The 144179-nt window shown below is 47.4% G+C and overlaps 1 protein-coding gene across 1 annotated transcript; it reads right to left on the bottom strand.

The window, feature by feature from the left end:
• Positions 1-35490: 35490 nt before the first annotated feature.
• On the bottom strand, positions 35491-113245 carry LOC119379538 (prolactin-releasing peptide receptor). The gene is made up of 3 exons (XM_037648831.2): positions 113103-113245; positions 36103-38104; positions 35491-35934 (listed from the first exon to the last, which is right to left on the bottom strand). The coding sequence occupies exon 2, from the start codon at positions 38098-38100 to the stop codon at positions 37111-37113; it is 990 nt and encodes a 329-aa protein (XP_037504759.1). The 5' UTR covers positions 38101-38104; positions 113103-113245; the 3' UTR covers positions 35491-35934; positions 36103-37110.
• Between the last annotated feature and the right edge of the window lie 30934 nt (positions 113246-144179).

Below are 144179 nucleotides of genomic sequence, written 5' to 3'. Positions count from 1 at the left end.
ACACCCTGATATAAATAGCGCGCCGTTAGCATGATGAACAACGTGCCGTTTGTGGCGGAGCCGTTTCGCGCTGCGCGCTGGGGATCGCGAGGTCGCAAGTTCGATTCCAGGTGTCGGAGCTTTTCCTCTTGTTTTTTCTTTGCCATATGTTAGTCTTTATATTTTACAACGTCATACCCGTGACGGAAATGCGTCAGTGGAGCCGTGGTGGACCCCGGCATAAAACACTTTCGTGTTAAAAACGAGGCGAGCAGTTCATCTTGCTTCACAGTGGTTAAAGCTCAGCTAGCTGCCTCGCGTCTTAATCGGCGGGTGATTCTCCAGCGGCACGGTGGACTTGACTCTAACCTTCTCAGGAAACAGTGCCATGGCCGTATAATTTCTTTTTTCGCACGCCGCAAACGTTTGTTCACGAAAGTACACGGCTGCTACTGTAAGCATGCCATATCAAAACAAGAATCATATGATTCCTGGTCCACACCGCAGAACATCGATAGCGTGTACGGCTTCATTTCGGAGTGCATGTGGACCATCATTCATCTTTAACATGACAGAATGAGACTTACCTCGAGGTATACGTCCTACACAGTGTAATCGCGACTTGGGAATGCATTTCGCTTTGAGTCGGGCGTCGTTGTCGTCGATCGTCTGCTCTTCACCGTTGACGTGATTGACGACCCTTTCTCCTTTTATCAAGTTCGCTTTTCGGAAGTGCCAGTCAAGCTTGAAGATCCTTTTGAAGCCGCACTGCAAGCGGTACATTGTGAGGCGCCGCAAGTGCACCGCGAGAGCTCTGCACGTGCACAGAAGGGAGCGGCAACGCGGTGGAGAGAAGGGAAAACGCGCGCTGCTTACACACCAGTTTTTATTTTTCCGCCAGAGATGGCGCTGCCTGTCAAGAGCAGCGCCATCTCCGGCGGCTGCCGGAGGGTTCTGCTAGAGGACGGACGTGTTTTTCGTGGGCTCCGGAATGACAGCGTCAGATAAGTTTTTTTTTTTTTGCATGATTCGAGCTTGTTTCTTTTAGTTTTATGAGTACATAGGCCACTAGATTGAAGCTTAATAGGGCTTATAACTTTGTACTGTTTCCTGTGTGACAGTTGCCTGGGTTGTTTTTTTCTTTTTTTTATTATTTGTTTGTTCGGACACCACGTGGCTGAAAAGTATACATGTGCTTTGCAGTGTAGCATACTTGCGGAGTTTAGTGATATCATTTGGCTTTAGGTGTATCTAAACCGCCGTGTGAACGATCTAGCCATGGTCAAAAAGACCGTAAAGTGTTCAGGGTGCGGAATGGGATGGAAAATAGAGGTTTGTACGGACGAGAAGACAGAGGGAGCTGACGCAAAGTGTAAGCAATGCGAGTTAGAGGCGAAAATGGAAATGATGATGGCTGCCCAGAATGAGCTCATGGTAAGAATCGCCGAGCTGGAGAATGCGTTGGCGACAGAGCGGGAAAAAACGATGGCTATGGGGGAAAGGCTTAAGTCAGCCGAGGAGGGGTTAGCACAGGTAGTCATGGCGAACAAGGAAGCAAGCGACAGCGGGAACAGAGGGGCATCGACCCCCACAGTGGTAGACGCGAAGTGGGAAACAGGTTTGGAAAAGACAGGTGCAAGGGTCACAGGACCCAGCTTCCGCGAAGTCGTTTTGGGAAGGGGAGGAGACAATACAGCAGCAGTGGCACGCGCTAGTAACCGAGGCAGTGGCCAGGTGCGGGACAGTCCAGCAGAAAAGTCGGAGCACGTGATAATCGCCGGGGACTCGAATTTAGTTAGATGCGCAGAAGCAGTCAAGGAAAGGGTGAGAGGCGACAAACGAGTTTTAAAAGGGAAGTTCCCGGGACATGGGGCTGGGATCAGTGATGAGGCAAGCTAGCGCAAAACTCGCAACTAAGGCTAATGGACGTAACCTCGTGATAATCGCGGGAGGACTAAACGACGTCTTGAATGAAGAATCAGCCGAACTAGCGACCACATTAGCAAAAGGGGTAGATGACATGCGCGCCATTTCCCCTCAGGTGCAGATAGTGGTATGCACAATACCGGAGGTACCGGTGCGTGACGGCAACCTTCAAAGAGCGGTTGTCGACGCAAACAAAGAGATATGGCAGATGAGTCGAGAGAAAGGCATCGAGGTAGTGGAAATAAACAGAGGTGCACAGGTGGGGTGGTTTTCGAAGGGACGGAATACACTTCGATAGGAGGCTTGGTCATGAGGTGGGTTGGCGACTTGCGGGACGCGCAGTAGCTTTTTTGGGGGGCACGCGGGCCCTTCGGTGCCCAGGGTAGCTTGTAATGAGGAAAAGAACCAAGGGGACTCTTTGACAGGCAGTATAGCGAAAAACCACAGAAAAGGTAAAAGAAGGGAGAAGGCGCGTGTTGCAATTAGTTACATTAACATGCAGGGTGGCAGAAAAAAAGGCAGAATGGTTAGAGATTGAGGGACAGTTAAACAAGGAACAGATAGGTGTTTATGCGGTTACAGAAACACACCTTAGAGACTTGGAAGAGCCACCACATATGGACAATTATATTTGGGAAGGATGTAACAGGATCGCATCAGAAAGGAGAGGTGGGGGTGTTGGAATGCTAATTCATAGCAGAACAAAATGGGATAGAGTGAAACAGACGTGTTCAGAGCACCTCTGGGTTTCGGGCACAGTAGGTGGAAAGAAAACGTGGCTAGGTGTAGCTTACTTGTGGACGGGGAATAACTGCAGAGAAAAGAATCTGGAGATAGTGAAATGCATAAGCACCGATATTAAAGAATTTGGTCATGATGCCGAAATAATCCTTCTAGGGGACATGAACGCTCACATTCATGACCTTGACGGATATTCAGACACCAAGGGCAAGTTATTGCTAGATCTCTGCGAGCAACATAGTCTTGAGATAGTTAACGTGGGGCCTAAGTGTGAGGGGCAGATCACGTGGGAAGTCGGAAACAGGCAATCGAGCATTGATTATTGTCTCATGACAGAAGGAATATATGACAAACTTAGAGAGAAGAGAATAGACGAGGAAGGCATTAACAGCTTGGGTAGTGATCATAAACGCATAATATTACAAATGGGATATAAAGCTGAAAATAAGAACATAGAATCAAAGTTTGGCAGCTTGTATCTAAATGACAAACAAATAACAAATATAGCCGCAAGATTCGAGGAAAAAGTAGACGAACTACCAGGCAAAGACTGGAAGTATAGTGAGCTGCTACATGTAATCACGAAAGTAATGGAAAAAGAGAAGAAAACTATTTGTTGGAAAGGAAAGAGAAAACCAAAAAGTTGGTGGAACAAAGAAATCCGGGAGGCGATCGAGAAGCGACGTGAGGTATCACGGGAGCACAGACAAGCAGAAAATGAGAAGCGGCCACAGGACGAAGTCAACCAAATATGGGAAATATATTTAGAGCAAAAATCCATTGTGCAGAAATTAGTCGAGGCAAAAATTAAAGGTGAAAGTGAACGCTGGATGACAGAGATTCGCGAAAAGAAGAAGGCCGCGCCTAGGATATTTTGGAGCCACCTAAAAGCGCTAGGTAGGAAGTCTGTCACAATGCAACAACGTTTGGTAGATGAAGGAGGAAATTAATTGGAAGGGCATGAAGCGCTAGGTTACATCCGAAAGATAACGGCCGATTCGTTTAAAAAGGTCACCCAGGGGATTCCCCCGGTGAGTAAAAGTACGCAAAGGAGTGCAACTGACGAAAATGTAGTACTAGAGAATTTCAATTGGAAGAAGGCCGAAGGAAAAATTCCTAAGCGCACTACTCCGGGCTTAGATGGGGTTCCCGTCAGCCTCATTAACGAACTCGGACATAACACCAAAGAAGCACTGCTGAAAGCCGTAGAAAAGTGCTTACAGGAGAGGGAAATACCAGACAGTTGGCGAAAAAGTAGAATGAACTTAATCTATAAAGGCAGGGGAGAAAAGAATAACATTCGCTCGTATAGACCTCTAACCATTACATCGGTGCTATACAGGTTGGCGATGCAGGCAGTAAAATTAAAAATAGAAGCGTGGGTAGAACAAAATTATATTTTGGGAGAACTTCAGAATGGATTTCGAATCGACAGGCGGTTAGACGATAATCTGTTTGTTCTTACCCTGTGTATAGAAATATCGAAAATAGAAAACAGGCCCTTATACGTAGCTTATCTAGATATCACCGGGGCGTATGACAACGTTAATCAGAAAATTTTGTGGGATATATTGAAAGAAGTGGGCATAGGGGACGACTGTATACAGCTTTTGAGGGAAATATACCGAGAAAATACAGTTTGTATAGAATGGGAAGGAATAAGTAGCAAGGACAGCGTTGAAATTAGCAAGGGGCTGAGACAGGTATGTCCTTTGTCCCCGCTGTTATTCATGCAGTACATGGTGAGGATGGAAAAAGCGCTAGAAGGTAGCAAAATTGGATTTAATTTGTCGCACAAACAGGTCGGCACGATGGTTGAGCAGAAGCTTCCAGGTCTATTTTATGCTGATGATATTGTCTTATTTGCAGACAGTCAAGATGATAAACAGCGACTGGCAGATATATGCGGAAGGGAATGTGAGGCTCTAGGACAAGGATTTAGTGCAACAAAATGTGTATTGATGGTATTCAATGATCACGAAGACCATGCGGTCTTCATACAGGGCCAAAAAAACCGAGGGTAAGCGAGTACAAGTACCTCGGAGTATGGGTAAATGAGGGGGATAGATATATGGAGGTAGAAGAGAAAGTATCGGTAGCAAAGGGAAAGCGGAATGCTGCAATTATGAAGCACACAGCTTTATGGGGATACAATAGGTACGAGGTGCTTCGAGGGCTGTGGAAGGGTGTGATGGTCCCGGGGCTTACATTTGGGAACTCAGTGTTGTGCATGAAGTCAGAGGTACAATCAGGAATGGATGTAAATCAAAGGACGGTGGGCCGCCTCGCGTTGGGCGCTCACGGGAAGACGACAAATGAGGCTGTAAAGGGAGATATGGGATGGACAGGCTTTGAAGTGAGGGAAGCTCAGAGCAAAATGAGATTCGAAGAGAGGCTGAGGAAAATGAAGAAGAGTAGATGGGCAGAGAAGGTTTTCAGGTATTTGTATAGAAAAAGCGTTGACACGCAGTGGAGAAAAAGAACTAGGAGGCTCACCAGTAAATATACGGCTAGCAGTGCGGGCGATATGGCAACAAGGAGCATTAAGCGGAAGGTCAGAGAGGCGGAGAGGACTTATTGGATGGCAGCGATGGAAAAGAAGCCGGCTCTGAGTAACTACCAAAAGGGAAAAAACGAAATAAGGAGGGAAAGGTTTTATGATAAATCAAGGGGAAGCGCTTTACTGTTTGAAGCAAGGTCGGGCTGCCTTAGAACGCGTAGTTATAAAGCGAGATTCAGTAACAAAGAAGAACAATGTACATGCTGCGGGGGTACTAAGGAAACTATGGAACATGTACTAATTGAATGTGGCAATATTCACCCAGGTGTACGTGTGGGCACGAGTCTACATGAAGCCTTGGATTTTAGGGACAACAATGGAAAGCTGAACACGTCCGTGATAGGTTAGAGTATTGGTGGCTGAAAAGTGGAGATAAAGTACAAAAATAAATAATGGGGAAAATAAGGTCATTCTGCCGTAAGAGGCAGATAGATGGACCGTGAATTGATATTTTTTTGGTATGATAACATAGATTTAATCAATGTAGATAAGGTATTAAGCCAACTTGAAAGAAGGAAGTTTTTTTTTCGAGCCTGATGGCAGACATGTCACCGCCCCGTTATAAAGGGGACGCTCATAGCTTCCATCCATCCATCCATCCAGCAGCGCCGCTCAGCGTTGCTTGGGAAGCCTATTGCACCGGTCTCTGCGACACCGTTGCACTCCTTTCTCCATGTGACCGCGTTTTCACCAGGAACGGCTTGCTGGTGCCATTTGCGACCGTGGAAGTCACTCAGGGCGACACCGATATTTTTGTTACCAACCCATCCCCGTTCATTGTTACGTTGGTACGAGGGGAATGTCTCGGCAGAGCGGAACCCCTCGAAGACGCACAAGTGATGGACGCACCGGGTGACACGCACTGCGCCAGCTCCCGTACGCTCAGTGCTGTTTCCACATCTAATTCGTCAACCGCTGAAGTATTTCGTTCCTCGATTGCTGACAACCTTACGTCGGTCAAGCATTCCCAGCTTCTATGCCTGTTGGAAAAATTTCGTTCTTCGTTCGATGTCGCGCAAACTTCTCTTGGCCGCACGTCTGCTGTCACGCATCGCATCGAAACTGGCGCGCAACCACCACTGCGGCAACGTCCATATCGCGTGTCTCCAGCAGAGCATCGTGTAATTAACGACCAAGTCGAAGACATGCTTCGCCGCGATGTTATTCGACCCTCAAGCCCGTGGGCGTCTCCTGTTGTTCTCGTTGCGAAGAAGGACAGCTCTGTGCGGTTCTGTGTGGACTACCGACCACTGAATAAGATCACCCGTAGGGATGTTTATGCCCTACCTCGAATAGACGACACCATTGACAGTCTGCAAGGAGTAGAATTCTTTTCATCGCTCGATTTGCGCTCAGGGTACTGGCAAGTCCCCATGGTTGATGACGCTCGACCGAAGACAGCCTTTGTCACGCCCGGCGGCTTGTACGAATTCGACGTCATGCCGTTTGGGCCGCGACCTTTGAGCGCATGATGAATACCGTTCTGCGCAACTTGAAATGGCACACGTGCCTGTGCTACCTCGACGACGTCGTAGTTTTCGCCTCGGACTTCTCCACTCATTTTCAACGCCTGCGGCATGTTTTGACGCATTTGGGCGACACCGGGCTACAACTGAATCTAAAGAAGTGCCGATTTGGAGCACAGCAGCTGACAATACTAGGCTACGTCGCGTCCAATGACGGAATTCTCCCCGATCCAGCCAAGCTTCGGGCCGTAACAGAGTTCCCCAAACCGACGTCCGTCAAAGAACTGCGCAGTTTCGTAGGCTATGCTCCTACTTTCGGCGCTTCATCCGAGACTTCACGACTATCATATCGCCGCGGACGAATGCTCGTTGGCAGCAACGGGCCCCTTAATTCGTGGTCGTCAGAGTGCGACGATGCTTTCGCAAAGCTCCGTCGTTTGTTGACGTCTCCTCCCATACTTCGCCACTACGACCCTACGGCCCCTGCAGAGGTACACACGGACGCTGGTGGTGTTGGCCTCGGCGCTGTCCTTGCGCAGCGCAAACCTGGGTTCCCGGAATATGTCGTGGCATATGCCAGTCGTACGCTTACTAAAGCCGAGACCAACTACACCGTTACGGAGAAAGAATGCCTGGTAATCATCTGGGCCCTTACGAAGTTCTGACCTTATTTGTATGGTCGCCTATTTGATGTCGTCACCGACCATCATGCACTGTGCTGGTTGTCGTCGTTAAAGGATCCCTCAGTCCGTCTCGCCCTGTGGGCACTTCGCCTGCAAGACTACGACATCCGCGTGCTGTACCGCAACCCTACTGAAACGTTCCGTACGCCATTCCAATAATTCCATATGTTTCCATACGGAATCCATATGTTTACCGTATATTTTCCATATATTTCCGTAAGAGTCTTACGGAAACATATGGAATTATTGGAATGACATACGGAACGTTTGACTAGGGAACAGACGCCAGCATGCTGACGCCGACGCCCTGTCGCGCTCTCCCTTGCCCGACGACAATGCCCACAGGTAAGTGTCTCACTTTGCCGTTTCTACCATCGACATTTCCATCATCGCGACCGAACAGCGCAAGGATCAATGGATTGCCTCACTGATAGACTTGCTGACTGATCCATTGGCCACACCATTCACTCGCGCGTTGCGTCGTCAAGCCCACCATTTCGCCGTTCGCGACGACCTCTTCCACCGACGCAATTACAATGGCGACTTAGAAGAGAAAATTGAGCGAGTTGGTATGGATTCATACTTAGGGCTGTGCAGCGCTCACAAAAAGGGACAAGGAACAGAAGAAGTACACAGGACAAGCGCTGTACTTCTGTTCCTTGTCCCTTTTTGTGAGCGCTGCACAGCCCTGGCGATGGCCACCAGTGGCTACTAGTAATACCCCGCAGTCTGCGTTCTCATATATGCGAGTCGTACCACTCTGATCCACAGAGTGCACATTCTGGGTTATCGAAAACCTACCACCGCATTCGCCAACGGTACTTTTGTCGAGGGATGTACCACTACGCGCAGAAGTTCGTTCGCTTCTGCATCGATTGTCAGCACCGCAAAACTTCAACGCACCTGTCACCAGCAGGTCTGCAACCTCTACCTTGCCCTGACCAACCGTTTGGGTGCGTTGGCGTCGATTTGTATGGGCCACTTCCCCTGACGTCCGCTGGTAACCGCTGGCCCATCATCGCTGTAGACCATCTCCGGCGATGCGCTGAAACTGCCGCCCTCCCAGCGGCTACAGCGCGCGATGTGGGCTCCTTCCTGCTCCACCGATTCATGCTGCGTCACGGTCCACCCCAGGAGCAGCTCAGAGATCGAGGCCGTGTCTTCTTGTCGGAAGTCGTCGAAGCCATTCTCAAAGAGTGCAACGTCGTTCACCGCAAAATTACTGCTTACTACCCGCAGACGAATGGCCTCCCCGAACGCTTTAACCGTACGCTCGGCGACATGCTCTCTATGTAGTACGTCGCCGCCGATCACACCAATTGGGATGCTATTCCGCTCTTCGTCACCTACGCGTACAATACCGCCCCTCAGAGGACTACTGGTTTTCCCCCTTTTTCTTACTGTATGGCAGGCACCCGTCGCACACAATCGACACAATCCTTCCATACAAGCCGAATCGATCTGAGTGTGCGCCTATTTCTGCCACAGCCAGACTTATGAAGAGTGATTCCACGAGAGATCAAACATGCTTGTCCGGTCGATACCTTTGTTTTGCCTGGGTTTTTTATATGTTATGTGGGCACATTCAAAGTGCCCGGAACCGAAAATTTTATTTCCAAGAAATGCTCCCGGCGCGCCAAAAAAAATATTTGAAGGTGGCGGCGCGGGCCTCCTGTTTTTGCTCACTGCAATGTTTTCGGGTTTCACGGCCGAATTTAACGCGAACTATAAATGATGTGTCGAAAAATTGTTTTGCTGATTCTAATACGCATTACTGTCAATTACATGCACGCCTTTTTTATGCCGTCCTCAAGAGGAAAAATATGTGAAAAAATGACAAACACGGTCCAAATCAACAAAGTTTGCTAAGTTTGATGCGCCTGGCGCCTTTCCTATTTTACACAGAAACTTCAAAACTGTGTCAATTATAGAAAAGAGCCTTTGCAACATTTATGCAGAAGATCATTTTCCTACGGGTAGTGTAAAAAAAGAAAAATAGTTAAATAAGCAAGTTTTTTTCAAAAACGTTCACATTCAAAAAGTAAAATAAAAAAACTCCGGTCTCAATTTTGACGACAATTTTTTATCGAAGAGCGCTTATGTCAGTGACCACACGATTTTAATCTCATATGTCCTCATTTGCTTTGTTCACAAGATATAACGGGCCAAAATGACCATTGCTCTATGTGCTCAATTCAGTGTGACTGATGGTTATTATCAGCTTGCATTGTGCGTAAATCTCAGTTTTAATTATTCTGCTGCAGTAAAACTTTGCCCTGGTGTCTTCTCGTCAAGAAAAATGTATTCTTAAACCTTACTTGTGTCTAGCATTTGCGGGGCTGGGCTGCTGCCGCTCTATAAAGGCCTAACGCGTACGTAGTTTGCGGCCTCCTGAACTTACCCCGCCATTATTCGCTAATCAGGAGCACGCGAGACACCGCGAGCACATGGTTTAGGTGACTTTGCCAAAACTCGCCTTGCACACTAAACAAACCATCTGTATGCAGCGAAGCCCAGCTTAATCTGTAACTAAATGCCACAATCAGCAGGTGCGCTGTTATGGAGGTGCTCTCTCACTGCCTGCTTGCTTCCAGGGGCTCCGGAACCGGGGGGCAGTAGGGGCCGTCGCCCCCCCAGGTTCAAAACCAGTGGGGGCATGCCACCACATTAAAGGATGTTCACCCCCCCCCCTCGCCTTCGTCTCACCTGGTACCACCCGTGAGGCTTGATGCTCCTTGTGCTCCCTTCCTTCAACAGACGAAACACAATTTTCTGGAAGCCTGTGACTTTTCTGACACTCTGTTTGTCGGTGCTTTGTCTGCGTAAACAGCACTGCCTGCTTTCGTCTGGCTCAACGTATCTTCGGTCCTGCAGTGGTTCTCCAGTAGGTAAAGGCTGACGCTCTATCAGCCCTTGCGGGAGCACGTCTCAGCGCCACGAATTTAGGATGCCTCTCGTTCTCTGCATTTTCCTTGCTCCTATTCAAGCCGATGAAAAGCAATCAGATAAAAAAAGTCGGTGTAAGCCAAGGAGGTTGTAACCTCCTTGGTGTAAGCCTAATCCCACATAAGCAAGATTTTAACCATGAACCTACCCAGGGGCGTAGCCAGAAACTTATTTATGAGGGTTCCTTTATCTATGTTCTTGCGCGTGTTTGTATGGGTGCACGTATATATAAACATATAAAATGTAATAAATTCAGGGCGGTGGGGATAAACCCCCCAAACCTCCTACTGGCTTCGCCACTGAACTTGTCGCTTAAAATGTTCGTTTTCTTCCGGTTCTGCCCAGACCATCTTGGTTCTTCCACACGTAATGACCGTAGTGAAAATCGGACAGGAAAAATGTGGCCCACAGTCTTGTTGCTCAAGGGTTGCGATCGAGAACTTTACCATCTTGAACTCATCAGGCATGTCAGCCTCCAAGTATACGGCGAGCTTACGTGGGCAGACGCCGGGACGAATTGACGATTCAAAAAAAATAACTAATTATAGGTTTTCCTGCAAGCTTTCTTTCTCATTTCTTTTTCAAGCCAGAAACTCGTTCACAGACTACTTTTTTCAAAGTGCGTTCCCTCTCCTCATTTTTTCTCTGTGTATCGGTACTTTCCCAACGACATGTTCCCCGATCAGCGCGCGTAGGATGGGGGTTGACTATATGGAGTAATTTTTTTAAAGACTTCGAGGTGTGGACGTCTGCACTGAAAGGGGTAAGTGTGACGTGTGAACCCATTGTTGCTTACCAAATTAACATTCGCGCTCCTAGTCGGCAGAGAAAGTCGCCTTCTCAGAAGTGCTTGCTGCAAACACGTGCGCCGGACTTCGGTTCATTGCCTTTTCTAAGCTTTTTGAGCCATGTAAGTGATTACCGTTATTCTTGAGATAAAACTGTATGAAATTACACCCTGCTCATTTGCGTGCGTGGTGCATTCATTGTGAACACAGCACCAGAGCACCATGCCGCCGAAAACATTGACCATGCTTTCCAAGCTCTTGTTTCTAGATGCCAGTGCACATGACCTGGTTGTGAAATGAGGCTGATTGAAGAGGGAAACTCAAAGAAAATAAAAACGCCCTCGGGCCGTTGGCTTCCCATCGTCTGAGCAAGGTTCCGTGAAGCAGAAGAGCCAGGATGGGGGCAGTTGGTTGTACATGGTGTAAACTTTGCGCGCTACAAGGATAAGAGTGGACGAGGAAAGAACGAATAATAAGCGATAATAATGCTTGTGTTGCCCGTATCGTTCTTCCCACGTCCACTCTTATCCTTGTAGCGCGCAATTAAAGTTTATTCCGTGAAGCAAGGTGGCATCATGTGGTCCAACGACGTCACAACGACTGCAGCGCCCGTGGCCCCAGTGGTGGGCCTTGGGCACAATAATACTAAATAGATACACGAAGTAGAAGTGTAACGGCAAATTATCTTCTTACGATCCCATTCATGTCATTCTTACCGTGAACTGAGATTTAGCAAGAGAGAAAATAGCGAAATTTAACTGAAGGATATAACGGCTGTTAGGTTTTGGCCGCTCATAAGTTGATCGTACAGACGGGATGGCGCGGCACGGTACGTCGTACAAAGCTTCTTTCTCGGCTCTCCCCCTGCCTGGTCTTCCGCTGTGCAATTATCAAGAGAAAGCAAACGGCTTCCTTTGAGCAGCGATGGCCAGCATGGGTTGCGGTCAAACGACCGTTCTCAGAGGTCGGCGGCCCGAATGTGTAGGAAAATGAGGAGGACATCCCCCGCTCTATGCCGTCGCTCGAGGCGACAGTATGCGTGACCCCAACCACGGCCGACATGTGCTTTCGCAACAATGCAAGGTCGAATGCGTGGGAGGCAGGGTCACGCAAACGCCTTTTCTTTCCCAGAACCATTTAAAGACTGGCTCCGCGAGTTCAACTCGATGCGTATGGGAAAATGGCGTGAACGCACCAGGGCTAAGATACAGATGTATTTCGACCGTGAGAATCCCTGAGAGCGTGGGATAAGGAGAGGGAGAGCGATGATGGGAAAGAGTGCCAAAACGCCTGTCTGCACTGTAATGACACTGCTGTCGAGATTAAGGACAGCCCGGTAGGGAGTGGCTTAATCTGAGGATAAACGGATTGGATAAGGGAATGCCGAGGCGGACCACCAGTGGCCACCTCCCCTTTTTCTTTGTTACCGCAAGGTACTAAAGACTGGACGGGATTCGTTTCCCTTCAGTCTAGGCTGTAATCACTTAACTGATCGATCAGTAAGACTCCGTACGATGCAACTTCTGTGTGGGGCGTAACCACTTGGTGGTCGAACAGTGAGACTCGGTTCTTCGTATGTAGTAACAGTGTTCTAGGCTCTAACTTAAGAAAAGTAAAGTAGAAGAGTAAGATGCTGTTGATGTCTATGCTATCATCAGTGTGCTTCGGCAAGATGTACATATGACTGTAAATATTTCGCTGCAATATACCTTCAAGTTTTTATTACCTCCAACCTGCCTCCTGCTTCATCGACGCCGATCATCTCCTTGACGGTACTTCAATCCACATCAGGGAGAAAACGAACAAAAGGAAAAACATAACTGGCGCAGTCTGACAGGGATCGGCGAGCTCTACAGCACCATACACTGGACCAGCGCTGAGAAGACTCGAGGGGCAAGGCATCCAACAGCCACCAGCGGCAACGTCGAGACGATCCCACAGCAGTCAACTCCGGCGCCGTGGAGGAGATCCAGGAACGACAGAGCATTCAGCAAAGGGTGAGCAGGATTTCTTACGTGTTTCTCAAGTTGGCATGGCAGTTTATGTGTAGAGCAGATGGTGAGAACACGCGGGGGTGCTGAAACGATGGAGTTTAACGGAGATGAGGGTGCGAGTGTGGCGGATATGGATCGGAATCGAGAGCCATCAAATAATGGTAGTCTAAATTCTGATAAATCAGCTGAGGCGAGAGTGCCTACTGAGAGGCAAGAATCGATGCAGCAGACATCTCAGGTTTTGCCGAATTCAAGTGAAACGAGAATGCTCGAACTTGAAATCGAAAGGCTCAATCTCCAGATTGAGTACGAAAAGCTATTGCAAACTAGAATGAACGCGGAACGTCTCAATGGCACGTTGTCCAACTCTGGGTCGGAGACGGGTGATCCGAGGCGACGGTGTTTCGATTCTGTCCAGCAATGTGCAAAAGTGCTGAAAGGGTTCCGCCTGCCGAGTGACGCGGATGTGCCATTATGGTTTGAGGAAGTAGGAAGACTGTTTGCTACTTATCAAGTACCGTATGACAGTCGCGTGCATTTGGTTATGCCAGCACTAACCGAACGAGTCCGTTACCTACTGTGTAACCTCAACACTGAAGAGAGTGCAGATTACGAGTCAGTTAAAGCGGCGGTGCCTGACGGAACTGAAGCTTTCTCCGGCAGAGTATCTGCTGAGGTTTGAACGAGCGGTAAAGCGGAAGGAAGAGACGTGGGCGCAGTTCGCGTCGCGTGTGAGAACTTATTTCTCGATCCTGGAGCGGCTGGGGTTTGAGCCCCAGGCGTGTTCCAAGCAGACAGGCAAAGTCCCACCGCGAGTCAGGGACAGGCTAAGAATACTCCCGTTGCCCAGGAATATGCACCCGGTGCATCACGAGAGCAGGCGAAAGGACAGAGCTGAGGCGTTGCAGAAAAGCCTGAAAGGCAGGCAAGATGTGATTTACACGGACGCGGCCGAATACAAGCAAGGCAAAGTATACGTAGCCGTAATTACACGCGAAAACGGAGGCCCTGCCTCGTGCTGCAGCGTCAGACATTTAGGAGCAACAGAGGCGGAAGAAGTCGCCATTGCGCTGGCTTTGACTCAAAAGAATGTGAGAGTTATTGTTAGTGATTCACAATCTGCAATCAGAAATTTTGATGCGGGCAGGATCTCTGCCACAGCTGTACACATATTAGCCGTCGGACAGCCCCCGGCGGAGCAGGTTTCACTGATCTGGACACCGCCTCATCAGGGTTTGCGAGGGAACGAGAAGGCGCACGCGCTGGCCCGAGGTCTCACTTTGCGGGATTCCAGCGCTGTCTCGACAACATCCCCAAGCGAGGAACCCTTACAGACCGCTGACGAACTGAGCACTTATAACGAAATCCTTAACCATTATAAGCTGGGGCGTAAGACTTACCCGAGAGCGCATAAGAACCTTTCAAAAAGTGAGGAAGTTATGTGGAGAAAGTTACAAACAGGGGTATTTCCAAACGCGCAATCGTTGAGCAAGTGGCATCCCTCGGTGTATAGCCCTCGGTGTAGGCATTGCGATGGTAGAGCGGACTTAGTCCACATGGTTTGGAGCTGTCCTAACTTTGATGAGCCAGACAGATGCAGAGAGTCCTGAGAGTCCTTGCTACTCAACGAAGAAGAAAATGCTCAACGGCAAGTCATCGGTCTCGCCCTAACCGCCGCCACGTCCCAAGGGATCCCGGTCGACGGTTAGGGAGGATGAGTGTGGGTTTAGGCTGACGCCTCTACCCCGTCATTTATTTGACGGGTGCCAATAAAGTTACTTCTCTCTCTCTCATACTACCTTCAAGTGAGAGAGGCCGACACGGTAGAAGTGATGGCCGAACTCATGGTTGCTGACCGTATAAAATCGGGACTCAGTACGGAGGCTCTTGAGTATGTGAGATTAAGGGAAGGCTTAGGCCAACCGAGATCGCTAAAGTGCTCCAAACTTTCGAACAAGCGAAAGGGAAAGGGCGTGCTTCAAAGCAACCAACTGTAGAAATGGGGCAGAAGCCGGCGACACGAGTTGAGAAAGGGGCTCTGAAATGCCACTTATGTCACGGCTCAGGCCATTTCGCTAAAGAGTGCCCGAAAGCTAGTGATAAGGAGAGCAACCCCAAGAAGGCTACCGAGCCAAAGCGGAAGGTACAAAAGGTAATATTAGCCGACGATTCGGAAATTGAAATACCTGATGGAGTCCTTAGCGCAAAGGTGAAGTCTCTGAAACACGAGGGTCAAGGCACAAATAAACTGCAGTTAATTCCTGTATCATGTGCAGGTATAGCCGCAGATGCGATTTTGGATACGGGGAGTGAGATAACCGTCATTCGGGAGAGTCTGCTTCCAGAGGCGTAGCCAGAAATTTTTTTCGGGGAGGGTTCAACCATACTTTATGTATGTTCGTGCGTGCGTTTGTATGTGTGCGTGTATATATACGCAAGCAAAACTGAAAAATTTCGGGAGGGGTTTGAACCCCCCCCCCCCCTTGGCTACGCCCCTGTCTGCTTCCGCGTAGTCTAATAGAGTCGTGTGGCAAGGTGAGATTGGTGTCTGCTTTTGGTAAAACGATCGAGGCAAGGCTAGCTACGTTGCCGGTCAAATTAAATAGCCCGCGAGAGGTGACGCAGCCTCAGAGCGTCGACCTACTCTGCGCGTTAACTGATGAGCTCGTCGAGGGCACAGATTGTTTGTTGACCGAGGAAGATTGGAAACCTTTGTTGAAGGCCAGCAGCCCTCTGGCACCCTGTCGAGCACCGGCCGAGCCTGCTCATGAGGCAGAACAAGCAGTAGACAAACCAAAAGTAGTGGCCTGCAATCTTACCTTGGAGGAAAAAGACGTTTCCGGGGAAGAGGCGCAAATTGATGAAGAAAGGGAGGCGTCGTTAGGCCAAAGAGAAGAGTTCCGCAAAGTGCAGTTGGGTGACACTACGCTAAAAAAATGTTGGGATGATGCTCGTAGTGGGAAATCCGGCATGTTCATTTCAGACGGACTATTATACCACTGCGACTCAATAGCAGGCACTCGAGTGAGTCAGCTGGTTGTCCCCAAAGATAAGCGCACTGAGGTAATGCACTTAGCCCATGAGTCCCTATGTGGGGGGCATCTAGGGCCAAAGAAAACAAAAGCTCGCATTAGGTATAACTTCTTTTGGCCGGGTATGGCGAAGGAGATATTAGAGCATTGTCGTTCGTGCCATGAATGTCAAATTCGTTCAGACAGGCGTCGCACGGATAAGGTGCCTATAACTCCGCTCACTAGACCAGAACACCCTTTCCAAGTTGTCAATGTAGATGTAATCGGACCCCTGGACACACCGTCAGCGAGAGGGCATAAGTACGCGCTGTGCTTAGTGGACCTTTGCACGAGGTGGCCAGAGGTGGTCCCACTGCGCTCTTTGACAGCTAAGGCGACTTGTGATGCACTGATTGAGATCTTCAGTCGCACAGGCGTTCCGGAGATGATCTGCTCCGATCAAGGCACTAATTTTAAATCTCAGCTCACGCAAACGATGCTGGAGAAATTAGGCTGCACACCAAGATTCTCAACCCCAGAACACCCAGAGAGTAATGGAGTTGTAGAGAGGTGGAATCGGGTACTGCAAAACATGTTGTATCATGTCATTGAAAGAGACTCCAAGAATTGGGACAAATTGATCCCAATGGTTTTATGGGCTTATCGGGAAGTTCCCCATGAGGTAACCGGAGCAGCTCCGTTTCGTCTATTGTATGGAAGGAATCCCACGGGACCGCTTCTAACACTGCAGGGGACGTGGACGGGAGAAATGCCGGTGCCCGCAACATTGAGAGAAAACCCCGCTAAGTATTTACAGCAACTTAAGGAGCAGCTCGAGACTGCCGCTAATATTGCTGAGCTAATGAGTGCAACTCATCAGGAGAGTTACGCCAGTGCGTATAATCGCAGCACCAGGCTCAAAGCTTTTAACGTTGGCGACCAAGTTGTGGTTTTCGACAATGATCGGAATTGTAAGATGTCATCTAAATGGCTAGGCCCATTCACAGTGGTTGGACGTGAGCGCGAACGTTCTTACCGCGTTGAAACATCTGAGGGAAAGGTGAAAAGTGTCCACGCCAACAACATTCGACCTTACTATGCAAGGGTCAGTCATATTGGGGTAGTCTTCGATGAGGACCATGATTTTGGGGAGGTGGAATATGCTCCACAACCAACCACTATAAAGCGGGAAGAGCTAGTGCTAACGAGCGAGAAGGTTGCTCACCTTGATGCTCACGCACAGGCGGAAGTACAGGCGGTGTTCCAAAGACATTGCACACTCTTTGACGGCACCCCGGGTATAGCGAAGGTAAACGAACATAAGATAGAAATAGAACCGGGCCACCAGCCAAAAAAGGTGTTTCCTTATCGGGTGCCGGAACTATTAAAGAAGGAAGTCAGCCGGCAAGTTGACGAACTTTTGACTTCGAAGTTGATCTACCCCACGGAGAGTGAGTTCGCACACCCGGTAGTATGCGTCGGAAAAAAAGATGGGACTATCCGCATCTGTGCGGACTATAGGGCGTTAAATGCTGTCACCAAAGTGGATGCGTTCCCTATGATGAATCCTCAGGAATTGATTTTCCGAGTAGGTAGAGCGCAGTTCATTACGGTAGTGGACCTTAGGCGCGGGTACTGGCAGGTACCGATGGAAGAGAAGAGCCAGAAATTCACCGCGTTTGTAACGCACGAGGGTCAGTACGCATGGAAAGTGATGCCTTTCAGGCTAAAAAATTCCGCGGCAACCTTTCAAAGAATGGTGAATAAACTCTTGGCGCAACATCAAATGTATGCCACGGCATACCTTGATAATATTGCTATATTTTCTAGTACTTGGGAGGAGCACTCAAAGCATCTCGACATTATTCTTAAGGTCTTAGATAAGGCGGGACTGAAAGCCAGTCCGGAGAAGTGTCAGGTTGCGCAATCCCACATACATTACCTGGGGCATATTGTCGGTTCAGGGACACATGCACCAGACCCTGAAAAAATAGCAGCGATTAAGAACCTGGTACCACCGCGCACCAAAAAGGAACTACGCAGCCTGTTAGGACTTTGCGGCTACTATCGCGAGTACGTCCGAGGATACGCAGAGGTGACGAGCCCGCTCACGCTGTTAACAAAGAAAGCGGTACCTAATAAGATACCCTGGCCGGAGGAAGCCCAGGCGGCATTTGAGATTCTCAAACGATCTTTGTGCGAGGCCGTGGCGCTTAACACTCCAGAGCCATCTCAGCCCTACTGGCTTTTCACAGACGCATCAGCTACGGCGGCGGGAGCATGTTTGGCGCAAATGTCAGCCGAGGGGCAAGAGAAGCCTATCGCCTTTGCAAGCCACCGCTTCTCACCGACCCAGATGCGCTGGTCGACCATTGAGAGGGAAGCGTTCGCAATAATATGGGCCTTAAAGAAGTTTGACTACTGGCTTTTCGGTGCCATAGTAAACGTCGTTTCCGACCACAATCCGCTGTCGTACCTTACAACTTCGACTCCGCACGGGGCGAAATTGACAAGATGGGCGCTGGCGTTACAGCGATATCATGTGTCAGTACAACATCGGAAGGGCGTATGTAACGGTAATGCGGATGCATTATCAAGGCTCCAGAATAGTTTATGGAAGCCATCAGAATAACATTGCCATGCCAACTGGGGGGGACGTGAATGTTCCTGCCCACTTGCTGCTGTATATTGTGGACTGTGTGGTTGTCAATTCAAGAAACAGACATTAGTGATCATACTGCTTGAAGCAGCAATGGTGTGCTTGATTGTTTAGCATGTACTTGTTTACATTTCTTGTATTCTCCTATCTTGTTGTCTTGCAATTGTGTTTCATGTTTGTGTAGACTGTTGTATGGTTAGAAAGTCCAGCGACCTAATCGCGGCAGTGCTTTATCGTATCACTGAGCGTAGAACAGCCCAGCGTACTCTTTAGGGGGGACGTGTTAGGTTTTGGCCGCTCATAAGTTGATCGTGCAGACGGGATGGCGCGGCACGGTACGTCGTACAAAGCTTCTTTCTCGGCTCTCCCCCTTCCTGGTCTTCCGCTGTGCAATTATCAAGAGAAAGCAAACGGCTTCCTTTGAGCAGCGATGGCCAGCATGGGTTGCGGTCAAACGACCGTTCTCAGAGGTCGGCGGCCCGAATGTGTGGGAAAATGAGGAGGACATCCCCCGCTCTATGCCGTCGCTCGAGGTGACAGTATGCGTGACCCCAACCACGGCCGACATGTGCTTTCGCAACAATGCAAGGTCGAATGCGTGGGAGGCAGAGTCACGCAAACGCCTTTTCTTTCCCAGAACCATTTAACGATTGGCCCGCGAGTTCAACTCGATGCGTATGGGAAAATGGCGTGAACGCACCAGGGCTAAGATACGGATGTATTTCGACCGTGAGAATCCCTGAGAGCGTGGGATAAGGAGAGGGAGAGCCATGATGGGAAAGAGTGCCAAAACGCCTGTCTGCACTGTAATGACACTGCTGTCGAGATTAAGGACAGCCCGGTAGGGAGTGGCTTAATCTGAGGATAAACGGATTGGATAAGGGAATGCCGAGGCGGACCACCAGTGGCCACCTCCCCTTTTTCTTTGTTACCGCAAGGTACTAAAGACTGGACGGGATTCGTTTCCCTTCAGTCTAGGCCACGGTGTTAGAAGCAGGGTGTCGGAACGATATGTTTTTCGTTTCGGTTTCAGTTTCGTTCTACCGCAAAAGGTTCCGTTCCGTTTCTGTTCCGGATCGGTAAAAAAATGTTCCGTAACGGTTCGTAACGTTTTTTTTGTATGCAAAAATTTGAAGTAAAGCTAATTACAAAAACCATTGGGTTTGTGATGTAGTTACTTGCCCTCCTCTTAAGAAAGTAGGACAAGGGTAAAACACGTTCTTCAGAGGAGCGGAAGTAACTGTACCCCGAATTCTTACCAACTAGCACAAACCAGTATTAATTTCAAAGTCATAGTATTTATTTGCTCAAAAAACAAATACGATTTTTTTTTAGTAGGCTCAATGCTTTGTGTCAAGGGAGGGAGCACGATCTTAGAAGCAGCACGTCATTGAGTGTAATCTGTGATGTGCGAGACTGCTGTTCGGATAGAAAGATAGCCAGGCCTGCGCGGAATACGCAGCACAGTCACAGCGAACGCTGGAAGAGCGGACTTTGTAGAGCCCGTTGTAGAGTCTATTGAGGCAACTAATACAAGTACCCATGCAAGGTACCCACTACGCCATAAATCATGGCAATTTTTCTGAAGTAGCGAAGTTCCCGCTATGACATTTTTCGTCATTCTTCGAAGAATCGTTGTACCCGCTACACATCTGTAAGGCATTATGTGCACTTAGTGCTGTGGCTGATGATGATGAAGTATTATGGCTGGGCACATTGCAGTGGGTGGGAAGCAGTGTTGCGGAATGGGCGCCTCCATTCCATTCCGGGGAATTAGAACTTGCCGCAATTCCATTCCTTTCAATTCCTCGGAATGAAAAAAACTTAGCCCATACGGACTCGGGGAGCGGCCGGGCAGTTCAATTCCATATTCCGGCAATTCTTCAACGTAGGAAAGGCATCTTGATAGCTTTATCGAGTTAAGAATGAACGCCCCATAAAGATGATGTCACCAGATGCAATAAGAACTGCAAAAGTGCGCAAAACACGTTACCAAGGTCGAAGGATAGTAGCTTGGTGACATATCTCGTGCAGTACAACCACCCTACTAATTCCCATAGGGGCAGTTCTCCCGCTACCTGTAGTATTTGCATGGTCAGCGTGTTTGAACTAATGGTGTTTTAATATTGTTTAAGCTTAAATGTGTTAATGCTAAAATGACGACATAGTGTATTTTCTTTGTTTGCTGACAAAGGTAGTATTCTAGAAGGCTAAGCAGTTTTGCCACGCGTCTGGAGTGGTCGGGAATATGGAGAAAACTAAGATTTGGTTAATGGGGAAGAAAACCCTCTAGATCTGCTGGTATTAGTTGGAACAGTGCACCGCTCGGACACCTTGTGCCTTTGCATCGAATAGGGAACGCTGGGCCGCACTGCTCGTCAGCACTCACACTTGTCAAGTGCGCCTCGCAAGCATGGATGAGGTGAGAACATTCTGTGTTCGCCTGTGCGCAGGTATGCAATGTCTTCCTTGTCACAAAGGTTATTTACGTGTGTCAGGTACTAAACTGCTCGTGAGATAAAGATCAAGCTGTGCATAGAGTATTCGCCACTTTCGTGTGGGGGTATCAATGCGAACCAACGCGCAGAAATAATTTGTTTTATCCCTTCTGTATCTGCTGGGATAATGCATTTGTTTGTATACTAACTAATGCCTCGGTTTGTAGTAGGCGTGTAGCTTGTAATTAGCCAATCCATTTTTAAAATACTGCTTTATTGTTAATTTCGAGGCTCTGACTTACTAATGTTTGAAGTTTGAAAAACAGGACGTAGACGAAAGCGTTCCCATTCCATTCCGTGCAAAATGCGCTTAATTCCATTCTCATTCCATTCCTCCAAGCCTTGTCCCCATTCCATTTCGGGGTCGCGAAAATGTGGAATGATTCCGTAGTCATTCTAATTCTGGTGGGCCAACTCCGCAACACTGGTGGGAAGCATGAACGCACACACTTTTTGCAGTATTAGCATTGTCTGATGACTGGATGTCATTTTCCTCTTCTGCCACGCGATATTACATATGTTAACGCGATTGCTTGCTCCACATGACGCCTGTATAGAGTGTTTTCGTGAAGGAGTTACAAGCACCGGCGTGGCCCTGTGGTAGAAGACCAGACTGCCACGCAGAGGGCGCGGGTTAAAATACCATCCGATTCTAGAAATTTGTTTCTCATTTAATTTTTTCTTATATCACGCGATAGCGGTCACGGACACCGGCGGCGGCGGACAACTACGGTGCCAAAGTCAGCTGTTGTGATCTCCTAACAGCTTTCGCTGTAACAAACTTCAGCGCCGACAATGCCCTCTCCACTTTGGGCTGCGTGACAGGCGCGCGAAAGTCCACTTGCGTTATAAACATCTCTGGTTGCCACTGTTCGTTTTTCGCACAATTTCAGCATATCTTTGATTTGGAATTCCTGCCTGAGGTACGCGCTAATACTGTACCCTGAGATATGCTCACATTGCAAGAGCTCAGTTGTTCCGGATTGCGAAGTTTTCTCGCGAACCGAAAAACGATTGAAAAAATTTCGGTTTCACTCCGGAACGAAATAATATATAAAGTTTCGGTTACGTTTTCGTTCCGGTCAAAAATATCGTTTTTTTCGTTTTTCGTTTTCGGTTTTCGTTCTGCTCCGACACCCTGGTTAGAAGTACAGGTGGAACGACGCAGCACCGGCGCCATGCGCTCGCTGCGTCGAACTTCGGTTCCTCCGCGCCGTCACGCCGCGAGATGGCAGTAGCAGTCAAGAGGCTCACAGCGGCGCGCGCCGGCCTCTCTTCCGACAAAGCCACGGTGACGAAGCAGTTGTCGCCACATTGCTTCCTCGTTTAATTCTTTTTGTGCGATGGCAGGTCACGCTATTCGAGTGAGAAAGCCGTGAAATGGGCAAAAAGTGTTTTGTGCCGCAGTGCAACTCTGTGTACAAGACCTGCACTGAAAAGTCGATTTTTCTGCACCCTGAGATGCGGAACGCCTGAATGTTTGGCGCCGTGCGATTCCGCACAAGGACCGCGTGCTGCAGTCGACTGATTACGTGTGCGAGAAGCACTTCGAGCCGAGGTACATAACGAAGACGTAGGAAGCAGTGTACAAAGGGCACGTTCTTGTGAGCACATCACGAAAGGCGGCTCTGGCTAATGACGCCGTGCCGACGAAGTATTGAGTTCGTTTTGAGTTCATCGTCTTGAGTTCATCCACGCCGTGAGTTGGTCCGTTTTTTTTAACACCTACGTGCGTTTGCAGTCTTTCTCTCTCCGTGCGAAAGCTACGCTTGTTAACAATGAGAATATATGGGGTTTTACGTGCTGAAACCACGTTATGATTACGAGGCACGCCGTAGCAGAGCTCCACAAATTTCGGCAATGTGGTGTTATTTAACATGCACTGACATCGTAGAGTACACGGGTCTCTAGCATGCCGCCTCCATCAAAATGCGACCGCCGCGGCTGGGATCGAACTAGGGAACTTCGGTCAGCAGCCGAGTACCGTAACCGGTGTACCATCGCGGTTGACTGGCTACGCTCGTAAAGACTCCGCACACCGCGATCGACGTGTTCCTTGAAAGACGAAGTAGTAACGCTGTCTTCGGGTGACTATTCGAGACATAAACAGTAAAATATATTCCTCAGTTGGCAACAGAGAAGAATCGGAAACATATATCCACCATTCATAATGTCTCCCCTTCTCGCAGTGCCAAACCAGGATGCTTTTTCATATCCTTCGTCGGTGCCTCAAACTTAGCTGCTGGCATTCGCTAAAATTCAGTATTTTATGCACGACCAGCTAAAAAGTCGTATTCGTGACACATATTTTTTTATCCGCGATCAACGACCGCAAATTACTTCGAATGTTCGCGACAGCAAAGACAGTGCGCATTTTCTGTTGTAATACTACGGCTAATGCGGTATTTTTTCTAACTATCTAAACTATACTTCTACAAGTAGAACTAATTTTTGTCATATTTCAGCATGACGTCACTGTCATATCTTTAATTGTCCGAATGAGGAAAGCATATGTTGAATTTGCCACCGCCAACCTTCGCGGTGGCAAATTCAACATATTCAACAGGTAGCGGCTGTATCGTCCAAATTTCGATTTATTCGAAGCTATTATTTATTTATTTATTTTTGCGCTCGGTATAGCGCGAACGCACAGTTTTTTTATTCATTTCGAGGGGCGGTCGCGGCTCCGAAGCGACCACGCCCTGATACCGCTCTTGAGCCACCAGTAGTGTAGCGCCATCTAGGGCCCTGTGAACAAGACGCCACAAACCGCGGACAGAAGTTCGCCGCTTCCGGAGGCGCCGTCGGTCCACCTATAATACTTCTAACACCGTGGTCTAGGCTGTAATCACTTAACTGATAGATCAGTAAGACTCCGTACGATGCAACTTTCGTCTGGGCCGTAACCACTTAGTGGTCGAAGAGTGAGACTCGGTTCTTCGTATGTAGTTACAGTGTTCTAGGCTCTAACTTAAGAAAAGTTAAGTAGAAGAGTAAGATGCTGTTGATGTCTATATTATCATCAGTGTGCTTCGGCAAGATGTACATATGACTGTAAATATTTCGCTACAATATACCTTCAAGTTTTCATTACCTCCAACCTGCCTCCTGCTTCATCGACGTCGATCATCTCCTTGACAGGACTTCAATCCACATCAAGGAGAAAACGAACAAGGAAAAACATAACTACGGCCATTCAACTTTCTCGTAGTGATCACAAACGCAGTCCGTCCGCGTTTCTTCGAACAAGAACTATTCATCGTGGATCCTCCTCACTCATTTTTATTTTGCTTCTGCCGCTGAGCGCGGAGATAATGGCGGCAGCCAGGTGTAGTTTGACCCCAGCGATGCCGACGTCGTTTATACGAGCGAGCTTCGCAGTGATTCTGCGTCAGATTTCACACAGGGCTTCGATGGTTTTGATCACATGGTACATTTCTCTTCACTGGCACCCTCCCCCCTGCTCTTCGGATGTGTGCCGCATTCCACGGGCGGATTGAGTGGCCCTGCATGGCCAGTGCTCTGCCTCGCCTCTCCTCACTGCCACTTCTCCCAAAGGAAATCGCCATTAATAAAAACAAAAAAATGAAATACGTGTGTACACAGACAGTATTCGGCAACTGGACGCCTCGCTTGCCGGCGACGAAAACGACGCTTCGCTATCCGTCGGTTGCTGCCAGAAGGAGCTGCCGCGAGAACACTGGGATCATTTGAGACTCGCTGAAATGCAATCCTGCTTCCATGGAGAGATCTTCGCTGCGAGGTTCAAAGTCTGCAACCACATCCATCGCGGCAATCACGAAAGCCGCGGCTATGCAGCAGTCATCCGCACACGTGGTGACGTATCATCGCACCTTCTAATTCGCTGAGAGCAATGAGATTCGTGACGACATCGCTTCAGCACCGAATATGGGGCGAGAGAAATCGAGTAAGAGATATTCGGTCTTTGCTCACAAATATTTCCACTAATAAGTAATCTTTTCACACCCAGCCAAACTGCACGCATTCTTCAATGCCCCTGTTCGTTTACGGGAAAGTTACACAAGAAAACATCTATATGCACATGTTCACTATACCTCGGGAGAGAAGGCGGACAAAGAACATTGACTTCACTGTCGGCTTCAATGAAGCGGTAAGCTACTACGATACTTCTTTTTCTGCTAATACAGCTCAAGATTTCGTGTTTGATGTTTCACGTAAACGTGTTATGGTGGCTTCATAAGATGGCATGTCAGCGTCATCGATGTGGCCGATATAGGCTCCGGGTGAGGCACAAAACACAAGAAAAAATGGCCGAGGGTACTGTGAACGAACTAGATAGGGAGTGTCTATTCTCCCAGCAGCCGAGAAATACTTCAGAAAATAATTTCACTTGGCAGTCTCGTCATATTGGTAGTCGTAAACCTCGTCCTCATTCGTGATAAATACTCCACTATCACAGACACACACTCATATATATATATATATATATATATATATATATATATATATATATATATATATATATATATATATATATATATATATATATATATATATATATAACAGCCCACAGACGTCGTCGCCCCCACACATCAGATATACTTCCGGAGCCCCTGCTTGCTTCCCTTCCATTATGTGCATTGTACGCTCTAACCATCTTCCCCATAGTACGCACACTGTGCCTAAACAACATTTGTAAATAATTATCTCAGTCATTTCCGAGGCGTTTATTTCGCTTCCCGCCATCACATGTTTTCGGCGTCGCAGATAACGTCTTCCTGTATCGTCTCGACCTTTACCTCAGCGTTTCAGCAGCCAGAAAACGTGCGATGCGGCATGATTAAGACATAAGTGACCGAAGCTGCCCGATTGATGATGTTTTGTTGGCACTTTACTAAAGTGCTTTCCCACGTCGAGAACAGCAGAGGTCACTGGTGGCGCCTGACGGACGTTATCCTTAGTTTCGACAACGAGTGTGGCCTACAAATTAATTATCACAACCCAACGCGCTTAGACACCCTTGGTCATAAAATCTGAAACCGTGAGCAGTTCTGTAAACTCATTCATTACAGCTGCGCAGAAGTGAGATAATGTGTGCGGCGCCGTTCAGTATAAACGTTTCGACTTGGTCTAGCTGTTCGCTACACGCGATGCGCGCGGCCCACGGTTACGTCAGAGTATTCTGTGCCGATTATTTACGCGTTCACAAAGAGAAGATTGCTGAGAAAAACATTTTCGTTGCGCAAATTTTTTTTCTTGCTATTTTTGTGTTGCCTACCTCCAGAATTGAAACCGACTAGGGTGGCGATGCGGTCTTGTTGGTTCATCATACTTGAAAGAGATAGCGCAAAAAAGACACGGACAAAAGAAACAAACAAACATACACACACTGGCGCTACTAACAACAATGGTTTATTTTTTTCATCTGCCGACTAACATACCACTTTTGCGCACGACAGTCACATGAACACTTTATAAGACCACAAGAACAGGAATGATACAGAACAGGGAAACTTATCTCTACGAGATAGAAAACAGGACTGAAACGGCTAAGACAGGCAATTAAACGACCCATGCGCAGAAACTGTAACTCTTTGGCACTAAGAGAGAGAGAGAGAGAGGGATCACTAACACAGGCGTCACCAAAATGATCGATTTGTTAGGCTTCAATAATTAGCCTAACGATATCGGACCGGCTCTTACTGACGACAATAGTTCCATTAAAGTTCGTTTAGCACGCACAGCCATGGCAGTGCTGTGCCAAAAAGCCATCAGGTAGCAACATGCCTATTTTATTGCAGTGTTCACTTAGCCGGACATTAAGGCAGCGGCTGGTCTGCCCAATGTAAACGCGGCCACAGGACAGAGGAATGCGGTAAACAACGCACGTCACACACTACAAAAAAGGATTTCTCTGCTTTTTTGAGCATTCCAACGGAACAGTGCTGTCTGGGTTGGTGCTTTTGCACAGATTACCGAGCTTGAACGGGGCGGAAAAGACAACACGGGTGTTAACTCGAGCAGCTATTTTTTTAAGATTGTGAGAAACCTGATGGATGTACGGCACGACAGCCACATTTCTGACCTCAGGCGAGGGGCGACCACCGGTGCTGGCCTGGCACTGCACAACTTTAGATTACTTTAGTAAGCCCTCTGCCGCTTACACTATGAGGTGGGTCGGGTACCCTGCATCTTTTAAACGTGAGGCTTGCTGCCTGAAGCTCACGCCAACTATGTGGGCACAAGACTTAGGTGTTCTAGATGTTTGCTTAGACTTCTAGATGTTTGCTTTAGCGCTAAGCAGGGGCGTAGCCAAGGGGGGGGTTGGGGGGGGGGGGGTTCAAACCCCCCGAAATTTTAAATGCGAAGCATTTCTTAGCGAACCTTTGGCACTTTGAGCGTTTCTGTCTACGTATCTATCTATCTATCTATCTAGCCGCCTACGTCTGAGGGCTCTCATGACCACCGCCTTAACTTGGCGAAGACCAAAATTGCCAACGGAGGGTAAGAGGAATTGACGAATATGACTGTCGGGTCATGACATGAATAACGTGAAAACCCTGTCGTGTACGTCGTCAAACCCTTTCCTCCAAACACGTGTGGCACATACCCGTTCACCACGGGCCGCGGTGCACGGGTATGCGCCACAGGTGATTGACAGTTTATATCTACCCAGGAACGGCGAGAACAGACATTAAATGTGAGAGCGTTAAGAAAAACTGACATCTGCAGCATTGACCCGACGAATAGAAAGAATGAAAATTAAGATCCCAGAAGGAATCGAACCCAAGCATTCTGCGTGGCAATCAGGTATTCTACCACAGAGCCCCGCCAGTTCTGTAAACTGGTTTGGAAAAACAGCCTATGCAGGCGTAATGTAGGTGCACAGTCAATTGTGGTTGTGTTGCTGGCTATCTAATTTTACAAGAAAGCAATAAACACTACATGATACTCCTACGATGTGTATACTCCTACGATACAGGCGTCATATCGGATAAATGTTTGTGGTTCCAGTGTTGGCTCCGCTTTTATACCAGTCTAACAAACATTACATTTGTATTCTTATCATTCAGCAAGCTATATTGAAGCATTGCTCGACGCCGGAGAAATACATTAACGAAATTTACGTATGATATTCAGATCATCGCACTGTAAAGGGCACTTAGTCCGCCAGAACGACGCAGTGTCCTCTTCATTTCTTACGAGGCTGGGCGACGGCCTCTTGCTGACCGAGGATAATGCCAGATTGATTGACAGCCGCTTTGTAGACTAGGCTATACGTAGGCCACATATACCCAGGTAGTCTACAAATACGACAAGCGCCATCCCTTGATGTTGGTCTACGTAGCACTATCCAGGCCTACCAGTCTCGACGGCCTATAATTCACCAACGCGAAGGGTGACTTCAGATTCCGACATGTCGCCTGCTCTATCGACAGAAAATTTGTCGACGAAATGACCGAGGCATTCGCGATTTCCAGCAGCTGTACTATACCTCATACTTCACTACACATCCATGGGATCTCGTCACCGCGATTCCGATAACAAGTCATTACTAGCTGCTGGTGCTCACTGATCACGGGGATGATGACCTTGTTCAAGAACTGTCAAGAACTTCTTCCACGCATGCACACGGCTTCGTGAAACGTGCGTGCGTTCTCCATCATGAGAGACAAGTATAAGCACTACATATCAGCTTACCGCTTCTGGTGTTGGTATAATACCCACGTTGCCGTTGGCAGCGTTACCCAACTGTAAAAAACTGGTTATATAACACATATGCGGCTCTTCAACATATATGTGTGCCTATAAAATTTATACACATCATTACCGTCATTCTGTAACGTTTCGCTCAGTAAAAAAAATACGCCACAGTCACCTTCCCGCCGCATGCTTCGCATAACATTGACCCCCATGGTACGTGGGATCTGCCGAATTTTTTCAGTTTGGCTTGCGTATATATACACGCACACATACAAACGCACGCACGAACATACATAAAGTATGGTTGAACCCCCCCCCCCCCCGAAAAAAATTTCTGGCTACGCCCCTGGCGCTAAGACTCACAAAATGGATGTGCCATTCCGAGTTATCATATCCGAAGAAGGTGGTACGTGGCAGAAGGAAATTGCTACGTATCTACTCAATAAGCTTAGACTGCTCGAAATTCGAGATCCTTTTCTTATCAAGAATTCCAACCAAGTATTAGAATTTTTAGCGACTCACGCTAAAGAAGGCCTTACCACATTCTCCGTTGACGTTAGAGACCTTTATTATTCCTTGCCCCATGACAAGCTTTTGCTTTCTGTTGAAGAATATATTGACGATTTTGGCTCTGTAAAATTTTCTAGCGAAGCCGGTACCTCGGTGGGCGCATTCCTGGAATTGCTCCATTTCTATTTAAACTCCACTTTCATCCAAAGAAAGAATGTTCCTTTCTTACAGAAAGCAGGAGTACGCATCGACTCCTGCTAAGCGCCTATTCTAAGTGATCTGTTTTTAGCTAAAATTGACCGTCACCTGTCCACGCAACTTGACGCGCGGAACAGCAATGTAAAAATTTTCCGGTTCGTTGATGATTTTAACGTGTTTTTTAAGTGTACGGCCTGTCATTTTAAAGATGAGTGTAATAACCTTGTATCCTTGATACGTAACTGTCTTAGTCCCCTGGTTGTGACTGTTGAGCTGCCTGCAGATGGTGTAATGAGATTCCCTGACATAAAAATCACTCTCGTAGACGATCTCATTTGCTGGTGTTACGAGCCCAGGGCTAATAAGGCTTTACTGGCGTTTAATTCAAGCCATTTGAAACTCGTCAAAAGGGGTATTGCAAAAATGTGTCTCAATAATGCCCCCAATAAGTCTTGTGCCCACATGGTTGGCGTGAGCCTCAGGCAGCAAGCCTCACGCTTAAAAGATGCAGGGTACCCGACCCACCTCATAGTGTCAGTGGCAGAGGGCTTACTAAAGCAATATAAAGTCATGCAGTGCCAGGCCAGCACCGGTGGTCGCCCCTCGCCTGTGGTCAGAAATGTGGCTGTCGTGCCGTACATCCATCAGGTTTCTCACAATCTCAAAAAAATGGCTGCTAGTGTTAACATCCGTGTTGTCTTTTCCGCCCCGTTCAAACTCGGTAATCTGTGCAAAAAAAAAAAACAAACCCAGACGGGACTGTTCCGTTGGAATGCTCAAAAAAGCAGAGAAATCCTTTTTTGTAGTGTGTGACGTGCGTTGTTTACCGCATTCCTCTGTCCTGTGGCCGCGTTTACATTGGGCAGACCAGCCGCTGCCTTAATGTCCGGCCAAGTGAACACTGCAATAAAGTAGGCATGTTGCTACCTGATGGCTTTTTGGCACAACACTGCCATGGCTGTGCGTGCCAAACGAACTTTAATGGAACTATTGTCGTCAGTAAGAGCCGGTCCGATATCATTAGGCTAATCATTGAAGCCTAACAAATCGATCATTTTGGTGACGCCTGTGTTAGTGATCCCTCTCTCTCTCTCTCTTAGTGCCAAAGAGTTACAGTTTCTGCGCATGGGTCGTTTAATTGCCTGTCTTAGCCGTTTCAGTCCTGTTCTCTATCTCGTAGAGATAAGTTTCCCTGTTCTGTATCATTCCTGCTCTTGTGGTCTTATAAAGTGTTCATGTGACTGTCGTGCGGAAAAGTGGTATATTAGTCGGCAGGTGAAAGAAATAAACCATTGTTGTTAGTAGCGCCAGTGTGTGTACGTTGGTTTCTTTCTTTTATCCGTGTCTTTCTTGCGCTATCTCTTTCAAGTACCTCCGGAAGCTACTGTCATAGGCTGAGGATCTTCGCGACACCAGCGAGGTCTGCTAGCATTCCTTTACGCTCCTCAAGGAAAACCTGTCTTCATCTGACCGCGATGAGGTAGACCAAGCATTTCTTCAGAAAGAAGAAGCGATTGATATCTTGAACACGAGCGCCCACCTTTCCTCTGATGCTTGCAGGCGAGGTTGTAGGCTGCAAACTGTATACACGTTAGCCCTTAAGAGATCGGCAGCAGCCCACTTTCGCGCACGCTAGACACAAATAAGGTTTAAGAATATATTTTTCTTGAGGACAAGACACCAGGGCAAAGTTTTACTGCAGCAGAATAATTAAAACTGAGATTTACGCACAATGTAAGCTGTTAAAAACCATCAGTCGCACTGAATTGAGCGCAAAGAGCAAAGGTCATTTTGGCCCGTTATATCTAGTGAACAAAGCAAATGAGGACATATGAGATTAAAACCGTGTGTTCACTAACATAAGCGCTCTTCGATAAAAAATTGTGGTGAAAATTGAGACCGGAGTTTTTTAATTGTATATTTTTAAAGTGAACGTTTTTGAAAAAACTTGCTTCTTTAACTTTTTTTTTTTTGCACCGCCCGTAGAAAATGATCTTCTGTATAAATGTTGCAAAGGCTCTTTTCTATACTTGACACTGTTTTGAAGTTTCTGTTCAAAATAGGAAAGGCGTCAAGGCGCCTCAAACTTAGCACACTTTTTTTATTTTGGCCGTGTTTGCCATTTTTTCACATTTTCTTCGTTTTGAGAACGGCATAAAAAAAGCATAGATATAACTGACAGTAATGCGTATTAAATTCAGCAAAAAAATTTCGACACATCATTTATAGTTCGCGTTAAATTCGGCCGTGAAATCCGAAAACATTGCAGTGAGCAAAAGCAGGAGGCCTGCGCCGCCACCTTCAAATATTTTTTTGGCGCGCGGGGGGCGTTTCTTGGAAATAAAATTTTTGGTTCCGTGCACTTTGAATGTGCCCACATAACATATAAAAAACCCAGGAAAAACAAAAATATCGACCTGACAGGCATGTTCGATCTCTCGTGGAATCACCCTGAAGAGTGTCGCGAACTTGCCAAGACCTTCACTACACATGACCAAGAGCGGCAGAGGAGCATTCGCGGTGACACAACCACTTCTGAGCCCACGTTCCTCTCTGGAGCGCTCGTATGGCTTTAGATCCCTACCACCGCAACTGGCCTCTCTTCAAAGCTACTGCCCAAATACGAAGGTCCCTACCGTGTCATCGAACGCACGTCCCCTGTAAACTACCTGATCGTACCCATTGACCCATCTTCGGACATGCGCCGTCGAGGCCGCGACATTGTCAACGTGGAGCGCCTCAAGGCCTACCTTGGCCGGTCATAGTGGGGTAATTGTAGCGAAGTCTTGGACCTGTGCAGTGGGTCGTCCTCTCCAGCCCCTTCTAGTGGGTCGCCCTCTTCGGCTCCTTTCGGACAGAACGCAGCTCGTGCTGAGAGCCGGCCCCGCCTTGACTGTCGCTGTCGTGTATCGTCGCCGAGTGCCCGCTAATAAACGTCTTTACAATACTAATAATTGTTGGGGTATTACGTGCCAATCCGCGATATGCTTATGAGGGACGCCGTAGTGGAGGGCTCTGAAAGTTCGACCACCCGGGGTTCTTTACCTTGCACCTAAATCTAAGTACACGGGTCTCAAGCATTTTCGCCTCCACCGAAAATGCGGCCGCCGCGACAGGGATTCTATCCCGCGATCTTCAGGTCAGCAGTTAAGCACCATAACCACTAGACCACCGTGGCGGGTCTTGACAAAAAATATCCGCGACAAATAGAAACTGGATGATAATATAATAATAATTGCTGGGCTTTTCTGTCCCAAAACCACGATATGGTTATGAGGGACGCTGTAGTGGAGGGCTCCGGAAATTTATACCCCCTGGGGTCTTAACGTGCACCTAAATCTAGCTACACATGCCTCTAGCATTTCGCCTATGTCGGAGTGCGGCCACCTGGGCAGGGTTTCGATCCTGCGACCAAAAATAAGATGGACAGTTATTATGGTCACTCTACTGATCAATTCTAGCCTGCGGCTTGAAGGATAATGTTTTCTCTGATTTGTTGGCTGGCATGTTCCAAAGTTACTCTGTCTCTGGCAAGAGCGTATATCTGTTCCACAAAAAGTATGTGGAGGTGCACTGAACTTTTAATAATCAATGCGACATAGCTGATATGTCTAACTGGTGCAAAATATTTTTTTATGGAACTAAATATCAGGAAATGCAAGGTTAGGAGTGTCGTCCGAAACAGTCGGCCTATTCACCTCTAGAACATGGTTTCATTAGAACTCGTCGTTAGTTATAATAAATATTTAGACGTCATATAGACTTTTTCCACGAAGAAATGGCGCACCTTCTTGCTGGGCTGTTGCAGGGGATTGCAAAGGCTAACGTCGCTGCCTCGGCAGTGCATTTTTGGGGGTTCACGCATATCGACAACACACTAGAGGGATAATATGGCAGAACCCAGGGAGCCTTCGTTCAAAAGGCGCATATCGAACAATCGACAACAGACTAGAGGGATAATATGGCAGAAACCAGGGAGCCTTCGTTCAAAAGGCGCATATCAAACGATCCAAACTCGACAGTACAGAGTGAATAATAACAATACCTGGGTTTTACGTGCCAAACCAGCGCTGTGATTATGAGGGACGCCGTAGTGGATGACTCGGAAATTTCGACCGCCTGGGGTTCATTAACGTGCACCTAAATATAAGTACACTGGCCTCGAGCATTTCGCCTTCATGGAAATGCGACAGCCACGGCTGGGATCGAACCCGCGACTTGAGGATCAGCAGCCGAGCACTGTAACTACTACACTACCGTGGCGGCCAGTAGGCCCAGTACACACTGAAAACACTATTACAATGTCAACCGTATGCTTGGGTACTTACGGCGTAACTTTCCAGCCGCTCCTTCCTCAGTTAGATTCATCATCATCATCATCAGCCTGTCTACGCCCACTGCAGGGCAAAGGCCTCTCCCATGTTCCGCCAATCAACCCGGTCCTGTGCTTTCTGTTGCCACGTTATACCTGCAAACTTCTTAATCTCATCTACCCACCTAATTTTCTGTCTTCCCCTCACGCGTTTGCCCTCTCTTGGAATCCAGTCAGTTACCCTTAATGACCACCGGTTATCCTGCCGACGTGCTACGTGGCCGGCCCATATCCATTTCTTCTTCTTAATTTCAACTATGATATCCTTAACCCCCGTTTGTTCCCTGACCCACTCTGCTCTCTTCCTGTCTCTTAAGGTTACACCTATCATTTTCCTTTCCATCGCTCGCTGCGTCGTCCTCAATTTAAGTTGAACCCTCTTTGTAAGTCTCCAGGTTTCTGCTCCGTAGGTAAGTACCGGTAAGATGCAGCTGTTATATACCTTCCTCTTGAGAAATAGTGGTAGACTACCATTCATGATTTGATAATGCTTGCCGAATGAGCCCCATCCCATCCTTATTCTTCTAGTTATTTCACTCTCATGGTTCGGCTCCGCGGTTACTACCTGTCCTAAGTAGACGTACTCCTTTACAACTTCCAGCGTCTCGCCACCTATCGCGAAGCGCTGTTCTCTGCCAAGATTGTTCCACATTACTTTAGTTTTATGCATATTAATTTTCAGACCTACTCTTCTACTTTCCGTATCCAGTTCAGTAATCATGAGCTGTAATTCGTCTCCCGCGTTACTCATCAATGCAATGTCATCAGCGAAGCGCAGGTTACTGAGATACTCTCCATTAACTCTTATCCCTAATTCTTCCCAATACAGGCCACCCTGTATACGAAGTGTCTCTCGACAGGGAGGATACCAGAATCTTGGAAGAATGCCAACATCATCTTGATCCATAAGAAAGGGGACGTCAAGGACCTGAAAAATTACAGGCCCATCAGCTTACTGTCCGTTGTCTACAAGCTATTCACAAAAGTAATTGCTAACAGAATTAATACGACATTAGAGTTTAATCAACCAAGGGACCAGGCAGGATTTCGTACAGGCTTCTCAACAATAGACCATATTCATACTATCAATCAGGTGATAGAGAAATGCGCGGAATACAACCAACCCCTATACATAGCCTTCATAGATTACGAGAAGGCATTTGATTCGGTGGAGACATCAGCAGTCATGCAAGCACTGCGGAATCAGGGCATCGACGAAGCCTATATAAACATAATGGAAGAAATCTACAGCGCATCCACAGCCACTATAGTCCTTCATAAAGAAAGCGACAGAATCCCAATAAAGAAGGGCGTACGACAGGGAGACACGATCTCTCCAATGCTATTCACCGCGTGTTTACAGGAGGTTTTCAGTTAGATTAATACTTTACAATACCAGAATATGATCAAACTTTGAATACACAGCTTCAGTGTGGGTGCCTGTGCATGTAAAAATAATCACTGCCCAAGAACTTGACCAGAATAATTCGGCTCGTTTTATTCTTTCTAAGCACGACCGTACAGCCATGAAAGCCAGACTTCCCCTTCCGTCTCTATCAGCGCATCGAAATTTTTGCAGCTCGAGCATATTTCATAAAAGATAATACCATAGCGTTCATTACGAAAAATTTTTTTTCTATCACCGAAATATATGTCCCATCGCGTTGTTCATCGCTATGAGGTAGGTATTCCACTTTGCAAAGCCAAAACACTTAGCGAATCTTTTCCACCGCGCGCAGCAATTGTGAGCAATTACCTTCCCTTCTGCTGAAATAGTATCAATTAGTGATAATGAACGCTCTCGCGAGTGATTAACCACCGATGTACATGAATTAGCCTGTTACAATGTCGGGCCTTGAGGCAAATCAATAAATAAATAAATAAATCGGTTTTATCACCAAACAAGAGGGAGCAAAACTGTGGTCTTTAGTAGGGCGGCAACAGGGGCTAGTTGGTACGTATTCATGCTTGTAGTGCGCTGCCGGTGGACACGGACCAAGAAACAAGGAAAAACAACACAAGATGATGCGCAACATGTTGTTGTTTTCCTTGTTTCTTGGTCCGTGTCCACCGGCAACGCACTACAAGCATGAATGTGGTCTTGTTCCTACGTGTTAGCTTATTCAAAATTATATTACTTATTGTTAAGTAATAAAAACTCTAGTTATAATACCGCTTCTGCTGTACCTGGGTACTTGGCGACAAAGTTCAATGGCATGGGTACTTCGGCTACTTTTAGCTTGAGTTGTGGCTCCCTTTAATATACACCCATCGGCAACCCTGCTAGTAAGCTGAATTGCGAATTTAACAAGAAAGAAATGACCGCGATAAATATGTACTGAAAGAATGGCTGATTGGGTGAGTTGGTGATTCATGTTAGTTTGAAATACGAGCCCGTTACTAAACAAGGACTACGAGAAGAGTAGGACTGGCGCGTCATAAGGCACTTGTCCTTGTCTTCTTGTAAAACTACCGCGGTGGTCTAGTGGTTATGGTGCTCAACTGCTGACCTGCGGGATCGAATCCCGGCGACGGCAGCCGCATTTCGATGAAGGCGGAATGCTAAAGGCCCGTTGGTCGAAATTTCCGGAGCCGTCCACTACGACGTCCCTCAGAATCATATCGCGGTTTTGGGACGTTAACCCCAACAATTGTTATCATTGTCTTTCCATAGTCCTTGTTTAGTTACGCGCTCGTGTGTCCATGTGGTATAAAACGCCAGTAATATTAAACAAAAAATGCGCAGAAAGAAAAGCTTTGTCATTGGTCATGCGCAGAAAGAAAAGCTAGGTGCCCTGTTTCATTCCTCTAAGTGGAGCGGCCACATGAAGAAGCATACTGCTCAGAACAATGACTCCTAGCAGTACTATAGTCCATCCGTGTTTCAAGCAATACTGTAAAGTTAGCCATAGCGCATTTCACGTGCCGAATTGTTTTTTTCGCAGTTGTCTCCAGCGAAAGCGGGCCCGAAACTCTTTCATTTGCATGATGACCTCAAGCCTGAGCTCGTCTCGGACTTTTGTAAAACCATCGGCCATTTTCATTCACGTTGTTTGCCGCCATCGCGCTTTTGGAGAGCGCATATGACTTAATTTAGAGCTTGACGGCGTCACCGCTGCATACATAGCGCACGGGTGGTAGTTCGGCTCGACGGCTCCAGAAGCACGGCAGTACTGCCTTGAACTCTTTGCGGAAGCTGTCATTCAGCCAGGTATAGAGGAAGGGGTTGTAGCAGGTGGAGCTCATGGCGATCGCGTGCGCCAGAAAGAAAAAGGCGTTCGCAAACTGCCAGCTCGCAGCGCGCACCGAGAAATCAATGGCCAGATTGTACAGGTTGAGGGGAAGCCAGCAGGCGCCAAATATGGCGACCATAGAGACGAGCATCCGGTTGGTGCGGCGCGTACGCCTTCGCTCCAGCTGCTCCTTCTGCATCGACTTGGCACCAGGCTTGGCACGCGCGCGCTCTCGAAGCTTACAGCAGACGCGCATGTAACAGAAGCTGATGACGGTGAACGGCACGCCGAACTGGAGTGCGCTGGTGCACAGGCTGAAAGCGCGGCGACTACGCTCCGAGGGCCAACGCTCCTCGCAGAAGGCGCCGCCATCGGCTGTCAGGCCGATGAAGAGGCCGTAAGGCAGCGTCAATAGTGCCCCGGCTACCCATACGAGGCCAATGAGTGCGCCGCACACGGGCAGTCGAAGCCGGCCGCGAAATGGATGCATGATGACGAAGAATCGGTCCACTGCAATAGCCGTGAGTGTGAACGAGGACACATACACGCTGACGCCTTGTGCGTATGGCACCATACGACAGAGTGCGGAGCCCAGCGGCCACGCACCGACGAACTGGTGCAGCGGCGTGAACGGTACAGCGAGAGTGCAGAGCAGGATGTCGGAGAGCGCGAGGTTGGCGATGAACAGGTTTGTCACAGTGTGCATGGCTCGCTGCCTGGCCACCACGAAGCACACGAGCGCGTTCCCCGAGACGCCTACGGCGAACACGAGCCCGTACACACAGTAGAAGAAGGCCCGCACCGCCGGTACGCCGGACACGTAGTCCACGTGGTGGCTCACGTTGCCCATGGCACTGCAGAGAATAATGAACTGGCATGAAATATATTCATCGGGAACTGCTCATCAACTGGGTATCATCACGTACTGTTGGTTGTAACTGCATGCATGGTTTGCAGCAGGGGCGTAGCCAGAAATTTTTTTCGGGGGGGGTTCAACCATACTTTATGTATGTTTGTGCGTGCGTTTGTATGTGTGCGTGTATATATACGTAAGCAAAACTGAAAAATTTCGGGGGAAGGTTTGAACCCCCCAACCCCCCCCCCCCCCCCTTGGCTACGCCCCTGGTTTGCAGGGGCGTAGCCAGGAATTTTTTTACGGTGGGAGAGATCAACCACGCTTTTTGTATACAGTACTGTCCACTCTGAGAGGGAACATACGAGAGAGTGGCTGGCGACTCGTGCGGCGCCGGCGAGATCTGTAAATGCGGCGCATGTGCACATAATCGTAAGGGCGGCGCGAGCCCGGCTTCGTCTACTTCTCCACCCCTGCGCTAGGCAACTGCTGGAAAGCGCTAGAAAGCGGTTCCGTTTTTTCACGGTATCTAGCCGCCACTCTACTGCTTGTCGGGTATTTGTTTTAAGTGCGAATGCACTTTATAAGCGACCCTGAATCCGCCGTCCCATAGCAACGGCGCGAGGAAAGGAGAGGAGCGTCTGTAGCAACGGCGCAGCGACGTCACACCCCACGTGACTGCGCGCGCTCCGCCTCCTCACCGCGGTTTGCGCGGGCGCGCGCCGGCTCCGCACCGCTCTTCTAGGTGGCATTGGGTGCAGTGCTTCGCCGCTCCTTCTCTCGCCGTTCGCTCTCTCTCCTCCCTGCGCCCCACTCTCCCGTCCGCTGGCTGGGCGCCTCTCGAAATGTGTGCTCGAGACGCCGCTGTGAAACGCCAACGGCGACCACAAGGCTGAGATTATGGCCGTCAGGTACAATGACAACACAAACAGGTGCTGATGAATGTGTAAATAAATAGTTACTGTACAAATCCTCGTCTCGTCATTAATTTACGCCATTAAATTACTGCGCCGTGTACTCTCGGCGCAAGAAATGCATTCGCATTTCCTCACGATTCCCTTCGGGGAGGTGGGGGCATTTTTTGTTTGCTGCAGCAGTCTTTCGCAAGTTTTAACTTGACTGGGTTCTTGCTCGCTGAAGCAACGTCCGCAGCTTAGATCGCATATTTGCGATATCAAGTGGACGTGCTGTTTCACGAAAAGTCTTCTGTTACAACAAATGCACACAATGAAATAAGGCGTACACACAACAACACATCAATGTAAGCTTGGAGGAGAAAACTCATTTATTATATTTTTGCGACAGAGTCAATATGGGGCAAGAACTAGCCGCAAGACTTCAATGATGCAAAGCTGGTATGTTTGCACACATGCATAGTTTATTTCAAAAAAATTTAATGTAACCTGTGCAAGGAAAACAGAACCAAGACCTCGAAACTCAGTATTAGTGTTCACCGATAAGCCAGTGACATATTTTTCACATACTGTTCGTCAGGGCTTAAAGTCTCCCTTCATTGCAGAGGCCGTTATAGGGCAGCGACCTACTATATATATATATATATATATATATATATATATATATATATATATATATATATATATATATATATATATATATTTATATATATATATATATATATACTCTGTACACAGATGGCGGCGAACAGTGCGTTGGCCTTCGATAATCTGACCATCGGCGGACCGCGTAGTCTTTTATACAGTAGCCACCGAACCTTCCAGCGTTGAATAAACGAACAGCGCAACGGACAATGACAGAGGAAGGTAACAACACACAGCGCTGACTTTCAACAATGATTTAATAGCGGAGCGATGTACATATAGATATGTGAAAAAAATGGGCATGCGTAGAAGGGTGCAGTTAACAACCACTGCGATACAATGCCAGCAAAACTCTTGTCACTTATTGATTGAGCTAGAAACCAGTACACAGCTTTAAAATGATCGAGATACGCAATCTCGTTTTCCAATAGCGCAACTGATGGGGAACTTACACATGTGCCGTCAAACTTACTTATGTGATAGGCCTCAATTATCTCACGCGTGGCCTGCGAGTGGTGCTTGGCTATTACCTCGCAACGCTCAAAGAGGGGCACGCAGCCGCAGTCGCGGCAGTGAATTCCGAGGTGTCCTTGAACCGCATTGTGCACATTATTATTATGCTCTCTTAAACGGTCGTTCAAGCCCCTTCCGGTCTGCCCTATGTATTTCTTACCGCAGCAAAGCGGAAGAAGATACACGACACCAGTAGCACAAGGAACAAAGCACGTCTTGTGTTTCACAGAGCATCTTACTCTATTTGCAGCTGATCGATTCACCAACTTACAAAGCTTCGATAGCTTTTCCAGGGAGGAAAAGAGAACAGTGATGCCAGCGCGTTTCCCCATTTTTTTCAGCCTATGCGAAACGTTGTGCCAGATAAGGGACTGCAACACAGTTCTTAGGAACTGACGCATTTTGAGGCTGAGATTGCCCTCCTTGATATTTGAATTGCTTCAAACGCTTTTCCGCCCTGGCTGCGCTACTGGTTCCAGTAGTGATGGTTTATTAGCACATTCCCATCAGCTACTGGAACCAGTAGGTTATGGAACCAGTAGGCGATGGAACCAGCAAGCGATGGAACCAGCAGGCCACGGAACCAGTAGCTGCTGGTTCCAGTGCAGTTGGCTCCCCTCAGGAGCTTGTAGTTCCATTGATGTAGCTTTTTCAAAATCCCATTAAGAACACGTATAACACAAAAAGGTATATTTGAAGTAATATACTTCATTTGAAAAATCTTCGTATACACTTGAAATAGTTCATTTTGCCGGCTTCACCTTGCTTGACATTTTGAATCTTTTTGGACAGAGATCCGCAGAAGGCCTTGATCCACAACAGTGGTGTTTGTGTTGTTGAAGGCACCCCAGTGACGCGCAGGCAATCTAACAAAATAAAAGGTTTGATTGCCCATGCACATCACGACTGCAGACATCTAACTTTTGCATAGCCATTAATTCACTCAACAAGGTAGATTTAAACATATTTTTACGCTTGCAATAGACCGTTAAGGCTAGAAGGGGCCGTTTATTACGTCGTGAGGGTGAGCTCAGGAGCGGCCGGCTAGTTAGAGATATCCACCTCGTCTTCTCCCTTTCTAACCCGGAGCGGCAAGCTTAATCCCTGGTCTTCGTTGTTTTCGTCCATATGCGCAACAATGTTAATTCTTTTTAAATGCGAATCATTTCTTAGCGAACCTCAGGCACTTTGGGCGTTTCTATCTACGTATCTATCTATCTATCTATCTATCTAGCCGCCTACGTCTGGGTGCTCTCCTGGTCGTCTCCATAACTTCTAATATACCAAAATTGGCATAGCAGGGGATCAGTGCATGGTGAACGCGTTTCATTGGTCATGACATGAATAACGCAAAATGCCTGTCGCGTACGTCATGAAACCCTTTCTCTCAGTCACGTGTGGCACATACCCGCATACCAGAGTTTAAGTTATGCGGGTATGTGCCACAGGTGATACAAAGTATCAACCAACACATTAAACGCGAACGCACACATTGACACGCAAGGAAAGTGATAATAATTGTTGGGGCTTTAATTTTGATCATCTGGTATTCTTTAGCGTGCACCGAGATCGCAGAGTACACAGGCATCTAGCATTTTGCATTCATCGCAATGCAACCGCCGCGGCCGGGATCGAACCCGTGACCTTCGGGTCAGCAGCCGAGCACCGTAACCGCTACACCACTGTGGCGGACACAAGGAAAGTGAGGAAGCTGAAGACAGAACAACCCTTGAAGACGCTCAACTACCATGCACTCGTTCACGTGGTCCGCAACGTGGACCACGTCGATTACGCAAGAACCGGGGTCAATGCTTCCTACAATAAGTCTGCCGAGAGAAACAGGCCTCTATCATTACCGGTGGCTTCAACATTGACTTATCAAGACCCAACAAGGCCTGGTTCTTATACTGCGTGAAAGACGGCTTGGATGTGGACAGGGCATCAAAAGACCTCGCTGCCACGTTCAGGACAGCAGGCCTCATGGATCATTTCATCGTAAGAGACATCCAGGATTTCCACCAGCTGTGCTATACCTCACACTTCACTACACTTAGACCTCTCGTAGCCGCGATCACGAACGGATCCGATTAACAAGTCCGGTCCAGCTGCTGCTGCTCACTGATCACGGTGATAATGACCTTGTTCAAGAACTGTCAAGAACCCCTTCTACACATACACACGGGTTCGTGAAACGTGCGTGCGTTCCCATCATAACACATAAGTATAAGCATAACAACTGTAACGCAACTCTAACAACTGCAACCGTGACTGTACCGTACGTGCAGTGCGCCTGCGTGTGCCACTCGGCTGTGTGTATATCCAGGAGAACTTTCCTAAATGAAGCTTAGTTGCGAGTAACGCCTGTCCTGTGCATTTGTGTTTCGTCTTTGTGCTGTTCGGATTCGCGCTATCGAGTATTGAAGAATATAAGCACTACATATCAGCTTACCGCGTCTGGTGATGGTAACACCCATGTTGCTGTTGGCATCGTTACGTAACTGTAAACAACTGGTTATATAAAATATATGCGACTCTTCAGCATATGAGTATGTTTATACCACTTCCACATTTCTCTAGCGTCATTCCTTAACGTTTCGCTCATCATGAAAAATTATGCCACAGTCACAATCCCGCGCATGCTTCGCATGACATCGATTCCCACGGTACGCGGGATCTGCCGAATTTTTGTTGCACGGAGGCAAAGACTCCTTACACAAACGGGTATGTGCGCTTCGCGCATATATATACATCGCGTACTACACCAATGTGCAATGACATTGCGCTTAATAAAGCACAGAAGCGTTCGGGACAAACGTTCGCTACATATTTGAAATATATAAGTGCAACCATCTTTGCGCAGCGCACGAAATTGACAAGGACACAAGAGAAGAGGACGGGACAAGCGCTGATCTTCAACTGAAAGATTTTATTTGAAAAGACAAATATATATATACAGAAACACACGTGCCACGCAAGATTACACTCGATCAATGAAACGGATTTCTTGCTCCGATAATGAGACTGATGGCTGACTTATACAAACACTATCGCACTTAGCCATGTGGTACGCCTCTGAAATCTCACGTGTGCGTTGATTATGATGGCGAGTGATGATGGACGTTTGCTCAAAGGAAGGCATGCACCCGCAATCCCGGCAGTGGCTGGCGAGGTGAGACGAAACACCCCCCTTCAAAGAATTCGCATGCTCGCGCAGCCGAACATTTATACATCTGGCAGTCTGTCCGATGTAGACAGACCCGCAGGTACAAGGAATCTTATATACCACCCCTTCTGAACACGCGGTGTACTTCTTAACATGTCTGATTGAGCAGGCATTATCACCTGCCCTTGCACCCCCATTTGCGCGTCTTTCAATCTTGCCACACAGGCTGCCCAATTTGATGCCACCCGAAAAAACAACATCAACCTCATACTGACCCGCAAGTTTCTTTAATCTGTGCGAAATGGAATGTACATACGGAATCACAGCAAACCGTTTTCGGTCGCATTGTGAAGTTGGTATCTGGTTGTCAGATTGCGCATTAGATTTTATTCTCTTTAGCAAACGCTCAGAGGTAGTTGCCAGAAAAGAAGTGGGGAAGCCGGCTGCCATTAGCCGATCACACTGATTCTGGAAGCTTTCGTCTATGGTATGATGACATGATTTTGAGATGGCCGAGAACAAACAGGAGGTGGCAATACCGTTTTTTACAAGTTTTGCATCTGCCGTGCACGGACTGCTTCGTGGTATGCCAGGCTCTCGCAGTGTCCTCCGGATCTTCAGGGGTTGTGCGGCTGGCTACAACCGTCTCCCAGTCATGCCAGAAGAATGTGCCGTCTTCTGCGCTCGGAGTGGTGGCGGCAGGCGCGGTACTTCAAAAACTGTTTGCTGGTGTGTTGTGGTGCTGATGGTAATGACCGTCGCAAGCGGCGGCTATATGCTGAATGGTGCTCAACCACAGACGCTGCGACAGAGTTCCTTTGGAGGGCTGTTCTAAGGACGCTACCACCTCGACCAAAGGCGGACAAAGGTACAGGACGGGTTATACTTCTTGGAGGCGCTCACATTGACGAAAAGGACCGTAAGATTCTGGGGCTCGGTCCCAAACATGCCTTTGAACGAACGTTCACTGCCACGGAAAAATTGGCAATGACTCATTCTGTCGCTAACCAGGTTTCGGAGCCCAACCGATCCTTGTGTTTAAAACAGTGCATTGATGTGGTTTCCAAGCATAATACGCGTCCCAGTCGAGACGAACATTCGCGAAGATTAGTTAGTTCTTTTGCCTCCAGTAATTTGCGGCTTTTGGTGTCTGACAAGGAAGGGTCGTTCGTTGTGATGCCTGCGGGCATGTTTCAGGATAAGGCTGTCCTCGCAATTCAAAAAAACTTCAAACCAGTCGCCTGCAAGCCGGGATCTGTCAAAAAGCAGGCACTTGCTTTGTTGTCGGAACTCAAGCTTGAACGGCTGCGGTCCTTGGTGAAGAATTCCAAAAGCCTGCACTTGCAGGTTTTCTTCACCGCCAAGACACACAAACCTGAAATTCCTTTTCGGGCAATCGTGTCGGAGCATGGCTCATGGCAGCATGTTATCTCGGGCTATCTACAGACCCACCTAAGCTCGTTAACTGTTGTAGATCCGTTCTTGGTTAGCAACTCGCAAAAGGTTGTTGATTTCCTGGGCAGCAAGAACAAAAATATGACTGCCTTCAGTGTTGATATCCAAGATTTGTTTTATTCTTTACCGCATAATTTTCTGTTGCAGTGTGTTAAGGAAACCATAACTGAACTAAATGACGAGACGCGGTTTGTTGATAAATGTGGTATATCAGTGCAAAGTTTTCTTGAACTTCTCCGTTTCTATCTTGATTCTACATTTGTATCATGGCAAGGGGATTTGTTTGTTCAGGCCTCGGGTGTCTGCATAGGCTCAAGAGTTGCCCCTGTTCTCAGTGATATTTTGTTGAGTAGGATAGACCGCGATCTCGAGCGAGATTTCGAGGGTTGGGGCACACATATATTTAGGTATGTAGATGATTACTTAGTCTTCATGGAAAGCGAGGGCGGCATCCATGGTATGGTCAACATTCTCAAAGCATTTAGGGAAAGGGGGAATGGTCTTGTTTTCACGTGCGAAGTTCCCAACCATAAAAATGAACTCCAGTTTCTTGACCTAAATGTGCGATTTAAAAGTGAGCATGTTTGTTGGATTTACGCTCCACGATCGGTGAAGCCCCTCCTAAACTTCACATCGGCCCATTCAAAAACTTGTAAAAAACGGTATTGCCACCTCCTGTTTGTTCTCGGCCATCTCAAAATCATGTCATCATACCATAGACGAAAGCTTCCAGAATCAGTGTGATCGGCTAATGGCAGCCGGCTTCCCCACTTCTTTTCTGGCAACTACCTCTGAGCGTTTGCTAAAGAGAATAAAATCTAATGCGCAATCTGACAACCAGATACCAACTTCACAATGCGACCGAAAACGGTTTGCTGTGATTCCGTATGTACATTCCATTTCGCACAGATTAAAGAAACTTGCGGGTCAGTATGAGGTTGATGTTTTTTCGGGTGGCATCAAATTGGGCAGCCTGTGTGGCAAGATTGAAAGACGCGCAAATGGGGTTGCAAGGGCAGGTGATAATGCCTGCTCAATCAGACATGTTAAGAAGTACACCGCGTGTTCAGAAGGGGTGGTATATAAGATTCCTTGTACCTGCGGGTCTGTCTACATCGGACAGACTGCCAGATGTATAAATGTTCGGCTGCGCGAGCATGCGAATTCTTTGAAGGGGGGTGTTTCGTCTCACCTCGCCAGCCACTGCCGGGATTGCGGGTGCATGCCTTCCTTTGAGCAAACGTCCATCATCACTCGCCATCATAATTAACGCACACGTGAGATTTCAGAGGCGTACCACATGGCTAAGTGCGATAGTGTTTGTATAAGTCAGCCATCAGTCTCATTATCGGAGCAAGAAATCCGTTTCATTGATCGAGTGTAATCTTGCGTGGCACGTGTGTTTCTGTATATATATATTTGTCTTTTCAAATAAAATCTTTCAGTTGAAGATCAGCGCTTGTCCCGTCCTCTTCTCTTGTGTCCTTGTCAATTTCGTGCGCTGCGCAAAGATGGATAAGTTCCAACTCGCCCGCCTATCAATCCTACTATAAGTGCAACACTTACCTACAAATGGAAGAATGAGAGCTGAGGAAATCGGTGTCCCTCGATCGGCTCTGATGAAATCAAGACGCCGCATAGTACAGCACCAAAAACCACTCGATATGTGCTATTGACTCGTTACACTATCCACGGATGAAAATGAACAAAAATTATTACATGTTAATTAATGCCGCCCAGGTTGCGCTAGTAAACTCGCTACTTCGCTGCACTAGCGAGCAGACACATGCAAAGAAGGCATCACGACTAGCCGTCATGTGCTGTACGAAGCTACGGCGCTACGCGATGTCTTGATAATTTATACGGTGTATTGGCCACCATTATAATGCTGTTACATGTAAATAAAAAATACAACTTTTTCACAATGTAGTATTTATATTATAAAGTTGGTCACTATTTAGCAATAGCGTCGGAAAACATCAAGAAAAGATACGAGACTAATGCTACTGAGGTGTCAACAAAAATGACTTCACTTAGCAATGCGGCGTTCTTTACGGCGGTGTTCGCTTCTCTAGAGCAATTTAGCCTTTAGCTAGCAAAGTTCGCCGCTGTCCGATCGTGGCAGAGAATGGCGAATGTTCATAACAAGAAGCTCCTTTTCGCAGGGAAGTAACCGCTATGCCGTGAACACTACCTGTTTGCGCAACGGTTCAGTATGACCAAACTTTAGTTGGACGTTTACATTAGCAAGATAAGTCGTGTCGGTCGGACGCACATCTACAGAAAAGGTCGAATAAAAGTGCGTTTTCTTCCGGCGATATTTTTTTTAACCCAGCCGTACGGGTCACTTTAGATCTCTGTTGTAAAATGCGCACTATGTACAGTCTGACGAAGATTATCATCTTATGAATGCACACCACGCTGTGTACGTCACTTGTGTATAGCGCACTGTAATGCAGCTGGAGTTGTTTTTGTACTTCAAGACAGGAAAATTTCCTGCTAGCACATTATTTCCCAACTGAAACTGGAAAATTTTCCAGCTGAAAATATGACTTCCCGACTCTGGAAATGCCCTTCAAGTAAGGAATGGTTCATATTTCCAGCCAGCTTGGAATGGAAAATTCCAGGCCTGGAGAGCGATTTACAGCTGAAAACGATGCTGGAAAGGCGATCTGCAGCTGCTAATTCACACCGATTTCATGTGCATTGCTAGAACCAGTTCAAGCCAACTGAAAACCAACAGGTTACCTGGTGGTTCCAGCAGCATCCTAGGAGAAAACCAGTACCTTGCTGGAACCAGTACACAAAATCAGTAGGCACCCTGCTGGAACCAGTACAGTCAGCAGGATGCCTGCTGGGACTAGCATAAAACCATCAAGCACCCTGCTGGAACCAGCAGAAGACCAGTAAGTATCCTGCTGGAACCAGTACAACCCAGCAACTGTCCTGCTGGTTCCACCAGAAACCAGCACAAACCAGCAGAAAACCAGCAGTAAATTTTCCCCTAGGAACAGCAGAAATCAGGGCATTCGGGTAACCAGCGCTTAAGAGGCGCACGACCTGTGCTTTGAAACTGCGTTGTATCGAGTGCGGGCATGACCTCCTAAGAACGTTGACGAGGCAAACATTAATGATGCCCTTTTCACCAGTTTTGAATGACTGAGTGGAAGGGTAAAAGGGTGTTTCCACTTCTCGGTGTGAACAGCCAGTATAAATGATGGCTCCGAAAACAGAGCGTTAGGTCGAAGAACCTAATCGAATTACCAGAAGGCAGCTCATGTGTAAGTTCCAGTGGAAGTAAGTAATCCTTCTTAAGGATCCTTGTTTAACGAAAGCAAAGGAACATTAACTTGTCTAGCGCTAGATTAAGAATGAAGATGCACTTGTTGCACAGTGTATCGCCTGTATCGTGCCTTCTTGGTTTTTAAAGACGATAGTCTTTCTTGGGATACCTAAACGGAGAAATTTTGGTCTGTCTTTCTGTCTTTCTGTTTGTCGGCACGTCCCTCGATCCAACCACTCGGCCAGAGTTGAACCACTTGCCCAAGGGCCAGCCATCTTGAACGGCTGACTAGGTTCATACTTGTGTACATTGTCGACCAAAAAGCAAACATTACGCATATCTGAGGCGCAACATCTTTAGGTAAGTATTAGATGCTGTGTTCCTTTAATAGAAAATGCATACATACGTAATTCTAAGACCCTAGTTTCTTAAGCTGCGCTGAAAATGCGACTGCGCGTTAAACTTGACTTCCTCCGTGCCCTCTACACGAGCTCATTGTTGTGTTTCGGTTTCGGTTCTGTATTGCACTGTACGAATGCCATGGGGCGCCGCTCTGACATTCCTGTTTTAGCCAGGTGACGTGTAAATAAAAGAGTGTGTGGAGAGTACTCGTTGAGTGCGGAAGTTTCTTCTGCTTCAGCGCTTCCTGCCAAACCTCGTGTTCGGGCTGGCTGGCGTTCCCGCCGGTCGCGTTGGTCACCGCCGGTCTTCGCCTGCTGCTGCGCCGGGACTACCAGCCCGCAACACAGCACTCATGTTTCCCGACGTATTGCCAGATGACGTCCATATCTCACGCAGCGCCTCTTCTATCGTCTTTAGACGACATTTGCAGCGAAGCATGCAGATACGCGGCCAATTTTTTCGTTTTAATAACTTTTGTTTTCAATTATTTATTGCAATGACTTGAATTGTACGCTCATTTAACACCCTCGCTGCACTGAGATTGTACTTTACTGTCATGTCTTGTCATTACACGTGTGCATATGTACATCTTTTAACTACGCATAATCATGGCACCACGTCACAATTATCGGAGAGATTCGATCTGTATATCTCACTGTCTGTATTCGCATTCTTTTCTGTTTTTGAAACACGTGATAATGTGTGATGCGCTTTGCTGCTCTAATCAGTGCAGATGGCGCTGACTTGTTTTTGAAAAGCGCTCTACCGCTCTCCACCCGATTCAGCACAAGCAGTCAGCTTGAAAAGTTTATTTCATACTCATGTGCTATTATAGTGGTTTTGCTCGTTCCTACCAATACAGTTTCCTCAAAAATTTGTGCAATACAAAGTTCACAATCTTTTAGTGATATATCTTCGAAAGCTTAGCCAGTATAACATTGTGTACAGCTGATTGCAGTATCCAATTTTCATTCTGCTCCATGCACGGAAGTCTCTTCCCGTGCAAGAAGCAGTTGAGCTTCCTCCACGGAGAACAATTAGACTGTTGCAGGCATGCCCAGTACCCGCATCTGCTGCGAGTGCCGTTAGCAAGTGGATGCACAATAGATATTTAGTTGAGTTTATTTGTCATAGAGAAGGTATTTGTAGGCTCTGTCCTTTGTAGTTTGTAAGGCAGCAGCAAGTTCACATAAAAAAATAAAAGTAGTTTCTTTTTCTGAAATGACTGTCTTACAGTGGTCAGTGGGACACACATGTCCAGCTTTTAAAGACGATAGTCTTTCTTGGGATACCTAAACGGAGAAATTTTGGTCTGTCTTTCTGTCTTTCTGTTTGTCGGCACGTCCCTCGATCCAACCACTCGGCCAGAGTTGAACCACTTGCCCAAGGGCCAGCCATCTTGAACGGCTGACTAGGTTCATACTTGTGTACATTGTCGACCAAAAAGCAAACATTACGCATATCTGAGGCGCAACATCTTTAGGTAAGTATTAGATGCTGTGTTCCTTTAATAGAAAATGCATACATACGTAATTCTAAGACCCTAGTTTCTTAAGCTGCGCTGAAAATGCGACTGCGCGTTAAACTTGACTTCCTCCGTGCCCTCTACACGAGCTCATTGTTGTGTTTCGGTTTCGGTTCTGTATTGCACTGTACGAATGCCATGGGGCGCCGCTCTGGCATTCCTGCTTTAGCCAGGTGACGTGTAAATAAAAGAGTGTGTGGAGAGTACTCGTTGAGTGCGGAAGTTTCTTCTGCTTCAGCGCTTCCTGCCAAACCTCGTGTTCGGACTGGCTGGCGTTCCCGCCGGTCGCGTTGGTCACCGCCGGTCTTCGCCTGCTGCTGCGCCGGGACTACCAGCCCGCAACACAGCACTCATGTTTCTCGACGTATTGCCAGATGACGTCCATATCTCACGCAGCGCCTCTTCTATCGTCTTTAGACGACATTTGCAGCGAAGCATGCAGATACGCGGCCAATTTTTTCAGATACACTCATAGGGCAGTGGGACACATGTCTCACTTTTTTTCTCGAAAACCGTTAGCAATAGAGAGCTCAAACTTTGTACATATTATAAGAAGCTGCCACCTTCAATAGGTGGCGTGCGTTCTTCATTATACCCCGTAAATAGTTAACTCAGTGTGCACTTTGTTTCACACAAGCAGATGCATCCTTGATGCACTGTTCCTTTTCTTTTAGGGGCGAAGCTCCTAAAGCCGTTGGTCTGTCCCTCCTAGCTCGTAAGTGACCGCCTATGCCACGCGTATGTGTCAGTGGTGATGGCAACGAAGCAGCGCGAGTGTTCTTGGCCCAGCGCAGGGACGAAGAAGACGATGCCGTTCTTTATCTGATCGATAAAGCGTGTTTGTTTGTCGTGCTCCGTGTGCTCGTCGATCCCACGTCGTTACACTGGTGGAGGTGCGGGGTAAGCTTCATGCTTGGCACTCCATCGCGGAGCCCACAATCGAGCCCGGAATGGCCACCACGCGTCGAAACACCGGTCCACCGATTCAGTCGCCGTCTGCTAGTCGCCGTCATGACCGTGTACCTCGCACCCAACCTGTCTATCGGGGACGTCATGTCGTATCTAGCCGCTGCGTTACGTGACTACGACAACAAGTACAAGAACCGTCCGTTTGTGCTGGTTGGGGACTTCAACGTGGACCTCATTGCCAATGACTGGATCGTGCAGCACACGCTTTCCAAATACGCACTCAGATGTATCCATATGCAACCTACCACGATCCGAGGGACGTGCATAGACTTAGTGTTTGCAAACCTCCCACTGCAGCCAGTACAAGAACCTCTCTCGCTTCATTTCACGGACCATAAAGCCGTCATAATGAAGGGACCTCGCAATCCAGCCGCCATGACAACGACGAAATGAAAAGAACAAACGAAGAAACGAAACAACAAACGAACAACAACAAAATAAAAGTTGATTTTGTGTAATATACGCACAATCTTACGTCTTTCTAATGATGTAATGGGCTAACTTTCACGGGAGAGTTACGGTTTACCGATGACCACCCCCTCTCGAGCTTCGCCCACTTATCATCATTCATTCCGTGGATATGGCGTGATCTTTTTATTAATTGCGGTGTACATGTATGTATGTACATGCGGTGTACATGTATCAAATTTTCCAGGCTGTTCTTGCCAGCAGGAAATAGGAAACTTCTTCATTGTTTGTAGTGCATTCTAATTTAATTTCTGTGGTCAATTTTTTGTAACATTCCTAATCATCTCTCCCAAAGAATTTCACTCTGCAAACGTCCGAAACAAATGTCATGTAACGCAGTTTACTTTCAATTCGGGAACGTGCCCGTCTAAATTGAGCATCAGGCACCAAGAGCGTGAGCTCCTCTTAATGAGTGAGACAATGATGATAGCACGCCATTCTTTGCTACAAATGCCCCTGGAGGAGGAGCACGCATGCTGACAATCTAAGGGGACAACAGGACAGTAGGGTTGTAATAAGGTTTCAGACTCTGGACATGCACTATCTCGCATTCACATCTTCAGTGAGCGGACAGTGGGACCGGCTGCAAGATCTAGTTGACAGGGTACGCATGTACAATGCGGTAGGGAATGCAGTATCTGGCGAGGAGTTTAGAAAACAGGCGAGTGGTGCATCAGCCGGACTAAAAAGTCAGGCTGGTTAGTGTAGGGAGCTTGGTTGTCATCACAAAGGATCTTTTGGAGCCCTTCGTCTTCTGTCATGAACGAGCAGGCCAGCTGACGGCCTTCATTAGTGTATTAAGAGGCTACAGACAATGATGTGCACTCTGATGGGTCAAGCCTGTGAGGCAGAAATTTAAAAAAAATGCCAGGCCTGCGCTGAAACCGCAGCACAGTCACAGCGAAAGCTGGAAGAGCGGCGTTTCTAGAGCCCGTTAAGCTCTCTTGGGGCTACAATACAGGTACACTAGAAAGGTACCCACTACGCCATAAATCACAATTTTTGTGAAGTTGGGAAGCACCTACTAAGCCATTATTCGTCATTCTGCGGAGAAGCGAGGCACCAGCTACACGTCTGTAAGGCATTATGTGCACTTTGTTGACGCGACGACTGATGACGATGAAGAATTATGGCTCAGCCCTTTGAAATGGGTTGGAATCGTTAAACGGCCCACCAGTTATGTAATTTGCATTGGGTGACGCCCAATCGCTATTTCCCTCTCCCGTCATGCTGTATAACATACGTTGACGTGGGAGAGAGACGGGTGGGGGGGGGCGAAGAACTTTACTGAGACCCCGAGAAAATGGATCATGCACTTATGGGCTTCCTTGGCAACCAATACAAGTGCACTTGCGAGGAACCCACTACGCTATAAATCATTGTAATTTTACTGACACCCCGAGGAAGTGGATCATGCGCTTATGGGCTTCCTTGGCAACCATACAAGTGCACTTGCGAGGAACCCACTACGGTATAAATCATTGTAATTTTTGAGAAGTAGAGCAGCAGGCACTGTGCCATTTTTCGTCATTCTACGGAGAGCGTTGGTACCTGCTAAACGCATGTAAGGCATTAGGCGCACTTTGTTGATGCTGTGCCTGATGACGATGAAGAATTATGGCAGAGCCCTTTGTAATGGGTTGGAAGCATTCAACAACCTACTCGTTGCGCAATTCACATTGTGTGACGCCTGGTTACAGAATTCGCGTTGTGCGACGCTTGGTGCTTATTTTACTCTTCTTCCACGCTATATTGCATATGCTAATGGGGTTCCTTCCCGACATGAAGCCTGTATAGGACCTTTTTGCAAAGCAGTTTCAAGCACCGGCATGGCTCAGAGGTTGAATACTGGGCTCCCACGCAGAGGGCCCAGGTTCGAACCTCGTTCCATCCTGGAATTTTTTTCTTATTTAGTTTTTTTTCTTATTTCGAGCGATACTGGTTACGGACACCGGCGGCGGCGGCGGCGGCGGACAACTACGGCGCCAAAAACGGCCGGTGAAATGATCTCATAACAGCTTTCGCTGTAATAATAATAATATCTGGGTTTAACGTCCCAAAACCATGATATGATTATGAGAGACGCCTGGGGCAGAAATATGTCAAGTGTACAAGTATGTTCACAGCCACACATGAAGAAGAATGGAGAAGAAGATGATGTTTCACGAATGGAAAGGAGGAGAGGTCAGCCTGGAAAGCGAGTTGAAATATATGCCCCCTTCTCTCCTCCCGCCATTTTCACTGTTTCATTCACTGCTTTTATTTGTCCGACAAAGTGGATAAATACAGTGAATGCATGCGCATTCAATAACGCATTTCATCAGAAGCACGCTCTGCATTCTTCATGCTTCGCGGCTCTTCCGCCGCTGTATTGAATTTTGATCCATGACCGAGCAAGAGCTCCCCCTACAAATCTTGTCGGATTATTCTTCACCGAAGGGGGGCACTTGCTCGGGATCAGTGTGTTTTAGGACACTCTGATAGAATTGGAAATGATATGGCATGCCAATGAGGAATAATTTGAAGAAAAGTTTTGATGCAATTCTGCTATCGGACTGTCCACTTGCTACAAAACAATGGACCTCTTTGATGTGGAAGGCACACATTCTACAAAATACATATGGCATTCTATCAGAAAACAACAATTAGTAAAGGGTCAGACTGAAACATTCAGTTGTTTGTGCCATGCAAGGAGGTTTAAAAAAAACTTCTGGAGTGGAGGTCCCCTATATGCGCCCACGCGAGTGGGTGAAGCCTGGGAAACCGGTTGGCAGCCATCTTGCTCCAGGCAAGAGGCAGCGCAGCTTGCGCGCGGCCAGCGTAATCGTGAATTTCCGCGGGGGCGTTTCAGCACGAGGACGGGACAGTTAGTGTCACTTATTTGACCGATTTTTTTTGTCCTGCAAGATTGAAGAAGGCAGTTTTTTACGCCACAGTACATAGGCTGAAGCGTGCCTGATAACACGTAGAATTCGCTTCAAGCATCCCCGAAATGAAGCACATGGTGGAGTTAGTAAGTGGTACATAAAATTTTATTCAGCCCCGGCTTTTATACAATTTCAAAGGAAAAAAAGAAACATATACAATGTGGTTTATACGTAAAATCGATAAAGCAACATGTTACACAATAAATTCAAAATGCGTCATAATGCAGACAGTCACGAAACTAACCATATTAGGGCGCATCTGCCCGCCTCGCTGTCAGCCTTTTGGACGGAGTTGTTCGGCACCGTCGCAGTATCCTGTAGTCGTCGGCGTACGTGTCAGCGAAGCACCAACACCTTTTTTCCGACGTTACCCGCAACGAATGACCGTCCCGCTTCACCCGTGACTTCGTTTCTTCGTGGCTTGTACCGCCAGACCCGCAATTTGTAAGGCGAGCTTCGAATGTCAACTTCCGACACGAATGCCCAAGCCGGTTACAGTCGGGTGCTCCAGCAGAAATGGCAACACCTTGAACACGTGGCAGCCGTGGACATGGGGCCCTCGTCCCCGTATTGCTCCTCCTCCGGACGACTATTGTACTACGCACAGTACGTCATTCGTGCTCCTCTAGTGCACGTTGCGGCGGCCAGCAAGCTTTCCACCCAGATACTGTGCTTCTGCAGTCAACACGTGATACGAGCGGCTTACCAGTAAGCCATGGGATATAGATGTCGTGCCTGCTTTCAGCTTGTATTTGTGCCCAAACTACAGCAGTCGGTGAACTTTGGTCTAAGGTGTTATGATTGGTAAACCGTGGACAAGGATACAGCGCTGATCTGAGCACGCCGAAGAGCACCCAACTGCCGTCGCTACGAGCTGCACCAGCACTTAGCGATCAAATTGAGAGTTACTGAGAGGACCGAACAGAAAAGAAGACGTTTGCGCTGCTGGTTACACGGAACCCACGGGAGAGGCTGGATGCTCGCTATTTCAACGTTCGCCGTCATCGCGGCCGGTGTGTCGGTGTTTGGCCTTCCGGACGACTTTCCGTCCTTGGGAGGAACTTCTGAAGCCGCGCCTGCCATGGATCCGCGCCTGTTGGAAACAACTTGCGTGAACCTGTCCGAGCGATTGGAACGCCCCCTGGAACGTCACCGATGCGCAGCCGCGACGACGACGTCATCAATTTTGGAAACGTTATTACCAAGCATCCAGCAGTATCTCTTCTGTGGGCACGGGGGCACGATGGCGGAAACAACGAGAGGCTTACGCATCTGTCTTTTCGCTCTGCAGGTTGGTTGCCTTTCCAAATTGCCTTCTAGCAGCTTCCGATCAGATGATCCTTTCCTTGTCGTGCTTCCGTGCCCCGAAGCAGTTCGCGAGTATGCATTGTATCTTCGAGGCCTCCTGCTCCTGGGAGGTGACATAGAATCAAATCCTGGTCCTATGACTAAAACTCAGGAAGAGAAGCTTAATTCAGTTTTTGATAGCGTGCAACGTATTGAAGCTAACAATGTGAGCCTTCTCGAATCCGTCAACCAGGTTTTGCTCCTTCATGCCACCTTAAAAAAAGATTTCGATTCTTTGACGCAAAGAGTAGGCGAGCTCGAAAACAAAATTCAATCAATTTCGACACAGCACTCTTCCGCGAATGCGGAAAACATTTCAAAGATGCAAGTAATAATTGATGAATTACAGTCCAAGGTGACAGGGAGCAATTCCGGGTTAGGCCTCACGCAAGAAAAGGAGCTTTCGAGAATTCAAGACAAAATAGATGACTTGGAAAACCGCTCACGCCGGTCTAACTTACTTTTTTACGGAGTCGCCGATACTGACGGCTCTGAGTCGTGGGAGGCCTCTGAGAGAATTGTAAAAGAGCTCTGTTCAAGCCATTTTGGCATATCGGTTTCCTCTATTTCTAGGGCTCACCGGCTGGGCCGGTTTTCAACGGATAAGAAGCGCCCAATAATTGTTAAATTTTTTAACGAGAAAGAAGTCGAATCCATTTTGAGCAAGGGCTTCAAATTGAAAAACACACCCCTAAGCGTAGCACGAGACTACTCTGAGGCCGTGCGCGACAAAAGACGCAAACTACTGCAATTTTCAAAGAGCTTAAGAAAGGATGGTGACCGTATTCGTCTCGTCTTCAATAAGTTGTTCGTTAATGATGACGTTTACATGTGGGACACGGAATCTAACAGTGCTAAACAACTGTCAAGTCGTAACACCACTTGACGCACCTCAAATGTTCATCCCCCTGTCTTTTCGTATCACCAACCAGTACCTTCATATCAGCCATCTGAAGCAAACGAATCATCAACCAATGCCCTTGATCACGATCACAGCTTTCATTTTCCTTACACTAACGCCAGAAGTACCCTCAGAAAACGGAACAAAAAACGTTCATCCCTAACCTCGGGTGTTAAAGCATCGACAACCAAGGAATCACACGAAATAACTTTTGCAAACGTTAATGCGCGCAGTATCATGAACAAATTAGATGCTTTAGAATCGTTGCTTATCGGCCTCAAACCCGATTTCTTGGCCCTTACGGAAACATGGCTAACAAGTGATATCGAAGATGCTGAGCTAACACCCCCAAACTACGCGATCATACGCAAGGATAGACCAACACGAGGTGGCGGCGTAGCTGTCTTTATAAGTAATAAAATCCCTTTCACATTACTTCCAGACGTAGATGGTGTAGAGGCAGTATTTTGCAAACTTAAATTCACAACCCACGTTATCGTTCTTGGGTGTGCATACCGCGCCCCTTCATCGAGCCTTGAGTGTATGGATGCACTGAGCACGTATATGCGGCGTCACGCATCTAATGCCAGAGTTATTCTAGTGGGGGACTTTAATCTGCCTGACTTCAACTGGGAATCAATGCAGTACCACAGCGCCAGCTCAGAAATCATTTACGACTTAATGCTTTCTTTAAACCTTTCACAAATAGTGACGCAGCCTACACGTGTACAGGGACACAACTCGAGTGTGCTGGACTTAATCTTTCTCACTGATAACTTTCCGATACATGAAGCAAAGATAGAAATACTAGATGGCATATCAGATCATAAAATAACTTATTGCAGAATACCTATAAATGACAGTGTAACGCCTACATACGAAGAGGAAAGATTTCCAGACTATAGTAAAGCTGATGACGTAGCAATACAAGACTTACTGTTTGACGAATTTCCATCATTTCAGGAATTAATCTCTGACTCCACTGCGACTATAGAAATGTTGTGGCATAAATTCAAAGAAATTGTTATTTATTGCTTGCAAAATCACGTTCCATCGAAAAAGAAGAAGACTAGAAAGATGAATCAGTGGATCACACGCGACGTTATACATGCCAAAAGAAAGGTGAAGCGTTTGAGGAAAAATCTAAAAGAGAAACCGAACATTTATAGCCGACAAAACCTGAGCGCAGGCATATCTGACATGAAAAATAAAATAAAGGCAGCCAAGTCTACTTACTTTGAGAAAACTCTACCTCGGTTCATAAAAAGCTCCCCAACAAAATTTTGGCAATATATGAATCCCAAGGTCCGTAAAATGACCCATGAAACGCCTGAAGAAAATGCCTATTCCGCAAACGCATTAAATAGCTATTTCCAATCAATTTTCACAATTGATGACGGAAAACAGCCTCGCGTAGCAATTAGAGACGAGAAATCTATCAAGCAATTATTCGTGTCAGAAGCGGGAGTCTTTAACTTACTACTGAAGTTGGATGACAAAAAAAGTTCCGGACCGGACAACATACCTAACGCGTTTTTAAAAAGATATGCCGAGTGGATATCAAAATACCTCTGCCTACTTTTTAACCGGTCATTGTCGTTGCACACCCTACCAAAGGATTGGAAAATAGCAAAAGTGATTCCTATACATAAGTCCGGAAATAAAAACGAACCTTCCAATTATCGACCCATCTCATTAACGTGTACGGTTGGTAAACTGCTCGAACACATAATCTTAAAGCACATAACGGAACACCTTGAAGAACACAAAATACTATCCCCTTTTCAACACGGCTTTCGTCAGGGCATGTCTACAGTAACACAACTCATTGAAATGGTCCATGACGCCTCATTAAGCATCGATCATCAAAAACAAATTGATCTTATCCTGCTGGATTTCTCGAAAGCATTTGATCGGGTGTCACATAGCAAACTCATCTTGAAACTCCAACTTACTCTGGGCAAGGGCCAAATTCTTGACTGGATTACTAACTTTCTCACAGACAGGTTCGTGGAAATAAACCACGTCCAATCGTCAGTTGTACCGGTGACCTCTGGCGTACCGCAAGGCAGCGTTTTGGCGCCGGTATTATTCTTACTTTTTGTAAACGATCTGCCTTCATCTGTTAGTGTTGGATGCAGGTTATTTGCAGATGACTGCATCCTGTACAAAGAAATAAACTCACACGAGGACCATATCGCCTTAAATATGGCCTTAGAAGCGGTTTCAGCTTGGTGCAGTCAGTGGCAAATGAACATTAACGAAAAAAAGTCCGCGCTCTTATCTATAACTAGAAAAAAGCATTCGTCCGAATTCAACTACGTCATCAATTCAGCTACCCTTTCTAAAGTCACTAAACATAAGTATCTAGGGGTCATTCTGTCACATGACCTACGATGGGACGCTCATATTCACTACATCACATCATCTGCGCTAAAAAGACTGTTATTTATAAAAAGGCGATTACAGCAAGCACCACCACACACAAAGTTACTGGCGTATAATACACTTATTCGACCCATCCTGGAGTACGCAAACGCTGCCTGGTTCCCGTACACAAAAAAACTAACCAGCAAGCTCGAAGGTGTCCAACGAAAAGCGCTTAGGGTTATTTTTAACAAATTTAATCGAACAGATTCGCCTACAGAACTGCTTAAGAAGGCTGGACTACTAACCATAAAAAACCGGGCGACATTGGCACGCTTAAAGCTAATGTACCAACTGTTACACAGTCAGCTAAACATAGACAAGTCCCGCTACATCAAGCTATCCGCAGCTAGAACTACCCGCCACAAATACTCTCATACCCTTGCCCCTTACAAATATCACACAGATGCTTTCAAATTCTCGTTCTTCCCGCTTGCGATCAGAGAATGGAATAGCCTGTCCCCCTCCATTACCAGTAGCACATCCTTAGCCACTTTCTCAAAACTAGTAGAAGGCGACTTGATAGCCTCGCAAACTTAATATGGTATTACGTGAACTTTTTTGTTCTTGTTTAAGTAAAGTGCCAATGTGTTTGTACTTTGAAAAAATGTTCTTGTATGTTTTTTTTGTTTTTTTTTAATTTCTTATTATTATTTTTATTTTTATTTTTTTATTTTTTTATTGACTGTACTAAATCACTGTCTTTGATTGTTCACCTGTTATAATCCCTCTGGGATTGACAGTATGTATAAATAAATAAATAAATAAATATGAAACACGCGCCCTTAAAAAGTAGACACAGCAAAAGAAAAGATACGAAAGCACATTAATTGACTAGCTTGCTGCAGCTCTTGTTTACGCTCGTTTATAATTTTTTAAAAATAACAGTCCTTGTCAGCCGCGTTCTTACTGCACTCTGGGAGCTTTAAATGCGAAGCATTTCTTAGCGAACCTTTGGCACATTCAGCGTTTCTATCTATCTACCTATCTAGCCACCTACGTCTGGGTGCTCTCATGATCGCCTCCTTAACTTGGTGTAGACCAAAATCGGTATGGTAGGGTAAGAGGATTTGACGAATATGACTGTCGGGTCATGACATGAATAACGGAAAAATCCTGTCGCGTACGTCGTTAAACCCTTTCCTCCAGACACGTGTGGCACATAGCCGTTTACCACGGGCCGCGGTGTACGGTTATGCGCCGCAGGTGATTGACAGTTTATATCTACCCAGGAACGGCGAGGACAGACATTAGTAATTTAAATGCGAGAGCGTTAAGAAAAACCGACATCGGCAGCGTTGACCCGACGAATGGAAAGAATAAATACTAGGATCACAGCAGGAATCGAATCCAAGAATTCTACGTGGCAATCAATTAATGTACCACAGAGGCACCCCAGGTATATAGACTGGTTTGGAAAGGCAGCCTACGCAGGCGTAACATCGGTGCAAAGCCAAGTGTGGTTGTGGTGCTAGCCATCTAATTTTGCGAGAAAGCAATACACAGTACGTATATGTACTCCTACGATACCGGCGTCATATCAGATTAAAGTCTTTGGTTCCAGTGTTGGCTCCGCTTTTATAGCAGCGTAATAAACATTACATTTTTATTCCTATGATTCAGCAAGGTATATTGAAGCATTGCTCGACCCCAGAGGAATACATTAAAGAAAGTTACGTATGATATCCACATAGTTGCACCATAAAGTACACTTAGTTTCGATAATACTGACGTATGTACTCTAACGTGAGGGCTGACGTTACGTTGCACCATAAGGTTACCCTTTAAACACCAGTGTTGTCGACGTGCCTGGTAAGGGCACGGTGTGCACACAGCTACTACACTTACAAAAACACGTCGATCCACCTCGTAACGTTTGGCTCAAAGCCATAAAATACAGCACAGAAGTACTCGCTGACTGCTTCGCATGAAACAGATTCCCAAAACGCGTGGGATCTGCCCAATTTTAGGGGCGAAGCTCCTTAAAGCGGCACCCGTTCGTCCCTCGTAGTCGTAGTGCGTAACCAGTCGTAACGCTACTACCAGATCTTGACCTCCAAGGTGGTGCCGGTGGGAGATTTTTCCTGTGCGTTGTTGAACAATAAAAAATTCGCAGCGTGCGCGTTAACTAAAAGCCGAATTCTTCTGTCTCTCATTCCCCATTAGCAGGCATTGGCATGTTCCAGTAGGAAACGTTAGTAGAAGTAGAAGTGTAAGTGTTAGCTAAAAGCCGACTTCTTCTGTCTCTCATTCCCATTAGCAGCCATTGTTTACCTCCAAGGTAGTGCCTGGTGAGATTTCTCCTGTGCGTGATTAAACAATAAAAATTTTGTTCAAAACGCCGTTGATTGAGAAATAAACCAACGAAAGACGCCAGATGTTTTCTAAAAGCAAAACGAAAGAACGCCAGATATTTCTAAAGCAAAACGAAAAGACGCCAGCTGCTTAACGAAAGACGCCAGATGTTTTCCAAAGCAATGGTTTTCTAAACAATGAAAATTCACAGCGTACATGTAAAATTAAAGTGAGCTGCAAGTCGTCATAACTCATCGAACCTTTAGTATAAACGCGCCCGATCTCACGTCGGTGATGATGTACTGGGCAGAATTCACGGAAGATTCACGGTTTACCGATGAACCTCCGCAGCTTCGCCCACTCATCATCATTCACTCCATGGATATGCTGTTTTTTTTTTCGGTTGATTTCTTTTGCAATGTGGTGAAACCTGATTTTACAGCGAAAGTTGTTTTCTGATCACAACGGCAGTGGGGTAGTTGTCCCCCGCCGCCGCAGGTGTCCGTAACCACTATCGCGCGAAATAAGAAAAAAATGAAATAAATAGGCTCAGGTGGGATTTGAACCCGGGTCCTCTGCGTGGCAGTCCAGTATTCTACCACAGAGCCACGCTAGTGACTGGAACTCTTTTGAAAAACATCCTTACAGGCGTCATGCCGGGAAAGAAATCGCGCTAAATGTGTAATATAGCGTGTCAGAAGAGTAAAATAACGACCAGGCGTCACACAACGCTAATTTCGCAACAAGTTACCGGGTTGTTAATTGCTTCAAATCCATTACAAAAGGCTCAGGCATAATTCTTCGTAGTCATCAGCCACAAGCAGCATCAACAAAATTCACATAATGCCTTACAGATGTGTAGCGGGTACCTCTCTATCCGCAGAAAGATGCATAATGGCATAGTGAATGCTTCCCTACTTCACAAAAATTATGATTTGCGGCGTAGTGGGTACCTTGCAAGTGTACATGTATTGGTTTCCCCAAGGGAGTTTAGAACGGGCTCTAGAAAGGCCGCTCTTCCAGATTTCGCTGTGACTGTGTTGCGCGCTCCGCGCAGCGCAATCACACGTGGTTATCGAGTAGATCGCAGTCCAACAAACGAGACATCCACAACACTCGCTTGTCACCAAAGGAGTGGAGAAATCCGCCATCTGTGGAACTTCCGCGCGGGCTCAAGCGACGACCCACATGTTTTCTGCCTGGAGCAATATGGCGGTCGTCGGCTTCAGCGGCGGCGCGCCGCCTCCACGCCAGAAGTTTTTTTTAAACCTCCTTGGTGCCATGCCACTGGCAAATGTGAAAACCTTAAATATGTGCTTGTGCGCAAAGCAGTTTTGCTATTTCAGCAACTTGCATGCCTCCTTTAAGAAGCTATTCACGTAACATAGAAATCTGTCTAAAGGTTCTTGGGGTTCACAATAACTTTCACATAACAGGGGACGTCAGGTTATGTGAACATGAAAATGGAACTGTACCAACAAGACCACTTGGCGACCTTGCTACAGAAATGAAAGCTGCTACTTTTGCATTGAAGAGAAATCTGCAAGTGTGTGCACAGTTGTTCAAAAAGGAAGTCGTTAGGGTCGATTCTCTTAATCGAATCATGTCCATTTCAACCAAACCAAACGACTTTAATCTAGCCTGCGAAGTTGAACAGTAGACCTATGATGTACTTCAGGCATATGTGGGATCATGAAACATTCCTCGATCATAGAAAATGGCCTGGGCTGGTACTGAAGCCTGGCAACGACATGACGGAGCTGACATCATATGGAAAGTCAGCAAGGTAGCTCAACTATCAAGACCTTCTGACCACATATGCATTTGGCTGTGTGAGTATCAGCATAAGTGTTTAGAAAAGAAAGGCCAAAGGACTACACTCTCCACGCAGACTTATATCGCATTAATTGGAATGTCAATACCAGTGTAAAAATCTCAGTTTATGCTGTACCCTGGCATATGCCAGTGAGGTACAAGGATGAAAATGTCACTTTCAGAAGCATCAATTCAACAATCTAAATACATGCAATTCCTCGGGTCACACTAGACTCCAGGATGAGTTGGAGATGTGCTGTAGACACGACAATCACGGCTTCTTCACCGCATGTAAACATCTTTTGAAGGTTGGCAAATACAAGCTGGAGAAGCCACCTATTATCAGTGATAAAGTTGCATACAGCATTAAATGTCAAGTGCGTGCTCGTCCATTTGCCCCTGATCTTCCCATGCGAGTCTCAGTACGAACAACTGGGAACACTTTGCTGTTAAAACCTCAGAGTTGCCCTCGAATGTGGCAAGTGTAAAGGTACTTCGCGATTCTTTGCTACCACCACTGCATCTTCTCGCCTCTCAACAACTGCTGACGCAGCTACGCTGACTAGTGAATGAATGGAGCCCACGTTGAGCACTGCTCAGTTCAGCAACGTGGGGAATCACAAGCTTTCAAGGCCCTCACTACTTTTTGTTATTTGCCTCGGATTCCCCAAACAAAGGCAGCAACTTCGACTCGAACAGCCTTGGTCACGTGACAATATAGACTGCCGGCTGACAATTCCTCGGACACACAGTGAGCGCTCCCCTGCTATAGCAGAACGATGCTACTTGGTGCACAAATAAAGACATGCCCACCATCGGAAAGTGTTGACCGACAGGTCGGTCGAAATAGAGCATGGAGCGAACACTGCAGCGTTCATACTTCGGTCTCTCAAGGTGTCCAGGACTGAGTGACTTGAATGCGTCATTTAATTGACAGTACATCAAAACATAGTGATTGAGCCAGCCCTAAAGAAACTAAAGTCTTGCAGGGTGCAACAACTTGTGGTACTGTGAGGTAGCAAGCCTGCTCTGCAACTGTTATGAAGGAATAGGTCTTGGAGAAGTGAACACAAGGATCTCTGCACATTTTGAAAGGACTTCATAGTATGGGACGTACTGAAGTAGGACTCAATAAAACGTTTCAATGGATTTCGTTGCATGGGGGTATAGCGCGCAATAAAGTGGCTGACAGGCTTGCTTGGAATGCCTTAGAACTTAAGGCAACAAAGAAAGCTTTCAAAAATCCCCGTCTTCTAAGAGACTCTCATGAAATGTTTCTATTTTTTATGGCTGACACATCACCAGCCATGTATGATAAAAGGGCTAACCAGGGCAAAGGCCTTCCTGCTACAACACATCAGACTGGGGTCAGCGTGTGCACCAGCATGGCTGCACAAGATCGGACTTGCCACTACGCCATTGTGTCCAATTTACAAGAGCTATGGTGATATGAAACATTATTTGTTGAAATGCAATGAACTTAAAGATTGAAATGTTTGCTTGATGCAACATAGTGCTTAGGCTTGCCACATTACTGATTGAATGTAACTTCTCTAGCTGCTACTGCTGTAGGCAAAGCTGCAGTCTCGGTGTAACACATGAGACGGTCTCTGCCAATTATTCATCTGTTGTCAGAATTGTTCAAGGCAGTGGGTCGTATAAATTCACATCGAAGTGGTAAAATGGGCAAGCCAAGCAAAGTAGAGGCTGAAGTGCACCGCCCGAGCATTGAGGAGAGCCTTCCACCGATGGCAGGCAGTCTAAGCATCAGTATACTTGCACACCAATGTTTAATTTCCACAGCAGTAGTGTCGTCCATGAAGGAAGTTGTAGGTTCTGAGAATGACAGTGTCAGTGCTTTCTGGGGTAGTTATAGAAAGCAGCACATATTTACATGCACACGTAGTACAGAGGTGATTGTCTCAAATATAAAAACAAGAAGCTTAATAAGGGAGAGCTGTTGAGGAGGGATAAGCTAGTGGACAAGTAGGAAAGGTGCAATGTTCACAAACCCAGGAATCCTTGCGACAACATGCCTGCAAGGTTCATGGTTAAAAACAGCGCGAAGAAGACGCGGACAAGAAAGAACACAGGACTAGCGCTGACTGCCAACTGATGGTTGGCAGTCAGCATAAGAGAGCTTCTAGCGGCGCATGCGTCCAGTGGCACATTGTCGTTTAGTCATAGGTGATTGTCCCTTGCAGGTGTGAAGTAGTGTACGAGATCCCGACCTCGTGTGGGGGTGCCTATATCGGGCAGACGGGCCGTTGCCTGAACGACCGTCTGCGCGAACACGCCAACAACCTCAAGGCAAGAAGCGGCAGCAATTTGGCCATTCACTGTGCAAAGTGTGGCTGCCAACCTCGTTTTAAGGAGACCCGTGTGCTGCGCACATACAAGGACCAGACAGCACGTGAAGTCTACGAGGCTTTCGCAATGAAATGTAAAGATGAAGCATGTATAAGCGAGCCGTCTATTAATCTAACAGACAAGGAGTGTTGCTATCTCCGTAACTAATCGCCTATGACTAAACGACAATGTGCCACTGGACGCATGCGCCGCTAGACGCTCTCTTATGTTTCCCTTCCCCATTTTTTCTGTATGTGTGTATATTTTGCGCGTTTTAACAATAAACCATCAGTTGGCAGTCAGCGCTAGTCCTGTGTTCTTTCTTGTCCGCGTCTTCTTCGCGCTGTTTTTAACCATGGATTCTTACCAACTGGCTCGCATTCACTCGCTTTTAAGCCTGCAAGGTTATTTCGCGACAATACACAGGCCAATGAAACTTCAGAGCGTCTTTATGGAATTGGGCTAGGAATATTCGGCAACAGTGCGAAGGACACCCTCCTAGCAGATGACGTCCTCTTATTGTCAGCTTGCCTGCAGCAAATGCGACATCTTTATGCTGGCCAGCAGAGATGAAGCACGTGATAACCGCACGAATGGGGCATAGCGCTAACACACACGGACGAGGAAGAGACAACAGGACAAGCGCTAATCGTGATGGGCACGTGTCTTTGCATTGTAATGATTGTGGGTGTCAAGCGTTGTTTAAAGAGTGCACAGTCGTATATAGGAATGCAGATAAGACTACCAGAGAGATTGTGGAAGCCGCCATGATCGCGAGGGCCGGTGATAGCTGTGTCAGCTGCCCGTCGGTGGCGCTGACTGCTAATGAATTGGCCTTTCTTGACGCTGCAGGTTTTCATGGGCGATGAGTGGTGCTTTTTGCGTACGGATCTATTTATACCGTTGCTTTCGAAAATAAACAATCAGTTGAAAGTAGCGCTTGTCCTGTTGTCTCTTCCTCGTCCGTGTGTGTTAGCGCTATGCCCCATTCTGAAGCATATAACCAACTAGCCCAAAAATCCACGTTGACAAGCCGCACGAAGCCGAACATGGTGTGCTCGAAAATGTCAAGAAAAGGACTACAATGTCATCAATGTAGCACAACCAAGTATTTGCACTTGTAGCCATGAAGGATTTCACTAATCATCCGTTCAAAAATATAACCGGGGTGTTGCACAACGCAAACAGCGTGACGCCAAACTTATGCAGTTCAATCAGGAGTGATGACAGCATTCTGCGGACAACCAGTGTCGACCATCAAAACTTGCCATCAAATGAGCGCCGAAGCTACCCTGAAGATATAATAGACTGCATCATTTGGCCCTTAGCATCGCCCATGCTGCTGATTGTCACCAATTTTGAGCGGCAAGCAAAACAACATCACTAGAAGCTGATGAGGCTGCAATAAAACTCGAGCGGTCATAAGACCAAAAGGCGAACACGTTTATTGAATTAAAAGACAGACGGAACAACAGTGCATCCTGAATCGAGTATTATGTGCTGATATTCAAGATGTAAAAACAGCACAACAGACAAGGACTGATGAAAATAACAGACACAAACAGCGCTCTTTTTAGATTCATTATGTCCTACCAACACACCCAAGTTTCCACTCTACTGATCTTGATGGTGGGACGACCGCACAGACAATATTTTGCTCGTATTATTTTACACATGTAGAAAAAGATGGAGTAATAAACGCGTGCAGGCGAGCACTGCAAAAAAAAGGAGTAGTTGGAACAATGAAGGGCAGTCGGTCCGGTTCCTTCGTGGATCACTAGTTTTCTTTACATTTCGGTGCCGAAAATCCCCGTGCGGACACGTTTCTCTGATCGCACGACTCGAAGGGACCTTCTACACGGCTGTGTCGCGCTTCGAGCACCAAGGACTGACCACGGATCGTTTGTGATCGGCGTGGACCCCAGACCTCGACATCTGATTGGTTGGATTGCCTCAAGACCAAGCACTCAGCTCGACGAGCACAGAATATGAAGCTTCTACAGGAAGCACGGTCTCTACTATTGGATCCTGCTGTGGACGAGGCCAAGCTGACAGGTATTTATGACCATCTATCGGGTACCAACAGCGAGCTCTCGAAGCTTAATGATGCAGTCGAAGAGCACCTCGCCGACGATGAGCTCGAAGCAGACTATCTATCTAACTGTGTCGGAGTACGACGACCAAGCCATCAGCATGCTTGCAGAGGTTCGCTGCAATATCACTGTTTTTGGGATGCGCGGAGAGTACAGCGGTGGCTGCTCCTCAGAATGCAACCCCGACAGCTCCTGATGCTCTGACCAGAATTGGCCCAAAGCTGGTGAACCTTGACTTGCCAACATTTAGAGGCGATATTCACGAGTGATCAGCTTTTTGAGAGCAGACTGTTCATATTAACAACGCCTTATCACCGACGAAGTTTTTCTACCAACAACATTACCTTGCGGGTGAAGTGGCAGCAGCGATTTCTGGGTTCCCCACTTCCAAAGCCTGTAACACAGACGCCGTGGATCTACTCAAACAACAGTTCGGAGATTGGAGAAGAATAGTACAACACCAGCGCTTCGCAATCTCTCTCATGTAAAATCAGGAAGCGACGTCCGAGGCCTCAGGCAACCTTATGATGCTGTGCAGCTGAACATTCGATGTCTGAATGCACTAAATATACCAACGGTAACTTTCTCCAACGCAATGTTGATTGAAATTCTACAAGAGTATTTGCCATACGAGGTCGTTCTGTCATATACACGTGCAAAGTGAAGCCAGGCTTTAGGACAACATGGGTCCGGCACGAATGCTTCAGATCCGGCACTGGCAGCTTCAACATCAGAATCGGAGTTACTAGAGCTGCTCATGTTCATTCGCATCGAATTGGAAAGCTGGGAGCAGTGTACGCCATTTTCACAATGACCTGGCGATGACCACATCCTCAATCATCAGAAAGCTCGAGGCAGCAGCACCGCTTCTGTACTGCACAGTGCATCATACGCCTGGAGCGAGTGTTTCTTCTGTCGATCGAAGGAGCACGCAACACGAGCCTGCGACACCAATCTTTCTCCTCTTGCTAAAGAAGAGAAGCTAGCTAAAGACAACCACTACTATAGATGTGCGTTGCGTGGTCACCAGGCACGGTCTTGCGAAGTCAGACTCTTCTGTTCAAGTTGTAACAGAAGGCACGCATCAGGTATCTGCGACCCTCACTACAGGAAGAACACTACACTTCTTGACCAGTGGACGCTTCTGGTAGCGCAGTCGGAATGGTCTCATCACATACGATTACGCTGTCCAACAAAGATTCTTCGAACGGTTGCGAGAGAAATTACAGCAAAGTGTACCTGCAGACCTTTTGCGCCTTTGTCATAAAAAACGACAGATCACGATACGTCCGAGGGTACTCGATGGAGGCAGTCAGCAATCTTTCGTCACGGAAGATCTCGCGGTGAAACTGAATTTGCGGGTACTTGGAGAGACACGGGTTGCATTGAACACGTTTGGCAGCGCATCACCAATTTCTGCGGAAAAACGAAAAGTTGTTCAAGTTCCCCTGCGCAGCCAGTACTCTACCGACATCCACATCGTTCAGGCAATTGTCGTCCCATTTATATGTCACGACATTACTTCGCTGACAGCTGATAGCCACTTCATGCAGAAGTTGCGTCTCGAAGGCAAAATTATTGCTGACGAAAAGAATTTTCTTGAAGCGGAGACAGAGACTGGCATCAGCTTGTTGATTGGAGCTGACTACCTTTGGAAAATTACTACTGGAGATGTGATAAGGAGCACAGAAATTCCAGAATCGGTCGCAATCAACACGGCGTTTGGATGGTCACTGCAAGGACCCAGTCGTCAAGGTGAATGCAACACTAACCTCGTGGTCTGTGTTCTGCGAGTCAAAACGATCAGCGACAATCACACAATCTCACAGATTCCCCAGTCGTTTCAGCAACTTGTAGTAGCGGGCATCACAGATTCTGGCGAATCACCCTTACACAAGTTCACTGCACGCTTCCAAGGAACTATTAGCAAGAAACACGACAGATGCACTGTGGCGTTGCCTTGGAAGGAAGATGAGAAACCGCTACTTAGAAACAACTGGGAAACTGTGCTCTCACGTCTACAAAGACTAACACGGAGGTTATCGATGAAGGAAGGATTGTTGCAGCGACATGACAGTCTCTGGCAATATCTGGAGTTAGGTCACGCTGAAGCGGTGCCTAAGGATATTCCTATGGATCAAGATCGAGTGATTTCCACACCATTGAGAGACTCAACGACAGCATCGAGATTTCCAGGACATTCAGAACGTCTTGAAGAGCTCTCAATTTGGTGCGCCTTGTTGGGATGGTCGGAAGAGACTCTTACGATCACTCAAGTGTGCGTGCTCTTATTGTGCGAGACAGGGCTCGAAAGATGGCGCCAGGACACGACCACTGTGCGAGCCGAGCCGGCCGGTGGCCGGAGCTGTAACGTGACACCGAAGTGAACCCCCTGTGGTGAGCACGAATGTGCGACTGTGCGCGGGCCCCAGGAGAAGGCAGAAGAGGGACGGCTGTGTAACTGGAGAGACGCCGTATTCTTGTCTCTCCAGCACTTTACTTTACCTAAATAAATGTTGTTCTGTTAAAGTAACCGTTGCTCTTGCCAGTTTTTTCCTCACGTCTCGAATCATCGTTTTACATTTAACAATTCAGAAGTGGGATAGCGTACGCCCAGAAGTCAACCATCGAGCCCAACCATGCCTGTCACTCGCAACGGAACATCTTCAATGGCTCCGACAAGCGAAGATGGCGAATGGTGGAGCACCGACAGCGGGGAAGGCAGCGCAAGCCGAGGCGTGCCCGACAGCGCATCGACCAGCGGCACCACTACGACACCCGCACCAGCATTCGACAAGGCGGCAGTCCTTCAAACCACCGTACAAGCAGCAGTGAGAGAAGCCATCAACGGGATCGCGCAGCTCCAGTCGCAACAGACAGTAGCCATGCCTGTAATCGGCGTGGGAGAGACATCGCGCCTGGTCCCTTTGTTCGACCCAACTTCGTCGGACTCGCCAACCGTCGACGCGTGGATTATACGTGTGGACGACCTAGTGGAAGTCTGCCGCTGGACCGACAGAGTAACATCTTTCCACGCGCTCGCAAAGTTGCACGGACCGGCAAAGATGTGGTACGACTCCCTCCTGTCTGTTAACAAAACTTGGCCCGAGTGGAAGGTGGAGCTGAAACGTGTGTTCTCCACGACAGCAGGAATGCAGAGGCTTCACCGGGAAATGGAGGACCAAATCTACAAACGAGGCGAGCCCATTGAGTGCTACTATTATGACAAATTGGCAAAAGCACGTCGTTGCAACCTGAGCGATGAGGCTTATATCGAATATTTGATCACTGGCCTAAACAATCAGGACGTCATCCGAGCCATCAGCACCCGCACGGACGACTCTCCGGAGGAGCTTCTGTGTTTCCTCAAGCGTCTCGAAGAGCGCGTCAGAGCCGTCGGCTCCCGGGACATAAAACATTCGAAGGCGAACGAATTTCATAATCTTGCGGGCCACGGCAACAAGGAAAACCGAGCCGCGGAAACGGCCTTGAACGAGAGTCAACAAAACCAACAAAACTCTGAACCGACGAGGGAGACCGAACCGTCCGGACCGAGGAGGAAAACCCCCCTTCCGAGAAAGGAGGACTGCGTTGTTTTAACTGCAACAAGTATGGCCATCTCTCTCTCAACTGCTTGAGTCCGCAGTGGAGGGCGAGGTGCAACATTTGTAACCGAAGTGGACACGAAGCCCAAAACTACAGGGAAAGAGAAAGTGGGCCGAGCCTCTTTCAAAGCGTGACGGATCTTAACATCCGTGCAGCGCACGCGGTCAACGAAAAGTACTTCATGCTGACTAAAGTTAACTGGAGCGAACTGAGAGCGTACGTTGACCTCGGCAGTCAGTGTGTCACTATTCGGCATGAGGATGCAGATCGGATCGCCGGTATCGGGATCAAATACTCATTGATAGGGAAGCCGCTGACCATCGGCGGCTACGGGTCAGGACGTGTGACGCCGTTTGGTGAGGCGAACGTTAACCTCACAGTCGACCAAGCAACAGCCGACGTCCCCGTGGTGATTGTGCCGAATGAACTTCAATAACGTTTGCTGGCAGGCTAGTTGATGATGCATAGTTCATGGGTAAAATACAGCACAAACCAGACGATTAACACAAGGAAGACACGGGACAGAGTGCTGACTTCAACTAACAGTTTATTCTTGGGCGAGCTTGCTTATTTATGAAATACGATCAAAATCAGACAAGATATCTCCCAAAAATAACAGATCAAGAAAACAAAAAAGCCCTTACCACAAACACGTGCGCCACTGCGTCATCTTTTCCAGAACATAAAATTCATCCCCTACGTGATGACAAAAATTCAACTTCTTTTTTTGTTAATAAGATCGAAGGAGCGCTTACGCACAACGAACCTGCCTTGTCAATTTTCCGAGCCTCAATTATTTGCCTCAATAGCCTCAATAATTATAAGACAGCGCGCAAAATAATTGAGGCTCGGGAAATTGACAAGGCAGGTTCGTTGTGCGTAAGCGCTCCTTCGATCTTATTAACAAAAAAAAGAACTTGAATTTTTGTCATCACGTAGGGGATGAATTTTATGTTCTGGAAAAGATGACGCAGTGGCGCACATGTTTGTGGTAAGGGCTTTTTTTTGTTTTCTTGATCTGTTATTTTTGGGAGATATCTTGTCTGATTTTGATCGTATTTCATAAATAGGCAAGCTCGCCCAAGAATAAACTGTTAGTTGAAGGCAGCACTCTGTCCCGTGTCTTCCTTGTGTTAATCGTCTGGTTTGTGCTGTATTTTACCCATGAACCATGCCGAACGAGTCACAGGCGATTCCTGTCATCGTGGGACAGCCCTTCACCGAGCAACCTCACGTTACGATTGTGAGGCGACGGGACACCGTGCGGATCTTTGAGGAGGAGAAAATTGTGGATGAAGGTGATGACACGCTACAGTCCATAGAAATTCCGGATCTTCCGAGGCACCCGGTGTGCCTTTGGGCCAAACATTCGACGGTGGTTCCGCCGACCTACGTTGGATTTGTCGAGCTCTACGTTACGGGCGGCGAACCCAACGCGGATGTTTTTGCGGACGCCCAACTCAGGTGCCAAGAGGGGCGCGAACATTGCATACCACGCTGCGTCGTCAACGTAGATGCGGCGAACGAGACGTGCATTCCTGTGATGAACGTTTTATACCAGGAAATCAACATAAAATCCAACGAGCAGGTTGCGCGAGCGGAGGTGTGCTACCTCGATGAAGAGCCGATGCAGGACGTGAAATCAAGCTGCTGTGCCACGCAACCATGTTCAACGGCGAGCGCAAATGTCAAAACGGGCCCGAGCGTCACACCGGAGCACCGTGAGAAACTTGACCGGCTCATCGAGGAGTATCGCGACTGTTTTGCCGACAGCGTCGCAGAGATTGGCCGCACTAATGCAGCGGAAATGAAGATTGAAACTACAGCCCAAGAACCTGTAAGGTATCGCCCATATCGGCTTTCCTTTGCGGATAAAGGGCATGCGAAGGTGATCACCGATCGCGGAACTGCCTTCACGAGTGCCAAATTCAAGGCAACGTGTGACGCTTTCAGCATCAAGCACATGAAAAACGCCACTGCGATGCCCCGAGCTAATGGTGAAGTCGAGCGACACAATCGCATGATTACCCCAGCGGTCGCGAGCTTGACGAAGAACACAGACGGCAAAGAGTGGGACACGACTTTACCTCAGGTGTAGTGGGGAATCAACAACACGCTTCATCAAGCTATGAAGACCACTCCATTTTGTTCAACTATAGGCCACGAAATATCAACGTCGACTGCGTGGATGACGATCTTGCCGAGGAATTCGACCGTCAGGTAGAGGCCAAGTGAACATCTGCGGCCGAGAGCATTCTCGAAGACCAACGGAAACAGCAGGCAAGATACAACAAGAAACGTTCAGAAGCGCCGACTTACGAACCGGGAGATGTCGTTTTGGTTGAGCGAGAGCCTACAGCGTGTGGTGAATCAAGAAAACTCAAGGAGAAAAAATTCGGCAGATCCCGCGTACAGTGGGAATCGATGTCATGCGAAGCATGCGCGGGATTGTGACTGTGGCATTATTTTTCATGATGAGCGAAACGTTAAGGAATGACGCTAGAGAAATGTGGAAGTGGTATAAACACACTCATATGCTGAAGAGTCGCATATATTTTATATAACCAGTTGTTTACAGTTACGTAACGATGCCAACAGCAACATGGGTGTTACCATCACCAGACGCGGTAAGCTGATATGTAGTGCTTATATTCTTCAATACTCGATAGCGCGAATCCGAACAGCACAAAGACGAAACACAAATGCACAGGACAGGCGTTACTCGCAACTAAGCTTCATTTAGGAAAGTTCTCCTGGATATACACACAGCCGAGTGGCACACGCAGGCGCACTGCACGTACGGTACAGTCACGGTTGCAGTTGTTAGAGACCCCGCCACGGTGGTCTAGTGGTTATGGCACTCGACTGCTGACCCGAAGGTCGCGGGATCGAATCCCGGCCGCGGCGGCTGCATTTTCGATGGAGGAGAAAATGTCTGAGGCCCGTGTACTTAGATTTAGGTGCACGTTAAAGAACCCCAGGTGGTCGAAATTTCCGGAGCCCTCCACTACGGCGTCTCTCATAATCATATCGTGGTTTTGGGACGTTAAACCCCAGATATAATAATTGCAGTTGTTAGAGTTGCGTTACAGTTGTTATGCTTATACTTATCTGTTATGATGGGAACGCACGCACGTTTCACGAACCCGTGTGTATGTGTAGAAGGGGTTCTTGACAGTTCTTGAACAAGGTCATTATCACCGTGATCAGTGAGCAGCAGCAGCTGGACCGGACTTGTTAATCGGATCCGTTCGTGATCGCGGCTACGAGAGGTCTAAGTGTAGTGAAGTGTGAGGTTATAGCACAGCTGGTGGAAATCCTGGATGTCTCTTACGATGAAATGATCCATGAGGCCTGCTGTCCTGAACGTGGCAGCGAGGTCTTCTGATGCCCTGTCCACATCCAAGCCGTCTTTCACGCAGTATAAGAACCAGGCCTTGTTGGGTCTTGATAAGTCAATGTTGAAGCCACCGGTAATGATAGAGGCCTGTTTCTCTCGGCAGACTTATTGTAGGAAGCATTGACCCCGGTTCTTGCGTAATCGACGTGGTCCACGTTGCGGACCACGTGAACGAGTGCGTGGTAGTTGAGCGTCTTCAAGGGTTGTTCTGTCTTCAGCTTCCTCACTTTCCTTGTGTCCGCCACAGTGGTGTAGCGGTTACGGTGCTCGGCTGCTGACCCGAAGGTCACGGGTTCGATCCCGGCCGCGGCGGTCGCATTGCGATGAATGCAAAATGCTAGATGCCCGTGTACTCTGCGATCTCGGTGCACGCTAAAGAATACCAGATGATCAAAATTAAAGCCCCAACAATTATTATCACTTTCCTTGCGTGTCAATGTGTGCGTTCGCGTTTAATGTGTTGGTTGATACTTTGTATCACCTGTGGCACATACCCGCATAACTTAAACTCTGGTATGCGGGTATGTGCCACACGTGACTGAGAGAAAGGGTTTCATGACGTACGCGACAGGCATTTTGCGTTATTCATGTCATGACCAATGAAACGCGTTCACCATGCACTGATCCCCTGCTATGCCAATTTTGGTATATTAGAAGTTATGGAGACGACCAGGAGAGCACCCAGACGTAGGCGGCTAGATAGATAGATAGATAGATAGATAGATAGATAGATAGAAACGCCCAAAGTGCCTGAGGTTCGCTAAAAAATGCTTCGCATTTAAATACAGAGGACCGTACGTCCCCACGGAAAAACTGCCCAACGACCGATATCGCATTGGGATGCTGCTCAGTGCACGGTGCGAGAGGCGAGCATGCAGCAGCATCGCTCCTGTGGACAAGCTAAAGCTGTGGGGCCAGGACGAGATAAACACGGGTACTTCAGACAGTGATTCCAACCGGGACGGTCGGTAATTGCAGGACGGCCGAGTGTGCGCGCTCTTGTTGTGCGAGAAGGGGCTCGAAAGATAGCTCCAGACCATGACCACTGGGCGAGCCGACCCGGCCGGTGGCCGGAGCTGTAACGTGACACCGAAGTGTATCCCCTGTGGTGAGCACGGGTGTGAGACTGTGCACGGACCCCATAGGGAAGGCAGAAGAGGGACGGCTGTGCAACTGCAGAGACGCCGTATTCTTGTCTCTCCAGCAGTTTTCTTTGCTTTATCTATATAAATGTTGTTCTGTTAAAGTAACCGTTGTTCTTGCCAATCTTTCCCTCACGTCTCCCAAATCATCGTTTTACATCTAACACAAGTCATCATTACGCAAGGTGCTGGGAAAGTGCAAACTCGAAAGTGAATAAACTGAAATTGTACTGTTGGCGGAAGATGCTGTTTTTAATTCAAGACCACTGACCTGCACGTATACATACACTAAACGTTCATCACTGGCTTCTCCACAGCGAACCAACGACTACGAAGCTCGAAGTGCTCAGGCTACTCCACGTGACAGCAAGAAGCTGAGATACTCTCAGAAGCTGGTAGATCACCAGTGAATCCGGTGGAAGAAGGAGCACCTATTACGGGCACTTCACCTTTGCCCAGCATATCCTAGTAGCAGTCTGGTCAAGGCGATTTGGTGATCAAGCAGCTTCGCACTTTGACAGGTGGTCCTTAAGGCGAATCATAGACGTTTACCCTGGTCAAGATGGCATAATTCGAGCACGCCGAGTGAAAGCCCAAGAAAGCAAGTTTTTAAGAATACCTGCACACAAATTCTATAAGCTCGATAAAACTTTTTGTTGGGCTAGTTGGTTATTCGACATAGTGTAGGATGATCAGCGCAAACTTGACTTTCGCAAACACTCACACAAACGCTCACTCATCCACCCGAGGAACACACACGACACTCAGCGCTCACTACCAACTGTTTATTGCACCTGAATGACCCTCTTATATAGGTACAGAAAAATGCGCAAAACCAATGAAGAAGAGAGGTGCGCATGTGGAAAGCAACACACAAGCAAAGTATGAGCGCCCCCACCCCACCAGGCAAAAAAATTAAACAAATTGAAAAAGAAATACGAGAAAAAAATACGATCTGCTGGTTTATCTGCTTTTTCGTATTTCTTTTTCAATTTGTTTAATTTTTTTGCCTGGTGGGGTGGGGGCGCTCATACTTTGCTTGTGTGTTGCTTTCCACATGCGCACCTCTCTTCTTCATTGGTTTTGCGCATTTTTCTGTACCTATATAAGAGGGTCATTCAGGTGCAATAAACAGTTGGTAGTGAGCGCTGAGTGTCGTGTGTGTTCCTCGGGTGGATGAGTGAGCGTTTGTGTGAGTGTTTGCGAAAGTCAAGTTTGCGCTGATCATCCTACACTATGTCTATAAGCTCGAGTTGTGCAGTTCTACTGGGGGACGGGATTATGTAGAAAAAGATGAAGTAATGAATGCGTGCAGGTGAGCATTGCAAAAGAAGGAGAAGTTGGAACAATGAACGGCTGCCGGTCTGGTTCCTTCGTGGATCGATAGTTTTCTTTACTAGACATCAACTCAATGGGAAGGTTCTCCTTGCCTGGGTCAAAGAATTCATAGCAGCAGTGGAGTCGAGTGGATTTATAGTAGTGCATATAGCGACCAACAAGTACTTTGCAAACAAAACGGCATTTCAGCTGCAAAGTTGTTAGTTGTCCACAACTGTGAGCCAGCCATGGGACGACAGAGTCAGTTTTTTTAGTTTTGACCCTTGACACATTCTGAGGTCCAGAAGGACAAAACAGCAAAACTTACTAGAAATTTTGATGCTGAAGCAGGTCTATCTGTCAAATCTGGAGAAGATGAATTTGATTCGAGCCACACAAGTATTCTCACCACAAATGATTGCAGCATCTGCAAGCTAGCTCCCATAGCAACTCAGCTGCATGCACCTTCGAGGAAGCAGGCTCTACAACTGCCTTTATGAAGAAAATAAAACTGTTAAGCATCTACGACAACTTGGAGCTGGTGTTTTTAAAACTTGTTTTTGGGCTAGTTGGTAACTCGTCATATTGTAAGAAAGAAACTTAGCGCAATTTATAATTTCCACAAAGCACTCACATAATCACACACGCACACACTCAAGACACACACACCACACAAAGCGCTTACTACCAACTGTTTATTGTGCATGACAGACCAGCTTATATACATACACGTTGAAGCGCGAAAGCAATGACCAACTAAGATGCGTATGAGCGAGAAAACAATAAACGATGCAAGAACGAGCCACCACCCATCAACGTAGAAGTAAAACTCTTAAAAAAACGAAAAAACGAAAGCAGATAACCCGCTAGCAGCAACAGCTTGTCTCGAGAAAAGAAATTACACCATTTCCCGCTAAAGGGGACCATGAGGCGATGCGAAGCCGGAGCACTTGCACGATCGCGTTCCGATGGCGTTCTTTGGGCATGCTACCGACCTCGCGTCGTGGAACGCGAAGAGGAACGCTACGCGCGTCTTGTCTTCCCTCTAGCCTGGCCGTTACTTCTCACAGGGCAAGTGGGGAACGCGGTGGGCAGCCGTGCGAGAGAGGGGCAGCGTAGAAGAGAGAGAGGGGGAGGGGACGCGCATGCGCTGGTGCTCATCGCGGCGTTGCGCAGGAGAGAATTTCGGCATGTCTAGCCCGCGTTTCAGAGGAAGAGTGGAAAGGGGGAGGGTAGAGGGAAAGTGGAGAGGGGGAAATGGAAGAGGGTAGGTGGAGATGGGTAGCGGAGAGGGGGAGGGGAGAAGGGAAGTGGAGAGGGTATGCGCATGCGCAGTAAGGGTGGTCACGCCGCACACCACCACCACCGGATTGAACTTCGCCATAAGATACTTCGCATCTAATATTTCCTTTTGATGCAAAACCACAGACGGCTCGCTAACACAACGATCCTTATTCATTTCTATCAAATATGCTTCCAAAGATACACGTGCGGATAATTTGACACTTCTTCCCAGAACCTGCGTGTCTGTAAACCGTGGTTCACAACCACATGCGGCAGCATGTGCCACAAGATGGGCGTACTTATCCTCTTTTTTCTTAATTTTTTGAGCATGCTCCCTTAGCCGGTCATTAAGGCATCTTTCGGTTTGGCCGATGTACACTTTTCCGCATGATAAAGGAATTGAGTGTACAACCCCCGTGGAGCACTTAACAAAGCAGATAACCCGCTGCTAGAAAGCAGATAACCCGCTGAAGAAAGCAGATAACCCGCTGCTAGCGGGTTATCTGCTTTTGTTTTTTTTTTCGTTTTTTTAAGAGAGAGAGAGAGAGAAATAACTTTATTGGGTCCAGCGGTTTCGGGAACAGGTCCCCGCCTAAACGGCGGCCAGTAGCCCTTGGGTCCTGGCGGCGTTTTCGGCCAGCTGGACGGCCCAGAGTTGCTCTTCCGGATCCGAGCTTAGCAGTAAGGCCTCCCACTGCTCATCATTATTTATATTGCGACCCTGTAGGGACGCCTGAGGGCAAGCCCACAGAATGTGTCGCAGATTCGCCCGTTCCCTGTATAGCTGGCATTTGCCATCGTATTGGTCGGGGTAATAACGGCTGTAGGCCACCGGATTCGGGTAAGTGTTGGTTTGGAGAAGGCGCCAGACCACCGTCTGTGTCTTATTGAGTCTCGGGTGGGTAGGGGGATACCGAGCCCTCGCCAATCTATAATACTTGGTGATTTCATTGTAACTGACCATGCGCTCCTCTCTCATCTCTGGCTGAGGCTGCTCACTGGCTCGGTGTGTGAGTTCTCGAGCCACTGCGTGAGCCGCCTCGTTTCCAGGGAGAGAGGCATGCGCTGGTGTCCATACTATTTCTATGTGCCTATTTATTTTTTGAGTGGTTAAAATTCTAAACGCCTCCGACGAGATTCGCCCTCTTAGAAAATTTCGAACCGCTGTCTTTGAGTCACTAATTATGTGTCTGGCCGACGTTGAAGCTATTGCCAATGCGATCACTGATTCCTCTGCAGTTTCTGCGCTATGCGTTCGGAGTGAGCCGCTGGCTTCTATCTTACCCCCTCCATTTACGACAGCTACAGCCATTCTTCGTTCATGTGGATATGTCGCGGCGTCAACGTATACCACGTCCTTGATGTTTGCGTATCTAGTTCTGAGGGTCTTCACCCTCTCCGCACGCCTTTCTGCGTCATGCTCCGGGTGCATGTTCCTGGGGATCGGAAGAACGTTTATCTTTTCGCGTATTTCTTGCGGTATGTCGGCCTTGATTCCCTGCTGCGTTGCATAGCCTATGTAGAGGCAGTCAAGTATCCTGCTGCCCGTAGGCATCTGAGCTAGTCTCTCATATTGGGCCGTTTTGTGAGCTTCTATTAATTCATCTAGGGTGTTGTGTACGCCTAATGCAAGTAGTCTGTCCGTCGGTGTACTGACTGGTATACCAAGTGCTTGTTTATAAACTTTCCTTATCAATGCTTCAATTCTTGCTTTTTCTGCCATAAGGAGGTTCAGATAAGGAGCCACGTATACTATTCGACTTATGGCGAAAGCTTGCTTTAACCTAATTAGGTTGGACTCCTTCATGCCGCTGTGTCGGTTTGAGATTCTAGCGATCAGACGCATTGTTTGTTGCGTCCCTCTTTCTAATGCCTTTATCGTTTCATTATTTCGTCTGTTTGCTTGTATCTGCATGCCTAACACCCGAATACTCTCAACTGCCGGTATTTGTCGGCCCCCCGCGGTCAGTCGTACTTTTGGCGTACCGTTGTCGGTTTTACAGCCACGTCTACTTGGGCGGTAAATCAAGAGTTGGAACTTTTGCGGGGAGCATCGAAGTCCCCTACTACCCACATAGGCCTCTACTCGGCGTATTGCTTCTTGGAGGGCAGCTTCGATGTAGCCGTCACTGCCCCCTGACACCCACAGCGTAATATCGTCAGCGTACAAGCTATGATGTAGCCCTTCCACAGTGCTCAACGTCTCCGGAAGCCCTATCATGGCCACATTGAAAAGTAACGGGGAAAGAACCGAGCCTTGTGGTGTAGCTCGGCTCCCTAAATTGAATTCATCTGATTTTATCTGTCCAATCGCAATCCGGGCTTTTCTGTTTGATAGGAAATCTCTAACGTATTCGTACGTGCGTTTCCCTACTCCTAATGTCTGGAGGTTTTCTAAAATAGCTTCGTGCGCAATGTTGTCAAAAGCCTTAGCTAAATCTAGGCCTAATATAGCTCTGTTATCTCTTGTATTCGTGCTCGTCCCTATAATTTGGTGTTGAATTTGAAGCATGATATCCTGGGTGGAAAGTTTACATCGAAAGCCTATCATCGTGTGCGGGAAAAGGTTATGGTCATCCATATATTTTACGAGACGCGTGAGTATCACGTGTTCCATTAATTTACCCACACACGACGTTAGCGATATTGGCCTTAGGTTTTCGAGCCTCAGCACTTTTCCTTGCTTTGAGATCATGACTATGTGTGCTGTTTTCCACTGTTGAGGGATAGCGCCCTTCTCCCAACAGTCATTCATGTATTTTGTAATCGCCTTTATTGAGGGATCATCGAGATTCCGTAGCATTTTGTTGCTGATGCCATCGGGTCCCGGTGCTGATTTCGGGCGCAGGTCATGCAGTGCTCCTCTAACTTCGGCTAACGTAATAGGGGTGTCCAAATCTGGGTTTTCAATTCCATTATAAGGCGGTAACGGAATCTGGGTTACGTCGCCTATGTGGAGTGTTTGGACTTCTTGCAGTAATTTCGCCTCAGTGCCTGCGTATGTGTGGGTTAGCTTATTTATGTTGTGCGTCTGCTCAATTTTGCTTTTTTTCTGGTTCAATCAAGTGTCGGAGGATATTCCATGTCTTTGCCGAGTTTACTTCTCTCTGCATTATGTTACACGTCGCTTCCCAGTTTTGCCGCGTCAATCTATTTGCGTGTTTCTCGATTTCCTTATCAAGTTGAGCTATTTTCCGTCTAAGGTTTCTATTGAGCCTTTTCCGTTTCCATCGTGCCTGTATGCTATTCCGCGCTTCCCATAAATGTAGCAGCTTTGCATCCGCGTTTTGTAGCCCTGCCTTCTCTGGCACATTTTTTGTGGCTTTCTTTACACTGTCGTGAAGTTCCTTTGCCCAGACCTCAATGTCCTCAATAGCGTCTCCATCTGCACTGGTTTGCTCCGCCCGTATTTTACGGAAAAGATCCCATTCTACAATGGTCAGGTTCTTTCCCTTCTTTCGTGGGGGCCGGCATTTATTACGGTCTCAAGGATGAAATGATCACTACCAATATTTTCCTGGGTATTTGTCCACTGTGCGTCAGCCATATTTTTGATAAATGTTAAATCCGGCGTAGTATCGATGCTGACGCTATTGCCTAGTCTGGTCGGTGTTAGTGGGTCTGTTATTAGGGTAAGGTGGGCTCTTTGCGCTTCAAACCAAAGATTCCTGCCTTTTGGAGTGTCGCTTTTATAACCCCAGGTCTGGTGAGGAGCATTAAAGTCTCCTAAAATTACCACCGCCTGATGATTGGCTATGGTCAATGTTTTTCGAATGAGCTCTCCAAACCGCATTTTGTTACTTCGAGGGCTGCTATAAGCATTTAGTATAAATAAGCTTCCTTCATGTTGTCTAGGGATTATCTCGGTTAGAACATGGTCCACGTTTAAAACGCCCGTATCGTGCGTTAGAACTGCTGAATTTCTTTTAACTAGAGTTGAGACGGGCGTCTTCTCGTTCGGAGTACCATATGTTTTATATCCTGCCAACTTGGTTGGTCCCCCCGTTTCCTGTAGAGCGATGATATCTGGTGCCTCCTTGAGTTTTATGAACTGCTGAAGGTTGCCCCGTTTCCGGCGGTGCCCTCGGCAGTTCCACTGCCAAATTTTGTACTGATTATGTGAGGCCATGTTGACTTGCAACTGATTCCCCGAGTGACGTCTGTCCCCGTGGGCCTATCATAAGGCTTGTGGACTTTTACTGGCCCTATTCCCATCGAGCGACCAGTTTTTTGCATGCCCTCAAGCGTTGCAACTCTGGAGTCTATTCCTTCGATAGTTTGCTGCATACCAGCTAGTGGTATTTGTATACTTGCATACTGCTTCTGCAAGGTGTCTGCCAGTTCAGTTATCATGCGCTCAATGTTTTCTATTCTTTCAGTTACTTCACCTGTGCTAGATTCCTGAGTATTTTTCCTCTTTGCCGGAGGCGGACCTCATAAATTTTTGCCTGATTCCACAGCCGAATTATTCGGGAGGCTATCTGGCTGCCCTTTGTTTCGACGAAGGTCCGCATTTTCTATTCGGAGCTGGCGGATTTCCTCTCTATGTGCAGCATTTTCACGTGTTAACTTCTCGAGAGCTTTCTTAATATCACATATTTCCTGTTCTAGAGCTGACCTATTCCCGTCCTTTGAAGCAGCGGAGGCCTTATCTGCCCAGCTCACCGTTAAACCTTCTTCTGTTGGCGCTCCTCCGGTCCCGCTGGCCGCCTTCCCTGGTGACGTCGGTCTCCTCGTCCTCGATCTGGACCGGGACCGGACTCTTGATGTAGAACGTGACCGGGGCTGTCCTTTGTGTTCCCGTTCAGCTGATGGAAGTCCTGGGAAGGAATTGGAACGGCTTCTACTTCTGCTTTCCCTTTGTGTAGAGGACACGGAGTCATCGCTGCGTTGCTGAGTGTCTTGCTGTTGGTTCTGTACACGCTCCCAATACCTTTTTTTTAGTATATACGGTGTTTTGAACAGCTCGCGGCACTTCTTGTCTCCTGTGAGGTGCGCCTTCCCGCACAAAAAGCACCTTGGGTCACATTGGTGGTCCTCGGCGGGATTCAACATCCTGCAGCCTCTACATTTCTTGGTATTGGGTGCCGGGCAGACGTCCGCTCGGTGTCCTAGGCGGCCGCATGTTGTACACAGCTCGTGCTTTTTTCTGTACAATACACAGCGGTATTCAGCGCCTCTGTAGTACACGTAGTGTGGTACGCTAGTGCCTTCGAACACTATCACTACACAGTTAGTCCGCCCCATGCGTCTTGCGTGGAGAACTGTCGGGTTTCTTCGATTAACAAGGCTTCTCTCGATGTCTTCTGGTTCATCGTAGGCTGGGATTCCCTTTATAACACCTTTCGAAGTGTTTTCAGGCGCTGTGATATAGGGCGCCGCACCAAAGACGCTTGTTCCTATCGGGATCTCTTTTAGTTGGCTGTAACGCTTCGCGTGTTCCAGCTTCGGTGTGCTCATGATGAAAGTGTTTTGCCTTGCGTTCACGCGGAGAATATCTTCCTCCGCGTCTGCGATAGGTATTTTTGCTGCACGTAGTACGGCGTCTTTTATACTCGCAGAGTTCTGCGTCGTGTCAAATCCCCCTCTGGGTCGAATAACTACCTTGTAGTCCTCCTCTGGCAGTTGCGGCTGTCGCGGTGCCGGCGTTCTGTGCTTGCGCCAGCTGTCGCGTCTGATCTCCAGCTGACGCGTCTCGTCAGTCATCCTTGAGCTGTCGCCGATACTCGAGCGTTCCTTAGTCCTAGATTGTCGGCGGGTGTGTGCCGCCATCCACCCTGGATCATCATATTCCTCCTGGGAGATTGTCTCTCCCTCCACTCCAACGATGTCCATATCCTCTGCAGATGGCCCTTCGCGGAGAGGGGCCGCGTCTCCACTCAGGCCAGGATGTGGGAGACCCGCCGATCCAGCGGGTCAGCGTCGTCGCTTGCCAGGTGAGGGTTAGCGAGGCCGCCGGCGTGGCGGCTCACGAAGGTCGGTGTTGTACCCCAGCGAGGGGCCCCCTTTCGCAAAAGTTGTTGTCCACGGAAGGCGACGATCTTCCGGCGTGTCTCTTCGTCGAAGAACTGTTCAGATCCTTGAGTTTCCGCTCGCAATCGTGGAAAATGTACGGAGCCCATGGATAGCGTGGCTTCTCACCGTGGCCCCCAAGCGGCAACTCTCCGTTTTTTTTAAGAGTTTTACTTCTACGTTGATGGGTGGTGGCTCGTTCCTGCATCGTTTATTGTTTTCTCGCTCATGCGCATCTTTGTTGGTCATTGCTTTCGCGCTTCAACGTGTACGTATATAAGCTGGTCTGTCATGCACAATAAACAGTTGGTAGTAAGCGCTGTGTGTGGTGTGTGTGTCTTGAGTGTGTGCGTGTGTGATTCTGTGAGTGCTTTGTGGAAATTATAAATTGCGCTAAGTTTCTTTCTTACAATATGGAGCGGGTGTGACTGCTAGATACCTATTTCACAACAGCAAGGTTGCTCAGGCTGGAAAATGAGCTGTTTCATGAAGAACATCCAAGAGTGTTTGCTTATATCATGAGAGGATGGCTTCTTGTACGAAGCATTTCATGTTTTATTACGCACTATCATATGTATGGTGCAGATGACGCAGTACCTCCTAAGCAGGGGTGTGGATATGTCTTGACAGGAAAATTGAATGGCAATTCAAGTGAGGCCATCTTCGGGAGACTGAGATCCATGTGTGAAGGCAATGATGCACCTCATGCCAGTGGTGTAACAGCCCTTGACCACACTATCAAGAAAAGCAGACCTTTGATGCAGTTCCACACATCAGATGTCAAGAATGCCGAATAGCAAAGTGGATGTACCTAGGAGGTACTTGATGAACTGAATTGCTCAAAGGAACAGCAATGCAATGCCTCACCATCACGAACATACTATGACTTCCACTACATTAGCAATTATCTCGTGAAGCTCATCAGCAAGTATGGGTGTGTAGCCTGGCTGCTTTCAACTCCCATAAAAAATAACGTTTTGTTTGAATTTGTGAAATACTAAGGCAGGAGTGGCCTTCAGTACCTGAACCTTAGCATTCTGGTTTCGTGCACTCCTAAACAATATTGTAAGTTTTTCACGCTATAGTGTTGATATGCACGTGATGCAGAAAATGTGATGTCGGTGTCAGCAGTGCTGTCCATTAGCGAGAAAATCTCAATTGATGCAAAGAATAGACATGAGGGGTTCAACAGCTATCGAACCCAAGCGTTCTGTGTGGCAGTAAAGTATTTCACAACAGAGCCACGCCAATGCTTGAAACTATTTTGGGAAAAGACCCTACAAAATTGTCATCTTGGGTGAGGAGGGAACAAGTGTTCGCGTCGGGTGTGTTGTGTGTGTGCCGTTCGTCGCGGCAAATAGTAGTCCAGCCGAAGCTTCAGCAACGATAATACGATCAGGATGGGCAAGTTTTATTGCTCTTTCATTGTCGTCATTCGTAATGCGCAACGTCGTGAAAGTGTTGTTGTGTCCGATGGTATGCGCTGTAGTGAAACTTCTGCGCACCGTGTCACATCTGAGTAATTCTGTCCAATGCTGTGAAGTGTGTTCAAGAAATGGAAATCGTGGAATATTTAAGAGCGTGGTGCTAAGTTTCCGATTTGTGTGGTTGCGTGCATGTGCCCTGAAGTAGAGCGTGCATACAAGCCATTCTCGTGCTTGTCTACTAACCCATTGAGACGAGGATTACGATCGACGTTCCATAAATGCGTGAAATTTACATAATTTAATGCCAAGGTTCCGTAGACCAAATTTAAAGCAAGTGGAAGTATTACAATAAAATATGATGTATCTGAGAGCAGTTCTTATTGCAACGTAAATAATTAGCTCATTACTGCACACTCAGTCATGCCATATGTCTTCGTAGGCCGAATCCAATGACCGTTATTGCAACGTAAATAATTAGCTCATTACTGCACACTCAGTCATGCCATATATCTTCCTAGGCCAAATCCAATGACCACTCAAGTTACATGCAATAAAAATTTTAAAAATAGATTTTGAAAATTCTGCTGAAATGCCCCACGACCGTCTCGTTGAACACGGCAGTGCCTTCGCCAAAGCTAGTGTGTGTAACAAAATATTTTAAGCAGACGTGATATAAAGGAACTTTAGACAGCAAGAATGCTTAATTTATCATTAGTTCAGTGTTCATAGTCTCTTTGGCAGTAGTGCGCAGTAATTGAAAAAAATAAGCCTCTTCTCCGAAGAAGGACGCCGTGTCGCAGTGGGCTAAAATATTTTCTCAACGGATTGGATGAATATGACGATGATTGGTGGTAGCTGTGTGGTGGTAGCTCTTGTTGGTGGTAGCTGTGTGGTTGACCAGAAGTATTCGAAGGAACTTGTCAGCAATCCTCTGTGCCGATCACCTGCCCTTGGCAGTTGTTTAGGCTTTCTGGGCAAATATGAGAATGGGAGAACCTTCCAAGTAGGCATAACGATTAAATCAAGCACGATGTGCATGTTTGCATGGGGAAAATGCTGCACAGCTTTCTAAAAAAAATCCTGAGCTATTTCACTCGGTGCAAGTGTATGACCAGCGAAGCTGTGTAGAACAATGATTCATTTATTACCTTTATCAATAATTCTTTTAAATTTAGCATATGCTCCTTTGAAGCAATTCCACCTCAATTCGTATGGGCCAGCAGTGCAGTGTGCAGGGTGTTTATGTTTATTTATTTATGTACACGGTGATTTGTTTGCTAGCTTGTTTATTTGCTTCTTTCTGTTCATTTTTAGTATTTTTATGGACCAGTAGTGAGTAGTTCAATTTGCCCGATTTCTGTGGCACATACCTGCTAGGGGCTTTCTGTTGAATAGGTAACTGTTTGCGGAGTTACAATAAGTTCGGTTTTTTTTATTACTCCCAGAGTTGCAGTCATATCAACCAACCTCTCTGGTGCATCAGCTGCCGTTTGCACTCAGTCTGGAAAGCCACAGTCGCTTTTTTCAAAATTTGAATTTAAAGCCAGTTGATGATAATTTTCTGTTGAGTATGCAAGTGTTCGTAAAGTTGCAGGTGGCTGACAAATATACAGCCTTGCTGCAAGACACTTGGAGAATGCCTTTTGCACGTGCATCAGCGTCCCTGTCGTCTTCTTCAAGTACAACATGCACAGGCACCGTGGCTCATTGGCACGCACACCACACCTTCATACATTTGGCTATGTATCCTCACCTTTGTCGTTTGTCATCACCATGTGACTTTTTACTGTCGAGTCCTCGGGCCATGTAAATGCCTACCTAACCAAGACGTCATACGTTATGGAGGTGCGCCATTGTACACTATATGTACATACAAAACTGACTGAAAAATATCGAGGGGGAAGGGGGGAGGCGAGTTGAACCCCCGGCCCTGCTGCACCAGTGAACCATTTCTTGGTCTCTTGAGCCCCCTGTACGTACTGCCATCTCTATTGAAAGTATTTAAGTATTTCGTCTTGATTGTATTTTCACCAAGCCAGGTTGGCTATTCATAAAAGCAGCAAATTCAGTAGACATAATACTAAGTACTGTTCTTGATCTGCCATCTGCATTATCACATTTCTCTTCTTTTAGCTTCCGCTTTGGCCAACAGATTGCAAGGAGGCCATAGTATACCAAATACCATTATCATGCGGAAAGCTTACATTGGCTAAAGCGGAAGATGCGTTAACGTTCGTCTTCGTGAACACGAACGATCATTGACAGAAACAAAGCCTTTTTCTCTCGCCGCTCATTGCCACGAATGCGGCTGCGCACCCTTCTTCAGTGACACAATGATTTTATCGCATCATAAAGGGCAGGTAGCAAGGGAAGTGATCGAGGCCTTCCACATTAGAAGAAAAGGAGATAAGTGTGTTAGCATGCCATCGATTTCGCTGAGTGACGCAGAATTTTCGTACCTTTGCAGCACCTGCACAGTATGATACCTGTTTTTTTTTTTTTTGCTTTTACTTGCCTGAGACTTGTTTGGGTCTTTTTCGCTTTTGGTGTTTTTAGTTGTTGTTTTGTTGTTGCACATCACCTATATATATGCGTGTCTTTCCTAATAAACTTTAGTTGCGAGTCAGCGCCTGTCCTGTGCCTTCTTTTACTTCGTCGTCGTCTCGTGAGCGCTGTTTCAACCAAGGTGCTAGTAAAATATGGCTGATACTTGATTTTGTACCTCATCTAGGGCAAGAACATTAGCCTGCTAATGCCCCATCTCAACTTCACATGCCACGAGTTCAGACTGAAGAAACTATATATACACAGCATATGCTTAATAGGGCAAGGCGTACAACGCTGCCGCAGCCGACACGCATTCTGCTGGTCACTTCAATATTGTCACTTCATACCATGACTGTGTGAAGTAAACTGTGAAGCCACATATTACATGGACATAAAGAATGGCAAAACATATATACTGGAAAACAATGTGCTGAAATTCCTCAAGCAGTTTCACACCAGTCCAAATTCAGGATAACATGGCAGATTTTGGCAAACATACTATAGAATAGCTTGGTGATTAACTTGAAAGCCATGAAAGAAGACATCACAAATTGTGTCACAAGTTCTCATGAGTGCCAGCTAGTTAAAGCCAAGACCGTGCCTTGGGCCAATAGAATGGTCTTGCCCAGAGTATTAAACTCTGTTGTGGCTGTTCTTGTTTATGTAGCTGGAGTTAAAGTGAACAGAAGTGTATCTTCTGGCCATTGAGGCACAAGAGCATTTAGCCACTTCCTAAAGCCCTACACATTTCAACTCAATGACATTTGCAGCCACTTAAAACTTCTTGGGCTAGCTGGTTACTTGTCATATTGAAGATACTTAGCGCAGCTTGGCATTCCCTAAAAACACTCACATTCACACACGATGAGCGCTGAGTGGGGTGTGTTCTTGAGTGGACGCGTGTGTGAATGTGAGTCTGTTTTTTGATTGAATGCCAAGTTGCACTAAGAACCTTCAATATGATTTGCAGCCAGGTTTCCTTTGCAGAAACCTCTACAATTAATAAATTTGAAGAGTAATAATTTCAATTTACTGACAGAATTATGCCCCAAATACATTGCCAGCTAGAAATGTGTCTTAGAAGGAGGTGTTGTGCACATCACAACAAATCATAGAGGGAAGGCCTTGGATGCAGTCCATATTTTACTGCATTTGGCACTAGTCGATGCCAGCCAGCAGAATATTAGGTGAGTACACGGAAAAGCATTGATTTAAGGTTACCTCTGAAGGCCCCCCGAAGAAAACGAGATATAGAGTGATATTGAAATAGACGTGCTAACTTAGATGAAGCACAAAAATGCTTTAATGAACAAGATTCGAGGATTGGGGTCCGAAAAAGGGCATTTCATCCAAACGTGCCCTTCACTGGATGTCACTGTGTTGTGAACATAGCCAAACAGAAGATTTTCTTCGACCAAAAACTCGGGAGGGGGGGGGGGCTGGAGGGAGGACCTACAATTTGTCATGTATTATCCATAGGACATCCAAGTGGGTGGAGAGGTCCGGGATGGTGACCCTCCCCTCCCAAATAAAATCCTGGTTAGGACCTTAGTGCTACCATATATTCTCTAACAGGGTATGGGTCTGAGATTGTTGGTTAGGCTCCAGGGTTCGAAACAGCGCTCAGAATACGAGGACACAGAAGGAAACAGACGGGACCAGGCACTCCTCATTGAGCCTGAGTCGGGGTATGTAATGATCCATATCGTCAGTGTGAAAAGAAGATGAGGTGAGCAACAGGATATATGTAGCAGCGAATGGGTCATGTAGGAAATAAATGGTGAAACCTTCAGATAAGTTAATACAACAGCTCTTTGTAGTGGCATTTCAAACACCAGCAAAGATTGCAGACATTCTCTTTTCAGCGACAAGGTGTCTTGTGAGTAATGTAAACAAACATTATGCTTCATATTTGCATGCTTTTGAAAATAAGCTATAGCATCTCTCATAAGCATAGGCGTGCACGGGGGGGGGGGGGGGGGGGGGCTGGGGGGCCGCCCCTCCTCCTTTGTCACCTGAGAGGGGGGCGCAAACTCTGCCCCATAGATTGACTTATTAGCTTGGGGGGGTGCTGGCACGGGCCCGGTGTGCCACCCCCTGGCTACGCCACTGTTGCGAGGTCGGAACTTCTTTGTCTGTAGATAACATCGCGGCATCAAGCGTGCTGTGCCGCTGCCATTGTAGGCCTTTTCTTTATGGTCATGAAAACGTTTGTGAACGTTTGTGCCCAGATTCCTGCAAGCTGTCAATAGCATAAATAAAGATCGCCTCGCGCCGAATGCAACCGAGCGATACGAGTTGTATGCGGTAACAACAACAAAAAGTGGTCATTCTAAAAAGACAGGGCGTGCAAACAAGGACACAAGAAAGAAGTCAGGACACCACAAACGCCGACTAACAACTGAAGAGACGCACAACGGCTGAAAAGAAAGAAGGCACGAAAACTTATCTGCGCATGCCCATGCAACAGGCGAACCTATCAATCCGGCACGCGTGGCGGTCTACGTGGAAGATAACTGTTAAGGCATTTGATTTCATCTTTATGCAAGTTAATCGACGGTTGGCTCACGCATGCGCTACCACTATTCTCGATATGCCATGCTTGAATCATCAGGCGAGTTTCTTCATTTCTATGACAGTACAACACTGCGCATTCATCGAATTTTGGCGTGCACTTACAATCTCGACAATGTAAAGATAGATTAGAAGGTGAGCCTCCTGTTAGCGATCTCTTATGTTCCAACAATCTCTGGTTAATGCATCGGCCCGTTTGTCCTACGTAGAAGCGACCGCAGCTGAAAGGGACCTTATACACCACACTCGTACGGCAATCAGTGAATTTGTTGGTGTGTTTTACGAAACAAATATCGGTCCGCTTCTTGTCTTTTACTCGCTCATTCTTCCTCTGCACAGCGGCACAAATCTTACCTAGCCTATTGGCAGCCGTGAAAACAACATTAACGCCGTATCTACTTCCTACTTTCTTTAGCCTGTGAGACACGCAATGAATGTACGGTATACCTACGACACGTTTCTTCCTATCGCTTTCTGCAACCATGCTCGGACTTAACACAATAGACTTCTTTAAACGTTCAGCGACCGTGGCCACTGCATCACGAGGATACCCTACATCTAAAAGACGCGTAACCTGTGCGTTAAAGCTATCACTCATTCTGTGCTCACACGACTTGGTGAGGGCTGATTTAAGGCAAGGCTTGCCTTGCCTTAAATTCCGAGAACATTCCGAGCATCAATAGGCGGAATAAAATGTTGTTTGTTCGTTTCCGCTTGATTCATGGAAAACAAAACCTCCGTGGCGTTGCCATGGGGAACGGCGCGCGTGGTTCAAAGGTTCCGTTTTCGCCGAACTGCGCCTCGCCCGTCTCAGTGGTAGTTTCGGGATCGCGTACTGCCGTCCGTGTTTTGCGCGCTCGTGAAAGTCGCTCTGACAGAAAGTTCGACAAAATGCCGCATGCGTGTGATATTGCCGGATGCCCGAATGATGCACAACGCCAGTGCTGCAGCAAGGAAACCGGTGTGTCTTTTCACTGGGTGCCGCGGAATGAACCCTTACGCTCGAAGTGGCTTAGTGTCATGCCATTGCGCCAGTGTGCTAAACAGTCAAAACCTCTGCGTGTGTGCTCGCTGCACTTTCGTACTGAGGATTACGAGACCAACCGCAACTTGGTGAAGGCTTTGAATGTGCCCATCCGAGCAAGTCTTTGCCGCAGCGCCGTTGTTGCTACTGTGGGTCCCGCTACTTCCGCTCAGCTGCTACTAGTGTCGGCGGCCGCGCAGTAAAAGCGGGCAACGTTGGGCACGGCAGCAGTGACGCATGAAAGTCGTATTTTCAAGCGGGAGATTTGAAGCGCGCTAACGCGATGCGGACCACTAAAACCGTGATTTTATTTCAAAATAAGCACTTCCTTGGCACAAAAGCAGCACTACGAGGTTTCTGGACCGCTATTTCAACAATCAACGTCGACTTAATATTTGCCTTTAGTGTCCCTTTAAGATTTTAACGAATCACCTACGGTGGATATACCATCCGCGCAACCGACAACCATAACTGCCGTTTAGCTCCGCTCACACCAAACTGGTTGAAAGAGCTATTGTCAGCACGTGTCCGAACAAAGCGCTCATGAAATCTTATAAGCACCTCACAGACAGTAGTTTCAGCATACAAGTTTGTCGCCTCAGACCGGCAAGTTACCCCCAAAATGGGATCGTGGCTGTAGCCGCTGGGATTCGTACTAAACAAGCAAAAGAAGAAAAAAAACAATACCTTGGTTTGGGCGAGTTGGTCCATCATTAGTGAAAACTTTTGAAAAGTTAAGCGCAAGTCCTGTTGTATGGGCTTCGTCTTCGTCGTTCGCGCTTTTCAAGTTTTCACTAAAGAAGAAAAAAAGCTGCGATCGGGCCCCAAGATGAAGACAATCGGGTAACCAACACAAATGTGGTGGTCCTTCCCTATGTGCATGACATCGCGCACAACCTTAAAGGGACACTAAAGGCAAATAACAATTTATGTCAGAGTGAAACCTGAATGTATGACAACTTCTAAAACGGCAATATTATCAACAGCAGCGCCCTACTTACCGAGAAATTAAGCTAAATGTATCATGATGAGCGCCATGAGTGGGACATTTTCGAAGTGATCCCGATGACGTATGAGAGTCTGCCTACAATAAATCACTAGTAATCAAACTAGCAGCAATAAAAAAGAACCTTCTGTGGATCAAAAGACGTAATAAAATGCTGTTTGTTCGTTTCCGTTTGATTCGTGGAAAAAAGAACCTCCATGGCGTTGCCATGGGGAACGGCGCGCGTGGTTCAAAGGTTCCGTTTTCGCCGAACTACGCTTCGCCCGGCGCCCTGCTTTGCTCACGCGGCGCGTCTCAGTGGTAGTTTCGGGATCGCGTACTGCCGTGTGTGTTTTGCGAGCTCGTGAAAGTCGCTCTGACAGAAAGTTCGACAAAATGTCGCATGCATGTGATATTGCCGGATGCCCGAATGGTGTACAACGCCATGCTGCAGCAAGGAAACCGATGTGTCTTTTCAATGGGTGCCGCGGAATGAACCCTTTCGAATTGGAGCCCAGCGTCGCGAACCAATGTCTCGTTGTCAAGTTCTCCGTCCACATTCATTGCGGCAATTGCGGCAAGTTTCGATGGCTTCGATGGCCGTTGTTGCTGCTGTGGGTCCCGCTACTTTCGCTCTGCTGCAACTAGTGTCGAAAGCGTATCGCCGGAGTCTGGCGTTCCCCGGTTTGGCTCGAAACCGGATATGACGTGAACTTAGGGAGGTACTCCCTGCCCCTAGACAGGTACTACAGTAGCTAGGGAACGATCCGACGATTCCTCGGCCTTGTCCCCAGCCTTTACTGTCAAGGCAGTGTCTAGCGTTAATACAAATGCAGCCCGTTAAACTTACCGAACCGATTGGCCCTAGTGGCGCAGCGGTTAACGTGTCGTGCTCGAAACTGCGAGGACGTTGGTTCGAACCTCGCTGCTGTCTCTTTTTTTTTTTTTCGGCAGGGCATTGTTTGGTGTTGCATTAGTCTGTTACCAGACTGAGAAGCGTGAAGCGGCTCGTGGGTTACATGCGCCCCAGTGACACGGGCACACCACGGACGCTGGCACGGACGGGCGCCTGCCCCGAAGGGGCAGGCGCTCGGGCTAAAGAGCGCGTGGCCGCGACAGCGGCCAGTAGCGCGTGACGAAGACCCCGCTAACCGGCCATTGAGCGTTAGCGAAATGGCCGCACTCGCGAAGCGAGGGCGAAGCCACGGTTAGTTTTCCGCGCCCGAAGGGCGCAAAGGGCCTTCACTGAGCAACAGGAAAATAATGTACTCACGTTTGTGGAAAACCACATCTGGACTAAAGTTCCTAGGTTTTTCTTTAGGGACTTTAATCTGGACGTAACCATAGCGGTGACTACAGTTACGTCTGGACGTAACCCTAGCCACAACCTACTACAAAATCACGCAACGACGGCTTTTATCGCCAGTGACAGCTCGATCACAGTCAACCTGCGGCATTCCGACGCGGAGTGATCAAGGACGAACACAGCTGCGTATTTGTAGGTTTTCTTGCGGCATTGTAATCCTAGGCACGGCATAGAGACACGTCAATGAAAAATAATACACTAAAGATTTTGCTGTAGTTGCTATCGCCGGCTTCAAGTACCTGGCCCAATACGAGCGAGCTAGAACGATCGCGCTTTCATTGTTATCAAAACCGTCCGAGAAAACGGAGCCGCTAATGTCACGTTGATTTTCGTTTCGTTCAACTTAAGCATCTGTATCAAGTAGCATCAAGCCTCAGCTTTGTAGAGCGCGCGCAGGAGGAACCGAGAGCTACAACATCTGGTTCGGAACTGTTTATTCGTTTCCCAAAAACGAGAGCAGGCTCGCGGGGTGACGCAAAAGGGAAAGAGGAGAAATAGGAGAGAAGGAGCGCGGTTCGACTTGTCCCCTGTCTTCCCCGCGCTGCCCGACCGGCGGCGGCGGCGTAGCACGAGAGTTTTTATTTTCTTTCTTTGCGATGCCGCGGGCGCCGGCTTCGGGGCGCGACGTAAGGGGATTCGCTACAGCTTAATCTAAAAGACTTCGGAAATCATGTGCACATGAAACCAATTCACCTTTGTAGAAACAGCGCTCACTAGACGACGACGAAGTAAAAGAAGGCACAGGACAGGCGCCTTCTTTTACTCGTCGCTCAAGCTTCCAAACCAATTCACTAATGACCGACTTACGTTGCGAAGCCTCTCTCGGTGTTCTTCCTCCCGATACGACGCAGCCATCTCCCTCACCATTTGATGTTTTTAAATGCGAATGCATTTCTTAGTCGGGGGTTGTCGTGCGTCCCTGGCCGGCGTGCGCACAGATCTCTCCGCGCGCGCTCCGCCTCGCCCCTAGCAACAGCTGCGCCGCCCCTAGCAACCGGAGCAGGTGGTGAGCGGCGGAGGGTAAGGGGGAGGAGGAGCGCGCGGGCGTGTGATGGCGCTCGCATCGCGGCGCAGCGGAGGGTAAGGGAGAGGAGGAGTGTATCCGGTGAGGGCGCTCGCATCGCGGATCTCGCTCCGCGATACGTGTACGGGAACTGATATCGCACGCCGTTGCCACGTCTCCCGTTCCAGACGCGTCTCCGTACAAGGACTTGTAGACCCTTGCCTACACCGGAGACGGAGTCTTTGTGGTGACCATGTACCTCGCGCCCAACGTCGCTCGGGACGCCGTTGCCGCGAAGCTGGACGCGGCTATGGAAAGTGTGCGTGTGCGCTCCAAATCCTCTGATCCCATTGTCTTGGTCGGCGACTTCAACGTTGACGTGCGCAAGAAGAGTGGCGAGTGGCTGGTGGAGTACATGCAGACTAAGCACTCTATGCATTGTCTCTCTGCCGCCTCCGACAACACGTGCCCCACTACCATTCACGGGAGCTGCATTGATCTGGTCTTTACGCGAAACTGTGCCGCGCGTATGCTTCTCAAAGACCCTTTGACCGTGCACTTCAGCGACCACAAGGCGGTGATTGTGGCCGTCAGGTACAACGATAACACGAACAGGTGCTGACGTATGAATAAATAATGCTTACGTGCACACTCTCGTCTCTCTTCATTAATTAATCGAACACTCATCGGGTGCGCCCAAATGCACTCGCATTTCCTCACGATCCCCTTCGGGGAAGTGCGGCTTTTTTTTTTCCTCGTGCAACAACAAAAAAAAAACGCTCCTTTTTCAACGTCGTTTGAGCAGCCAACAGCACCGCAAGTCGGCATCGCGCTGCAGCTGATGCTCCCTTGCTAAACGTAAAGAGCCTACACTGGTAGCGCTAATGTTTGCCCATGGTTCCACGCTCCCCCATGGTGTCGTTTTTCAGCGAATGAAATTCACGGCGGTCATCAGACGGAGGGGAGGATGGTCACGCTTATTTACAGCAGCCCAGAGGCACGGGCGCTCGATCTCCCCCCTTTGGTGCGGCCCACCGAGTGGTCTCCGCCTGTGAAAGCGGTAGTTCCCTTTCAACCCGCTGCGTCGGCTATGGCACTCGCTATCGGCGACGCGGGGGTTTCTCCCAAAGCTCCCTTCAGCCCCAGTGAGCTATCTGCTTGGGCAGTTTCATGTGGTTCTGCTCAGTGTGTTCTCATGCTTCGCTTGAGACGCTCTCATTAACAAGCTTACTTAATTTAGCTTTAATAGAGGCAGATGACTTGCTGAGACATACTAGCGCAATAAATAAAAGGACGAGCACAGGAAAGAAGACGAAGACAAGCGTTACACCCCCCAACTGTTTATTAGCAGGGAAGGGTTCATGATATATATTCTTTCGTCCCGCATGCGCATACAAGAATAAAGTAACACGTATACATCAGAGGCGTTGGCGCATATATTCAAACTAGGGGTCCAGCAAAGCGATAGACGGCTCACTTTGCAGGACTCCTAATTTGAATGTATACGCAACCGTCTGTAATGTACACGTGTTCCTTTATTCCTGTATGCGCATGCGTGACGAATGGATATATATGAGGAACCCGGCCTGTCCTGCTAATAAACAGTTATGAGTAACGCTTGTCTTTGTCTTCTTTTTTCATTAATTGCGACATAGACTTTTAAGGCATAATATTTTGTCCGTATATGTACGGCATTTTTTTTTCTAAAGGAGCCAGCTCCAGAAACCAAAACTAGGCTAAATTTTACTGGAGCGTAAAGCGAGCCTAAGCATCTTCCACTTTTAAAACAATTGTAATCGAAATGGGGCAATTCCTGATGGTAACGAGAACTCAAAAAGGCTGTTTTGAATAAAGAATAAGCCAAATACTGCATCTGTTTGAGTCAAACTGAGCCACATCCATTAAGCCAGCGCTGCGTCATCAATCGTGACCAAAACAATCAACATGGAAGCATCCAACCTATTTCATTTGTGTTCTTTGCTATGCTGCGTCCGTTCCACATTTGGTTTTCCTTGGGCGAGTTGATACTTACTCAAGGACATGAAGCAAGCTGTTGGGCAAAACTCGAATATAATGAGTAAGAGGCCGACTTTCCTACTTTCTGCCTATTAGTGTTTCTTTTCGAGTTTTGCGCTACAGTATCATGTCCTTCTGACGCTCCAAGACAGTACATTTGAAATAGAAGACAACTGAGATGAAGATATTGGTTTAGAAGGGAGGCCGCTTGGGCTGGTTGGTATATCACGATCAATGCTATAGCACGAACTGAGAACTAAAGGACAAGGATACAGACGAAGATGAGCGCTAACTTCCAACTAAGTTTATTGTACAGAATACGTACATATTTACCTAAAAAATCACAAAGAACAACAACACGTGACAAATTACGAGCAATGCAAAATTATATTGGGCACAGATCTACCCCTTGAAGAAGGAGAAGTGATCCGAAATGGCGCGGCATAAAACGAGCTAAGGAGAAGAGCTGAAGCATTTTTTGAAGGCCCCAGCATTGTATTAATAATGTTTTGTGGATGATTAAGACAAAGTGACTTCAGTGTCAACCGAGGTTTAATGTGTATTTTATTTATAAAGGCACGAGCGAACTTACTTGCGCGTCGTGCCGTATTTATTTCCGTGACATAAATCATAGTATAACATGATTCGGACAAATATTCGTAAATAGTCTCAGATACGCATGATTTATTACTCAATTGTTGCAGGATTTCACACGGGGAGGACTTTGCGGGAAAGTGGTTTCCGAGAAAGTTTGAGCATGTTTTCTAGCGAGCTGCTAATATTAATTTCCCTAGACTTTAGCTAATATCTCCAGCCCAGTTGGCCAAGAATGGACTGAGTAGCTTTTCGATAGAGCGCTCGGACTTTTAAACCAAACAGCCGTCCAGAAAAACAAAATGGCATCCCATGCTGACCGCACGACGGCAGGACACGACTGTCACAAAAAGGGAGGATTAGTGGGGTTAGACCTCCGCGCGAAGCGGTGCAAGCAGGTGCAATGGCGATTACGATGGATGGATGGATGGATGCTATGAGCGTCCCCTTTATAACGGGGCGGTGACAAGTGTGCCACCAGGCTCGACAAAAAAACCCTTTACTCTTCTTTTTCTTAGCGTTGGCCTAGTGTCTTTAATTCAATTAAAGCTATTTTACTCAAGACAATAAAAAACAAGTTTTCAGCTCCGTTCTCTGCCCTTTACTGCAGAATGTCCTTATTATTTTTTTCCAATATTTATTTTTGTCCTTTCTCTCTAGTTTCCTGCCACCAATACTCTAACCGTCTCTTATTTCAATCGCGGGTGTGTTCAGCTTTCCATTGTCTCTAAAACCCAAGGCGTCATGTAGGCTCGTGCCCAAACGTACACATGGGTGGATGTCTCCACATTCAATCAGAACATGCTCCGCCGTTTCCTTATCTTCCCCGCAGCACGTGCATTGTTCTTCTCCTTTACTGAATCTCGCTTTATAACTACCCGTTCTAAGGCAACCCGATCTCGCTTCAAACAGTAAAGTGCTTCCCATTGAATTATCGTAAAATGCCTCCCTCCTTATTTCACTTTTGCCCTTTCGGTAGTTACTCAAAGCCGGTTTTTTCTCCATAGATGCCGTCCAGTAAATCCTCTCCGCCTTTCTGACTTTTCGCTTAACGCTCTTTGTTGACATACTGCTTACACTACCAGCCGTATATTTACTAGTGAGCCTCCTAGTTCTTTTTCTCCACTGTGTGTCCACGCTCTTCCTATACAAGTAACGGAACACCTTCTCTGCCCATCTACTCTCCTTCATATTCCTTAGCCTTTCTTCGAACCTTATTTTGCTCTGAGCCTCCCTCGCCTCAAAACCTGCCCACCCCATATCGCCCTTTACAGCCTCATTTGTCGTCTTCCCGTGAGCACCCAACGCGAGGCGTCCCACAGTCCTCTGATTTATATCCATTCCCGATTGAACCTCTGCCCTCATGCACACCACTGAGTTCCCAAAAGTAAGCCCCGGAACCATTACACCTTTCCACAGACCTCGAAGCACCTCGTACCTATTGTATCCCCACAATGCTCTGTGCTTCATTATTGCAGCATTCCTCTTTCCTTTTGCTGCCGAGGCTTTTTCCTGTACCTCCATGTACCTGTCACCCTCATTTATCCATACTCCGAGGTACTTGTATTCGCTCACCCTCGGTATTTCTTGGCCCTGTATTGACACCGCCTGATGACAAGGATCGTTGAATACCATCAATCCACATTTTGTTACACTAAATCCTAGTCCTAGAGCTTCCCCTTCCCTTCCGCATATATCCGCCAGCTGCTGTATATTCTCTCGACTGTCAGCAAATAAGACAATATCGTCAGCATAAAATAATCCTGGAAGCTTCTGCTCAATCATCACGCCGCCCTGTTTGTGTGACAGATTAAAACCAAAGTTGCTACCTTCTAGCGCTTTTTCGATATTCACCATGTACAGCATGAATAACAGCGGAGACAAAGGACATCCCTGTCTCAGCCCCATGCTAATCTCAACGTTCTCTTTGCTACTCATTCCTTCCCATTCTATGCAAACTGTGTTTTCTCGGTATATCTCCCTCAAAAGCTGCATACAGTCGTCGCCTATGCCCATTCCTTTCAATATATCCCACAAAATTTCCTGATTAACGTTGTCGTACGCCCCAGTGATGTCTAGAACAGCCTTGTACAAGGGCCTATTTTCTATTTTAAATATATCTATACACTGAGTGAGAACAAACAGGTTATCGTCTAACCGCCTGTCGACTCGAAATCCATTCTGGAGTTCTCCCAAAATGTCGTTGTGTTCTGTCCACTTTTCTATTTTCATTTTTACTGCTTGCATCGCCAACCTGTATAGTACCGATGTAATGGTTAGTGGTGCATACGAGCGAATGTTATCCTTTTCTCCCTTGCCCTATAGATTAAGTTCATTCTACCTTTTCGCCAACTATCCGGTATTTGCCTGTCTTTTATGCATTTTTCTACAGCTTTCAGCAGTGCTTCTTTAGTGCTATTTCCTAGTTCGTTAATGAGGCTAACGGGAATCCCATCTAAACGCACGGCAGTGCGCTTTGGAATTTTTCCTTCAGCCTTTTTCCAGTTGAAATTCTCCAGTACTAGCTCTTCCTCGGTTGCTCTCTCCGCCACACTTTTACTCACCGGGGAAATCCCCTGGACGCTCTTTTTAAACGAATCGGATGTTACCTTTCGGATGTAACCTAGCGCTTCGTACCCTTCCAATTGATTTCCTCCTTCATCTAGAATATGTTGTTGCGTTGTGACAGACTTCATACCTAGCGCCTTCATGTCGCTCCAAAGTATCCTAGGGGCGGCCTCCTTTTTTTCGTGAATCTCAGTCACCCAGCGTTCACTTTCGCCTTTAATTTTTGCCTTGACCAATTTCTGTACAATTGATTTTTTCTCTAGATATATTTCCCATATTTCGTTGACTTCGTCCTGCGGTCGCTTGTCCTTTTTTGCCCTTCTATAATTCCGTGATGCTTCACGCCGCTTCTCGATCGCTTCCCCGATTTTCTTGTTCCACCAACTTTTTGGCTTCCTCTTTCCTTTCCAGCAAATCGTTTTCTTCTCTCTCCCGATCTCTTTCGTCATTAGATCTAATAGCTCACTGTACTACCAGTCCTTGCCTGGTATTTTGCCTACTTCTTCCTCGACTCTTGTGGCTATATTTATTATTCGTTTGTCATTTAAATACGAGGTGCCAGACTTTGATTCTCTTCCGATGTGCAGCGCCCTCACCTGCCGTCGTGGCCAGTCAGTCAACTTCGCCTTTCACGCACGCTCTTTTGTTGGGAGACGAATCGGCAGGCCGCACCAGAGGGGGGAGATCGAGCGGCCGTGCCAGAGGGGACTGGGATGGTGCCCAAGAAGCCTTTCATAAACACTGTTGGCAGCGGCGCCCTGTGTGTGTGTGTGTGTGTGTGTGTGTGTGTGTGTGTGTGTGTGTGTGTGTGTGTGTGTGTGTGTGTGTGTGTGTGTGTGTGTGTGTGTGTGTGTGTGTGTGCGTGTGTGCGTGTGTGTGTGTGTGTGTGTGTGTGTGTGTGTGTGTGTGTGTGTGTGTGTGTGTGTGTGTGTGTGTGTTTCTTGTCTGTCGTCTTCGCGCCTATTACCTTGGATAATCCAAAAAGCCTTCGTTGGAAAAGAGATTCTTTATTTGGGAAAATTAGGTGGATAGTGGGGGTAAGTGACGCATAACTGTCTCTCAGGCGAGGACACCACAACCGCGACACCTGGGGGAAAGGGGAGAAAAGTATAGGAGAAGTTAGAGTTAGAGTGGAGGAGGAGGCCTGGGGGAGTTAAACACATCACTGGGGGGGAGAGGGGGAAAAAGAAAAAAAGGGGGAACACGCGATAAACACATGACTGGGAAAAAAAATACGGAAGTTCCGTTTGTTGGGGGCTTGGTCGGCGTGGTTCAGAGAAGACGGTCGGCCAGTTGCGCGGCTTCGATGTAGTTGAGGACCGCGCGCAGGGCAGGGCGCACGCGATGGGCTGATCCTACCGGGTGCAGAATGTCATCTACCGTGGCAGACGGAAGTCCCAGCTGCTTGAAGGAACGAGCGAGCGCTTCGCGGTGGGTGGAGAGGGCGGAGCAGGAAAGGAAGAGATGCTCCACGGTTTCCCTCTCTCCGCAGTCACTGCAGAGGGGCGAGGGCGCACCGCGGAGGCGGTGCCGGCGCTCAGCAGGCCAGACGGAACCTGTCCGCAGTGCGAGGAGGAGGGACCGCTCTTTCCTGGTCAGCACGTTTTCCGATAGAATGCGTGGTGGAGAGCCGGCGGCCGTGCGCTCGTCGGGGTGGTTTCGCACGAGCTCTCGCCAAAGTTTTCGGCGCGCTGAGTCCACGGAGTCCGCGCACGTTGTCAGTGGAACAGCTGGGTCGTGTGCTGTCTTTGCCAGGTCGTCGGCAGCCTCGTTCCCTGCGATGCCAACGTGCGACGGTATCCACTGGAGAGCCACGTCGCATCCGTGTTCGCGCAGACTGTGGAGTGACCACGCCACACGTTGTGCGAGTGGGGGGGCGCGTTCCTCTTTGGCGAGCTGGCGGAGGGCAGACCTCGAGTCGGTGTAGATTGTCGCGCGTGTGACTTGCGGCGTTTCACGGATGAGGTCGGCAGCAAGGTGTATCCTACCAGCTCAGCCGTGGTGGAGGAGGCGCGGTAGGCGAGCCGGCACTGGCGCTTCAATGCCAGCTGTGGTGCCGCGCAGGCAGCGGCCGCAGAGTGGTCCCGAAGCACGGAGGCATCAGTGAAAAACTGTGTCCTTCCATCAAGGTCCTGGTCCATTCTGGCTGCGGCTTCCTGCGCGATAGCACAGGCCGGTGTGTTGCGCTTCGAGCGCACGCCTGGGAGCTCGAAGCCGATGGGGAGCGGCACTCTTTGGTGATGGGGGGGGGGGAGGCCATGGGGGAATCTCGGGTGCGGAGTCCACGACGATAGAGTCAAACGTGTCGAATGGTGTTCCGACACGCGAGTTGGGCAGTGCCCGCAACTGGGACAGGATGGCGGCCCCATCCGGTGCACGTTGGAGGCGCTCGAGGTGGTAGAGCGCGCGCAGTTCGCCTGTGAGTGACGCCGGCCAGGCGCCTGTCTCCGCGAGCGTGGCAGCCACTCTCGAACCGCGCGGGAGTCCGTGACACATGCGGAGAACTCGGCGATGGTCAGCGTCGATGGCATCCACTGTATGGGGCGAAGGCTGCACAGAGGAAGCGCGTAATGCACTTTGGACATTGCCATGGCCTCGTAGATGTTCATCGCGAAGGAGGCCGGGCATCCGGCTCCTCGCGCGAGAATCCGTCGGACCGCACCCTCGACACGGCGTGCTTCACGTCTCACACGGCTCACCTCCAAGTTCCACTTTAGTCTATGGTCTATGGTGATACCAAGATAGCGGACGTGGGTTTTCCAGGGCAGCGGAACGCCGTGGAGTGTGATGGGGCGGGTTGTACGCCGTTCACTGGCACGCGGGTGGACGAGGAGTGCCTCTGTTTTGGCGGCCGAGATGCGCAGTCCTATGCTGTCCAGGAACCCGGCGACAGCCTCTAGGGCGTTCTGGAGGCACTTACGCACCCTGGCGAGGCATCGGGTGATGTCGTCCGCGTAGGTGACCGCGTGCACAGTGAAAGTGTCTTGTTTGGGAAGGCACTCGGCGAGCGGTGCTAGAACCAAGTTAAAAAGAAACGGGCTCAGCACGCTTCCTTGTGGCACTCCGGTGGTGACAGGGCGGCGCGTACTGTTCGCCTTCCCCACACGGACAGTCAGTGAGCGGTCCGCGAGGAAGGCTTCAATGTAGCGCAGGAGTTTGCCCTGCACACCAAGCGCACAGACCGCCTGGATGATCGTCGTGTGGGGGATACAGTCAAAAGCTGACTGCACGTCGAGCAGAAGTAGCAGGGCTGTCTCCCGGTCGTGTAGCGCTTGTTCCAGGGTGCCAACAACCGCGGCAATCGCGTCAGCCGTGGCGCGAAGGGCGCGAAAGCCGCACTGTTGTGGAGGAAAGGTGCCGCTCGCAGTGGCTATCCATTGGAGGCGATGAAGCGCCATTGCCTCCATGGTTTTCCCCGGCACCGATGTCAGGGATATCGGCCGGTATGAGGCGAGGCTGCGCGGTGGCTTCCCGCGCTTCAAAACCGGCACGACCAACGCTGTACGCCAGGTATCCGGGAGGGAGCCGCTGTTGAAGACCTCGTTGAAGGCGACGAGCAAGAGTTGGCGCTGGTCGTCGTTGAGGTTCCGCAGCATGCTGTGTGTTATGCCGTCCGGCCCCGGCGCGCTGCGGTGACGTCTGCGGTTGAGCACACGAGCGAGTTCGTGCTCAGTGAACTCGGCGTCGCACAGGCAAGCGAGTTGCCGCGAGACAGCCGCGTCTGTCGGCGCAGAGGGCGATAAGGTCGGACGGTGGCCTCCGAGAGTGCCGGCACTCACGCTTGGAGGCGCAGGGAGGGCTGGGGTAAAAGCGTCTGCTAATAGCTCTGAAAGTTCCAGCTCCGTGATGCCGCGAACCACCGCAATCGCGAGCACAGGGTGGCGAGGGGCCCTTGGGTTGAGAAGTCCTCTCATGATGGGCCAGGCGCGATTACGGCGACGTGGATCGCTGAGAGACGAGCAGACGCCGGACCAGCTGTTGCGCCTGAGTCGCCGTGCCTGTCGTCTGCAGACCGTATCTATGCGATTGTGCACCGTCCAATGTTCGACACGGTCCGTGCGGGTCGCAATGCGCTGTGCACGTCGGCGAGCGGCGCGCAAATTCAGCAGCTTCACGTCAGGGCACGGGGAGCCGGCAGGCACAACACAGCGCGTTGTGGCTGAACGCGCGCACTCCGCTATGTGAGTGAAAAAGTCACTGGCGAGCGTTGGTTTCGCGCAAAGTTCACGAAAAACACGCCACCTCACGACACTGTACACGCGCTTCCCCCCGCGACTCGGGTGGCTGGGCGAGAGGGCCATGGGGTAATGGTCCGATCCGGCAGTGTCTGGGGCTCGTGTCCAGATGTACGAGCAGGACTGAGACACCAGTGCCAGATCGATCGTGGAGGGGCGTGTGTTGCGGCGCACAAACGTTGGCTCACCAGTGTTCAGAATGGAGAGACCTGTGGTGGCGATCGCGTCCGACAGGCACCGGCCGCGAAGGTCAGTCAGTCCGCAACCCCAGCTGTTGTGATGAGCGTTGAAGTCCCCACACACGATGCAGTCAACTGTCAGTGCCGCGGCGAGGCGGGGGACAAACGCGTAATCACAACGGAGGTTCGGGCGGACGTAGACACACGCAACCGAAGTGTCCACACCACCCACACGCACTGTCACTGCGAGGCACTCCACTGCGTCATCACAGAAACGTTCACAGGGAATGCAGGTGTGCGCGAGGGCGGCGCGCACATACAGGGCAGTTCGGGGCGAGCCAGGGGGATGACCGGGGTCGGTGCAGGGCGCATCAGAGCAGTTGCTCAGCGCGCACGTCGTCGGTCCGCTGTAGCCGATGAAGTGCATAGGGAAGCAGAAAAGGGCAAAGGCATGTGGAGAGAGAGAGCACGGGGAAGAGATTCTCCTTTTCCCCTTTTCACAATTATTGTCGGCTCTTTCGTAGAAAAAAATTTGCAGTGGCTTAGCTCGGCTATACCAAGATATACGTAGCGTTAGCAAAGGTTCAGCTGATTATTCTTAGCTTTCCAGATTGTCTAGGATTGTTAGCCTTCTTCTATTCATTCTTCGTACGCTGAACCGCTAATTGCCAGGCAACTACATCGGGATCCGATTAGATAACCTTCTCGGCTCTTCTGCGCCGTTGAGCAGCATTTGCGCTCTCCTTCTCCATGACGTTACCCACCTGCAAACGCCAGTCAGAGGCGCTATCAAGCGGCTCCAGCTCCAGCACAGTGTCAGACGGCGACTGCGCAACGAAGGCGAATAGCTACGCGCGCACTGGCGCCAATACGTCTGCCAAGGCTACGACGTCACTCTGGAAAGCGCAGACCGGCGGTGGCGGAGTCTGCGCGCGCACCGGCGCCAGTTTGTCTGCCGCGGCTACGACGCCACTCCTCCTGAACCCGCAGACAAGCAGCGGCGAGCCGCGCATGGCGGTGTCGGAGAGCGCGTGAGATGCCAGCTCCGGTGACCCAGCCAACCCAGCTGTGTGACATCACTGATCCTCGCGCATGCGCAGCACGGATCATGAGGATACACGCGAAATCGGCTCCGGCTAGGCAGGTGTAGCTAACGCTACAAAATACAAACCTTACTTCGCAGCTCGTGAGGGCATATAACCCTTTCTCAAACAAAGCATTGGAATGCTACACCAATTGAAAATTCAAAAGGACGGAACACCTATCGACGGTTTCGCTGTTTACTAACACAGGCCCTGGACCGCTTCCGGTTTCGTGCGCTGGCGTTGGCTAGCAGAATTGGCGGGGAACAAAAGCCTTGGCGAGTAGCCCGTAGAGTTTCAACACTTTTCTCGCTGTGTCTAGCAAAATATTTGAATTAAATATTCTTCTAAGCTGCACACAACCCTGAAAGAGTTAGTCCTTAACTATAAGCGCCTTTCTCTTATGCGAAAGTGGAAAAAGAGTATTCCCTTACTCTGACAAAACTTAAAACAACGCTTTACGCTTCGGTGTTGCAGAATAACAAATGAGGTGACCGGAAGTTTCTTGGGGTACACCACGTGCTCCTGCTATCGCAATGTTGAAACCGTCTATAGGCACACTATTTCCTCGTATTAAGGAAAGGAGGTAACTTTAAGGGCTCGTTTTTTTTTCTTAGACACAATATTAATGAAAACTAACAGACAATAACGCCAAGGAAAGTATAGGGGGTATTATCTGTAGTATTTAGAATATAAATGTGAAGAAAGTAAAGTGGACGAAAAGATAATTTGCCGCCGGCAGGGACCGAACCTGCAACCATTAAGAGTTACCTCCTTTCCTTCATTCATAGCGAGGGTCTCGTTCTAGACTTGATTTGATGATTTCTTGATCATTTTAAAGCTATCATCCAATGACACCGTCACACTGGCGGCTAAACAAGTTCTGAGTTACTTCCGAGGTTGCTCTAACGCCCTATCTTTTACTCATGAGCTTCCGGTTGACAATTCCATTAGGTTTTCGGATCTTTTGCTTACTTTGAGGGACGATGGACATTTGTGCTGGTGCTTTTCTCCCAGAAGCAAGAAATCCTTGTTACCCTACTCGTCCGCGCACTCAAAAATTAAGAGAGGGATCGCGAGTAACTACTTCCGTAATGCACTGCAGAAGAGTTGCCACCACTGCGTTAAGTCGAGTTTTGACTGTCAGGTTGAGCGCTTGGAAGCAGCGGGTTTTCCCAGGCAGGTCTTGACAGCTGTAGCAGAAACGCTGCTGCAAAAGGTGAAAAGGCCGGCGAATAGATGTCCAGAACCAATTGATTCCCACCGGAAGAGTGTTGTAGTGATGTCTTACATACATAAGGTTTCCCACAATGTGAAAAAAGTCGCTTTGAGACAGGGCGTAGATGTTGTCTTTTCGGCGCCTTGCAAACTTTCTGCGCTGTGTGCACGTGTTGCTCGCAGAAACACTAGCACTCCGGTGTGCTCTATTCGGCATAAAACCAAGTACACTACCTGCGCGAAACATGTTGTGTATGCGATTCCGCTAACATGCGAAAAAGTATATATCGGCCAAACTGGCCGATGTTTGAATGAACGACTGCGCGAGCACCACAATTCGTTGAACACGTCAGACGGGGCTAATCTTCCCCGCCACTGCCAGATTTGTGGTTGTGTGCCGCTGTTTTCCAATGTTAAGATTTTGGGTAGAGGTGGGGGCAAGGAGGAGCGCGAAATCCTTGAAGCTTATCATATAAACATGCACCGCGATGATTGTGTAAGCAGTACGTCCATTTCTTTACTACAGAAGGAATGCGAGTTCCTGTCACTCTGGCGGTAGATTCTTGGCCGTTATGTAGTCCAATTACTGCTTTTGCTTTTTTCATGTTTTGGGTTTTGGCTTCATGGTTTTACGCGATTAGCGCATGCGCCGTGGTCTTTCTGGGAGGTGCTGTCAGCTAATAAAACACAGTTGCTAGTCCAGTCGTTGTGTGTGTCACTTCTTCCCCTTGTCCGGCGTCTTTTTGACTGGTTTTTGCCTCAGCGTCATGTACCAACTGACCCAGACTTCGACGTTATCGCATTTTTTTCTTTTCTCTTGCAGTCGGACTCAATGATATCTGTTTTTTTACGTGCAAGAACAGATTATGATTATGAGGGACGTCGTAGTGGAGGGCTGGAGAAAATTTCGACCACCTTGGGTTCTTTACCGTGCACCTAAATCTAAGTACATCGGCCTCTGGCATTTTCGCCTCTATTGAAAACGCAGCCGCCGCGGCCGGGATCGAATCCGCCTCCTTCGGGTCAGCAGTCGAGCACCGTAACCTCTGTACCACCGCGGCGCATCTTGCAACCGGACTCGGCACAATGCAGAGCCCGGACAGTTTTTCAGTGACAGACATGACGACCTCAACGCAGTGGTGGATCCAAGGGGGGGGGGCGTCTGGGCGATCGCCCCCCCCTCAAAGCCACCAACCACTCCCCCTTTTCCCCCGGCACCATTTCTCGGCACGCGGAATTTTTTAGGCAGCTGCGGCGAGAAATGCACCCATCACTTCTACCCGCACCCCATCCTGCACCTTCAGACAGAACTGGAATGTGTTTGAATGATCGCTTGCTTGAGCATGCCAACAACGGGTACTGTCGAGTCCTTTATGCGAGGGGGCATCTTCCGGAAAGTCGTTAATGGGACCAGCTCCATCCCAAGACAACAAGACAAAGAAGTATCTTCCTCTCGGCAATGTTCCTTTTCGGAAAAGTGGATTCCGCAGCCACATTTCCAACGTGAAGGGTATTCTCTCGCATACAGTGAGCAGAACTCGAGAATGCAGCCTTTCCATGAAGGCTCACCAGGTGTCGACTACTCCCTTTTGTGACGTTGTAAATATGCGTGGCCACCCAAAAATGCACTGCTGTGGCAGTGACGTCTTCCTTCGTACGCCCGCATGAAGTCGCTAGCGCCACCATGTTGAATGTGTCATTTGCACTGTCGATAGTGTGGTGCACTGTAGTCTGCACAATGGGTGCCAACTGACAGAGTGGTTTCAAAAATGTGTTCTCTACCGCCAATTTAAGGAGCAGTACCTTTTTTTTCTCTTTTTTCTTGCGGCGTTCGCCTGTGCAACCGACGCTAATCGTGGAGGCCACAAACCACCTAGAGAACTTAGTGTGGTGCCGTGTGTCATCAGCGCAACCTCTCTTTAAAGGGTCCTTCAGAGAAACAAAACGGGTTTACTGCAAAGTATTTTGCCCATGTGTCAGTCAGGGGTATTAACGCTTGTCCCATAAGAGTTAGGATTTCTGGAAGACGCCAGCGCGGCTGCATGGCGATCGGAGGGGGGCCTTTTTGTGTTGCATTTCGCATTCCTTGTTTTGTTCATTCTTTTTTCTGCTTTTCCTATCTCTGCAGGAAACACTAAATCTTCATTTGGAAGTAAGCGCTCGTCTTCGTTATTGATGTGTTCCCCATACTGCTTCGCGCTATGTCACTTTTTAGTCACTTTAGCTGAACTGGAACATAAACAAGGCCAAACCGTTGAAATAAGCGTGGCCATTACAGCGGCAGCAAGAAAGGAGCCTTCCCTTCTTTTTTTTTTTTTTTTTTTTGTCAGAGGCACATGGTCCAAGAGGGAACATATCTAAAGATATGACAAACACGTGAATCATGAAGAGAGCCCTGAAGCAGGTTGTCAAACTTGGCTTAAAATATCTGGCAAAGAATCGGCGCTACGCACGCCCCAATACAAATACCTTTTTTCTGTAAGAACTGCGAGCCATTGAATTCCACGAGCGTGGAAGAAAGATACATAGTTAACAGTTCAAGGAAAGCGTCAACGGACAACCCACAGGCATTTTGAAAAGAAACAGGACCATTCTGATCAATCAGTTCACGCACAGCTAAAAACAGTTCACCATGGGGGATGCTATAAAACAAGTCCTCTATGTCAACAGAGAACGTACCATTGGCGCCTGGGAATCCTTTACTGAGCAGCTCAACAACACCAGAGGAGTCCGCTACACTGTAAGGATCCTGCAAGGTCAAGGATCGCAGATAGCGCTGCAGAAACTGGCCCACAACTTTCTGCCACGTGTCCGCCTCTGTCACAATAGCCCTCAACGGGCAATCCGGCTTATGGGTTTTTGCGGTGAAAAACACCCGAAGAAGTTTGCCTTTGCAAGAACTCACCTTCTGTGACAAGGTAACCAGATTGTGCTCCTTTAGGAAGCTGACCACTGAGGACTTCATTTTTGAAGGCTTGTGTTGTGAAGGCAAGAAATTCTTAGCAATGGCTTCCGAGGCTTTTTTACCAAAGCTTCCCGTGGGAAGAACCACGAACCCCCCTTCCTTGTCCGCTTCAAGTAGCGTGAGGTCGTTGTCAACGAAATGGTTCACAACGCGGTGAAGCGCCCCCGAGCTCTTCTTGGGTCGACAGTCGACGCCTTTGCAGAGAGCATCGATTCCTTCGGACAAAACACGCTGCTTCTCATCCTTCTCAGCCTTCTGAGCTACACGACGTACACTCGCAAGAAGTTCATGCCCGCTGATTCTTGGCTCCAAGTTCAACTTGGGGCCCTTCTGAAGAAGGACATTCACCACTGGTGGCACCGAGGCTCCCTCCAGAAAGGTAACGCTGTCACTGTGGACCTGTGGCCTAATTTTCTTAGGTAAAGACCACCGCACTTGATGCCATAACACCTCAGTAGCTTGGCTTGCCATGCGACGATGTTCTTGCAGGAAACGCAAGAATAACTATTTCGGTGTTAAACACCGAAACCAGTGCGTGGACTGCAGTGAAGGATGTTGCATAAGTTGCCACTTTCGTGCGGGAGGCCTTACTTAGGCCAGATTGGTCGATGCCTAAACGATCGCCTGCGCGAGCAGGCGATCCTTTAGGCATCGTTTAGGCACCTTGTGCTCACGCATAGCGCGTCAGCGCCTAATGTAGCAGCAATTCTGAAGAAACATTACAACATGTTGACGCAAAGCGAGCACTTAAAGTTTTTCCCGAGGCACCCCGCGCCGTGTATCGGCGTTGTAGTAATTTGCAGGATATCCTTACGTCCTCCAAAGTTCGAAATAACTATATTCCACACGCTGGTTGCCATCCATGTCACAAATCTCGCTGCAATGTATGCACTATGATGACGACCACCACTGTGGCTAAAAGCACGCCCAATGGTTTTAACTTGAAAATTCGTGGCGATTTTACGTGTGAGACAGATAATGCAGTTTATTTGCTTGAGTGCTCCATCTCCAAGTTGCAGTATATCGGTGTCATGAGTATATTAGCATGCGAAGAAAACAAAGAAGAGGAAGAAGAAATAAGCTAAAAGAACGGGTTCCAAATTAAGAAATATAGGAGAAAGAAAGAAAAAGAAGAAGAGATATTGAAGACGGAATTAAAAAAAGAACCTGAGGAAGAAGAAGCAAGAAAGGGGCACGAGAGGCGACGTGGCCGGGACAGGACAGAGCGCGCTTGGAACGAGAAAAGGTGGGCGAGCGGCAGCAGCGGCATGACGTGTGACCAGAGACGGCTAGCAGTGCACCTGGCAAGGACGTACCCCAGCCTTCGCAGCAGCGTCCTGTGAGCTGTGGGAGCACGGCCAGGAGCAGAGCTCGGGCACAACGACGTCATCCCCGTGAGGACACGCCAGGCTTCCTACGGCTACGCCCCGTAGGCCTCGCACCAGAGTGGACGAGCGGTACAGCCGCTGCGGAGAGCTGACTTCGACGTCGCTCCTGAGCTGCATCGCGGGTGTACAGCTGACGGCCGTACACCCGCGACGCTGCGAACATCGCTGACGCGACGAGCCGTACGACTTGACCCCGAAGCAGCAGCTACGTCAATGCAGCGCCGTTGTGACGAACTGTAAATATGACTACTAGTTTTTTGTACATGGTTGCTTAAGGGAGTTTTATAGTTGTTTTGCATGCCTTTGTTGAGACTGGGTTTTTTCATATTTATGTGTTTTTTCAGTGATAAAAATTTTTCGTGATCCGCAACGTTCCTGTGTCGTGTTTCCCACCTATGAGACCATGACAATCGGTCAAACCGAAAATGCATTTCGCTACCGTTTCAACAACCACAAGGCGCATGTGCACTCCATGTTTCATTTGTCAATATCTAGACACGTCGCCAGCACCGGGCATACATTTCAATCATTTACGGCGACTATATTGGAATCGGGATTTACGTCACATTATAAGCGCGAAATGTGCGAGTCATTTTTAATTCACAAGTTCGACACGCCCACGAAACGCAAAACCTCCATAAAACGTCTTTAAAACGTTTAAAACCTCTATAAACCTCTATAAAACGTTTTATATAGGTTTCATGTTTGGTGGGCGGTTTCTTGTGGCTTAAACGAAAACGCGGATAAGCTGGCTAGCGTACTTGCCTAGTGTACAGCGCACACTTCATTGCTGGCACAACTTGCCTTTGTTGGATTGGACATGCATTCTTTAAATAAAGTGTTTTTTTTTTTGCCCGATGCTATTCGTCGAGTGCGCTACTGTGCTATGTATGCCTTGCATGGCGCCAATGAATCTGATATTGTCATATCGCGCGGTATCTCACTGGCCAGTGACGCGGTTTCTTGTCTAACGCGATATCTTTGTTATTCCTATTGTTATTCGCAGTGTTGTGTTCACCATGCGCCTATCACTTGTTGTTCTCGATGCGCAGAACGTTTGATTGTGTTGCACTGCGCCACGGTGTGAAGCTACGCACCTATATATAGTATCTGTCACATGTACTACATTCATTCTGACGAAGGCTGGCCCACCAGCCGAAACGTTAAGAAAACTACATTTCGTGCGTGAGTCCTTCTTTTCACTCATCTATGTACCGGACCCACCGATCTTCAAAGCCAAGATATATATATATATATATATATATATATATATATATATATATATATATATATATATATATATATATATATATTAATCGCCCTCAAAATAAAATTGTATTAGAAGTTAGCGCCTGTTCGTGCCTGTTTCGTCAATTGTAGAGAATTGTTTGCGCTGACCGCTGATAGATTATGGAGGGCCAACTAAACTCGAACCTATCAGTTGTTAATTTTGAGCTTCTTTCGCCCCGTAGCAGAATCAACACTATCCCTCCTAACACATGGTCGCTGCAAGAAGCAACAACCCCACACGCTCGTGATTCTCTAAGGAAACCAAGGCTGGGTGGAAAATACTCACATGAATCGGTCGTTCTTATCCGTGAGGAGGTGCAGGCGGACGGCGGTCGATACGAACCTCCATGTTGGCTCTCCGAGACAAGAGCGCCCCGAGTGGGCTGCAGCGCGAATGGTCAAGCGCGGCGTTTTGAAGGCGTGCGCGAGGCTGCTAAGTAGCGGATTGCAGTTTTATAAGCTTCTTCATTGTTCCAGGAAAATAGTGTTCAGTTCGTGAGAGCCCCTCCTATGCATAAAAAGGTAAGAGAGGTTCAGTTACCAAGACCAAATGATGAAAGATTGTAGCATCACTCTTGTGTCCGTGTTTGCACGCCCTGTCTCTTTAACATGAATACTTACCAACTAGCTCAGCTCTCTGTTATTTTAAGAAGATTGTAATCTTAGGTAGTAAAAACTAAATTTTAACACACGACTGACTCCTTCCCCTTACTGTTGTAAGGAGGAAGAACAACAACATACTTAGGGCTGTGCAGCGCTCACAAAAAGGGACAAGGAACAGAAGAAGTACACAGGACAAGCGCTGTCCTGTGTACTTTTTGTGAGCGCTGCACAGCCCTAAGTATGAATCAATCCCAACTCGCTCAATTTTCTCTTCTAACAACAACATGCCGCAGTGAGACACTGCCTTAGCTGGAAGAGCCAAGCGCGAGCTGTTGGCGCCAGCGCTGCGATTCTTGTGTCGGTTGTCGCCGCCCGCTTTCAGCGTCCATAGGCATCCTGCTCAAGTGCTACTTGCGTCAGTAAACCCCGTATCAGAGTGGTGGAGGTGCGGGGTACTCAACCTGGAACTCCGAAACAGGAGACTACCCGCTCCCCCAGAAATGGCCGATGAAACCGCCCACCAAGGTACGACCCAACCTCCGATGATCATCGTGCCCACTGCGCTATGCCTGCGCGATCCACCTTTTAGATGTGAAGCATCTTATAGCGGAGTTCAATCCGGTGGTGGTGGTGGTGGTGGTGTGCGGCGTGACCACCCTTACGGCGCATGCGTAAACCCTCTCCACTTCCCCTCTCCACTCCCTCTCTCCCCTTTCCCTCTCCACATCACATCACCTCTCCCCTTCCCTCTCCCCCTCCCATTTCCCTCTCCACTCCCCCTCTCCCCTCTCATCTCTCATCCTCCCCTTTCCCCCTCTCCCCTCCCCTCTCCACATCACCCCTTCCCCTTCCCTTCCCCTTCCCGTCCCCCTTCCCCATCCCCTCCCCCTCTCCATTCCCCCTCTCCCCTTTCCCCCTCTCCACTCCGCCTCTGAAACGCGGGCTCTACATGCCGAAACACTGCTTCGCATCGCCTCATGGTCCCCTTTAGCGGGAGATGGTGTGATTTTCTTCAACGGCACCGATGAGCAAGACGTCGAAGACCGGCTGTCGACATTTGAAAAGGTGGGCGCTAGCAACAAGTGGGACAACCGTTCCAAGCTGCAATATATCTCCTACCTGAAAGAGGTCGAAGCCTCTGGTTTAACAACCACGAGACAGAATTCACCACCTGGAGTGATTTTAAGCAACGCATTGCCGATGTGTTCGGTCGCCCCGAGGTACGCAAGCTCCGTGCTGAACAATGCCTACGGGGGCGTGCACAGTTGCAAGGAGAAGGCTTCACAAGTTACATCGAAGACGTACTTGACTTGTGCAAGCGCCTGAAAGGACCCCTGACACCAAAATTGAAACCTCGAGATGTTTGTATTGTTTGACTTCCCTATATACGGGGGCACACCTGACCGATTATTAGTGACGAACGCTGCATTTAAGATATCTTAATTTGGTTTTAAAGTAGGCGTGAGTGCTCATTTGAGTTGGCTGCACCTCGCGACATCCTGGTGTGACGTAGATAGAGGCCCCGCGTGACGTTCCACGAGTAAAGCAAGTATTGTGGACGTCACAGAAGGTTTGCGGGGCGCACGTGCACAATACGACGACTGGCACCCGGCGAGGCCTATTGTTCCGCACCCGTCTCGATCTGTTGTCGGCCTGCTCTCGAGGTAGTTTTCGTGAGGGGACATACCCACATACTTTCAATCTCTACCGCGCGCGGGGCCCCAATTTGAAAATCGCGCTTTCAACGTCACCACAGCTTGAGTGCACGTGGTCTTTGACGATCCCCCGCATGGGGCGCTAGTTTATTGTGGTTTTTAGGCGGGCGTTTTGAAGTGACGCTAAAATGGTCACAATTAACTACGCTAGAATTAGTTATACGATACGCTTGAGCATTTACGATTTAACCTAGGGATTACCAGACACAAAGCTACAAATTACATTAAAAAAGTCATCAACAAAAATTTTGCTGTCAGGGGTCCTTTAATGAGTGAAGGAGACAAGATTGGACACATCTTTAAGAGGATAGACGACGACGCCTTTCAGATGCTGCTGGCCAAGGACCCGCGGACCGTGTCTGAACTCGCCAGTCTATGCCAGAGCTTCGAGGAACTGCGGAAACAACGGCTCTTGACACGGCGGCCAGCGGCTACAGACGACACTCTCGCGGCGTTGACCCTCAGTGGCGAGCACAACCCGCTGCTGTCAGAAATCAAACGATATGTGCGCGAGGAAGTGGCTCGACAACTGTCGTGCCTGTCGTATTTACCGACAACGGAACACACTACTGAGCGTCTCGCGCCAGCCATCCGACAGGTGATTCAGCAGCAGGTCTCCGAGGCACTGCCGTCCGCCTCCCAGCCGACACCTGTCGCCGCGCCACTGACTTATAAAAGCGCTAGACACATGGTGCGATTCGGCATCCGATCCGACGTGCGACGCCGCACGCGGTATAAGGCGATTCAGGACACATGGGGGCGAACGAGCAATCAGCGCGCAGGCTCCGCCCACACAGGCACCCCGGCTTGCACGCTCGGAAGACATCGCATCCTCTTCGTTGACTACAAAACAAACAACCTTACGCAGCCACGCTTCGTTCTGTAAGAACATTGCCAATAAAGCTGCGCCTTCGCAAGCGACCGCATTCACTCGCGACTCCGAGAGTAGGCTTGTCACGGCACCGAGCGTAGGCCTAGCAAGGCGGACGCTGTCGCTAGCGCCGTTCGCGATCAAACGCGAACTGATCGTCGAGCACTTATTATTATTAAAACGATTAAAACTTTTACGCTGATGACACGCGTTCACATGCGCAATTGGTTTTCTCGTAGACCTCGATTTGACGAGCAACGGTGGAAGCAAAGCCGGCCGGTTCGCCGAGACGGCCGGTGCGGCTGTTAGCTGCGAAGTGGCCTTCCATCGCGGCTCGATATCTCGCTAGTGGTTCGGAAACGGGCGCCGCCTTGCACAAATGACACACTTCAAACGTCATGAGTTATTTGATGTCAGAAAGAAAGTTTAACCAACGTTTTTCATGATCGGAGCCGTCCGAACGCAGTTTAACAAACGCGCAAACAAACAAACAAGCAACAAACGCGCCACCAGAGGCGTGACGTCAGGCGTCTCCCGCGCTGCCATTGGCTGCGGCCGTCAGACGGTACGATTTTCCATCCGATACGACGTCCGGTGCGGCGATGCGGCAGCCGGAATGGTGACGTTTCGTGACGTTTCATCGCATCGGATCGCTGCATCGCATGTCCGGCGTGTATAGAGAACGAACACTGGCGGCGCGGCAGTCACGGCGATGTGACGTCACGGCAAGGACTCGCTCGCTCCGCGGCCGAAGATCGCCTTTTTCTGCGCCCGCCGCGTACCCGCTCTTTCACGATACGGTGGTGATTACTGCTCATTCTTGCGATGCAAATCTCCCAAGGGAGAAGGTAGAAGTTTACACTACTAGCGAAAGTTTAGTAAGCTGTAGAAAGTTTGGATAATATAGCTTATAATGGGCGAATTCCCGCCCGAACGGAGGCTTCACCGCGAAAATGGTGATGCACGATGAGCAAGACATTCGTTGTTTTCACCGCGGACTCCAAGACATCGGTGCTAAAAAATTTACGCTAATGGTTCTAACTTCATTACAACTTGGCGTAGACTCGACCCACGGTTAGAACACGCGTCCCGAAGATTACAAATTAAATTAGGATGTTTTCAATTCACTGACTACATTGCGGCTTATCGTACAAGTTATTTATGCCTTTACATACATAACTTACAAATTCTAGGTGATTCTAGGTGATTTGACAGAACTGCGCTTTCTGCTACAGAAGACTTTAGATGAATCTGTCTATCGTAAAGAAGCACTTAATATATCCGGGAAATTAAACAAAATAATACTGCCATGCACACAATAGTTTCGGAAATTCTGAGGTGTCAGTATACTTGGATTATGTAAACATTTCTTCTCAACACTCGTCTGAGATTATGTGGCCGTATACCCTGATTTGCATGAACTGCTGGTCCGAGCAAACGCCGAGTCACGAGCGGTAGTGTTAAATTCTCGTGCGAGCACAATCGTATGCAAAACAAACGCCTAAAAGTCGAAATGAGCGTTTTGAACTGTTTCGATGGCACTCTCAGTGACGTGGCCCACGTATTATTTGTACGTCGTTCGCCTTAATGAGTCAATTAATGGTCTCGCACGTCATGTCACAAAGGTTCATTATGCTCAGGGGTATATCAAATGCAAAAAAATTAATTTATGAACTGGCTATCTAGACTAGTACTTATACAAGTGTAACAGCGCCGTTGCTACGATGCTGCATGAAGACACAATCTGACAGCAATAAGGAATTTCTGCAATTAACCTCAACTTTTTTATGTTATGAAATGAAGCCCCGAAATTATTGCGAGAAAAACGTGAAACTAAACAACATGATGAGTGAGCGAGTACACAAGAAAAACAAACACAACAACTGCGGCAGTATTCTCGGGCGAGCGCTTTCGAGATATTTTGCGAAGTTCAATACTGCATGCGCTTTCGTAATCGTGCGCGAGGCTTGGCACACCGGCAAGAACGCTGTCCGCCGATCGCGGATGCGTCCGATGCAAATAACACTTGTGGAGGCGAAGCCATCATATTTTTTTAAAGGAATCACCCGTGAACAACGCAACCTAATACTGTGAATAAGGTGTCTTGCGTGTGAAGACCACGACATGATTGTGAGACACGCTGCAGATTAATTTTGACCACCTCTAATTCTTTAACGTGCTCCTGTATCTAAGCCGAGGAATGTTGCTTTTAAGTCCCGTCGGAATGCGGCTGCTGTGGTCGGGAATCAGGCCCATCTCCGAAGTTGGCAGCGCGACACAACAAGCCTGATCACCCCTTTCAAAGCGTGCACGACGGCGCACGGGCACCGTTGGGGACTGTGAAGAAAAAATGCATATAACTTTTTGGTCGTTTTGCAAGGAACATTATCGATGCTGTTTTCGTCATTCATCTGAAGCTTGAGACAGGCAAAAAGCGAACGTAAACAGCGGAACAGCGCACGAAGCAAGAGCGTGATATCCCGGCGCGTCACGGCGGGCGTCGAAGAGTCCTTGCCGTGACGTCATCCACGCCGCCCGCCAGGCGGCGCCACCCCAACTTCTCGGGGCTAATACTGGCTAGTCTGCCGTCCCCGCTCTCCGCCGCGGCGTGTATCCGAAACATATCCCCTAGAATGGCTAGGGCCCATACTGCGCCGCTATTGGCTGGAGACGGTCACGTGACCGACGTGCGCTTCCGGTTTTTGTTTGTTTGTTTTTAATCAACATGGCGGCGTCCATGTTCGCGTTTTGTTTTGCGCTGAAGCCCTGCCCGCCGTAGAGATGACGCCGAAATGTTTGAGCCTTTTGCTGACAAGCGCCCATACGCCGATCGTTTTACGATGGATGAAGTGGTAATCAACATTAATCCGGGAGCGTGTACACGGCGTCGCCCCCTTTGGCGTGCTTTATAACGCGATCGTGTGTTATTTCTCATGGGGTTGTCCTTCATTTGCTACTGGATACGTACGCATGTGGGTATTGATGACAATGAAGACGCCGATCACCTAGCTTCAAGTTGTGCCCACAACGAATGTGACTGCCAAGAAATTTCATGCCTGTTTGACAACGCTCGTCTGTTGATCCGCTGACATCTTCTGAAGCAGCACCCTGAGCAGCGTGTAGCAAGCGGATTGTTCCCTCGTGACAGAGCCCTCTTATATAAGCTAAAAGTTGGCTCTGTATGAGTGCGTGGGATATTCCGTCAAGAACGTGGACAGTCCGTCATGTGGGTCATGTGAGACACTAAGCACAATTTTTAGTGTCCCGCACTCGTTATGCAGCGAGCACGTGCTTATTTGTGTTTACATCTGTGTTATTTGTTTTTTCTCCTCTTTCTTTCCCGCCTATCTTCATTTCCTCTGGTCCCCCCTGCCCGTTCAAGGAGCAGGCAGGCATTGTGCCCCTTTAGGTGGCAGTTGTCAGCCTGTACCCTCTCTGTTTCCTCTGTGTCTTCGTGTTCTCTATGTATTAAAACCTAATAATAATTATTATTATTATTATAACAATAACAATTGACACGACGCAAGAAACCCTATAACTTAATTTTGCTGGCGTATGAGTGCACTCTTATTCATCTACGGTGAAAAAAAAAGAGAAAGAAAAGACAGGAGGCACTTTGTGGATATTTGTTCATTCTTCACAACACGGCTCGATGCCGTTAAAATTAAATTTAGCGCAATATAAATGTAAAAAAAAACATAATTCGGGAATTGCGTTTTCTAAATGATAAACTTCCAAGCTTCTGGTAAGTGTACCTCATTTTGTTTGAAAAAGGCAGGGAGCAAATCATACTCTTTTATGTGAACTAATGTAATGTTAATGGGTGCTTTGCTGCATTGAACTACTACTTCAACATGTAATGGGACATGTTATGTACATGTCAGCATGCAATGCATCCATCACAGTGAATTGGACATGCAGAACCAAGTAGTAACGCCAATTGATTGCCCATCAGGGCCCAAATATCGAAACCAAAACAGGACATACATTGAAATGAAGGACGGTTAACAAACGTAACGACGTGATCAGAAAAAAAAAGAGCACGAACAGAAGAAAGCAGAAGTCGATTCAAGAAATGATGTACTTGGAGAATATACCTATATTTTGCAAACTCTCAATGTGGTACATTATAGTAGGAACATGTTTACTGTAAGAAATATGCAAAGACAAAATGTACAGCACCCCTAGAACTACCCCCCACCCCCTGCCCTCCAGTAATTACTCCAGTAAATGGATGCACATACCACTTGAATATGAAGTACAGAAATAACGACATATGTCGTGAAATTGGAGCACAGACTCTTCTTTATTAATGTTATGTGCAAGGTTCACTAATGACATTAAAATAGCACGCAAAATCCCATCCCATCCTTAAAAAGTGTTTGTTTTCCCTTTCCACTTGTCTAACAGAACAGTGCACTGTTTATTCTGATGTATACATCATTACCTGCCCAACAGCACATATATTTCTTAACCAGAAACCAAATGCCAGCTGGAACCTCTTCAACTTGTAAACCATGCTGCTATTTTCCTGTATATTATCATTTTACACTGACTGCGACTTTCCATTCAATAGTATATTGTGTCTAGTTTTTTATCAGGCTTGCTTATCACATCAGTAAGTAGATTGCTAGTACAACACATTGTTTGCTAAGGCTCATACTTCGTTAACGATTTGCTGTTTTATTAGCAAAAGTATAATATATAGCAGGTTCTTGATGCAAGCAAAAATATCTGTGAAAGTGCTTCAATGAACTATTACCGACTCTTCATTCTAAAAAGACAGGGCGTGCAAACACAGACACAAGAAAGAAGTCAGGACACCACAAATGCCGTTTGTGCTTTGTGGTGTCTTGACTTCTTTCTTGTGTCCGTGTTTGCACGCCCTGTCTTTTTAGAATGAAAAGGTACCAACTAGCTCAGCTCTCTGTTATTCTAAAATACCGACTCGTGTTACAAAATAGGTGTGTTTTCAAAGTAGGTTACAAGTTATATGGACACTATAGTACTTTTTCTGGGAAAAAGTGTGACAAATTTTGAATGAAATGGACAAGGATGGTTAACAGGTCAAGTAAGCTCTTAATTGAATAAATTATAAGACATTTGGCATTATTTGGCACTAGTGTATTTATTAGACATATATATGAATGGGGGTTTGAAACAGGGCCGTAACTAAGGAGAAGTTGAGGGGGTTCTGACACCCCCCAAAATTTTTTCGTGGTTTAACTTTTCGTGTGACACTAAAATACTTCCATGCCTTCACAGCGACCACCAGTTACCGCAGTTAGCCGTTCTACACACGAACACCCTTCGAAAAAAATTCCTGCGTACGGTCCTGGTTTGAAATATGCATTACTCATGTTATGCTTCCTAAAAGGCCCTTGTGTTTTTTTTTATTATGGATAACAAGGCGCTTTTATAATTGTCATGACATGACAGGCGTGAAATACAGATTAAGAATGCCTCCAGATTTGATGCTTTTATCTTACGTATAATGAATTGGATGGCATTCATTCAGGAAGAGACAAATCGGCATGAGCACTACAGTAAGAGAGAGCTGAGCTAGTCTGCATTCATGTTAAAAGACAGGGCGTGCAAACACGGGCACGAGAGAGATATCAAGACACCACAAACGCCGACTAACAACTGAAAGGACACATAGCGGTGGAAAAGAAAGTAGACATAAAAACTTTCCTGCGCAGGCCCAGGCAAGAGGTGATACCTATCGATAACTGTTCAGGATTTTTATTTCTGCTTTATGCAAGTTAATGATGCATACATCTATCTTGGCATTGTCGAGAGTGTAAATGCACGACAAAATTCGATGAATGCGCAGTTTTCTACAGGCACAGGAATGAAGCAACACGTCTAATAGTTCAGGCATGGCATGTAAATAATAATGGTAGTGCACGCGTGAGCCAGCCGTCAGTTGACGCGCATAAAGAAATTAAATGCCTGAACGGTTATCTCTCACGTGTACCACCACGTGTGCGGACTGATAGGTATCACATCTTGCCTGGGCATGCGCAGATAAGTTTCGTGTCTAGGTACTTTCTTTTCGGCCACTGTGTGCCTTTTCAGTTGTTAGGCGGTGATTGCAATGTCTTCTCTCGTGTGTCTATGTTTGCACGTCACATCTTTTAACTATGAGCACTACCTTGTGGTAGACGTTCTAATCTGCACATCTTCAGTTCGATTCAAGCACTTTGTTATATCTCCATTGGTTCATTGCCAAAATACTGTTAAAGTCCTTTTTTCTCAAAAACCTTGCCATATGGAAGCATCTCTTATGAAACATTTGCAGAGAATTACAAGGAATCCGAGACTTTCTACCTTTCTTGGGAGCCCTTACCATGTGAAATGTAAAGCATTATGCTAAGCATATTTTAATAAAGGAACAAAGCTCTATTAAGCCTCGTTTGTATTTGTACTGCTAGATTCACATACAGAATGAATTTGCTCAAGGAATCTTGTAACTAAGTTGTCCCATGTCTCATTCTAGATTGGGCCACAGACACTACTTACTTTTCAGTGACTCCAAGGTCAGATAGTGTATTTTCAATTGCAGACCCATGTACTGTGTCCTTTCGTAAACCTTGTGCTCTAATTACAAAAGTATACCTCCTGTGGTTGCTAAATAGCTATGACATTTTCATGGGTGGGACTAGTCCATCTGGTAGTTAGTATCCTGGCTGTGAATAATGGTGGGTGTTGGGGAAGCAACATAAATGAGTCACAAAACAAATTAGACTTTGAAGAAGTTTATTTGCTGTAAGCACACGACAACTGCATTTATTCTAGTAGAGTGAAAATTGTGTGTGATCTCATCATTTATTGCAATAGTGGGAACAATGTCAGAAAATACTCGGGGAGGCCTTGGGGTCACATCATGGTATGTTCAGCAATATGGTGTTAAATGAAATTTCCAGTGCAGTCTTCTGGCTCTCTGCTGAAAGTAAAAATAGGAGCAAGACAAAGGCAATTAAAAAAAACTGCGTACAGCAGACTGCAGGATCTTTCTATGCTTTCCCAGTACCAAAAACTTTGTAAGGTCTTCCTCTTCAAACATTTTTACACAAAAGCAAAATTATTAGGTCGTGAGAACAATTGTTGAGCACTGTAAATAGACGGGATCGTGGTGGCCGGCAACGCTTATTCCACCTGTACACGTTCCAGTGACGGCAACAGTTCAACCATCGGTGACGTGTGCAGCTTTAGTTATAGCAGGCATGAGTACTTTTTTGAGTCGGCGACAGAGAGAGCACTCATTATGGACACCTGAGCTCCAGTATCAACTAATGCCGTCAAAGGAATACTGACAACATGCACTTCTATTAGGTTCTTGTTCGTAGGGAGTGTCAACGGAGGGTTGGGATCAGTCGAAAATGATGCAGCACTACCTCCAGGAGCTGCATGATCTCGTTTTCCGTCCGAGATGATACTTAGTTGGTCAGCATGGAATAGCGGCATGGTTGGGGTGACGGTGAACGAGCAGTAGGGTGGCTGTTAGTCAAAGCAAAGTACGTACGGCTGGGCGAACACCAACGAGGGTCTGCATATGTATTAAATTGAGTTAATAGTGATGAGCAAGTAAATCGCAGCAATAATGTTCATACCTAACCGTCATTTGTGCTACAACTTTGCCCATTGTGACGACCTTGAGCAGCAAAGACATGAACACAGTGCTTGCCGCCATCTCATGCAACCTGGAAGGGTGTATGAAAGTTTGTTGTACTGACCCAGACCACAACACTGGGAAGGGGGAGGTGGAAGCTGAAGTTGCTATGTATCGTGAGTAAGCAGTGCAGAAATTTGGGCTAGTTGGTGAGCGTTCATCTTGGTTGAATTGACTGTTTGGGCAGGACACTAAGAAGGAACTGAGACAAACAAGCGCAGACTTACAAGTTTTTGTGTGACTCCAGTCTTTTATGTGAGGACTGACTGTATTAATTACAGTAAGAAGCATGCACATGTGATTAGAACATGGTGTTCGAGTTCGGTAATTTTAGAAAAAGTTTGATTTTGATTGCTATTTCTTCTGACTTCTAACGGATTTATGCAGGCCACTGAAGTTTTAATATCATACAATGGACAGAATTTATAAACAATGTCAGCCCACTGCAGTGGGTGGCGGGATTTTGCTGGGATAGCACGGTGAAATACAATACAAATACTTTTCAGCAGAAGTGCAAGTTAAGAAATCTTGTTTAAATAAAATGCGACACCTTTCATTCTAGCAAATTTCATGTTGCTCATTGTTTGAATTTACAATATACCAATTATTTATTAACTGCAAAAGAACCAAAAGCCCACCGAGTCTGGCCATAAGGTGCGACAGCATGTACTTCTCCACTTAACTCGAATGCCTAGGCTGCATTGAAAGCACAGGCGTCATCACAAGGCTGGTTCTTTCTGATAGTAAACAGTATATGAGTGGAAAACTTATGCATCTTGAAGCATCAGGGAAAGCCTTACTGATTAGCAAATGAGATGTGTATCACAAGAAAATGTCGGGCAGCCTGATGTCATGGATATATAGAAATCTAGGGCTGTCAGCAGAAAGTCGAGACGCTGTGGGTTAATTTCACCTTTTGGGACATCATAGACAAGTATACATGCATGTGTGCATATATTTATTTTGTTAAACATGGTAAATTACTTGTGTTTAGCGACAAAATGTGTGTTCGAAAATGCGTGACTGGCAACTGCTCCGAAAGGCTGCTTTCCTGCTCAAAAGTGAGGTTTTAGTTGCTCCAGAAGCTGCAGAAAATTGGTTATAATTGATCACATCCCTAAGTACACATTAGACCACGCCATTTGAAAGGACCTCGTGCTGGGCATGTCCCTGTTGGTAATTTCATTTTTAATGACAAGCAATAAAAGTGAAGTATATTATACTGCAGATCCTGCCCAATCTTTTTGAAATTTTAGTCCCTAGCCTACTGAAATCCAGAGTTATAATGGTTGACATAGATAGTAGGAATAGATCAACAGAACTAGGAGCAGATAAAATGCTTTCCAACAGTACAGAAGTGGCAAACGTGGGCCTTTCATCCAATGAAGGTCAGCGAATATCGGCACGAAACATGTTCATTCGCAGTAGTACCCATATTTCAAAGGATCTGCCTGCCGAGATGTTTCAATGCCGAATTAGTTGGTTTTTCTTGAGTGCATGCGATTGTGCACGTTAATAGTTTTCGCGGCCTTCCTTACACTTGTCATCCACCTTTGATATGCGGTAATTCTTTTTTGTTTGTTTTAAGTAGCTGTGTTTTTTTACTCCTTACTTGTCATACGCGACGACATTAAGATGCTGTGTATGTGCTTTTGTCAGATACAATCTCGTACTGCTTGCTGTGATTTCTCCTCTCATATCTCTTTTTCTTGTTTCTGATCAACTAGGTGTGTAATAGTATTCTTTGCTTGCTTTTGATAAACTAGCTATGCCATTTAACATTTACTTTGTCGTGTGCAGTGCCGAGTGCTGTCACATGCAGCAGTAAGGTTCCGTACACGACAATTTCTCTTATGTATTCTCATGCTGTTTCATTTATTCTTGCATCGTTTTATATTCACTCCTGCCCAAGACCGACAGTACGTACGAGATAACTAAAACAAACAAATAAATCAGATTTTCAGGTTCAAATCTATGCTTACCAAGCTGTATTGTATGCCTAGTGCTATCTCCAAGGCAAGACTGATGTTCAAAAACATTTTCTTGTGGGAGTTGATGCTTGCTGAACAACATGATACCATGCAGAAAATTACTAGGAGAAAGATTAAGACTAACTCTAAGCGGCAGACAGACCATAAAGAAAGCTACATCGGGTGGACCATGCATTTGCATCAACCGGATGAGGGAACACACTATTTAAAAAAAAGAGTAAGAGCACGTCTTTCTGTGAATGGTGTTCTGGTGCAATTTTATGGCATCTCTGCAACGTATTAGAACACACAGTTTGTTCCAAAATTTAACACCGCTTCACGTATTGTGGTGTTCTAATCCTGCTTCAAGTAAAAGATCTTCAGCCTTGTCGTCTAACATAGTATTTTAAATAGGGTCCTGGAAGTGTCCTTTCAATGTGGTCATGACATTATGTCTTGGATAACATGCACTGTGAAGTACTCTTCTCTCACAGTCATTTCTTTCAAAACATGTCACAGTCTAGGAAAGCTTCCTGCAGTTAATGCTTGTTTGTGGGCTAGTTGGTTTTGAAGCACAGCGAAATGATAAACGGCGCGAAATGGCACAGACAGAAGGAGACAGACGTGTGCACTGACTCGCAAATTATTTCATTTTCAGAAGTGCATGAAATATAGAGCGTTTTTTTTATGAGTGCACATGTCTGTCTCCTTTTGTCTTTGTCTTTTCATACTGTCTGTCATTTCACTATGCTTCCTCCCAGTTCTTCTTTTCATGCAAAACATATTTGCGGTTCATTTCTCATATCTGTATCAGCAGCACTCATGTGTAATATGTTCAGTGACAGTAATAAAAAGAATGTGTACAATATTTCTAATAACTGTGTCTGCAAATATCATGCGTGTCTGTACTGTCCAATTATGTTTTTGAATTCAATAACCAACTTTTGTTTCACAATAATACACTTTTTTTTCTCAATATTCATGTTGCATGGGCAACAGTGAACACTACTACTTGCACTGCATGTCTGATTCAACATGACAGAGATATGCATTGAAGCTGGCATGTACCGTTTACTGCTTCTTATTTCAATTTTTCAAAACAGCACAAAACTTTTTTGGACGTTAGTTTAACCATCAGTCTATGAGAAGGAGAACTGCGCTCCCTACTTTGAAATTTTACGGATTGGCGAAGAGATAATCGGACAGGCTAAGTTACTATTTTCGAAAGACGATATATCTTCACCGTGTATTTTTTACTGCTAAATGTTGACAGCATCCCACTAGTCTGTGTTAAAAAAAAAGGGAGGGGGGGGGCACCCGCTATGCGCATTTCAGTGTCCTTCCTAAATGCGTATACTTGTAACTAGCGAACACCAAGGCTCCAACCGCTACTATGCGTTTCATAAGCAGTGGTACTATACAGCGCGAAAGCTGGAAGGCGGTGCACAGCGTCATATATAGCACCCCGTCACAAAAGACTGCAACTTTGAAACACATGTAGATTACGCGCGGAACAGAAGACCGCAGCGTAAATACCACAAGTGAGACAACTACTTACCTTACAACAGCTAACATCCGAAGGCGTATAAGTGCCGCGTCTTCCACGCCCGCCGACAGCGGACATAAACGCCGCCGTCCCAAAAGCCCAAACATATCGGCGTCATCTCTACGGCGGGCACGGCTTCGCGTATGGACGCTGCTATAGTGTACTAGAATATATATATTGTTCTAGTACACTATAGACGCTGCCATGTTGGCGTAAAACAAACAAAAACAAAAAATCCCGGAAGAGCGCGTAGGTCACGTGACCATCTCCGGCCAATAGCGGCGCAGTATGGGCCCCAGCCATCCTAGGGGATATGTTTCGGATACACGCTCCGCCGCGGCCTCTCGGGGATGCTTGCGGCGGTGGCGCTGCGGGCAATCGGAGTTCCTTGAGCAGACGCCCCTCCCGCGACTATCGCTTACGGGCGCGCTGGCGGAGGCGTTCACAACAGCGCTCTCGCGTTTGCTTACCTTTGCACGTCGAAGGTCTGCGGTGTTTGCTTTTATTACAAAACGTGACATTGAGAACAAATAAGCGAGGAATACCTTAGCGCTAGTTAAAGTTGCAGAAGAGCTGGCGTCACACGTTTCCCAGTGATGACCACCATCCCTCAGTGCATCCGTCCTGCTTATCACTTCACGAGTCAGAATTGAGAGCATCAGACTTTTTAATCTTTATTGGTTCCTTGACATGGGTTTCGTCAGCGTCATTTAAATGCATCTTCTCATCTTTAGCAGCTTCATTCTTTGCCGCTTTACTTCTCTTTCGCTGTTCAGTGATTTCGTGAAGAAGCGGAATCTTAGTAAAATGTAGAACTTCATGAGGATTTTTGATAGAATTTCAATGTTCTTCACATCCCACATTAGGCAAATCTGTTTTTTTTTTTTCAAGAAAGCGCTGAAATCCACAATGCTCTTCTCATGCAGCTTACTCACGCTGAAATAATAAGTTGTTAAACTGTTTACAAGTTTTGCAATAGCTGCTTTGAGAGGTCCGGAAGGGTATATCAGGCCTCCGTTATCAAAGTGCGCTGTGAATAGGGAGGTCTGATCACTCCCGTTGCTGTGTTTCTGTCTGATGTGAGACATCTTGCGCAAGTCTCGCACTGCGTCTTCTTTAGCGTCTTATGCGCCACATAACCAGCAATATAGTAAGTCAGCATATCGTGGTTTCTTTTTTTCCGCATATGCACTGTGGTCTGTGCCTGACCCTAGTGCAGTCCCCGCGCCACTGAAATCTCAACCATCAATGAGGCTGTGAACGACGTCAATTGTGGCAGGCGTGTGCGACTGTCATTCCCAGATAAAAGAGAGCTGATTACTTGCGGCATACAGTTCCCCGACTTTGGTGGTCTTGCGAAGTTCTTAAAATGGAAGGACATTTATAGTAATCAAAAACTGAGCAGCAGTGGGATGATCATTTGTGCCAGAGGACTGCCGAACAATTCCAAATATATTTTCCAGCTTGTCCTGGCTTAAACTTGAGGTCATCAAATATATAAAACCAGCAGACCTGAGGAATTCAAGCAGTCACTGTGCTCACAATTGTGACACGGAGCCCTTCCGCTGTGCTCGATGAAAGAAAACCGCCAATTCTTCGTGGCATGTGTCTCCCATTCTTTTAAATAACCCAGAAATTCTTTCAGAAACGCACAGTTAGGTGAATTTGGCTAGAGGGCTTTTTTTTGTGTTCGGGAGGTCATTATTCTAAATAATCTGTTCATATTTTTAATAAAGCTTTCAGTTGGCTCCACGGGGCCGCAAGCTTTCTCGACCTTCCTCGTCGGCTTACAGCCTGGAAGGAATGAAACCATCTGTTTCTGCTTTCTCACGTACGTGAAGCCATTTTACAGTGACGAATCCTCGTCGCTTGTTGGAGAGACGCTTTAGGCTCTTTTTCGGTGGTCTAAAGGGTATAAAAAATAGTATTTCTATTTTTATACTCTGATGAGGACATGTGTGCTCATTACACGCTTACGAACGGGAGACCTATACCGAAGAACTACCTAAACGTGAAAAGCCGAAAGGCGAAAAACAGCGCGAGTCTGTCATGTGTGTTCTCTGTTTTGGAAATGTAACCGATTTCGAATACCTTGTACTACGATGTGAGAGAACGGTCTGCTATCCCTACACCTAAAAAAAAGCAAACGAAAGAAATAAGCAGTGCGAGACATGTGCGGTGGGCGAGCAGTCGACGAATTGACATTGAACGACACATCGGGTTGAGTATTTTTTTCTTGTGCCGCGAGTACATGTACGTGTTCTTCTGCCGCGCTTCGCGCCTATTTCCCGCTCATTCCGGCATGCCACAATGCCATTAAAGAACAAACCTATAGTTCCAATGGAGGAGCCAAAAACCAAATACAACGAACATTATGAAAGTCATGCGCAACACCCCTTTCATTTTATAATTTCGAACCTTGTGGCAAGATACTCGTGGAAAAGATCCCATATGTCTGTTCTTCGGCTGATACACGTGGTTCTGATGTGCCAAGCTTCTGCTGCAAATGTCTCAGCCCCTGGGAGGCGCAACTGACTTGTGGCGGCATTGTAGGGCTATATAGTCTTCCGACTGCCGACTGCCTGGACCCCAGCAAGGACAAAAATAATGTTTTGTGTGTGTGTATATATATATATATATATATATATATATATATATATATATATATATATATATATATATATATATATATATATATATATATATATTGTCGGACAGTATAGATATCTAATAATAATTTGAGCGAAATCGTATCCACTTCGCTTATTGCGGAAAAGAAATCTTCTCCAATATTATGATGTCTGTAATTAATATACTCCCCCATTCTGAGAACTGCATTGCGTTTATTGTCTCCGTAACACATCGAGAACCAACCTTTATGATTACCAGACTTAGCACACTATATATATCTGAAGTAATGTTTTTAGTCTCAGAATTGTTAGCTTATTAAAAACTGATCTTAGAAATGTTTGGTACCTTTGTAAGAACAATTTAACAGTATATATATTAGGATGGCAGTCTTGTGATAACAGTAACTCCTTAACACAAAAAAAGTGAATTTTTCGCCCTTTGGTTTTGCTTCGAGCAACCGCGCGCTCTCAAATGAGTGTCTGGATCCACCACTGATCTTAGTGTGATCACGGCAGTGTCCAGACAAGAGACGACGTTGAACGCAATGTTTGGTTGGTTCAAGACGTTCCATTCTCTGCCCAGACGAACAGAACGAAAACGCGTAGTTCATGCGGGAGCGCCAAATAAAAGGCAAGGCACGATACTCCACCGATTCCTCCTGCGCGACATGCACGTGCAGGCGCTCCGATGGATAGCAGCGCCCCCTGCGCAGGCATCCGCGGCGCGGACGCGGCCTTGCATGGGGACGGCGCGGAGACGGCAGACTAGCCAGTATATTCTAGGGACCGTACTTTCGCCGCCGCATCGGACCGTCGTAAGGCCGCAGCAGCCGCAGCCAATGACAGCTCGGAAGACGGAAGACGTGTTTCGCCGCCCGTCGGCGGTAGGGGCGCTGCGACCCTGACCGTGCATCTCCTGCGCCGCGCACACGGCACAAGAGCGTTGCTCGATGTGAAACCGCGGAATGGGGAACCTGCGCTACCTGCGCTGGATTTTCCGCGGACAGGGTGCGCAGCCCTGCCGGGAATGGCCGGAAACACTCGGGCATACAAACAAATACGAGTGGCCGCTAACGTGAACCATGCCGTTGTGCGCGATCATCAAACGAGGAAAAAGAAGCGTCCGAGACAGGCGGTATTGTTGTATTCACAAATGCCACAATCAAAAATGTCTTTAATAACTGAAAAAAAAAGTCCAGAGCCTAGTTGACTCCCGTCGGCCTTGCTTTCCACCGATCCACATGGGTTGGCGCTCTGGAAAACATCACAAATCTTTTATTTGAAACTGGCCTTGAAAAAGTCAAAGAAAGCACATGACAGGTTAGGTTGCGTAAGCATCGCGCCGTACATTAAACATACCGTATTTACTCGATTGTAACATGACCACGATTGTAACGCCAGGGATGACATTTCATTACGTCCAGGAAGAAAAAATAAAATTTCGGTATTGGATTGTAACGCGAGGGTGGACTTTAGGTTGCAAAAATCTAGAAAAAAAAACTCGCGTTACATTAGAGTAAAACGGTATTATACGTCCCTGTCACGTGCACAGCTCTACACTCTAAAAAGTTTTCGAGAGCAACTGCGCAGTTCATCCGAAAAAGGGCGCTTTACTCCCTCGAAGGACGAACTGCAGAAGCATGCGTGCCGTGCGCAAAGTTCGGAGGGTAACTGCTTGGTCCTTCGTCAAAATGAGAGGAACGGGAGGACGAATGGCAACACTTACTCCCGCATGCCTCGAGAAGGAGAGGGAGGGACGCGGGGGTGAGGGGGTGAGCGGGTAGATCGCCTTTCACTACTCAGCATATTTTCACGTTAAGTGCATTGCGAAGTGTCAGTTCCTGGAAAATGTATATTAGTGGCCGTAACAATGCTCGTTCGTTTCTTGTAAGCAATAAGTGGATGAATAAATAACTAAAATAAAATTGTTAAGAGAGATGACAGGATGACCTTTATTGAACGGTAAAGGTAGGCCCTGTGCTGTGGGGCGCGTTGTGCATTCACATTTCATTCTCACGACTTGCTGGTATTTGCTCATAACATAGAGCTTCCTGTAATACTTACTCTATGAAACTCTATGGTGTCTATGGCTCGTCAGTCAAAAGTAGTGCTGCGTTTGAGAACATCGCAAAGAAGGAAATTTCTTGTTTGTCTGGTGATATCGCATTAATGTAAACTTTACTAAAAAAACGTAGAGGTTCCTTTCATTTTTGTAAAAAGACCAAAAAGCAGTAGATTCCGTCGCCTTTTCACTGAATCAGCAGAAATTACAAACATCAGTAGAGCTACTGATAAATCAGCGGTCATGGCAGCGAGGACCGCACGTGGATGCGTTCCGTGTGGCGCGGACAGTTTGTTTCGGAGTGCTGGGAAGCCACGCGTCTAGCATACGGCCCCCGCGACCGTGGCCTTGGAACATTGAAAGCGCGCCTGACTGCCGCTACTGTTCTCCCCTTCGAAGTGGGCCATAAAACGGGGGACACGTGTGCAAAACGGGCACTTGCCCCCCTCAAGCCACACCGGCACTTGCCCCCCCACCCCAAGCTATGCCAGCTCTCTCTCTCTCTCTCCCCTCCTCCCCCAGACGCGATGTAACACGGGTTTGCACCCCCCAAGGCAAAATCCTGTTGACGCCTATGAAAAAGGGCGCTTTACTCCCTCAAAGGACGAACTGCAGAAGCACGGCAAAATCCTGTTGACGCCCATGCCAGTGTCGGTGGTTGTTTTTGTGCGCGTGTGTTTGTGGTGCAAGGAGGAGAATCCAGGCCCAGCGGACCGGGATTCAGGAAAACATCAGTCGCCAGCGAACCTTTTGAGCTGCGTGGACGTTTCCTCTTCTGGTGTATCAGTAAATAAGTTCGTTTTGTTTTAATCACTGGCTTCGTTTCACTTTTGGGTGTTTCAGGACTAGAGCAATCGAGTCGTAGAGACACTACACCGTGTATGTGTGAGCGAATGCATGTACCGCGGCAGGCTTGAGAACTGTTCTTTGTCTTGCGCCGTTGTCGCCCAATGTCATCGAAGTGCCTCGTTACATACGGCGACAGAAATGCCGTCGTCACTTTCGACGAGCCGTGGACGGGGCGGGATTCAATGGAACATATAAAGGAGTTGGACATGTTCTCTGAAGTTGACGTCTCCACCATCGGTTTAACGGTGAGTGCTTGATCTTCATGTTGTAGCGGTTGCAGCAGCGTTTGTCATCGATTACTGCAGCGTTGGGTTACATTTTTGAGCTTCGTCCGTACTCTATAAAAATCCGGCAGCGCTAAATTTTACGTTATTGCCAAATTTGGTCCCATCTAAGCCTTGATGACAACATTGTTGCACCGAATTTAGCCCTCACTTCTTTCATCATAGAAAACGTGGAAGGTATTGCTGGGTTTTTTTTTCTTTTTTTGTTGTTGTTGTTGCTTGTTCATCCTTGTTAGGAACTGGTTTGTTCATTTTATCTGAGTGTGGAAGATGCATGCGCACGGTGTAATTCATGTACATGTGATAGCTTTCAGTGACAATGTAGTTTGCATACCTGATGATTTTGATTGGCGGTTTGATTGGAATGGCGTGCTCGGCTTGATGCGCTGTAAAAACGAGCGGTTGGTGCAATAAAGATGTCAGTTGTAAGTTCAGCGCTCGTACAGTGTATTGTGTTCCTGCGTCCTCGTCCTTTTTTGCGCTGTTTTCCCCCAGCTAAGCATGTACCAACTCGCCCAAATCGAAGTCTTGCTCGTAGTCAGTTTCTTTATAAAACAGGCCTCTCAAATGGATAAGCCTTTTTGCTCAGTTGCTAGTTGTAACTTCAATAGATAAGCCCCGCCACGGTGGTATAGTGGTTATGGATGGCACTCAACTGCTGACCCTGTCATTCGATCTCGCGACCTTCGGGTCGCGGGACAGAATCTCGACTGCAGCGGCTGCATTTTCGATGGAGGCGAAAATGTTTGAGGCCCGTGCACTTAGATTTAGGTGCACGTTAAACCACAGGTGGTCGAAATTTCCGGAGCCCTCCACTACGGTGTCTCTCATAATCATATCGTGGTTTTGGGACGTTAAACCCCAGATATTATTATTGGGTCATTCCATCCCAAGTGTCCCAGACGTGGCGCTCGCACATCGCAGATTTTGCTGATAAAATTTGTGCCTTTTTCCTGTGCCACATAGAGTATTGTGGCAAAACATTTTTGCTCGATAAAAATTTTGACGATCATGGCGCCCCCTCGAAGTTCGCTTGTATTTGTTAAACCGCGCCTAATAGAAAAATGTATATAAAATCTATTTTTCTGTGTTCAGCTTTGAAACCACGCTGGCGCTATCGCAGAGGTTCTGTTTAGATGTCCTATTCACTAATTCCGAAATTTTTGTGCTTCACTACCAGCTACGTATCTTCAAAAACTACAAAACTCTTCAATGTTCGTGATTTTTTCTTGTGCTATCTCGAACTCCCTCTAACCAATCTTAATAGTAGTATGATTTTCAGGAAAGTGTGTTATAGTACAAAAATGTTTAGGGGTAAAAGAGACTTCAAATCTTCCCGAAAAAAATTGTGAACTTATGCGATTTGTCGCATGTTTGACCGTATTTTTCATACTGATGCGGTCCAAGTAAAGATACTCGTCATGCGGCGTTTGATAGAAGACTTGTCGTTAAGTAATGAAGAAAGTCTAATGAAATCATTTTTTGTTTTAAGGAAGAAAATAATTTTTGAATTTGGCGCTCCATAAGTGCCCGGCATTCTTTATGTTGCCACTTCGCCGCAAAGCACGTGGTCGCCCTTGCAGCTAAAACTCGTCACAGTCAGCGGCAAGATGCGACATGTATGTCAGTGGCTCGTGAGTGCTCGAAAGTCTTGTCGCGTTGATCTCAGGGTGACGAGTAATCAATTCGCGTTACAATGTGAGCTTGGCGGGCCCAATGGGAAGTATGGACGCCCGAGAGCAGCCTATATGGCGTCGTTGGCACAATGTGCTAGAGGCCGTCTGCACAACACGTATACCCCGAAAAAACGTGTATACAATGTGCATTATTTCTTTCAGTATGTGTATGCTAGTTGTGCAGACGGCCTCTAGCACATTGTGCCAACGACGCCATAGGCTGCTCTCGGGCGTCCATACTTCCCATTGGGCCCGCCAAGCAAGCTCACATTGTAACGCGAATTGATTACTCGTCGCCCTGAGATCAACGCGACAAGACTTTCGAGCACTCACGAGCCACTGACATACATCTCGCATCTTGCCGCTGCCTGTGACGAGCGTCAGCTGGAAGGGCGACCACGTGCTTTGCGGCGAAGTGGCAACAAAATGAAATGCAGGCCGCGTTCGGAGGGCCAAATTCAAAAATTATTTTCTTCCTTAAAACAAAAAAATTATTTCATTAGACTTTCCTCATTACTTAACGACGAAGTCTTCTATCAAACGCCGCATGACGAGGATTTTTACTTGGACCGCATCAGTATGAAAAATACGGTCAAACATGCGACAAATCGCTTATTTTCTCTAACTTCACAATTTTTTTCGGGAATATTTGAAGTCTATTTTACCCCTAAACATTTATTCAATTATCAATTATTCAATCATCTTTTGCAATTTACAGCCATCTGTAAGGTCACATAGTTCTAAAATGTTTTTTGTGCGAGGTGTTGGCAAAATTAAGGCCACCAAGACCAGAGACGGCATGGTCTTCTCGCACTCTGTTTACTTGCAAGTCATTGCTGTAGTCATGCTAGCATGCTGTGCATGCTCGGCTCTTTTATACCTCCAATGGAATCGCTTACAATAATGTTTTCGTCGATAATGCAGCTCTTAACTCCACAATTCTGTCGATTGATGAGATCATGGCCGAGTGTGCCAATGCGTGCAGTGGTGGTGAAGTTTGGGAGAAAGGGCTGTGTTTTTGGTCTTTCACTGTTGCGAGACATGCGGCCATTTACAAGCCACACCAACCTGGCACTATGCCGAAAATGCTGAGCAAGTGAGCTGAGAACGTCATTGCTCGTTGCATTACCGCCGGTGCATCCAGCGATAATCTTGTTTATGGATGTGAAAGGATCACGACGGAAGGTCGCTTCAAGATACCGTTTTAGGTGCTGGCCACCCAAAGACACTGGGTTTATTCGGAAAAAATGTACACTCAAGTTATCATGGTAGGAGCCACGTGGCACAATGGGTATCTAATTAGTGCAGGAAAGTAAGTCTCTCAAGTCGATAATTCATTCTAACAGCTCAACTCCCACCTACCACAACGAATTTGCTCGCATTGTGCTGATCAGATGGAAAAAAGGTACAGGAGCCAACGCTGCACATTTTTTTTTTTGTTTTTCATCAATAACCACTGAGATATGATTGTCGATTTCACTACGACTCTCACTTTTACTTTTTTCCCCATCTCCTGGCTCCTACATTCTTTTTGCACATGGCCTTGAAAAATGTATCAGCAGGGTTCTACTTTATAAAGTATGCTAGCATGACGTGCTGCCTGCAAACAGCAAATACCCTTGTTTTTTTTTTTCAGAACCAATTAATTGGCTTCCGTGTAAACGAGACCAGTCTCTAACCTGTGGATAAACCTGTAGCCTTACTGCAAGTGCTTTGACTTGTTAAGAATATTCTTACCAGTGTCGAACCATGTTTTGCAAATAAGTTGCAATTTCATTTATTTGTCAGTGTGTCGTAAAGCATTAGGTTTTATCTGTTGCTACATGAAGCAGCTGCTGTAATAATGAAGCAACAAGCCTTGTGTTAAAATGTGCCTTTTGTTTTGTAGGACCCCACCAAGACGCATCATGTGCCGACAGTGACATACAATGGAAGCTTGTTGACTTCAAGGGAATTTATTGTGCGCCTGGAGGGCCTTGCTATTAAGGAGACTAGCCTTTTGGCAGCCATTGCCACACAAATCGCGCTATACTGGGCGCTGAACATTGTTTTCAGCAAGAAAGCTCAGCGGACCTTCGATCTGCTGTGTCAAGTTCTGAAAGTTCAGAGCGTCTTGCGGCCGACGTCACTCGTCCGTGTGGCTCTAACCATCTTGAGCCAGTGAACAGCCAGACTGATTTCAATAAAGTATTTTTCTCACAAATAGATCTGGATTTCTGCCCTCTCCTGGAGCATTTGTGTCAGACTTGGCGCAACCCGATGAAAATCATGTTCCTCAAAACTTTTTTTCATTTGCCGATGGGAGAGCTGGACTGCTGGTTTCTTGAGGAGCACTCAATACAAGCAAACGTTACTCCATCGAGAGGCATTGAGGATGATTAACTGCATGCTGCTCCGATGAGGAATGTTGTGAAAGAGTAACTGTCACTCCCATGAGGGTATTGAGAGATAATGTCCATTTCTCCCTGCGGGACTAATGGGAAAGAGTAATTGTTACTCCATTTAGGTGTCCAGAAAGAGCAAGCATTGCTCCCGTGGGAGTATTGACAGAGAGCATCCATTCCTCCTTGTAAAGAGAAACCGTCGCTCCCCTGGGAGTATTGAAAAAGACTATCTCTTCCTCCCTCAGGAGTATTTGTAAGGAGCAAGTGTCACTCCCATAGGAGTATTGACCAAGAGCATCCGTTCCTCCCTTTAGGAGTTTAGGAAAGGAGCAACGGCTGCTCTTTAGAGGAGTAATTGAAAAGAGTAACTGTCGCTCCCGTGGGAGTATCGAAAAAGACTATTCGTTCCTCCTTTGAGGAGTATCGAGGAAGAGTAACTGTTGCTCCCGTGGGAGTTTTCACAAAGAGCATCCGTTGCTCCAGTCAGTTACTCCCTGAAGGAGCAAGTTCTACGGGGAGTAACGGTTCGTCCCGTCGCAGTTACCCCCAAAAAGGAGTAATGGGTGTGGCAGATTAGTTACTCCCCTAAAGGAGTAACCTCGACCCCCCATTTCCTCCTTTACTTTTTAGAGTGTACACCGGTTACAAGTCCATGACCGCTATAAAAACCGTGTTGTCTACGCATGTTCCATTGCTGATCACACACTGCATGTCAAACTCGGAACCACCACGAAGTCAATTAGCACTAGGTTCCTCAAAGGCATTTCTCTTTAAGTATCAGGCTTAGACGACGCCCGATCGCAAGTTTGCAAACGGTCTGCAGACGATGGCGAGTCGACGTCGTTGAAGCACGAGACCTGCGACATGTTTGTATTTCCGCTAACACCACTGATCTCTACTTTACACCGGCCTTTTCACATTTATTTCGCGCTTCACCGTCAACTTCAAAAACGTTGTTTGTAAAGACTGCGATACGAACATTTAGTGGGCACATGAAAGCCGTTAAAAATTTTTAGCGGCTTGCATGTGCCCAGCAAATGCTCATATCGCAGTCTTTACACCGTAAAGCAAAGCGTAGCGAAACAGCTTCTGTAATATAGTACGAGAGCTGTAACTACAGATTACGTAATTGTGATATGCTCGCTCAAAACAACTGTCACTCACTGAGCCGAATGTTCTCAGTGCTGCCTGAGGCACTAATTTTATTTCAAAACGGGCGCACAACGAGCACACTGCATACACCGTCAAGCTTGCTAGCGCTATTTGAACACACTTACCTGTAAGTTTACGTCGTGCGGTGCTTGGCACTTCGCCGAAAGGTCACAAGCGCTGTCTCTTCGAAAAACAGCTTCTTCCACGTCATAGACATACTTCTCATTGCCAATGACAGCTTCCATCCTTTCGACAGCACACACTCGCGAAGGTACCCGTCCGCACACATCAGCGGAGAATAATCGGTGGCATCGCTGCTCGCCCGCTGCGCCACAGTGCAGCGAAGTGTCCCGATCTTCGCTAGTCTTGCGCGTTCCAAAGTACCTACAAAACGACGCACATCGAGCAAAAGCCGCGGTAGTGTCGAATGACGTTCAGCATGCGTTTGAACGTGCCACGAGGTATGTGAGGGCACGTTGAAACGTGCCGTCGTACGCCTCGCGGCGGATTTGTATTACTGGTTGTTTCTCAACTAGCTCGCCAGGGCGGCGCAGCTTGTACATTTTAGGCGCGCCACCTGGGGAGGGGAGAGAAGGATTATTCAGGAAGTCGGGGGTAGAGGGAGGATCGTCTCTTAAAAAAAAAAAAAAAAAAAACGCCAGGCCTGCCCTGAAATGGCAGCACAGTCACAGCGAAAGCTCGAAGAGCGGCGTTTCTAGAGCCCGTTGTAAGCTCTCTTGGCGCTACAATAGAAGTACACTAGAATGGTACCCACTACGCCATAAATCACAATTTTTGTGAAGTTGGGAAGCACCTTCTAAGCCATTATTTGTCATTCTGCGGAGAAGCGAGGCACCAGCTACACGTCTGTAAGGCATTATGTGCACTTTGTTGACGCGACGACTGATGACGATGAAGAATTATGGCTCATGCGCTTATGGGCTTCCTTGGCAACCAATACAAGTGCACTTGCGAGGAACCCACTACGCTATAAATCATTGTAATTTTACTGAGACCCCGAGGAAATGGATGATGCGCTTATGGGCTTCCTTGGTAACCAATACAAGTGCACTTGCGAGGAACCCACTACGCTATAAATCATTGCAAGTTTACTGAGACCCCGAGGAAATGGATCATGCGCTTATGGGCTTCCTTGGCAACCAGTACAAGTGCACTTGCGAGGAACCCACTACGCTATAAATCATTGTAGTTTTTGAGAAGTAGGGCGGCAGGCACTGTGCCATTTTTCGTCATTCTGCGGGGAGCGGTGGTACCTGCTAAACACATGTAAGGCATTATGCACACTTTGTTGATGCTGTGCCTGATGACGATGAAGAATTATGGCAGAGCCCTCTGTAATGGGTTGGAAGCATTCAACAACCTACTCGTTGCGCAATTCGCATTGTGTCACGTCTGGTTACAGAATTCGCGTTGTGCGACGCTTGGTGCTTATTTTACTCTTCTACCACGCTATAGTGCATATGCTAATGTGGTTCCTTCCCGACATGAAGCCTGTATAGGACCTTTTTGCAAAGCAGTTTGAAGCACCGGCATGGCTCAGAGGTTGAATACTGGGCTACCACGCAGAGGACCCAGGTTCGAACCTCGTTCCATCCTGGAACTTTTTTCTTATTTAGTTTTTTTTTCTTATTTCGAGCGATACTGGTTACGGACACCGGCGGCGGCGGCGGCGGCGGCGGCGGCAGCGGCGGCGGCGGGCAACTACGGCGCCAAAAACGGCCGGTGAAAAGATCTCATAACAGCTTTCGCTGTAAAAACTAATGGCTCGCCGCATAATGTAGGTATGCATGTGCCCGTGGGCTTAAACTCAGTAAAACTGTGGAAGAATCGGCTAACGAGGCATAATGCAGGAGGGTAGCGAATTGGGCGAGTTGGAAATTGCTCATGATGTTTAGCGCAAACGCAACACGGACGAAAAGAAGAAAAAACGACGACACAAGCGCTATCTAACAACTGAATGTTTATTGGAAAAATCACAAATATATATGTAAAAGAAAGAGAAAAAACAACAAACCCGCACATGCGCCAAAGATAATTGACAGATAAAAACGTGTATGCTAACAAAACTACGCCCTTTCTAGGAAAGACACTTCCTCATCAATCAAAGCGATAGAAGGGCAGCTCACGCAGTTCTCTTTCTTAGACATATATATTTATGATTTTTCCAATAAACATTCAGTTGTTAGATAGCGCTTGTGTCGTCAATTTTTCTTCTTTACGTCCGTGTTGCGTTTGCGCTATAACCATCATGAGGCATAACGCAGGAGGCATGAAGCACTGGCAACGATCAGAGAGAGAGATAAACAACGCTGCACCTGTTCTGCAAGCAGAGAGCACCAAATACCTTTGGCGCTTGGTCTCGTTGGACAACGAGGCCGCAATTAAGAGAGGTCGCTTACATAAATGACGAGCACGCCTTCCCCTTGCTAGTTATTTTCTATTTCTTTATTTTTCCAAATATATTTGGAGTGGTTTTCAGGGCTAAAAGCTGCGGTCTGCAGCTTGACAGCTCTTTGAAACACGTACGTGAGTTATTTGTATATCTAATGGTTGAAAATAACTGCGTATAGGGAGAAAGAAAGTAAAAAAAAAAGCCGGCAGATCCCACGCATTGTGGGAATCGATGTAATGCGAAGCAGCCAGCAAAGTGCTGCATACATCGTCTTGTATGTCATTGAGGAAAATGCGTGTCATGGTTTTCATGTTAACTCCTATTATTTATGTTCGTCACACAGTAACTTCGCGCAATACCAACTTGGGGGCGATCAACCTAGAGAAACGGCCGCCAGCGCACCATGAGCGTGGCACGTAAGTCATGCTGTACATGACATGTGTGTCATGACTTTCATGTTAACTCGTGTTATTTATGTTCGTCACACAGTCACGTCGCGCAAGACCAATTCCGGGGTAGATCTAGCTAGCGAAACGGCCACCAGCGCGCCATGAGCGTGGCATGTAAGTCATGCTGTACATGACATGCGTGTCATGATTTTCATGATAACTCGTGTTATTTATGTTCCTCACACGGTCACGTCGCAAGATACCAATTTTGGTGTATATAAAGCTAGCGAAACGGCCGCCAGCGCACCATGAGCGTGGCACGTAAGTCATGCTGTACATGACATGTGTGTCATGACTTTCATGTTAACTCGTGTTATTTATGTTCGTCACACAGTCACGTCGCGCAAGACCAATTCCGGGGTAGATCTAGCTAGCGAAACGGCCACCAGCGCCCCATGAGCGTGGCACGTAAGTCATGCTGTACATGACATGCGTGTCATGATTTTCATGATAACTCGTGTTATTTATGTTCGTCACACGGTCACGTCGCAAGAGACCAATATTGGTGTATATCAAGCTAGCGAAACGGCCGCCAGCGCCCCATGAGCGTGGCACGTAAGTCATGCTGTACATGACATGCGTGTCATGATTTTCATGATAACTCGTGTTATTTATGTTCGTCACACGGTCACGTCGCAAGATACCAATTTCGGTGCATATCAATCTAGCGAAACGGCCGCCAGCGCCCCATGAGCATGGCACGTAAGTCATGCTGTACATGACATGCGTGTCATGATTTTCATGATAACTCGTGTTATTTATGTTCGTCACACGGTCACGTCGCTAGATACCAATTTTGGTGTATATAAAGCTAGCGAAACGGCCGCCAGCGCGCCATGAGCGTGGCACGTAAGTCATGCTGTACATGACATGTGTGTCATGACTTTCATGTTAACTCGTGTTATTTATGTTCGTCACACAGTCACGTCGCGCAAGACCAATTCCGGGGTAGATCTAGCTAGCGAAACGGCCACCAGCGCCCCATGAGCGTGGCACGTAAGTCATGCTGTACATGACATGCGTGTCATGATTTTCACGATAACTCGTGTTATTTATGTTCTTCACACGATCACGTCGGAAGAGACCAATATTGGTGTATATCAATCTAGCGAAACGGCCGCCAGCGCCCCATGAGCGTGGCACGTAAGTCATGCTGTACATGACATGCGTGTCATGATTTTCATGATAACTCGTGTTATTTATGTTCGTCACACGGTCACGTCGCAAGATACCAATTTCGGTGCATATCAATCTAGCGAAACGGCCGCCAGCGCCCCATGAGCATGGCACGTAAGTCATGCTGTACATGACATGCGTGTCATGATTTTCATGATAACTCGTGTTTATGTTCGTCACACGGTCACGTCGCAAGATACCAGTTTTGGTGTATATAAAGCTAGTGAAACGGCCGCCAGGGCACCATGAGCGTGGCACGTAAGTCATGCTGTACATGACATGCGTGTCATGATTTTCATGTTAACTCGTGTTATTTATGTTCGTCACACAGTCACGTCACAAGATACCAATTTTGGTGTATATCAAGCTAGCGAAACGGCCGCCAGCGCACCATGAGCGTAGCATGTAAATCATGCTGTACATGACATTCGTGTCATGATTTTCATGTTGTGACTTGTCATTTATGTTCGTCATACGGTCATGTTACGCCATACCAATTTTGGTGCACATTCGATTAACCAAGCGACCAGGAGAGCACAAAGTCGTAGGCGGCTAGATAGATAGATAGATAGATAGATACGGTCAAAGTCGCAGAAGTTCGCTAAGAAATGCTTCGCATTTAAAAATGCTTCGCATTTAAAACAAGAGAGGACTCTTGCTGCTGAGTAACCCCTTCGGACGGCACGCCCCGAGAGTGGTGGTGTGGATTGTCAAGGTGTTAACACCACCTGGAAACATTAATTCCGGGGACCCCGAGCTCTTTCGCGTTCCTTTTGTTAGCGTCAGGGTGGCTGGGCCGTGAAATAAGACACAATAGAAAACGCAACGCACGACGCACAGTTAAAAGGGAAAAAGAAGTTTACATTTAATTCTCAACAACTTGGTTACAACGCAAAACTCATAACACAAAGTCGCATACGCATATTCGCTCAAATCGCACCACTAACGTACAACGCACAACCGCTCTAATCGCACCGCTCAAACGCACAACCGCTCAAATCGCTCGCACTTTTCAGACTCTCCTCGTCGCTTATTATTATTACAGACCTCGGATGTGACTCTTGCGCTGCGCTGCTGACGACCAACAACAGGCAGCATCAGCTGTACAAGCTGCGAGCACAAGACAGGAACGAACTACACTACCCGAGGCCTGAGTTTCTAGCTCTTTTGGTCAAGATAGTGGTCTTTTTTTCGATAAGGCCTCTGAACACCTGCCACGCAGGAATGTGCTAGAAGTTTTGGAAACAGCAGTCCAGCCCTACTTGCAACGCGCTCCCATCTTATGCTGCCCTGAAGGCGTTGACGACAGCCACTCCCGACGATCCGCAGATCTCATAGCCGAAAAATTCCTAAGATTTTTCCTCGTCAATCACTTAAACCAACTGACTGACGCAAACGACAAACCTTCCGCCTACGCACACAAGCCGACTAGGAAGCATTTTAGGTTGTGAACGAGACATTTGTGAATTCCGGCAAAGTTTTCACTTGAAAGGGTTCAACTATTTGCGAGTGCTTACGAGCAATAAATATTTATTTCTAAACCTCAGAATGTCTACACGTTTGATGGCGGAGAGCTGTACTCCCGGCTCTTGCATTTATACGTTTTTCGATAAGCTTAAGCTCGATGCACGTTGCGCATATAAGAAGTCAAAATAAATAGGGGTGTGCGAATATTCAAAAGGTTCGAATATTCGTCGAATATTACATTCGAAATATTCGTATTCGATTCGAAAATCGTGTATTCGAAAAGTTTCGAATATTCAATAACTTCGAATATTCGAAAAATTCGAATATGCGATTCGATTATCATGCATAAAATAACTCGTCTTCCACATTTCTGCTCCGTTCGTATCGCTAAAACGTTGCCGAGAGGAGCGATAAACATCGCAAGTACACGGAGGCACGATA

Source organism: Rhipicephalus sanguineus, chromosome 1, assembly GCF_013339695.2.
Source record: "Rhipicephalus sanguineus isolate Rsan-2018 chromosome 1, BIME_Rsan_1.4, whole genome shotgun sequence".
NCBI classification, from domain to species: domain Eukaryota; kingdom Metazoa; phylum Arthropoda; class Arachnida; order Ixodida; family Ixodidae; genus Rhipicephalus; species Rhipicephalus sanguineus.
The sequence above is the reverse complement of the archived record's forward strand: the minus strand, read 5'-3'. Positions and strand labels throughout refer to the sequence as shown.

Coding starts and splice junctions, on each gene's coding strand:
- LOC119379538 (XM_037648831.2), bottom strand. CDS start 38,100: ATGGGCAACGTGAGCCACCACGTGGACTACGTGTCCGGCGTACCGGCG.